Source organism: Haliotis rubra, unplaced genomic scaffold (assembly GCF_003918875.1).
Source record: "Haliotis rubra isolate DU_JTF1 unplaced genomic scaffold, ASM391887v1 Scf50, whole genome shotgun sequence".
Classification (NCBI taxonomy): domain Eukaryota; kingdom Metazoa; phylum Mollusca; class Gastropoda; order Lepetellida; family Haliotidae; genus Haliotis; species Haliotis rubra.
Genome location: NW_025767191.1, coordinates 1573854 through 1714134, shown reverse-complemented (window position 1 = coordinate 1714134; position 140281 = coordinate 1573854). Strand labels below are relative to the sequence as shown.

Below are 140281 nucleotides of genomic sequence, written 5' to 3'. Positions count from 1 at the left end.
AGATGGAAACAAAAGAAACAGCAGTCGTTCGTCGTTTAATGCAATCATGAATTAACAATAACGGACTTAAATGGACAATTGTGACAATAACCAGGCGCGCAAGACAATTTTTTGCGAGTAAGCTCGATAAGTTGCAAAGCTTTTTATTTAAATAAGCCCAACTTTCATGGTGACCTTCAGCAAAAATCATGTGTAAGCCCGGTTTTTTTTATAATGGTAGCTACGCCCCTGGAAACTGTTATTCCTTCCGGTCACTTGGCCTGGGGACAAACGAGTCACAAGAAAGCTCAATAGCTCTTTCTCACAACAGCTGATAAACGTGGCATTATGTGAAGTCAACAATGTGGTGCTGTTCAAAAGTGACGGCTGAATGATCATTCTATGTGTTGTGGACCCGTCATGTATTTTTTTCCATTTTCACGCGATTTGCAGGTGAAATGGTGATTTTCAGCAAATGTGGGATTCACGTGATCACGCAAGGATGCACGTGTTTGTGGTTGTGTATCACGTGTATCTATCAAAGTCAGATTACTTCAAGCACAGTTTGTGTTCCAAATTTGTGTTCGATATTCCATGATCACTGATAATAGGGTGGTGCGTTTCTAATGGATTTCAGTATATATTGTGAGCAGGTTAGGGAACTTGAGAATAAAAATTCTTACTGACACCGCAAACAGGCACACACACAGACACATGCACACTGCGTAGTTGTGATGATATTCTTGCAGAAGCTGCAATACTCTGGCACAGCATACGGCGGAGTTACAGGACTGTGTAACTAATCACATGACCGTATAACTTCCTAATATATGTATACACAGGCGAGTATTCTACACCTGCTACTGGGCGGAGAGTGAATTCCATGTAAACTGTACTACATTTGTATTAAACAATGTAAAGTATATTTGATTAAAACATTCTCACAACGATTGATATTGTACGTCTTTAATGAGATATATAGTTCAACAGTGTAGCAGGGATATCTGCCTGAGATTTGCAGTAGTCGTTGATGGTCAGATGACCAGAGATTTTGTTAGAAGATTTTCCAATGCGCCCAACTGTCCATCACGTCATTTACTATGAAAATTCAAACTCATAAATATCGCGGGAATCCACCGTTTTTCTCAAGAAAATCCATAATTCGACTAGGCATACACTTAATCAAACGTGCAATGTCAAGCTGGTTAATTCAATCCCATTCTTCCTGCAGATCACCTCCAAGTTCGTTGAGGGGTTGAGTGACGTACGCCCCAAGAATACCCCAGACAGGTTCGATAGGCGAGAGGTCTGAGTGCTGAGACTGAGCATGGTAAAGTGGTTAAGATCTCCTTTTGTCGATACACAGAAACACAAAACGACGTCTATGTCGGTGCGCAAATGGTACCTTGTGTGCCTCCAGGATATTGCCACGATCACTATTACTATCTACCCCCAAAACGATCGTACTGTCTCACGTTAACGGCACGAAAGCGTTCATTGCATTAACTCCATATTCTGCTGCGCCTATCAAAGAAGTCTAAAGAAGACCTTGAATCATCCGAAAACCAACGATGATTGGTCCAGCAATACCTTTCTTGACACCAACGGCGTCTTATCCTAATGTGACGGTCCGTCTGTCATGGGATCACATGTGAACGTCGAGCATGCAAATGCAGTTGTGTCCACTCACCTGTAGCTCTGAGAAGCTCATCTCCAATTTGAGAGTCACCACCGTTTCGGAACACAGTCATTCTAATGAAACGATCTTGTGTGTCAGTTGTCCCTGGTCGACCAGATAGACGCCTATACGATATCGTATTTTGCTGTTGATATATGATTGTAATCGGATAATTACTGTCTGTGAAACGTTAAGAGCTTGTGCCACAATGCTCTGTCTTGCAGCAACTTCTAACATGCCAATTTTAAGTTTGATCATATCAGAACGGCTTCAATCATCAAGTCATTTACGAATAAAGCGATAAAAGATGTACATAGACAGATGATGTTAATGAAATATATACATACGATGTTTTTACAGATTCTTGAAGGACATTTAGAAGTTGGATGAACATGAACACATGACACATTTATGGATAACACCTTATTACAGCTGATTCTTGTTCCTTCATCAGGGGTATGAAGTTCCTGACAGGCATTTAGAAGTTCACCTGATGAAGAAGCACGGATTAGCTCTGAAACGTCGTGTAAAGAATAAAAGAGGCTCTTATTCATAAACGTGTAATGTATTCATGTAGGCTGATGACAACTGCCTGTTTAACAAATGCGAGGTTACATAATAAAGAAAGGATTAAAGGGCACTTTATATAAGCGATAATGGAGCTCCACAGTTGGATACACAGGTGATAACTCGGATGACTTCACGTGTAAAACATGAAAGGGTGTCCCCCTTTAAGTGTCGATCCAGATTTGACCAAATGAATCGACATTGAATCGCTCACTCACACCATCACTCAAAAGACCAATGGATGAATCTCGTCATTCTAAAGATACACATACCACAGTTTGCTTTGTTTAAAAAGACAGCCCTTCGTCAAGCATCGTAATGAAGAAGATTAATACCAGTTCTCAGAACCGTTATCTTAGGTTGACAAGAGGATAGATACATGAGCCGATTGTCCCAAATCAGAGAAGTTGAAACAATGAGGTCAGTGAAAAGTCTGCAATAGTTTGTTAATTTAGCTTCACTCGTAACAGTAGCTCCCAATGCAACCCATTCAGCTTTATTTTACACAACGTATGCAGATTAATACATTCATATATTTTGGCTCATACCTACGGCAGTGACGATCTCTCCACAAGTTAACATTTGATGCCATGTGTCCCCAGTTGTGTGGATGTTCCCAGTGCCCATGTGACAGCAAAGTAAATCGAGGTTATGGTTCATCCGTCCGGAAAGCATTGACGTGTACATGTGTTGTCCACGGCAGTGTTTCCATACAGCTTTATGAGGGGACTGATGCGCTTTATGCCACACATCTGGCCTGGAAGCATGACGACATGAACAGGAGAAGCTGTAGATTAATGCGATGTTCAATCACATCTGTTCCTACCACTGTCCTGGATACAATGTTACTTCAGCGAAGATTAGATTTACTTCACTAAACGCATTCGTCATAAACATCTCATCAATCCACTGCGACAATATAAAGTACGTAGATGTCAAGGTAGTGGTCCCAAGGAGCTTGGTAATATTCAGTGTGGGTGAAAGATATTGTGCAAACATGTTTAGGTTGTTCATGGGTCGATATTGTGTGGCATGTACTAGCAGACAGTCAAATATGTCCAAACCCAGCTAAACACCGTGAACATACTTGATTGGCACCATGGTGTGTTGTACAGTGTTTCATCAAGGTGGAATGTAATGTATGATGTGTCATGTTGTACACCGTTTGACCATGCAAGAATAAAGTTGTAATACTACTGTGATAGTATATTGTTGCTTTATGATGTACAGTGTTGAACCGTGATAGTATATTGTTGTGTTATGATGTACCATGTTGAACCGTGATAGTATATTGTTGTGTTATGTGGTACACTGTTGAACCGTGATAGTATATTGTTGTGTTATGTGGTACACTGTTGAACCGTGATAGTATATTGTTGTGTTATGTGGTACACTGTTGAACCGTGATAGTATATTGTTGTGTTATGTGGTACACTGTTGAACAGTGATGGTATGTTGTTGTGTTATGTGGTACAATGTTGAACCGTGATAGTATATTGTTGTGTTATGTGGTACACTGTTGAACCGTGATAGTAAATTGTTGTGTTATGTGGTACCATGTTGAACAGTGATAGTAAGTTGTTGCGTTATGATGTACAGTGTTGGACCGTGATAGTATAATGTTGTGTTATGTGGTACAATGTTGAACCGTGATAGTAAATTGTTGTGTTATGTGGTACCATGTTGAACAGTGATAGTAAGTTGTTGCGTTATGATGTACAGTGTTGGACCGTGATAGTATATTGTTGTGTTATGTGGTACACTGTTGAACAGTGATAGTATGATGTTGTGTTATGTGGTACAATGTTGAACCGTGATAGTATATTGTTGTGTTATGTGGTACACTGTTGAACCGTGATAGTATATTGTTGTGTTATGTGGTACACTGTTGAACAGTGATGGTATGTTGTTGTGTTATGTGGTACAATGTTGAACCGTGATAGTATATTGTTGTGTTATGTGGTACACAATGTTGAACCGTGATAGTAAATTGTTGTGTTATGTGTTATGATGTACAATGTTGAACAGTGATAGTAAGTTGTTGCGTTATGATGTACAGTGTTGGACCGTGATAGTATAATGTTGTGTTATGTGGTACAATGTTGAACCGTGATAGTAAATTGTTGTGTTATGTGGTACCATGTTGAACAGTGATAGTAAGTTGTTGCGTTATGATGTACAGTGTTGGACCGTGATAGTATATTGTTGTGTTATGTGGTACACTGTTGAACCGTGATAGTATATTGTTGTGTTATGTGGTACAATGTTGAACCGTGATAGTATATTGTTGCGTTATGTGGTACAATGTTGAACCGTGATAGTATGATGTGTTATGTGGTACAATGTGGAACCGTGATGGGTATGATGTTGTGCCATGTGGTACCAATGGTTGTGTAGTGCTGCGTAACGGGGGATCGATCAATGCATAGTTGAAGTTCCTGACTAATTGGATGTCTTTCAAGGTTGTCCAAGCTCGTTCACCAACTTTTGCATTGTCAATCAGACTCATAAAGAAAACATGGCATTCGAGTATCCTTAGATGATCACGGGAGTTCAGCCGAGTGTCGAGACGCGAGGGAAGAAACACGCGCCGTTTACAACAGGAGTTGCCCCGAAGATGTATGATTGAATCAATACAGGACGGGTACGCGGAGAGGGACGGAGAGAGCCAGGACTAGGAGAGAGCTCCACACACCGCTCGACATATTTCCATGGCTACTGTATTGATCTGAAGACGTTCTGCAAGACACAGACATGTTCGTGTGGCCTCGGGTGGTAACACGGCGCCCTGAGTGCGAGGTAGGTGTTCTTCAACGTGTCCTACTGTGCGAATGTCAGGCATCACTCAATACCTGCCCAGGCTTGTTATGGTGTAGTATATTCATGTGCGGGTTTTTGTCTAGTTGCTGTTGAACGGGGTACGATGATGTGTTAAATTCAGAAAACAGTCAGTTGAAACACAAACTCCACTGCACGTTAACAGGCACGGTTGAAGTACACCCGACACGACAGTCATGACGGACAAGTACGTGATAGCACTGTCGCCGCGTGGCACTGAGATTACATCGCTGTCTTACTGCGTGGCACTGGGATTACATCGCTGTCCATAACACTGTCACCGCATGGCACTGAGATTCCATCCCTGTCTTTAACATTGTCACCACGTGGCACTGAGATTACATCGCTGTCCATAACACTGTCACCGCATGGCACTGAGATTACATCCCTGTCTTTAACATTGTCACCACGTGGCACTGAGATTACATCGCTTTCTTTAACACGCTCACTGCATGGCACTGAGATTACATCGCTGTCTTTAACACGTTCACTGCATGGCACTGATATTACATCGCTGTCTTTAACACGTTCACTGCATGGCACTGAGATTACATTGCTGTCTTTAACACGATCACTGCGTGTCACTGAGATTACATCACTGTTTTTAACATTGTCACCACGTGGCACTAAGATTACATCGCTGTCTTTAACACGTTCACTGCATGGCACTGAGATTACATTGCTGTCTTTAACATTGTCACCACGTGGCACTGAGATTACATCGCTGTTTTTAACACTTTCACTGCATGGCACTGAGATTACATTGCTGTCTTTAACATTGTCACCACGTGGCACTGAGATTACATCGCTGTTTTTAACACGTTCACTGCATGGCACTGAGATTACATCGCTGTTTTTAACACTTTCACTGCATGGCACTGAGATTACATTGCTGTAATCAGTCAGTTGAAACACAAACTCCTCTGCACGTTAACAGGCACGGTTGACGTACACCCGACACGACAGTCACGGCGGACAAGTACGTGATAGCACTGTCGCCGTGTGGCACTGAGATTACATCCCTGTTTTTAACATTGTCACCACGTGGCACTAAGATTACATCGCTGTCTTTAACACTTTCACTGCATGGCACTGAGATTACATTGGTGTCCATAACACTGTCACCGAATGGCACTGAGATTACATTGCTGTCTTTAACACTGTCACCGCATTGGAATGAGATTACATTGCTGTCTTTAACACTTTCACTGCATGGCACTGAGATTGCATCGCTGTTTTTAACACGTTCACTGAATGACACTGAGATTACATCGCTGTCTTTAACACGTTCACTGCATTTCACTGAGATTACATTGCTGTTTTTAACACGTTCACTGCATGGCACTGAGATTACATTGCTGTAATCAGTCAGTTGAAACACAAACTCCACTGCACGTTAACAGGCACGGTTGAAGTACACCCGACACGACAGTCATGGCGGACAAGTACGTGATAGCACTGTCGCCGTGTGGCACTAAGATTACATCGCTGTATTTAACACTGTCACCGTGTAGCACTGAAATTACATCGCTGTCTTACTGCGTGGCACTAAGATTACATCGCTGTCCATAACACTGTCACCGTGTGGCACTAAGATTACATCGCTGTCTCTAACACTGTCACCGCGTGAGACTGAAATTACATCGCTTTCTTTAACACTGTCACTGCATGAGATCTGACAAAATACTGAACTTACACCGCCTTTGTATCACAGATACTGTATCAAATCTGAAGTAACATTGAGATGATATCACCCTAAAAGTACTATCACTGTATCAAATCTGACTTAACATTGAGATGGTATGGCCCTAATAACACTGTCACTGTATCAAATCTGACTTAACATTGAGATGGTATGGCCCTAATAACACTGTCACTGTATCAAATCTGACTTAACATTGAGATGGTATGGCCCTAATAACACTGTCATTGTATCAAATCTGACTTAACATTGAGATGGAATGGCCCTAATAACACTGTCACTGTATCAAATCTGACTTAACATTGAGATGGTATGGCCCTAATAACACTGTCACTGTATCAAATCTGACTTAACATTGAGATGGTATGGCCCTAATAACACTGTCACTGTATCAAATCTGACTAAACACTGAGATGGAATGGCCCTAATAACACTGTGACTGTATCAAATCTGACTTAACATTGAGATGGTATGGCCCTAATAACACTGTCACTGTATCAAATCTGACTTAACATTGAGATGGTATGGCCCTAATAACACTGTCATTGTATAAAATTTGACTAAACACTGAGATGGTATGGCCCTAATAACACTGTCATTGTATCAAATCTGACTTAACATTGAGATGGAATGGCCCTAATAACACTGTGACTGTATCAAATCTGACTTAACATTGAGATGGTATGGCCCTAATAACACTCTCATTGTATCAAATCTGACTTAACATTGAGATGGAATGGCCCTAATAACACTGTGACTGTATCAAATCTGACTTAACATTGAGATGGTATGGCCCTAATAACACTCTCATTGTATCAAATCTGACTTAACATTGAGATGGAATGGCCCTAATAACACTGTCACTGTATCAAATCTGACTTAACATTGAGATGGTATGGCCCTAATAACACTGTCATTGTATCAAATCTGACTTAACATTGAGATGGAATGGCCCTAATAACACTGTCACTGTATCAAATCTGACTAAACACTGAGATGGTATGGCCCTAATAACACTGTCATTGTATAAAATTTGACTTAACACTGAGATGGTATGGCCCTAATAACACTGTCACTGTATCAAATCTGACGTAACATTGAGATGATATTGTCTGTGTATATTTTGTTTCAAACATGTTTGGTCGCATATATCCTTTAAATAACCAAGTTTTAAACATGTTTTGTCGCATATATCCTTTAAATAACCAAGTTTTAAACATGTTTTGTCGCATATATCCTTTAAATAACCAAGTTTTAAACATGTTTTGTCGCATATATCCTTTAAATAACCAAGTTTTAAAGCAGGCTTGAATGCTGACAACAATCAACCCGTGAAAGAGCGTGTACGGCAGCAAACCGCAGGATGTAGGTTTTTTGACGTGCAGTGAGCAGGAGCGCCACAGCCGTGCGTGGTTTTATTCCTGAATATGAAGGTCAGGCAAAGTCGATAAATCTATGCGGACCATTATTTCTGCCTATCCAGTGTTTATGAATGAAATGCTGGCCACTGTGTTCAATGTTTCACAGTCTGTGATTAACAGATGATGAAACAGATACCAGTAAACAAAAAAAGGATGTAGGTCGACCCTATTGAGAGCGTCCCGGGTCAACCACAAGAGTTCAGGGTTGGTTCATTAGAGTACAGGCTCCACCAAACCAAACTGATGCCGGGAATCAGATCGATGCTTACTTTCATCAAGCCATTGCCAGCAAACGTCAGTGGTCTCATGAAAACTGGGGTAGTCGCCTCTGGTCACGTGTCATGTTGTCATATTTCTTCATGTCGGTAGTGGTGCCTTACGACCTCGACCTCGAAACCTTTGTTGTCCCATGTTCGTGGCGTGTGGTCATTTATTTTTCGGGAAGACAATATCTGGCACTAGAGTTCTGAGTCTTCATCCTCGCGCCAAATACAAAGAACCGCAATTATTGTTTTCAATATATGTGGTGGATAAGAAACTTGAACCTGTAAAGCATAATTATATCTTTCAATATGTTTTTTGGAAAAGTTTCCTTTTTCGATAAAACACAAGCCGCATATCCTTTGCCCAACCTTGTCCTTTCCTTACCACTTAATCCTAGCCCATTCCCATCACCCGCTTATATCTCCGTCAGTACCTCTGACCCGACTCCCATCACCTATCCCCAATCCCTGCTTCTAGCCCCATCCTCATCCTCCGATCCTATCGTCATCGAATCCACCACTCCAACCCCAACCCTCTCCTAACCACATCCACCATCAGCCATACCCATCTCTACCCCGACTCCTATGTCGAAGACATAAAACTTCTGTCGAAATGTCGCCTATACAGAATAAAGACGTTGTATATCCATAAAAAATTCCTCATTCTTGTTTATACGTACACAACGGGTGTAAAGTTCTGAATATGTAGATTATTCTCCGACTTATTTACATGTACACAACGAGTGTAAAGGTCTGAATATGTAAATTTTTCTTTGACTACTGGTCCTTTATCCGCTAGGAAGTCCATTTATTCAATCGAACGTACGGCCACTTTGAAGAGAATAATCTGTTGAATCTTTGATTCGATTAGAGCTGATAAATACGATGTTTCAACATTATGCCAGCGTGGGATAGGATGACGCACGTCGTGACGCAATGTCTCGGGCACAGATGTGCTGCGGACACAGGACACCCCTAATCTAGTACAGCCACGGCATTGCCGCCCGGGATTGCCTCGCAAGAAATCAATGTCGCAGACATAGATTAATTGACGAGTATGTTCAGCTTCTATCAATAGATTAGGAGGTGCTGGATACAGAAACCTTATCGGCAACATCGTTTTACAAGGATATAGGGCGCATCTCGTCTATATCTCAGATTGATAAGTGCAGGGTGAGTAGATGTCCTGAGGGCCAGACGCTCAGACAGGCAGACAGGCAGGCGACTGGGGTATGGGGCGGGCAGTAGGGGGATGGAGAAGGGAAGGGGAGGTCTGGATGACGATGGTGATGTGGCTTTGAAGGAGTAGGGGGATAGCGGTTGGAGTCGGGGTGGGGCTGGGTATGAGTGATGGCGGATGTGGTTAGGAAAGGGTAGAGAGGACAGCTGTTGGGTCATATACTAATGATAAATTAGTAATATGGAGTACTGCCCTTAGATCACGTACTATTGATAAATCATCAATATGGAGTATTGCCCTTAGATCACGCACTATTGATAAATCATCAATATGGAGTACTGCTCTTAGATCACGCACTATTGATAAATCATCAATATGGAGTACTGCTCTTAGATCACGCACTATTGATAAATCATCAATATGGAATACTGCCGTCAGATGAAATACTTTTGATAAATCATCAATATGGAGTACTGCCTTCAGATCATGTACTATTGATAAATCATCAATATTGAGTAGTGCCATCAGATGATATACTATTGATAAATCATCAATATGGTGTACTGCCCTGAGATGAAATACTTTTGATAAATCATCAATATAGTGTACTGCCCTCAGATGATATACTATTGATAAATCATCAATATGGAGTACTGCCCTGAGATGAAATACTTTTGATAAATCATCAATATAGTGTACTGCCCTCAGATGAAATACTTTTGATAAATCATCAATATAGTGTACTACCCTCAGATGAAATACTTTTGATAAATCATCAATATGGAGTACTGCCCTCAGATGAACTTCTATTGATAAATCATCAATATGATGTACTGCCCACAGATGAACTACTTCTGATGAATCATTAATATGGAGTACTGCCCTCGGTGATGTACAATTGATAAATCATCAATATGATGTACTGCCCTCAGATGAAATACTTCTGATAAATCATCAATATTGAGTACTGCCCTCAGATGATGTACTATTGATAAATCATCAATATGGAGTACTGCCCTCAGATGAACTTCTATTGATAAATCATCAATATGATGTACTGCCCACAGATGAACTACTTTTGATGAATCATTAATATGGAGTACTGCCCTCGGCGATGCACTATTGATAAATCATTAAAATTGAGTACTGCCCTCAGATGAAATACTTCTGATAAATCATCAATATGGAGTACTGCCCTCAGATGAACTACTTTTGATAAATCATCAATATTGAGTACCGCTCTCAGATGATATACTATTGATAAATCATCATTATGGTGTACTGCCCTCAGATGAAATACTTTTGATAAATCATCAATATGGAGTACTACCCTCAGATGAACTTCTATTGATAAATCATCAATATGATGTACTGCCCTCAGATGAACTACTTTTGATGAATCATTAATATGGAGTACTGCCCTCGGCGATGTACTATTGATAAATCATTAAACTTGTGTACTGCCCTCAGATGAAATACTTTTGATAAATCATCAATATGGTGTACTGCCCTCAGATGAACTTCTATTGATAAATCATCAATATGGTGTACTTCCCTCAGATGAACTACTTTTGATAAATCATCAATATGGAGTACTGCCCTCAGATGAACTACTTTTGATAAATCATCAATATTGAGTACTGCCCTCAGATGAAATACTTTGATAAATCATCAATATGGTGTACTTCCCTCAGATGATATACTATTGATAAATCATCAATATGATGTAATGCACATGTGGCCCGTGCTTTCACTATGTCCACGGGTCGTCCGGCAACTTATTTCGGGTCATTTAAATGGTGTAGAGAATAGTCAGCACTATGATAATCGACGTTGGGCTGATGTCATGTACTCTGACCAATCGAGGTTCATGTCGACTTCCATGACCAAATGAGCCGACCTTGGAGACATCCCAATGAGAGCTTTTAGGGCACGAAACAGGTGAATGGTACACTAACAGGTGAAGAGTGCAAGCCCTTGGTGCAGGATCAGAATGGCATAGTGCAGTGGCATGGTACATGGGCTTTGTTCGGGGACATAGTGTTAGGGTATGTTGCAGGAGCGATCTTATAGAGGTATCCTGTAAAGGCATGTTGCAAGGATAAAAAGGGCAAGTCGTAAGGGCAAGCTACATAGTCCTGGTTCAGATTCATTGTGATAGGGCATACTACAGGGGCATGGTTCAGCCATATGGTGATAGGGCATACTACATGGCGCATGGTTCAGACGCATGGTGATAGGGCATACTACAGGGGCATGGTTCAGACGCATGGTGATAGGGCGTACTACAGGGGCATGGTTCGGATACAAAGTGATAGGGCATTCTTTAACCTGGGCATGGTTCAGATTCATGGTGATACGGCAGACTATAGGGACATGGTTCAGGTTCATGGTGATACGACATAGTAAAGGGACATGGTTCAGACGCATGGTGATAGGGCGTACTACAGGGGCATGGTTCGGATTCAAAGTGATAGGGCATTCTTTAACCTGGGCATGGTTCAGATTCATGGTGATACGGCAGACTATAGGGACATGGTTCAGGTTCATGGTGATACGACATAGTAAAGGGACATGGTTCAGATTCATGGTGATAGGGCATACTACAGGGGCATGGTTCAGATTCATGGTGATACGGCAGACTACAGGGGCATGGTTCAGATCCATGGTGATACGGCGTACTACAGGGGCATGGTTCAGATTCAATGTGATAGGGCGTACTACAGGGGCGTGGTTCAGATTCATTGTGATACGGCAGACTACATGGGCATGGTTCAGATTCATGGTGATAGGGCGTAATACAGGGGCGTGGTTCAGATTCTTGGTGATACGGCAGACTATAGGGGCATGGTTCAGATTCAATGTGATAGGGCGTACTACAGGGGCATGGTTCAGATTCATGGTGATACGGCAGACTATAGGGGCATGGTCAGATTCATGGTGATACGGCATACTTTAACCTGGGCATGGTTCAAAATCATGGTGGTAGGGCATACTTTAACCTGGGCATGGTTCAAAATCATGGTGGTAGGGCATACTTTAACCTGGGCATGGCGCAGATTCATTGTGATGCGACATATTGCATGGGGCATGGTTCAGATTCATGGTGATACGGCACACTACAGGGGCATAGGGCATACTATAGTGACAAATGAGCATGTCAGTTTGATGTTGGAAATAAGAGCCTCGTGTAATGTGTGTGATAACAGTTTTCTGGCAGTCCCAAGGGGCGCACCTCTATAGTGAACTGTACTTCTTGGGCCTACCGTGTCCCTCGTTGGAGAAAAGCAATCCAACGAACGCATTGTAGTCAGATAGGCGGGTTTTGTGTCAAACTATGATAGGCGAACTACGATAAGCCGCTATAGAGTGCTCAGGTCACTTTTGTAGCCAGCCTGATAACGGATACATGAGCATTTGTGTATCTTTGCAGATAATACCTGGCGGGTAGGTGGTGGCGAGACGGTGACCTGAGCGACAACCGACTTCACCATTCCTCTCGGATATGTACATCGTGAGACCTCGATGTCGATGAGAACTTAGTGGAATTAAGTCCGCAACCGGAGACGGTCACGCTGTCACCAATCATCTATTAATAAGGGATCAATGTCACTCATGTTTGTCTAGTTAGAGGACGCTACAGGTGATTTCAGGCCCCGATTGCAAGAGGGTCGCACTCTCTTCTTTCACAAAGACAGCTTGACAGGCGGTGTTTGTTGTCAGTGGTTTGGTCGGTGTCAGCTTGTTTGTGCAATATACAACAGCAAGGTTGGTGACGTAACGCTTCGATAGAATTAGTAGTCCATTCAGCTCACTCATCGGCTTATAGGAATATAGGCTACCGTGGAGAGTCCGGAGCTCGATTTGGTGAGTGGGTCTATAATCACCTGGCGATTATCTTCTGTTCATAACCTGGATGCGAGAGATTAAGCACACGGCATACCGACAGTGAAGACTGGTGGAGCGGAACGACTGCGTGTAAAGAGAATAGTGAACATTGGAGTACCGCCTCTCAACGTGCCGCTTTGTAGCCAGGGCAGCTTCCGGTATGGTGTGAAGTTTGATCAGCGTTATATTGAGGCGTAGGAACAATCGGTGTGCGTGTGGTGCCTGTCCTTGTTTCTCGCGGCGAGGCTACCTGTGTCGTGACGCTGCAGTTCGCCTTGGGCTGTTGACACTGACAGACTCGTGTTGTAGGCACTGTTCTCAAAGTATTCTGTCAGTTTGTCGTAACTACATTTGTCGCTATCCCCTCTACGCTGCTCGGTGTGTACGTGTTCCGAGTGCTTTAAAACCACACGAACCCTGTTTAAAGTGAAGTGTACACAGACGGCTAAGTCCTAGTGAGCTGCCCGTAGCCAAGGTAAACGGGGACTTCCGCATTAGATTTTCTGAAACTCGGGTAGGTTGTGGAGGTCCGTAGAGATCCATCTCTGCCCTGGTCTCTCTTGCCCCTTGTCTCACTGATCACTGTGGGTTACCGACCGCCTTTGTAATACCTGGATTTGTAGAAGGATGAGAGAAGGTGCAAGTGCCGCGAGATGTTTCACAGGTGTGTTGGGGAGAGAGTACTCACGGCAGTGATGCGTGCAACGGCATCATGCTGCATGACAACGTGATACAGAGTCGTCGTCGGAGTCGACGGGAAAGGTGTGGAGCTTCACATGATGCTGAATTCTAATTTAATTTACTGGAAGTGTGTGTAGTATGGCTGAGCAGACCGTGCACGTGTTGGAATCAATACATGAGCTTATATAGGTGGATGACTGCCCACACAGGGGAGGTACATCGGACTTGATACACCCTCCTCACTTTTCATGTCTGCAGTCAGGGCAGAATTTGACAAAAGGTTTAATCACGTCGGTTAAATTACTTTGCGTGTATAAATATTGGATTTGTTGCTGACACATTCACAGTTTATGGAGAAACCTGCTGGAACCACTTTATATTTGCTGGTTGTAACAGGTGAGACACATGGGAATCGTTCAACAGTTGGATCAAGTGTCGAATGATATCGGTGGCAGTCTTCATATACTTGTGTTTGAACAACTATAAGTATTTATAACAAGCGGCGGGGGAGGAACATAGAGACAGAGCCTTGGCGTTTGCGATGAAAACACGTGGACCTCTAGCAATAGATAATGCGTATCCACTTCCGATACGGTTTGCTGTTGGGGACTGTGGTCGTGGTGCTGGTTGTGGGGAAGATATACCATCTTGTCAGCACCACGACACAGCGGACAGACAGTCTCAAAAGGGCGTACATCAACCATGGAAAGTCGAAGGACGACAACACTTTAATCACAAAATATGGCACGAATGACCTTCGTCTTGCGGGCGAGCTGGGAAGGGGCGTGGTCCTGGCACCCGAGGAGAAGCGCCGGGCCGAGTGGGCCATGAAGAAATACCGGGTGAACGTCTACGCTAGCGACATCATACCCCTCAACAGACTGGTCCCCGACTCAAGGCCGACCGGGTAGGTAGTATCTCTGTAACTGTGTGAGGTCATGTGTGATGTCATAAACGAAGCAACAGACCTATTCATATGATGTTTACTATGCGATCAAAAAGACATTCTTCTTACATAATCGCCTCTGTGGAGAAGGGGCGGTGGGGTAGCCTAGTGGTTAAAGCGTTGGCTCGTCACTCTGAAGACCCGGGTTCGATTCCCCATATGGGTACAATGTGTGAAGCCCATTTCTGGTGTCCCCCGCCGTGATATTGCTGGAATATTGCTAAAAGCGGCGTAAAACCCAATTCATTCACTCACTCACTCTGTGGAGAATCTACTGTAGGTATACTGAGTAAGACATGCAGCGCATAGCCGTTCAGTGAATAGACTGGTATGTCGTGCTTAGTAAACAGGCCAATATATTTCATTAATACTACAATAAGACTGGCTAGACTAGAAAGCGAGGACAACTGTTACAAATTGTAGTGAGTATGGAACTTGAAGGATGATGCCTGGGGATTAACATGCATTAACATATCCACAGCGCACAGGGATTGGCACAGTTTTCGCAGTAAACTACCATTAGAATTATTCAGTTTTAACAGCTGTGACTCCCAACCTTAGTTCATGACATCGAAAAGACGTCTCTCGATGGCTTCATGTTACCATGGTTACAAAGTGACGCCAAGTGAGCCCTCTCAGCACGGTGTAGATGGGATTGTTTGACAAACAAACCTACAATACCTGACACGACTACAACACTTCTAAAGCTGCGTCAGGTCAAACTCACTCACTGAAACAATTGTCGTCTGCTGCTTCACGTGAAGCGTGTGGGTTTTAATAAAGTAGAAACGCTTCAACCCTTTCATCCGACATCACTAGCCGAACTCATTGATTCCTTACATGGTCTCAGTACCGTATTTCTCCCTGCGTGTTGCCCTCTCAACAAAAGAGTGATAGTCACGTTACTGTGTTATGTTAGATGCTGCTGTCGTGACAGGCCACTACGATATATGTTCATAGCGCTTTCTGTATAGCTGCTTTACTGCCAGTACCTCGTGCTGATATATCTGATAGGTGTCGATTGACAGCCTATCACACGAGAGTTGTGCTTCACGGATTAGTGGGAGGACTGTTGGTTTGTCAGGGCGGTCGATAAATGCTCCAGGGTTTACTTATATGTGTCTATCCCGTGTTTAGGTGATCAATGATTGGCTCTGAGCTTGTCAGTACACCAACAGCTACATGTACATCTACACTGTGTACGCTTGTTGACGCGACATCAATATTTCCATACACATTAAAGGGTCTTAGTCTATTGCCAGGGCGTTCAGTGTTCCTACATTCTGGTACAGTGTCCGTCTATTGCCAGTGTGTTCAATGCTCCCATATTCTCGTACAGTGTCCGTCAATTGACAGTATTTTCAGTGTTCCCCATATTCTCGTACAGTGTCCGTCTATTGCCAGTGTGTTCAATGCTCCCATATTCTCGTACAGAGTCCGTCTATTGACAGTATTTTCAGTGTTCCCCATATTCTCGTACAGTGTCCGTCTATTGACAGTATGTTCATTGTTCCCATATTCTCGTACAGTTTCCGTCTATTGCCAGTATGTTCAATGTTCCCGTATTCTCGTACAGTGTCCGTCTATTGCCAGTTTGTTCAGTCAATGTCGATGTCTCGATGTCAGGTTGATGATATGATCAGAAGAGTTCTCCTTCGCCCTAAACTGTATTCAAATGTTATCTTTAAATATAAGCAAACATTGTATAAAATGCACCATCGGGTGTCCGTACATGTTGTGTTGTTGCTATCAGTACAAGATTTGTAGATGTTAGCTTTACTCTCAGTCGACAGCGTTTAAATATTACGCGTGCTAACTGTCAACAATGTTTAAATGTTACATGTGCTATCTGTCAACAATGTTTAAACGTTACATGTGCTATCAGCCAACAATGTTTTAACGTTACATGTGCTATCTGTCAACAATGTTTAAATGTTATATGTGCTATCTGTCAACAATGTTTTAACGTTACATGTGCTATCTGTCAACAAAGTTTAAACGTTACATGTGCTATCTGTCAACAATGTTTTAACGTTACATGTGCTTCTATGTCAACAATGTTCAAATGTTACATGTGCTAACAGTCAACAATGTTTAAGTATTACATATGCTATTAGTCAACAATGTTTAAATGTTACATGTGCTATCTGTCAACAATGTTTTAACGTTACATGTGCTATCTGTCAACAATGTTTTAACGTTACATGTGCTATCTGTCAACAATGTTTTAACGTTACATGTGCTATCTGTCAACAATGTTCAAATGTTACATGTGCTAACAGTCAACAATGTTTAAGTATTACATATGCTATTAGTCAACAATGTTTAAACGTTACATGTGCTATCTGTCAACAATGTTTTAACGTTATATGTGCTATCTGTCAACAATGTTTTAACGTTATATGTGCTATCTGTCAACAATGTTTAAACGTTACATGTGCTATCTGTCAACAATGTTTAAACGTTACATGTGCTATCTGTCAACAATGTTTTAACGTTATATGTGCAATCTGTCAACAATGTTTTAACGTTAAATGTGCTATCTGTCAACGATGTTCAAATGTTACATGTGCTAACAGTCAACAATGTTTAAGTATTACATATGCTATTAGTCAACAATGTTTAAATGTTACATGTGCTAACAGCCAACAATGTTTAAATGTTATATGTGCTATCTGTCAACAATGTTTAAACGTTACATGTGCTATCTGTCAACAATGTTTAAATATTACATGTGCTATCAGCCAACAATGTTTAAATGGTACATATGAAATCTGTCAACAATGTTTAAATGTTACATGTGCTATCAGTCAACATTGTTTAAATACTAGTATCACATGTGCTCTCAGTCGACAGTGTTAAAATATTACATGTGCTATCAGTCAACAATGTTTTGATTGTTACATTTGCTATGCGCCCGTAGTATGTAAATTGTGTACAATTTACTGTGAGTTATCAGTGAGTCATCTTCACGTTACTTCGTAACTAAAACTAGTCATCAGTCCCAGTTTTACCAAAGACCAACAAAAATAGAGGAAAGATTTAATGCCATAGCATGTATACGGGAATAAAATGTTATAGTTTTAAGCTGTACAAAGTTTCGTCGATAATAAGAAAAGTTTTTCTTATGCAAAGTTTGAATTGTGATCCAGTTTTCCCTTACATATTTTGTTAAGACTGCTACGGGCATAGGAAGGCGATATTCTCAAATGAATATATTGAAGCCAGGCACTTGTCTTCCATAAGGCACACACACACACACAAGCAGGCAGGCAGGCACGCAGGCACAAGTACGCCGGCGGCTAAAGTGGTACCACATGCCAGGACGAGGAACAAACAAGCTGTATGGGAGGAATATAACATTCGGCACATTCTACTGAAAATTCTTAACGGCGGAACCAAGTTCACAGCCAAACTGTCATGGTGTTTATTGTCCGTGTTTCTGAGACCCTGCGTTACCCTTCCGCTCATAAATAGAATGAAAACATCAAAGTTAATACGTTAAAATCAAGTTCCATACATAATTGGCCAATTCGTTTTGCTTCAAAGTAACCTGAGTGAGTGTTCCGAGTGTCGTGAATCCGTAATCAACGCATGTGGCCACTTCTGCGCCATGTTGCTGTGATGACCTATATGTATGGGTGTGCAGTACCGGGGTAGACTAGTTCCTTGTCACCGCTACACAGCCTGAAGGTGCTGTCACACATTGTCACTGCCGCACCTACACACAGATAGATGAGGCATCCTGTTGTGTCTCGAGTTACATTTCTGACTGACGAGATCGGGGAAAGCTGGTGTAAAGTAACACGGTGTTATTGCATTCCTAACTCCGAAAGCCTCGTCATATTAAGTAAAGGTAGTGTCGATTTTCAGCATAGTCTCATTTAGAGAGTGTGACTGCGCCTCGCGTATATTTCCACTGTCTCATTATGAGATAGTGGAGTTCCAAGCTGCCAAATGGATTTCCATGCCAACAGTCATAAATACAATATACGAAATACTGTTTAATACGCCAAGTACATGTATAAGGTACATTTACATTAAGTGACGTCGTGTTCAACGCGCAAGCAGAAAACCTTTAATTTACATTTCGAATTCGAAATTGTCCTTTCAGCAATATGATCTACCTTAATAAGGAATGGCAAATACCGCAGGTCAGATCGCATTCATCCTGTACCGATAGCGCTACGATGAGCGTGCACATAACCACAATATTGACAATGCTAATCAAAACCATAGATACTCGTACTGTTCATAGCGTCCCCTCTGGATGTTGTGTAGATAGACACGTGTACTGTTCATAGCGTTCCCTTTGGATGTTGTCTAGATAGACACGTGTACTGTTCATAGCGTCCCCTCTGGATGGTGTATAGATAGACACGTGTCCTGTTGATAGCGTCCCCTCTGGATGTTGTGTAGATAGACACGTGTACTGTTGATAGCGTCCCCTCTGGATGTTGTGTAGATAGACACGTGTACTGTTGATAGCGTCCCCTCTGTATGTTGTGTAGATAGACACGTGTACTGTTGATAGCGTCCCCTCTGTATGTTGTGTAAATAGACAGGTGTACTGTTGATAGCGTCCCCTCTGGATGTTGTGTAGATAGACACGTGTACTGTTGATAGTGTCCCCTCTGTATGTTGTGTAGATAGACACGTGTACTGTTGATAGCGTCCCCTCTGTATGTTGTGTAGATAGACACGTGTACTGTTGATAGTGTCCCCTCTGGATGTTGTGTAGATAGACACGTGTACTGTTGATAGTGTCCCCTCTGGATGTTGTGTAGATAGACACGTGTACTGTTGATAGCGTCCCCTCTGTATGTTGTGTAGATAGACAGGTGTACTGTTGATAGCGTCCCCTCTGTATGTTGTGTAGATAGACACGTGTACTGTTGATAGCGTCCCCTCTGGATGTTGTGTAGATAGACACGTGCACTGTTGATAGCGTTCCCTCTGTATGTTGTGTAGATAGACACGTGTACTGTTGATAGTGTCCCCTCTGTATGTTGTGTAGATAGACACGTGTACTGTTGATAGTGTCCCCTCTGTATGTTGTGTAGATAGACACGTGTACTGTTGATAGTGTCCCCTCTGTATGTTGTGTAGATAGACACGTGTACTGTTGATAGCGTCCCCTCTGTATGTTGTGTAGATAGACACGTGTACTGTTGATAGTGTCCCCTCTGTATGTTGTGTAGATAGACACGTGTACTGTTGATAGTGTCCCCTCTGGATGTTGTGTAGATAGACAGGTGTACTGTTGATAGTGTCCCCTCTGTATGTTGTGTAGATACACAGGTGTACTGTTGATAGTGTCCCCTCTGTATGTTGTGTAGATAGACACGTGTACTGTTGATAGCGTCCCCTCTGTATGTCGTGTAGATAGACACGTGTACTGTTGATAGCGTCCCCTCTGTATGTTGTGTAGATAGACACGTGTACTGTTGATAGTGTCCCCTCTGTATGTTGTGTAGATAGACACGTGTACTGTTGATAGCGTCCCCTCTGTATGTCGTGTAGATAGACGCGTGTACTGTTGATAGCGTCCCCTCTGGATGTTGTGTAGATAGACAGGTGACTGTTGATAGCGTCCCCTCTGTATGTTGTGTAGATAGACAGGTGTAATGTTGATAGTGTCCCCTCTGTATGTTGTGTAGATAGACAGGTGTACTGTTGATAGCGTCCCCTCTGGATGTTGTGTAGATAGACACGTGTACTGTTGATAGTGTCCCCTCTGTATGTTGTGTAGATAGACACGTGTACTGTTAATAGTGTCCCCTCTGTATGTTGTGTAAATAGACACGTGTACTGTTGATAGCGTCCCCTCTGTATGTTGTGTAGATAGACAGGTGTACTGTTGATAGCGTCCCCTCTGGATGGTGTGTAGATAGACACGTGTACTGTTGATAGCGTCCCCTCTGTATATTGTGTAGATAGACAGGTGTACTGTTGATAGCGTCCCCTCTGGATGTCGTGTAGATAGACACGTGTACTGTTGATAGCGTCCCCTCTGTATGTTGTGTAGATAGACACGTGTACTGTTGATAGTGTCCCCTCTGGATGTTGTGTAGATAGACACGTGTACTGTTGATAGTGTCCCCTCTGTATGTTGTGTAGATAGACAGGTGTACTGTAGACAAAAGGGTATACTTGCCAGTGGTACACCTCTGTAGCAGGAGAGCATACAGCTTTGGAAACGTTAGTTGAAGGTTTTACGTATGAGGAGTGATATCCTAATGCTGAACAGTTTGTATTTACCCTTTCTCCATCGCGAAGTTTCGTTCGCTTCATCGCTTCATTCGCTTCTTTCCTCAAAAACTGCTTTGTTGGAGAACATAAATTCTTCACATTGATGTAACTTTTCACGATCGAAAATGAGTTGGAAAATTGGTGTCTTAAATTGCTTTTAGAGTTCTTACCTTGTAATGTTTTTCAGCTTCGCAACATTCACGCAAACCGCGAGAAATGGGGAAAACTTTGCTTAAATCTTGTTGGAAGTTAGGGAACACTTATTTTATACACTGATGTTGGTGGTCACGATGTGAAATGTGTTCGAATGAGTGAGCGTGTGAGTGAGTTTGTTTTACACCGCCAGCTATATGGCGGCGGTCTGTAAATAATCGAGTCTGGATCAGACAATCCAGTGATCAACACCATGAGCACCTCGATCTGTGCAATGGGGAACCGATGACATATGTCAACCAAGTCAGCGAGCCTGACCACCCGATCCCGTTAGTCGGCTCTTACGACAAGCAAGGGTTACTGAAGGCACATTCTAACCCGGACCTTCACGGGTAGAAATGTGTTCGACAATTGGTGTCTTAAATATATTTATACAGAGCTCTGGCCCTTGCTCCATGCTTTTTAACTTAAGCACACTGTGTGAAATGGAGACAGCTTTTCTCAGAAACTACTGAAGTTACAAGAATGACACTTCACAAAGACACATAAGTATCAAGTTAGTGGCATCAATTATTTCTTTCAAGAGTTACTTCCCTTTCTACGTTTTTTAATTTGAGTAAATACAGTTGCCGCCCTTTATCGATTATATTTTACTCGGTGCATAGTGTGTGTAATGGAGACAAATATTCTAAGAAACTACCGAAGTTATGGAAAGTTACTCAAGACTGGCTTCTTAATTTGGTGCCATGAAACTTTTGTTTTCTTCAAAGAAGGGGTCGTTTGTATTTATTGAACAGTTAATATTTAGTCCCCGTGGCCCGTAGCGGGGTCTGCCTCTTGTGCCCTACTCCCGTGTGTGCAAACACAGTTGTATCTCTTCTCGCCCGCCTAGCTAGTGGGAATCAGGTCGGGTCACAGTGAAACGGACGGTATCGTCCTGTTGACTGGGTTTCGGGCGGGATGTGCGAGAGAGATGTGCTGGCCAGCTGTTGGGATCCCTCCCTCCTTTCCCAACCCTGGTGTCTATCCTACCAGGTTCATCATACCTCGTAGATGTCCAACCAGATGATTGGATATTGTCAGCTAGAGGTAGCTGAATTAACATGCTATAATTAGACTAACGCTTAGTCGCTGAGTGAGTGAGTGAGTAGCAATATTCCAGCAATTTCACGGCAGGGGACACCGGAAATGGGTTTCACACATTAATTGTACCCATGTGGGGAATCGAACCCGGGTCGTCGGCGTGAAGAGCGAACACTTTAACCACTAGGCTACCGCACCGTTCCCTTTAGTCGCTGAGATAAGTGGAACGTTGATAGAAACAAGCAATACCTTTTAAACTTGAAACTGAGTCCCAGTGAAATGGGAGATCGTGAACCTGAGGAATCTACACTTGCTTCTGTTTAGGTCTTTAGCATTGCAGAAAGGGCTGGGCAGAAGGGGAAGACTGTGAGACCGACTATACTGTAATGGGTAGCCCTGTGTAACGGTATACTCTTAGAGGGTGCCTAGATGAGATAGCATTTACAGCCCGGTTCCCACAGGGGTGCACAAATCACTCAAGTGTTCAAGGCGCCTTTGTGCATTTTGCGCAGCTGCGTCCTATGATAGTGAGTTTCAACCTCTGGTTATGTCTCTACATACGTGGATTTTCTCAAAATTGGTAAACGTCAAATATCGGCGCGACTGTGGGCCTCCTTCTCAAATGAAGTTTACAGTCATTATATTATTGTTTCAGGGACGATGCACAGCGTGAACCTCACTCACTCTTACATACCAAGAGGCTCAGTGATCCCTGTGTATAACAGAAATGTTTTGTGCAACTTTCGAGTTAAACATACTTCTTGTGACCTTGAGCTGACATAACGTCAGGTTTGACCCGAGCCATGTGCTCCTTCCGTCTCTCCATAATATACTCTACCATTTTACTTTACCGGAGTCCTCTACGGCGATCATAGTGAACATATCTTGCATACCTATATCTTGGCCAATAGTGACTGATGTAAAGCTGTCTGTACAATGCAGAACAACAGGTTTAATTTCCCCGTGAACGTGTTTTATGAATAATTGGATCCTACTTTCCCCGTTCATCGCTGTCATGAAGTAGGCTGGAGCTACTGTACACGTTTTCAGCTACTTCGTGCAGTACCACTGATTTCCCCAATACGTTATGTGTGGTCCGTATATCATTATCTTAATGCATTTTTATTAAACATATACAAATATTGTCATTTAACCCAATATCACCATTTCTACAACTTTGAAAAGATGACAGTTGGTAAATATGTATATTTGAGAACAGCATTTTTAAACAAGTTCGAGAATATATATCAAACTCTAGAAGGTTCAGTAATTGGATATAACGTATATTGTCTAAATAATTCATGGATTCAATGTATTACTTTATTTTAAATGTCTTATTCCCCTTTTGTATATATATTTCTACCCCTGTACATATAGTTTGTTTCACTTCTGCATGTAAGCACTGTAAATATGAGAGGGTTTCACTAAGTTGAAATAACTATGTTTAAATAACAGTTGGTAAATAAACTCTGTCAAAAAAGAAACGCAACCCCTGTCCTCAGATATGAAAAATTCGTTTGAATGAAGTTATTGCTTCCAAACTAAATTTTATTCGAATGTATTGAAATTATACACGTAATTAATGAAGATTACCATCCAAACAACTGCATTTGTACGCATAAGTGTATTTTATTGCTTATTCCGTCACAACGCATGAAATGACCCTCATGGTGACTTCGCACAAAAAAAACACATGCAAATCATGAAAATGGCAGTTAATGTAGGGGTGTATAAAAGCCCATGTGCTTTCGTATTATATTCATTCATTTGTCGCCGAAAAGCTGTGTTAAAAATGCCACGATTGAGTGCTGCCGACCGAAATATCGCCATTGGTCGTGTTCAAGCCGGAGAAAGTTTTGGAACTGTTGCACGGCACCTAAATGTTCACAAAACAACGATATCCCGACTTTGGAGCCGCTACAACAACTTCAATTTGACCAACGATCGCCCGAGAAGTGGAAGGCCAAGAATCACGACCCCCCTTCAAGATCGGTACATCCGGGTCCATCACCTGCGTAATCGGCATGCCCTACCAACCGTGACTGCCACACAAATACCAGGTTTGAGGAGAGTGTCAGCTCAAACGATTAGGAACCGTCTGAAAGAAGCGGGTTTACGTGCCTGTAGACCAGTTGTTGGACCTGTACTACGCCCCTACATCTCCGCCGACGACTCAGGTGGTGCAACAACGTAAGGATATGGACTTTACAAAACTGGAGGCGCATCTGGTTTTCTGATGAATCCCGTTTCTTTTGCAACGTCACGACGGAAGAAAACGTGTGTATAGGAGACGTCATGAACGTTTTGCGCCCATCTGCGTCCGACAGGGGACAGATTTGGCGGAGAAAGCGTTATGGTTTGGGGATCCATCTCATACAACCAGAAATCAGACTTGGTGATCGTTGAAGGGAACCTGACAGCCCAACGTTACATCAACCACGTATTACAGCCTCACCTTCTCCCGATTATTGACCAACAGACACAGATTTTTCAACCAGACAACGCCCGGCCTCATACTGCACGTGCAACAATGAACTTTCTGCAGAATTCCAACGTCAATGTCTTGCCATAGCCCTCTAAATCACCAGACCTCAACCCTATTGAACACCTGTGGATACTCTGGGTCGACGCGTACGTCAACGTCAGCCGCCGCCACAGACGCTGCAACAACTCGGCGTTGCACTGCAGGAGGAGTGGAGAGCCATTCCCCAGGAAAGAATCCGGCGTCTTATCCGTTCTGGTCCAAGGAGATGCCGTGCAGTGATTGCAGCTCGTGGTGCTCATACGAGATACTGAGAAAGACGCCCCCCTGGTGACTAACTGGTGTCTGTGAGATGACTTTTGAAATGACAATTTTAAACATGCCCATCTTGGTTATTATTCTGCCAAATTTCAGACTTCTGTCTTACATAATAAAAATGCTGTGTCGTCTTAAAACTTCAGATCAAAATCTCTAAAATACAGGGGTTGCGTTTCTTTTTTGACAGAGTTTATGTATGTTTAAGAACAACATTACAGGTGTTTTGATGATGTTATACCATGTTATTCAACATCACGTGGAGCATATGTCTGAGCGTGCACCGTGAACATCATGACAATGACTTATGTGTACATGGCCATTAACTATACCAGTGTCCTTTCCTCAGATGTCAGAGCATGACGTACCCGGATGATCTCCCGACAACCAGTATAGTCATCCCTTTTCACAACGAGTGGCCCTCCATCCTGCTGAGGACTGTCTACAGCATCATCAACAGGACGCCCAGCCACCTACTGAAGGAGATCATCCTCGTCGACGATGAGAGTGACTTGGGTGAGAATCAGAGACAGGACAGCACCAGTTCAATATGACTGGTATACTGTCTACATACACCACAGTCTGATAGTAACTGAATCACAACCTGGATATAAGACGATAAAACAGTGGTGTAACAAGATTACAAGATAATATTACAGTGGGATAAGATGACGTTACAGTAGTGTAGATGATATCACAATGTTATAAGATTATACTCCCCAGAGAGTTGAGATTGTTAACACGATGTGCCGTTGAGACTGACATCCAATGATCGTGGAAAAAAATACCAGCGCCTTGAGCAAGCACTAGTTGCCTTGATATGTGCGCTACATAAATATCGTATAATATATAAGTGATAAAAGCTGATATATCAATGGTATAAGGTTATGATCAGTGGTATAAGATGATGTTACAGTAATGTAGACAATATCACAGTGTTGAAAGATGATATTACAGTGTCATATGCTGATATATCAATAGTACAAGTTGATACTAGAGTGCTTTTCGATGATATCACAATGGTATAATATATTATTATGCAAGCATATTTTTCCGGCTACCTGATTGGCCTAGAGGCGGTCACGTGACCGTCAACAGAAAAGCATATTGACTCCAACCCAGGTCCGACCAAAAGACATTGGTTTGTAGTGAAAATAAAATTACTTTTTTTGAGTAAATGGACATGTTTTGGATTTTAGAAGCTTTTTTGGTAATTACATAATAAAACAATTATAGACTGGCGAATTCGGTCAATACCTGTCTCATAAAATACCCGTCCTCGCTCAATATTGCTATTCGCGGGTCCATAAAATTACCCAGCGTGGGACTCGAAAACATTTGCGCCGCTATATAAGGTGATATTACAGTGATAAAAAATAATGTTACATTGGTATGATATAACAGTGGTATAAGATATCACAATGGTATAAGATGATATTAAAGTGGTATAACAGCACTATAACATAGGTAACGCACGGAGTAAGAGGGTGTGATAGGGTGTAGCAGGGAGTAAGAGGGTGTGGTAGGGTGTAGCAGGGAGTAAGAGGGTGCGGTAGGGTGTACCAGGGAGTAAGAGGGCGTGATAGTGTGTAGCAGGGAGTAAGAGGGTGTGATAGGGTGTAGCAGGGAGTAAGAGTGTGTGGTAGGGTGTAGCAGGGAGTAAGAGGGTGTGGTAGGGTGTAGCAGTGAGTAAGAGGGTGTGATAGGGTGTAGCAGTGAGTAAGAGGGTGTGATAGGGTGTAGCAGTGAGTAAGAGAGTGTGGTAGGGTGTATCAGGGAGTAAGAGGGTGTGATAGGGTGTAGCAGGGAGTAAGAGGGTGTGGTAGGGTGTATCAGTGAGTAAGAGGGTGTGGTAGGGTGTATCAGTGAGTAAGAGGGTGTGGTAGGGTGTATTAGTGAGTAAGAGGGTGTGATAGGGTGTAGCAGTGAGTAAGATGGTGTGGTAGGGTGTATCAGTGAGTAAGAGGGTGTGATAGGGTGTAGCAGTGAGTAAGAGGGTGTGATAGGGTGTAGCAGGGAGTAAGAGGGTGTGGTAGGGTGTATCCGGGAGTAAGAGGGTGTGGTAGGGTGTAGCAGTGAGTAAGAGGGTGTGGTAGAATGTAGCAGGGAGTAAGAGGGTGTGGTAGGGTGTAGCAGGGAGTAAGAGGGTGCAGTAGGGTGTAGCAGGGAGTAAGAGGGTGTGATGGGGGTAACTGGGCGTAGCAGGGAGTGGTGGGGTGTAGTAGGGTGTGATAGGGTGTAACAAGGTGTGATAGGGTGTAACAGGCGGTGGTAGAGTGTAGAAGGACGCAACAGAGCGTGGTAGAGCGTAGCAGGGAGTAACAGGGTGTGGTGGGGTGTAGATGGGCGTAACAGGTTGTGTTAGAGTGTAGTAGGTTTTAACAGGGTGTGGTGGGGCGTAGCATGGTGGGGGTAGGGTTTACCAGGAAGTGGCAGGCTGTAGCATAATGTAGCAGGATGTAGCAGGATGTAGTTGGATAATGTCAGGAATGTATAGATCCAGAGGCTCTGTTAGACTGATACAAGAGAGTATAGCTATATACATACTGATACTGCAGAATTTCTGCGGTTACACTAGGGCGACTCTTCCGGTGGAGGATGGTGAGTTCTCGGGGCTCCAAGCTGCAGCGTTTGTTTCCATGACGACAGAAGTAGTTATCATTCAGAATAAAGGAGAAAGCCATTCACAACCTCCATGCATGTGTATATTGTATGCATGTACAAAGACCGGTGGGCAATGTAGCTGTGGACGAATAAATAGTGTATAAGCCTCCCAGTATTTGGGGTTAAACAGTGTATTGATCCAGTATGGAACAAATCACATGGAACAATTATCCGCGATATCGACATGGTCAGGACATGTGCGTCCCTTCAGTATACAGTCAGCTCTCGTTAATCCGACACTCATTAATGACGATCATGACATTTAGTAAACATTGATATTTTCACACAGATACATTAATCCGACATTTTCATTAATCCGACATTTTCGTTAATCCGACATATTTCTCTGCAACCACAAGTGTCGGATTAACGAGAGTTGACTGTATGTTATTTATTATGTGGAGTGCACTATACTTGGGAAACACATGTCCATTTATGTTTTTGTACAAACATGGTCCTGTGACGTCATTCATTTCAAAGGATGTCGATCTTGTAATTCTTCCATCAGTCGAAAATCCCACCGTGTTATAACCGAAACCATCGATGTCTCTACTAGCACGTTGTCTTATAACAGAGATCGTCAATTTGTCTAGATGTATAGAGGCACACTGTCTTACAACAGAGAATGTCAATAAGTCGACGCCTATAATGGCACACTGTCTTACAACCGAAATCGTCAATTTGTCTAGGCCTATACTGGCACACTGTCTTACAACCGAGATCGTCAATTTGTCGACGCATATACTGTGAGTATACTGGCACACTGTCTTATAACGAAGATCGTCAATTTGTTTACGCCTATACTGGCACACTGTGTTATAACGGAGATCATCAATTTGTCAACGCCTATACTAGCACACTGTCTTATAACGGAGATCGTCAATTTGTCGACGCATATACTGGCACACTGTGTTATAACGGAGATCGTCAATTTGTCGACGCTTCTGCTTGTAAACTCTCATACCACCGTCGACTCGTGAAGTGGGGTCAAGGCATGTACTGGCACACTGTCTTACTACCCACAAAGTTCGCTGAGTGGCTGAACCGCTGTCCGTTCTGTGTGCTAACGGCAAATACAGGATGTCGCCCTTCTAGAAATATTGATGTAGTATAATTCAGTTTGGTATAGGGATGTGGTGTCAAAAAGGGGTTAATATTCTTGATGTAAGCCCCGATACTTCCTTAGGCAACATTTAGCGTCTCCACGAAACGTTTGATACATTCTACCACACAGTCAACAAATGTTAAATAACTAAACCAGTACAACAATGCTTGCGTCTTCTAAGCCTGGATGTTATAGAGAGGTTAGTGGAAGTTTCCCCTACCAAGGACATACACTCCACGCGGCGTACCTCATACCACGTAGTTCTACTTGTGATATTTGTACAAGGCGTTGTTGGTACACATAAATCAGTTGATAAATATTTCACTGACGTTAATAACCCCGTTTACATCGTGTACAGCCAGTAAACAGGACATTTATATGAATTTCCAAAACATTCTAATAATTGTTTTCAGGTTTCTATTCAAGATGTTTTTGTATGTTGTCAAGATATGGTAGAAAAACGTTCGAGTAGAGTTGCTTGTGGCAGACCATGGTTCCATTGATCACAGGAGTCTGCAAGCTCCCTTGTCGGTGAAGTAAATTCATCGTATGCCGCCACTTGTTGACTTCCTCACAGTTTTTGCGACAACTCACAATTTTGTTGACATGGTATTTTGTTAAGAGTGAGTTTTTTCTGTATGACGACAATGCCATACGAGATGTTTACGGCGTTTGTGTGCAAATATGGAATAAAACAGAGCATTTCGCTCCTGTCCTCTCAATATGGCGAATTTCTTCAAGGACAAGCACCAATATTATGTTGAACTTTTATTTGTTAGGAAAGAAAGAAGAATACAATAAAACAGGAAGCTGTACCAAGCACCCTTGTTATTGTTTGGACATGCGTTATGTATATATGTGAGCTATTATAATTCTCCCTGTATCGTTTCGACAACTTGACTGCGTGGTTCTGGACAGAAGCAGTGTATTGCGCATGATTTGTTATTTTCTCTTTGTACCTGGACGATATCGTGTGAATAGTCTGGAAATTGTATTTACACAAGCTAGGAAACCATATTCTTCATGTTATATTTACATGATTACATTTCTATCCACATGATATATACACAAGTAGAACTTACCCAAGTGTTGTTATAACACACTGGTGTCCTCCCATTAGTCATACGTCCCACTTGTCATGCGGGTTAAAACTACATATGGTATGGTTGGCTGCACTAACAACTACCTTTATAATATCCCTTGTAAAAATAAAGTGGATTGATCCAAGAAACTAATAAACAGCTTCACATCAGTGAACTTTAATAGTCTGTCTTCAGCATAGTATACATGCATAATCTGATCTTGAGCATAGTATACATGCATAATCTGATCTTGAGCATAGTATACATACATAATCTGATCTTGAGCATAGTATACATGCATAATCTGATCTTGAGCATAGTATACATACATAATCTGATCTTGAGCATAGTATACATGCATAATCTGATCTTGAACATAGTATACATACATAATCTGATCTTGAGCATAGTATACATACATAATCTGATCTTGAACATAGTATACATGCATAATCTGATCTTGAGCATAGTATACATACATAATCTGATCTTGAGCATAGTATACATGCATAATCTGATCTTGAGCATAGTATACATACATAATCTGATCTTGAACATAGTATACATACATAATCTGATCTTGAGCATAGTATACATACATAATCTGATCTTGAGCATAGTATACATGCATAATCTGATCTTGAGCATAGTATACATGCATAATCTGATCTTGAACATAGTATACCATACATAATCTGATCTTGAACATAGTATACATACATAATCTGCTCACGTAAACGGTATCATTAACACATTATTCTATATTTAAATAACTTCAATAACTTACAGAACTTAAATTCACAGTTTCGCAGTTAATGGTCAGTTGGGTAGAGGTAGCCAACAGCATCCAGAAACTGAAATGAGTATTTCTTCCAACAGGACTTCGTTCACTCGAAATAATACCTACAAGCTAAAGGTTTAGTAATCAGTTGGATGTTTTCTGTCGGCTCGTGTCGAACCACAATAAACATAGCATTGTTGTCAAGGAAATTGATATATATTTTATGTCACGTATCTTGCACGTGGGTCGTTAGGTCTTGCTGCAGGTTGTTGCCTATATCTCAAGTGCTGCATGTGCTGTTCCAGCTGAGCTGAAGGAGGAGCTGGACACGTACATCAGGACTCACCTGGAGAAGCGGGGCGTCATGCTGGTCCGTCTGCCCCGGAGAGTGGGGCTGATAAAGGCACGTCTTGAAGGATTCAAGTACGTCACGGGCAAAGTGGTGTCCTTCTTCGACAGCCACATGGAGGTGAACGTTGACTGGTACGACACTCACAGTAACCGTTGCTATGCAGACCAAGTAAACTATGCTCTGTATTATTCGTTACGCTGCTATACTGAATCTAACAAACCCTAGTCGAAGGTCGCGTCAGTAACCCTTTGAACTGACCAATCAGAACACAGCTTACCAAATCGCCAAAGTTCGCACATTCGTTTGAACTTTTACCTCGAAAACATTTGTACGAGAACGATTCCGAATGTATTTTTCCGTACGATCGCTTCCGAGTGATACACATGGAGGACGCCGTTATTCACAACAGTAGGTAAATAGTTTCTGAAAATAGCGTTCGTCAATGTTCCAGGATGTCATCTTGCGGAAATATAAACTAAGAGTAACCATGTCATTAGAAACCCCTACGCGTATATATATACTGCAGGTCAAATGTCTGTGTTTTATGCGTGTTTTCGTTTGAGAGATCAGTGTTATCGACCGGGAAAGAGAACAATTTGTAAGCCCCGCCGAATCCTAAATATAGTAGCCGTTGTCTGATTGGTTAATTCCGTTCGACCGTCTCGCGTTTGATTGGACGGCCATAGGTCGCTCAAAGTTTAGCCGACGCGATCTTTTAATAGGGTTTGTATAGCAGTATAGCAGTGCAAGGAATAATACTGAGCCTAAGTTAACTTAGACAGCGTTGCTATGCAAACATTCACTGTTTCGAAAACACTCACTAACCCCGTGATGCAGTCATAGCTGACTTCGGCAACACTCACCGACGGATCGACGCTGTCATTACATCTGACTGCGATGTTATTGGGCCAGGAGTGTCTGGCCATATGCGTTTTTTCAGATATATATTGTTACAGTTCAAGTAAACCAGCCACTAATGTCGCTACGCTCGTACTGTGTCCCGGCAGCTTCTATCGGACATATGATAAGGGGCGTTAAACCAAGCCCTCTCTCGTACTAGGCTGGGCCTGACAACTCCGTTCTCTGTCCTCAGGCTTCAGCCTCTCCTGGTGGAGATCAAGAGGAATCGCTCCACGGTGGCCATGGGTCACCTGGACTACATCAAGGCAGACACCCTTCAGTATGACTTCGAGCCCGGCTACAAGACTAGATACGGATTTGATTGGCGACTCGTCTTCTTTGAAACGTTCTTCCGCAAGAACCAACAAGAGCTGAGGACCGAGACGGAATCTCTGCCGTGAGTTTTTGCATATATAGACTCTCCTGGGTCAACTGGGTACATTAAGATAACACCACCGTTTAGGTATAAGTAAAATAGAGAGTCTTCTTAGTTGGAAATAAACAAGGTAAATATAGAAAAATGAAGGAAACATTTCAACTTTGTATTCTTACCAAGAAATGGAAATGAAGGGGAAAACAGAATAGGTGCACTGCAGCACAGTGGAACATTGATGTGTTTTCCAAACTCATAATCTAAACACACTTTACTGGAATGGTTATTTCTTGTTCAACAGGGGCGTCGTGATGGTGGGTCCAGCCTTTGCCGTAGATGCCGATTATTTCCGTGAAATCGGAACATACGACAGCGGCATGGAGATCTGGGGTGGAGAGAACATAGAACTGGCCTGGAGGGTGAGTGAGGCATAGTGGAATTTCATAGACTGAACTGGCTTGGAAAGTGAGTGAGGCAGGGTAGGGGAGCTGTCTTTGAGGGTGAGACAGGATGAGGGAACTGGTTCTGACGGTGAGTGTGGCAGGATGAGGGAATTGGCTTTGATGGTGAGTGATGAAGGATAAGGCAACTGGTTTTGAGGGTGAGTGAGGCAGGATGAAGGAACTTTTGAGGGTGAGTCAGGATGAGGGAACTGTTTTTTGTTAGGGTGAGTGAGACTGGATCACGGAACTGGCTCTGACGGTGCGACATGATGAGGCAACTGGTTTTTAGGGTGAGTGAGGCAGGATGAGGGAACTGGCTTTGAGGGTGAGTGAGGTAGGATGAGGGAACCGGTTTTGAGGGTAAGTGATGCAGGATGAGGGAACCGGCTTTGAGGGTGAGTGATGCAGGATGAGGGAACTGGTTTTGAGGGTGAGTGAAGCAGGATAAGGCACCTGGTTTTGAGGGTGAGTGAGGCAGGATGAGGGAACTGGTTTTGAGGGTGAGTGAGGCAGGATGAGGGAACTGGCTTTGAGGGTGAGTGATGCAGGATGAGGGAACTGGTTTTGACGGTGAGTGAGGCAGGATGAGGGAACTTGCTTTGAGGGTGAGTGATGCAGGATGAGGGAACTGGCTTTGAAGGTGAGTGAGGCAGGATGAGGGAACCGGTTTTGAGGGTAAGTGATGCAGGATGAGGGAACCGGCTTTGAGGATGAGTGATCCAGGATGAGGGAACTGGTTTTGAGGGTGAGTGAAGCAGGATAAGGCAACTGGTTTTGAGGGTGAGTGATGCAGGATGAGGGAACTGGCTTTGAAGGTGAGTGAGGCAGGATGAGGGAACTTGCTTTGAAGGTGAGTGAAGCAGGATGAGGGAACTGGTTTTGAGGGTGAGTGAGGCAGGGTGAGGGAACTGGCTATGAGGGTGAGTGAGGCAGGATGTGGCGAGCGAAACCTGCAAAGTTTTTATTGGAATATGTTTGGAACAAACACGGTATGGGTTGTAACACGAAGACTGATATTTGTGAGATAAGGTTATATTCCTGAGATGATATGGTCCTCCCAAGATCAATCACGTACAAGGGGTAGGTCATCTGTTCAAATCATCGGGACCTGATATCAATAGTATGCGACTATCTAGAACAATGACACCTGTCGATGTCCCTCCCGCTCCCACAGGTGTGGCTTTGTGGGGGTCAGCTGCTGCACAGCCCCTGTTCCAAGATCGGCCATATCGCCCGCTCCCAGCCCTACTCGTTCCCAGCCGGGCGCTATCAGACGGAGATGCATAACTACAAGCGAGCAGTGGAGGTGTGGATGGGCGACTACAAGAAATATGTGTATGAATACTTCCCGTGCAATGAAGGTGAGGAGCGGTTTGTGAGACATTCGGTGTCAGAATACCTCAGTAAATGTAACATATGTTATACCTTTGGATTTCCTTGCAAAGTATCAATTTTAGTACTTTTGGAGGTTCCGTCGAGTCCGACAACTGGTAGTCTAGATCACGTACTCCTATGAAATTGTCAATTCCACAATATAATAATTACTTACACAACTATATATTCATGGCTTCTTTGATTGGCATTCTAGAAGTTGGGTAGATGAAGAATGAGTAGATAGTCGAAATGTCGCCTATACAGAATAAAGAAGTTCTATTATCCTCATTCTTCTTTATATCTTTATGTTTTTATATTTAAGACAGTTCATATTCCTCTTACAAGTAACCCACAATGTCTCATTTCTGACAAGGGCGGCGAAACAAGGGTGTATTCCGTCTTAAACAGACGTCGCTGAAAAAGACTGTTTGAAGAAAACTATTTAAAAACTTGGTTAATACTATTGTCTGCTCAGGTTCTAAATATGTGGTCCTTTGGTAGTTTTCGTGCATCCCCCACCATACATGTATATGCGTTGTTGACAGAGCCTCGACGCCGGGGATTTGAGTGAGCGCGTTAAACTGCGAGAGAGCCTCAAGTGTCATGATTTTGGATGGTTCCTTGACAACGTTTGGCCAGAGCTGTTTGCTTACGCCGAGAACGTCTTTGCCTGGGGAGGGGTGAGTAGTTGCCGGGGTGACTGTGGGCGGGAGATTGATGCTGGTACTCGGGGGACTGTGAGATTGAGCTGGTACCGGGGTGACTGTGGGCGGGAGATTGATGCTGGTACTCGGGGGTGAGTAGTTGCCGGGGTGACTGTTGGCGGGGCATCGGGCCTGGTACTCGGGGGTGAGTAGTTGCCGGGGTGACTGTGGGCGGGAGATTGATGCTGGTACTCGGGGGTGAGTAGTTGCCGGGGTGACTGTTGGCGGGGCATCGGGCCTGGTACTCGGGGGTGAGTAGTTGCCGGGGTGACTGTGGGCAGGAGATTTGATGCTGGTACTCGGGGGTGAGTAGTTGCCGGGGCTGACTGTAGGGCAGGAGATTGATGCTGGTACTCGGGGTGAGTAGTTGCCGAGGGTGCCGGGGTGACTGTGGGCGGGGCATCGGGCCTGGTACTAGGAGGTGAGTAGTTGCCGGGGTGACTGTGGGCGGGAGGGTTGATGCTGGTACTCGGGGGTTTAGTAGTTGCCGGGGTGACTGTGGGCGGAGATTGATGCTGGTACTCGGGGGTGAGTAGTTGCCGGGGTGACTGTGGGCGGAGATTGATGCTGGTACTGAGTAGTTGCCAAGTGACTCGGGCGTGAGTGGTAGTTGCCGGGGTGACTGTGGGCGGGAGATTGATGCTGGTACTCGGGGGTGAGTAGTTGCCGGGGTGACTGTGGGCGGGAGATTGATGCTGGTACTCGGGGGTGAGTAGTTGCCGGGGTGACTGTGGGCGGGAGATTGATGCTGGTACTCGGGGGTGAGTAGTTGCCGGGGTGACTGTGGGCGGGAGATTGATGCTGGTACTCGGGGGTGAGTAGTTGCCGGGGTGACTGTGGGCGGGGCATCGGGCCTGGTACTCAGGGGGTGAGTAGTTGCCAGGGTGACTGTGGGCGCGGAGATTGAAGCTGGTTCTCGGGAGTGAGTAGTTGCCAGTGGGTGACTGTGGGCGGGGAGATTGATGCTGGTACTCGGGGTGAGTAGTTGCCGGGGTGACTGTGGGCGGGGCATCGGGCCTGGTAGATAGGGTACTCGGGGTGAGTAGTTGCCGGGGTGACTGTGGGCGGGAGATTGATGCTGGTACTCGGGGTGAGTAGTTGCCAGGGGTGACTGTGGGCGGGGCATCGGGCCTGGTACTCAGGGGGGGTGAGATAGTGCCGCCGGGGTGACTGTGGGCGTGAGGGATTGATGCTGGTACTCGGGGTGAGTAGTTGCCGGGGGTGACTGTGGGCGGGAGATTGATGCTGGTACTCGGGGTGAGTAGTTGCCGGGGTGACTGTGGGCGGGGCATCGGGCCTTGTACTAGGGAGTGAGTAGTTTGCCGGGGGTGACTGTGGGCGGGAGATTGATGCTGGTACTCGGGGGTGAGTAGTTGCCGGGGGTGACTGTGGGCGGGAGATTGATGCTGGTACTCGGGGGTGAGTAGTTGCCGGGGCCGACTGTGGGCGGGAGATTGATGCTGGTACTCGGGAGTGAGTAGTTGCCGGGGTGACTGTGGGCGGGGCATCGGGCCTGGTACTATGGCATGAGTAGTTGTCGGGGCCTATTAGGGGCGGGGCTTCGGGCCTGGTAGTAGGGAGTTGGTGGATGAAGTAGGATGGGAAGAGGGCCCAACAATGCTGGGGTAAATATTGTAGTGTTGGCAGGCTGGGATGGGGTGGATGGACGGGAAGGGAAGGGGTGATATGGGAGGTGAGTAAGCGATTTGGATGAGGGGATACCGTTAAACATGGTACTTCAACATGATTCACGAGGGGATACCGTTGAACACAGTATTTGAACATGATTAAAGACAGCTTGAGAGGGATTAAAAACTGTTATCGTCATGCCTTCCATTGTTGGGAACAACGCTAATCAAATAGTATATTTTACAGCTAGAGAACCCCGACCTGAGGATGTGCCTGGATAATGACGAGTATTTGTTCCAAGCGCCCAACCCGCTCACCATCAAGCCCTGCACACAGAGCCTACCAGCGCAGGTCAGTGAAAGGCAATGATGGGCGTTTCCCGGAAGTGTTAGGGAGCTCTGTCTTATTGGTAGCTGTTGATCTTTGCTCACCGGTAGCAGTAGAACTGAGTTTAAGATTAGTCGTATCATTGCTGAAATATTTGTATGTAGGCTCCATCAACCAGATGTGACTGATAAGTAAGTGACATCTATCACACCCAGTGCTTCTTTCGCGTCTGGTCCGCCCGGAGAGCGGAAGGTCGCGGTTTCGATCCCCGACCGCGTCATACCAAAAGACGTTAAAATATGGTACTTGTTGGTCCCTGCCTGGCGCTCGGCATTAATGGGTACAACAAGGACTGGTCGGCTCGGAGTCAGTATAATGTGTCTGAGTGGGGTATTCATGCTTCACTGCGGCATGGTATCTCAGTGGGCTAGCACTATAAAACCAGCTTCAGTCTGGGCTAGTACAAGCAGCCGCACATACACATACACACGCATGCACGTCGTCATATGAGCGAAATTTTCTCAAGTACGACGTTAAACCCAATTTCACCTCACCTCACCTCACTTCACATCTTTCGCGTCTGACAACGGTTTGCGAAATATGAGGGTTTTAGGACGCGCAGAGTAGCCTCCCTTTGCTATCAAAACCAATCACGACAGCGTGCTTCGTGTGAGGAGGAAATTGTGCTTTTCTCAATGTTTTGTTTATTGGAGTAAATATACACTTGTTTAGTTGTAGCTGGTGTTAGAAGCAGCTTGTTCATACAGGTGTATTTAAGTCGCAGGCGTTGTGTTGCAACCTAATCAACTATATTTGGCACGTTTGCAATGAGTGTAGATTAGTTTGGGTTGTTGGCAGCGTGGGTCAGAGCTGGAGTCGTGTTCCCTCAGAAAATTGACCCTTAATTTGAGGGCAAATATGTAATCCACAAAGTGTATCACGCTGGCAAATTTTAGGGGTTGTTTTTAGCATAAAACCTCTTGGTGTTTTGGTTTTAGTAAGCAGACTGGTATGAAAACCGGTTTGCTTTGTCAACGCGAGACAATATTGCAGCTGATTTCTTATGAGTTAGATAGCTAAAACTGCAAAGGTGAGTGAGTGAGTGAATATTGCTTAACACCGCTTCAGCATTGTTGCAGCTATTCGCAGAAAAAAATTGCAAAGGAAGTTACCATAAAACGAAAACCCTCGCAGGTGCTAAGAGGTCTCTAGATTTTAAGGTAGAAAAACCGATACTAGGCCTCCTAAGTTGTACGTGAAATCGGGAGTTACTACGAGATAAGAAAGATTTGTAAACGTTGTCTGAAGCATTTGTACAGTTGCGAGGTGTGTTTTGTTTAATGCTGAGTTGCATTGCAGGGTTTCTCGTGGACGCACCGACGGCAGCTGCGGACCACCCTGCAGTGTGTCGTGGTACTGACAGAGGAGATGGACGTGGTGCCTTTTCTCCAGGACTGCATCGAGGGCCCACAGAAACATGGGACTACATACTGGTGAGACCTTGTGTGTTGGAGGGGATGAAGGAAACACAGGCATCTTGAACTAAGCAAAAGGGTCGGCTGAAGAAGGCCGAGGCCATTGGTAGGGGTGGGTGAAGTTGGCTGAGGTCAATGGATTGTGAGATGAAGTAAATTGAGGTCAATGAATGGTGGGTGAAGTAGACTGAGGCCAGTGGAATGTGGGATGAAGTAGGCTGAGGCCAGTGGAATGTGGGATGAAGTAGGCTGAGGCCAGTGGAATGTGGGATGAAGTAGGCTGAGGCCAATGGAAGTTGGGATAAAGTAGGCTGAAGCCAGTCTAAAGTGGGATGAAGTAGGCTGAAGCCAGTGGAAGTTGGGATAAAGTAGGCTGAAGCCAGTCTAAAGTGGGATGAAGTAGGCTGAGGCCAGTGGAAGGTGGAGTTAAGATGGTTGAGGCCAATGGAAGGTGGGATGAAGTAGGCCAATGGAGGGTGGTATGAAGTAGGCCAGTGGAGGATGGGATGAAGTAGGCCAATGGAGGATGGGGTGAAGTAGGCCAATAGTGGGTGGGTTTAAGTAGGCTGAGGCCAATGGAAGGTGGACTTAATTTGATTGAGGCCAATGGAGGGTGGGATGAAGTAGGCAAATAGTGGTGGGTTTAAGTAGGCTGAGGCCAATGGAAGGTGGACTTAAGATTGAGGCCAATGGAGGGTGGGATTAATTAGGCCAATGGAGGATGGGATGAAGTAGGCCAATAGTGGGTGGGATGAAGTAGGCTGAGGCCAATGGAAGGTGGACTTAATTTGATTGAGGCCAATGGGGGTGGGATGGAGTAGGCCAATGGAAGGTGGAATGAAGTAGGCCGATGGAGGGTGGGGTGAATTAGGCTGAGGCCAATGGAAGGTGGGATGAAGTTGGCCTCAGCCTAATTCACCTCACCCTCCATGGGCCTACTTCATCCAATGGAGGATGTAGATGAAGTAGGATGAGGCCAGTGGTATGTGAGATGAATGTTTCTCTATGCATCCGTTCATTGCCATGTCTGTATGTCTGAATGTGTCTCTATGCCTCCGTTCAATGCCATGTCTGTATGTCTGAATGTGCTGTAGTGTCTCTACGCTCACTGTTGCAGGACGGGATGTTGAAGCATGAGAAGACTGGTCTGTGTCTGGAGGTGATGACTGGGCCGAAACTGACTCTCCAGAAATGTGATCACAACAACAAAGGTCAAAAGTGGAAGTTCACTCATTATGACCCCTCTTTCAAAGACCGGGCGAGAACGGCAGCGAACATCACTCTCAACAAAGTGGTTCAGTTAGGGGCGGGTCCCGGATAGGGCACTAGAGACTCCGGGATAACACAGTGTGTTTTGACGTTGTACTTGCGGACATGGCCAGGTCGTGCATTCAGTACCCTGGAGGACGGAAGTCGGGGATCATGCCATGCCCGGCATCTCATGCAGTGTCTCAAGCCACAGTATGATGGAGTCATATATTGCAAAGATGCGAAGGAGGACTGCAACTCGAGTCGTATGGAGCCATTGTTAGACGGCACCCCTGTTGACATAAACAACAGACTGTCATCACGGTGCTGTGCCGCCATTATTGGTGGGATCCTTGAACATCACGCTGGTGTCAGGGAGCGATGTCGCCATTGTTGGACAAATATTTGGTACACCATGGCATCAACATTTTTGTGGGAGTGTTTTTATACATGCTTAAAGATGGGGAACACTTACTAAAACGATTCTAACTAAATGGTACGGTAATTTGCTGTGTGAGACGTCGTATTAATTACGAAATGAGACGTTTAAAATGATGTGAACGTCATGGTGCTATACACGAAGTGCTTTACAAACCATGGGACGGTATTGCAGCTATGAAATCCCTCGAAGTCATTGCATCGCACATCGAACAACTGGGGATATGGTTCTGCGCTTACCAACTGTCATAAATAGTCACAGCTAGCAGTTCATCATAAATGTTTGTGATCTGTTTTTAGATCTCACTGCCAAACACCTTTCAGTGGAGGAGTTTATCGACTTTCAACAGTCCCAGTGCCCGTCTAGTGCACTTGCACATTCCGTATAATGGCAGGGGGGTGGAGAGGGATTGGGCGGTATGTCTATAACAATGTGTTTATGATGGCATCATATATTGCTCAAATCAATAGGGCTCTTAATAGAGCTGAATTAAGGTTGCCATGGTACAGCTGTAGTGTTGCTGACTTAAGGTTGCCATTTTACAACTGTAGTGTTGCTGACTTAAGGTTGCCATGGTACAGCTGTAGTGTTGCTGATTTAAGGTTGCCATGGTAGAGCTGTAGTGTTGCTGACTTAAGGTTGCCATTTTACAGCTGTAGTATTGCTGACTTAAGGTTGCCATGGTACAGCTGTAGTGTTGCTGACTTAAGGTTGCCATGGTACAGTTGTAGTGTTGCTGACTTAAGGTTGCCATTTTACAGCTGTAGTGTTGCTCACTTAAGGTTGCCATGGTACAGCTGTAGTGTTGCTGATTTAAGGCTGCTTGGTAGAGCTGTAGTGTTGCTGACTTAAGCTTGCGATGGTACAGCTGTAGTGTTGCTGATTTAAGGTTGCCATTTTACAACTGTAGTGTTGCTGACTTAAGCTTGCGATGGTACAGCTGTAGTGTTGCTGATTTAAGGTTGCCATTTCACAGCTGTAGTGTTGCTGACTTAAGTTTGCCATGGTAGAGCTGTAGTGTTGCTGACTTAAGGTTGCCATGGTACAGCTGTAGTGTTGCTGATCTAAGATTGCCATGGTTCAGCTGTAGTGTTGCTGACTTAAGGTTGCCATTTAACAACTGTAGTGTTGCTGACTTAAGGTTGCCATTTTACAACTGTAGTGTTGCTGACTTAAGGTTGCGATGGTAGAGCTGTAGTTTTGCTGACTTAAGGTTGCCATGGTACAGCTGTAGTGTTGCTGATCTAAGATTGCCATGGTCCAGCTGTAGTGTTGCTGACTTAAGTTTGCCATTTTACAACTGTAGTGTTACTGACTTAAGGTTGCCATGGTACAGCTGTAGTGTTGCTGACTTAAGGTTGCCATGGTACAGCTGTAGTGTTGCTGATCTAAGATTGCCCTGGTCCAGCTGTAGTGTTGCTGACTTAAGTTTGCCATTTTACAACTGTAGTGTTGCTGACTTAATGTTGCCATGGTACAGCTGTAGTGTTGCTGACTTAAGGTTGCCATGGTACAGCTGTAGTGTTGCTGACTTAAGGTTGCCATTTTACAACTGTAGTGTTGCTGACTTAAGGCTGCCATTTTACAACTGTAGTGTTGCCGACTTAAGGTTGCCATGGTACAGCTGTAGTGTTGCTGATTTAAGGTTGCCATGGTACAGCTGTAGTGTTGCTGACTTAGGTTGCCATGGTTGAACTATAGTGTTGCTGACTTAATGTTGCCATGGTACAGTTATGGAGTTGCCCACTGTGGCTTAAACAACTCCGCTCACACGTTTTACTTAATTCTGAGCGGCCCCATGTAAGACGTTTTCCAGTGAGTGTATTTAGAATATTGACGTGCTCTGGTCCTCAGCGACGGGCATTTTTTATTTTGGTCCATTGCGGGATTTATCTGCAAAACATGTATGGGTTCAGTAATCACGTTTTGTAATTGAGCGTATAGGTTTACCAGTTATTACACATAATCTTGGAAACAGTTCTAACATGACAACAACCACATGGGACCTGTGGCATTGTTCTGTTTTAACATAAGTGTAGTCTGTCTCACAACCACTAATGCTTTCCCTTCACTCTAGTCCTGCCTGTAATGCAACAGCCCAAAATTTAGATCTTTCCCAATTACATCCTTTCGGAGCTCTTTTCCAGTGCAAGTGGAGTTTTTTTTATTCTTTCAAAATTATATGTTTTAAAAGACTAAACGTCAGTCTAACAGAAGATTTGCTATATATCTGAATGTAAGTCGGCTGCTGTACTTTGTTCACCACTGTTAACACTGTTTGCGTCAAGTTAGAGAATATGAAAACATCAGGGGCCGATCTAGGCATCCCCATTGCTCTCCCCACAGTGACGCTCCAGGAGACTGGATCCTTTTACCTTGCTTTGCCAGCTTTCTGGACCGTGGGAGAAGGGAATGTGTTATAATATACAAGGAGCAATACATATGCTTCACAATGTTGGTATGTACGAACTGTCAGGACATCCTACCTTCCTTTTATTGATCGACCTTCATTCTTTACAGGTTATTGATCGACTGCACACTGTTTTACGGTTTGTACACTGACATGCTTTGACATTCCCTTTACAGGTTAATCGGGACTGACTACACTGAGTGCACGCTGACTGTGACACTGAGTGCACTGTACACTGAGTGCAAGCTGACTGTACACTGAGTGCACTGCACTCTGACTGCACACTGAGTGCCCGATGACTGCTGACTGTACACTGAGTGCACTGAGACTGTGCACGCTGACTGTGAGTGCACGCTGACTGTACACTGAGTGCACGCTGACCGTACACTGAGTGACACTGACTGCACACTGAGTGCAAGCTGACTGTACACTGAGTGCACGCTGACTGTGCACTCTGCACACTGAGTGCACGCTGTACACTGAGTGCCGCTGACTGCACACTGTGCACACTGACTGTGCACGAGTGCTGACTGTACACTGACGCTGACTGTACACTGAGTGCCCGATGACTGTACACTGAGTGCACGCTGACTGTACACTGAGTGCGCGCTGACTGTACACGTAGTGCACACTGACTGCACACTGAGTGGAAGCAGACTGTACACTGAGTGCCCGATGACTGTACACTGAGTGCAAGCAGACTGTACACTGAGTGCACGATGACTGCACACTGAGTGCACAATGACTGTACGCTGTATGTATACTTGCTATACATTGTAAGCACACTCAATGCATATTGTACACTTGATGTACCTCGAGTGTACACTTGATGTACCCTGAATGTACACTTGATGTACACAAGATGTACACTGTACACTGATAGCTGCTTAGAACCTGACCTGCTCAGTAATTACTCGTTTTAGCTCCATCCATAAGCTCAGCATCTTCAGTGTGTATTTGTATCATGATGGTTTACGGTTATGTGATTATAGAATGAAGATTTATAGATTTATTGGATATACATCGGTTTACATTTTTCTAACTATACAATAATACATATGATTTTCGCTTATGTTGTTTTAACATATGATCATGATCATGAAAATAAAACAGAGATTGATAGCAGGTTGTTGCTGTACTGCCCCACACTGACAATGTGCGAGGTTTAACTATAGTTAGGCTTAAAACAAATGACGACTGTCGTGACACCAAAGTACCTTTCCCAGATAATATATTTTACTTTAGATTTTCAGATTGAATTATTATTTCATTTCAGCTTTCATATTTATGTGGTATAATGATAATTATGTGTCATTGCTATTTTCTACAATACCGAACAATATGATTCAGGGAACTAAACAAGTTCATCTGGAAAAGAGAAGTCTGTCGTAAACCTAGGCAGAATGATGGCATTCATTCCTAAAGACATGCACACGAATATAAATGTCAATACACGTGGGGTCAGAAGTTAATATATTTTCAAGCTTTTGTAAAATCGACGTTTGCACACGGGTCTTACAGGGTGTGATTGCCCTGCTATACATACGCAAGAGCATGACACAGGGGAAGTTCGGGAAGGTGACTGATTCCTAAAACACCGCTATACATATGTAAGAGCACTATACGGGGAAAGTTTGGGAAGGTGATTGCTTCCTAAAGCACTGCTATACATACCGAAGAGCGTGACACGGGGAAAGTTTAGGAAGGTGACTGTTTCCGAAATTCTCACTACCTACCTACGCAAGAGCATGACACAGGGAATGTTTGGGAAGGTGACTGTTTCCTAAAGCTCTGCTATACTTACGCAAGAGCATGACACAGGGAATGTTTGGGAAGGCGACTGTTTCCTAAAGCACTGCTATACATACGCCAGAGCGTGACACGGGGAAAGTTTTGGAAGGTGATTGATTCGTAAATTCTCACTATACCTACGCAAGAGCATGACACGGGGAAAGTTTGGGAAGGTGACTGTTTCCTAAAGCACTGCTATACATACCCAAGAGCGTGACACGGGGAAAGTTTAGGAAGGTGACTGTTTCCGAAATTCTCACTCTACCTACGCAAGCGCATGACACAGGGAAAGTTTGGGAGGTGACTGTTTCCTGCATTCTCGTTATACCTACTCCAGAGCATGACACGGGGAAAATTTGGGAAGGTGACTATTTCCTAAATTCTCACTATACCTATGCAAGAGCATGACACGGGGTAAGTTTGGGAAGGTGACTGTTTCCTAAATTATCACTATACCTGTGCAAGAGCGTGACACGGAGAAAGTTTGGGAAGGTGATTGTTTCCTAAATTCTCACTATACCTGTGCAAGAGCATGACACGGAGAAAGTTTGGGAAGGTGATTGTTACTTAAATTCTCGGCACTATACCTACGCAAGTTTGGGAAGGTGATTGTTTCCTTAATTCTCGACACTATACCTACGCAAGTTTGGGAAGGTGACTGTTTTCTGAAGCACCACTATACCTACGCAAGAGCGTGGCACGGGGAATGTTTGGGAAGGTGACTGTTTTCTGAATTCTCGCTTGACCTACGCAAGAGCGTAACACGGGCCTGTTTCGAAGGTGGCTGTTTGTCTTCGGTACATCAGAATACTGTACAACTACAGGAATCGTGATGTGTTGTAGTTCTGAGACAGACGCATCAACATCTGCTTTAGACAGTTGTATTTACAGGTATAGATAGTAACACTCGCATTTGTGGATATATAATGACTGCCATACATACACAATCAGTTCACCGTCACTGGAGTTCAATGTAGGCCGATGACGCGTTGTTCATGTGAAACTAGTACTTTGAAATGAAGAATGAAATTGATCATGTGTTGTAAACACTGACTGCGTGCCTCTTTATATATCCACGAGAAGGTAATACACCATTGCACCATTGAAACAAGGAAATAAATCCGACAATCTGTTGGCAAAGTGTCCATGTCCTTGTAGTCCGACAATCTGTTGGCAATGTCCCTGTACTCCGACAATCTGTTGGCAATGCCCTTGTAGTCCGACAATCTGTTGGCATCATACTATTCCACGCACGATGATTGGAGTCCACCACGTAATTCCACACAGAGTATCGCGCGCTTTAGACGAAAGGTCCGTGAACCAACATTGAGACATAGCGAGGATCATGATTATTAGAACGAGTTCAAATATTCCAACCTGTTATCCGTCGCTTAAGGCAAACCTCAGACCGGCAACACAGCCAAATCCTACAATGACCAGCAACACCTTTATGAGATGTTGTCTCCCGGACAGGTCTAACTTCAGGCACTCGAAGAAGGTAACAAACATAAAGGTTCCGCAAGCCATCGACTGCAGGAAGCCCGCGGCATATGCTTGACCCTCAGTACTCAGCCTGCTCTCCGTGATGGCGGTCCCCACGCCTGCTCCCAGAGGCGCCACACAAGAGAAGAAGATGAGATATAGTACTGCTGAGCGGGGGTTCGTGGCATGGGACTCTACAAAACTGAGACCCAGGCTGAACGCTACCAGAGCTTTGTGGAAGCTCATAGCCACCAGCAATGTCCACATTAGATCGGTACTAGTCTGTATACCTATCACAAAGCCATCAAACACTGTATGCAGAGACAATGCAATCAACAGGACAAAGGAGCGGAAGCTGTTGGTGGCGACTGGCTCTGGTTTACTGGAGGTATTGTTCTGCACTGAGACTTGGATGTCAGCCACTCCGCTGTCTAGTTTCGAAGAACTCTCGTCGTCACTGGAGTTGTTCAAATCTCCGTTACTGGCGTTGGACGTCAGCAGACCTTCACTGTCAGATTCCTCCACAGATCCGTAGCGAATGACGTGAGGGTTACTGTAATCTTTTTTGGCGACTCCAGGGGCTGGAGGATTCTTACTGTAATTGACAGTGACTGTGTTGTCGGACTTCACTGAGTGTTCTTTACACACTGTCAGAAGGTTCTCCGTCACATACATCATGAGGAAGCCGATTCCAATACACGCCTCAGCGACAGGATACTCAACGTCTGGGAAGGCACGTTTCATAGCTTTCCGTGCTTCGGGGAGAAGATGCACAAGACACGTGGCCAGAAATATTCCCCCGGCGAAACTCTGCAGCAAAGGTAACTTGTCGCCAGCAGACGTCTTCTTCTTTATGAGTTTCACGAGCAACAGAAAGGGGAGGACTCCGCCGAGGAAGGTGACGAGGAATATGACACATATTGACACAATCTTCACATACAGGGATTCCATCGTATCTGCATCAAGGTCAAGTCTCTGGAGACACTGAATGTATCCCTGCTTTGGATGGCCTGTACTGGGGGTTGTTCAGGCCAAGGGTTGTGCAGAATCCAAGCTCTAGACGTTCAACCACCCAGCGTCACATGCTCATATGATAACTGTTTGATATACTGACATCTGCGTGACGCGCCAAACAGTCCGCCCCATGTGATACAGTATCACCCTTATCGCTGAAGCCTATCTACTCTGTCCTAAATAGCGCAGCCTGATAACAAGTTACGTGCAGGTAAAATAACAATTGCACTGCTGAGATAATACTCGACTATCAATTGTGTCCATCCCTTTGAATGTGGCAGCGGGTTTTCGGCCAATTAAAGATAATTCAAAGTAAAATGAATGCATACATCTTCATACACATTCCTTAACATATGAAAAGTTACCTTCTTCGTTTAATCAAGTTGGAATAAGTGGCATTAGTGCTTTAGATAACCGGGCACATGCAATTTAGTTTACATCGAGTATACACTGACTGAAGCTGTCACGGTCGAGATGACCAAAACATTGTGTAGTGGTATTTCCGTTCACAATGCAGCTATTGTAAACTAATGCTCAAAAGAAACTATAATCCCCAAAATATTTCATAAATATTCACAAAAATAAAATGAAGTGATAAAACCATACTGAGCCATGACACACGTACAGACCCATCCTTTCCGGGAACAATCGGCAAAACAAGTTAAACAAGTTAACGATTCGCCTAAACGTCGCACAAAATCCAAAACAACTTTTTCTGATGTAACTCCAAATGCACGTGCATACTTAAGGTATAAAACAGCCTACGCGACACGTGAGCAACACTGTAGTAAAACGAACACAAAAAATATGCCACGTTTGAGGCAAATCGAAATAGTGAGAGCTGCCGGGGCCTAACAACGAGATATCCACACCGTGATTGCCAGAACCTTCTGCTGCACCCGAGCAACTGTCATCAGACTGATGCAACGACTAAGATAAACAGGCATTACGTCAGACAGGCATAGGAGTGGTCGACCACGTGTGATAACGCTCGGTAATGATCGCCACTTCCGGACATTTCATCTGAGAAATCGTTTTGTAACGGCGACGTCAGTGGAACGACTTCACTAGGACACCGTATCAGTCGACATACAGTGTACCAGTGGCTAAGAGAACATGATATTCGAGCACGTCGACCCTACCGCGGAGTGCATCTGACTCTTCAAAATCGACGTCGTCGATTGACACTGGCCAGGACAGTTCGACGTTGGCAGATGCGTGATTGGCGGCGTGTGATGTTCACCGACGAGAGTAGGTTTTGCCTGTACAGTAATGACGGCCGACCTCTTGTTTACAAACGAGCAGGCGAACGTTTAGCTCCGAATTGCGTTCACCAAGTCCGAAAGTTTGGAGCCGATGGCGTGATGGTGTGGGAAGGGATCTGCGGCGATCTCTAAACGAATCTTGTGATTATCCATGGCAACCTCAATGCTCAAAGGTACAGGGATGAAGTTTTGCGACCAATTGCGTTGCATTTTATCCAGCAAGAAACACGTGGCATTATCTACCAACACGAGAACTAAATCAGTGTACATTTGCTGTAGAGTTACTCTATTGAAATTAAACGCATGTTCATTTATAAATGCTTTTGTTTTCTTTTCAAGTTTATTCAAGCACACTGTATACTTTCTTTTGGGCACTGATTGTTAATCGTGAGTCTCCTGGACCCCATCAGGTTGCAACATCTTACCATGTCCATTGAGTTAGTAAAACATGACTGTCCACATTAACGAGGTTGTCACTGACATTTGGATGAATCTATGAGTGAGTGACACTGAGTTTTCCGAGAAGACTACACTGGACTAGAGGTGAGTGAATTTAGTTTTACACCGCACTCAGTAATATTCCGGAGGTCTGTAAATAATCGAGTCTGGACCAGACAATCCAGTGATCAACATCATGAGCATCGTTCTCTGCAATTTGGGATACGATGACATGTGTCAAACAAGTCAGCGATTCTGACCACCCGATCCTGTTAGTCGCCTCTTAGGGGGCTAGACGTAAACACTTTAAGGCAGTGGAGTTATAATGGCACTGTCAAATTATTTAGCAGTGGTAACTGAAATAAAGTGATAATAGTCACCTTTCGGGGATTGAGTCTCATCCGGGTTTCGAGCCTACTCTCTCTTACCGTTGTGTGGGTTAGAAACCTGACGGGACTCAACCCTAAGAGTTCTAAAATCTGTACGTTACTGAGAAAGTGTAATCCTTAATATAACAAATGTTACATTTGAACATGTTCGAGCTTTGCATAGTAAATTAATAACAGTGGCCAGCTTCCAAAACAAGGCTATGGTTTATATCCAGAGTGACAGTTGTGATCATCACACAAATGAGAGAGACATGCACTGTCCCACATATATGTTCTAAATGATACCTCCTATATCAATGTTGGATTTGTCTTTGCTGTTAGAAGATTCCCCGCTGCATTTGATCCCCCAAAACATGTAAATACAGTAGCTTCCACACCACTGTTTACACAATATAGTAGTACAGTCCTGACAAATAGTTTCACTGAAACACAATGTTAAGAGTTTCCACTGACTCATAACAAAAACAATACAATGCTTATACAACCTCGCCTTGGAAAACACTGCACTGCCTTACATCACCCGGTCAGTACTGTGTCCAACAATGCCTGTGAGCGCAGCGTCATGGGCGGTGGGTGCTGGGTCTGTTTTGTCCACGATAGTGCACAGGGCAATGTTAATGTGGGAAGCCGCTACTTTCAATGCAAAATCAAAATGTTTATTCATGTATTGTGGTGTATTTATTGATATTTCTGTTGTGGGTGTTGCTTCCATAACATTGACACTTGGGAACATCGGAGCCATGAAGCACTTCCACCGTGCACATCCCATTGAACCCTATGTCAGATACTAGCCACAGACCCAGCGGAACAGGAGGCTGCCTGCTGAAAAATCGATATGATTGGTTGCAGACTTCGACCACGTGATCATCATGTGACATGCCCAGTGCCGACTTCCAGGACACGAAATGTGAGCACGATGCCGGCCAGATATAATTACTGGTCTGAAAGGTATTTCTTGGTTTTCATCACCCCTTGTAATTACAGGTTGTGTAGGAATCAGACAACTATGTCAGGCGTGTTCGGACTGACGGGCTAGTTCCCTACTTGTAGCACAAGCCTAGTTATTGTTGTATGCCAATCCGGCGGCTTCCTGTTTGGCTGGTTATCGATCTAACTCCATTTACAGATCTGTTGGAATTCACTAGACCTTTAATACCAATAGCTCTCCAGACGTTGGGAACAGATAGGTAAGACATACACTTTTTGTAACTTCATTCTACATAATATTTCCACGATTCATGCGTATCGATTATTGAACCAGTGGACGATATGTCGCTGCATGGTGTTTCGGCCATAGCGGTATGTCCATTGACTATATACCAGGAACACCGCGGTGTAAGTCACACACTAATACATGGTGTACATAACAGTGTCAATATGACGTCACCTGGTCAGCACACCCCTGCCTCTATGTACGCGTGCATCCATGTGTGCTGCAGGCTCCGGTTTCGTTGAGATGTGGCACAAAGGGATTTGCCCGGCTTCTTCTACCGGTGAACTCACGATAGACGTGTCTGATCTAATCATTGATCACTTTGATAAATGGACATACCATACAAACAACACAACAGATACAAGCCTCTCAACAGATGGTCAATGAATTGCGTCAGTTCGTGTCATGAGTTTACGGGTTTTCGCACCTTTTCATGCTGAACAAGTTTGGAATGTACGGAGTATCTAATTGTCAAATCACGCATGTGTAAGTTTTACGGAAAATAGTTTTCTTCCTTATGAATAACTAATAATATCATTCATTATCACAGAACAGTATTTTGTATGGGCATTTTGTAATGTTTCGAAACCATCCGAAATAAAGAACGACGATTAACAAATACTTTTATCCTACGCGGTTATATTTGATTACAGTGTGTATATCGTTTTTATTCCAACCTCTCCACACAAATCGATGACGTTGACGAGTAGGGGATACCTTACAGCCTCGGAGACGTGCCGTGCAGGCGGTGAGTCATACCGCGCGTGTCACACTAGACTGACATCGTCTTCCGTGCTCGGCACACACGCAGATCTCACGCCAACAACCGACACTCACACACACAGATCTCACTCCGACAACCGACACTTACACTCACACAGATCTCACTCCGACAACCAGAGATCTCACACGACAACCGACAATCACACAGACTCGGTAACAAGTACACCCACATGCATAAACACTGTTAAACGTGCAACCCTAAAACACCAACACTGACATGTGTTCGACTGGTCCTATACTGACAAACATGTCTCACTGGTCCCAAACAGACATACAGACATCTCTCACTGGTTCTAAACAGACATGCAGACATGTATCACTGTCCTATACAGACACACAGGCATGTCTCACTGGTCCTAAACAGACATGTAGACATGTCTAACTAGTCCTATACAGTCACACAGACTTGTCTCACTGGTCCTATACTGACGTACAGATGTGTACCACTGGTCTTACACTGACACAGACATGTCACACTGGTCCTATACAGACTGGAATCGGGTGGTCAGTCTCGCTGGCCTGGTTTACACATGTCATCGGTTCCCAATTGCCCAGATCGATGCTCATGTTTTTTATCACTGGTTCGTGTGGTCCAGACTCGATTATTTACAGACCGCCGTCATATAGCTGGCATATTGCAGCGTAAAACCAAACTTACTCACAGTGTCCTATACAGACATACATACATGTCTCACTGGTCCTATACAGACACACAGACATGTCTCACTGGTCCTATACAGACACACAGACATGTCTCACTGTCCTAGACATACAGACACACAGACATGTGTCTCACTGGTCACTGGTCCCTAAACAGACACACAGACATGTCTCACTAGTCCTATGACTCACAGGCATCTAACTGGTCCCCTATACTGACGTACAGATGTGTACCACTGGTCTTACACTGGCACAGACATGTCTCTCAATGACACACAGACATCCTATACAGGCACACACAGACATGTCTCAATGGTCCCTATGTCTCACTGGTCCTAAGCAGACACACAGACATGTCTCAATGGTCCTATACAGACACACAGGCATGTTTCTCACTGGTCCTAAACAGACACACAGACATGTCTCACTTGTCTTATACTGACACACAGGCATGTCTCACTAGTCCTAAACAGACACACAGACATGTCTCAATGGTCCTATACAGACATGCAGATACGTCTCACTGGTCCTATACAGACACACAGACATGTCTCAATGGTCCTATACAGACACACAGACATGTCTCACTGGTCCTAAACAGACACACAGACATGTCTCACTGGTCCTAAACAGACACACAGACATGTCTCACTAGTCCTAAACAGACACACAGACATGTCTCACTAGTCCTAAACAGACACACAGACATGTCTCACTAGTCCTAAACAGACACACAGGCATGTCTCACTAGTCCTAAACAGACACACAGACATGTCACACTAGTCCTAAACAGACACACATACATGTCTCACTGGTCCTATACAGACACACAGACATGTCTCACTGGTCCTATACAGACACACAGACATGTCTCACTAGTCCTATACTGACTCACAGGCATGTCTAACTGGTCCTATACAGACACACAGATATGTCTCCACTGGTCTTATGATGACACATAGGCATGTCTCACTTGTCCTATACAGACACACAGACATGTCTCACTGGTCCTAAACAGACACGTAAACATGTTTCATTGTTGCTATACAGACACACAGACATGTCTCACTGGTCCTATACTGACTCACAGGCATGTCTAACTGGTCCTATACAGACACACAGACATGTCTCCACTGGTCTTATGATGACACATAGGCATGTCTCACTTGTCCTATACAGACACACAGACATGTCTCACTGGTCCTATACAGACACACAGACATGTCTCCACTGGTCTTATGATGACACACAGTCATGTCTCACTTGTCCTATACTGACACACATACATGTCTCACTGGCCCTACACTGACGCACAGACACGTCTCATTGTTCCTATACAGACACACAGGCATGTCGCATTGGTCCTATACAGACATACATGCATGTCTCACTGGTCCTATACTGACACAGACATGCACCACTGTTCTTACACTGATGCACAGAGATGTCTCCCCGGCCATAATTATAGGAACGTCAGGCACTGACAAAGTCGTATTTGAAGTAAACTTCTGTGTTTCATTATATGAATGCAGATGACAAAGCACACTTTGTAGTTGATGTTGCTGTTTCTGTTCCTTGGTAACGATAATGGCTTTACAAATGATCTGATGTAGCATTTGCAGGTTGCTCTTTTTCAAATTTTCCACAACAAAACGGCAGTGTTTGAGCAATGTCTTTCATTAAAGTTCGATACTTGTACACAACTTGAAATGCAAACAGTGCTTTCGAGGACATGTTTGAAACACTGCAATAATAATCTGCTAACTGCACACTGACTACTGGACAATACTGGAGAATACTGGACATGATGGTCGCTAGTGGACACGAGGGCATATAGTGCCGTCTTTGGACACGAGGGCCAATAGAGGACACGAGGACTGACAGGGCCGCTACTGGATACGAGGGCTGCTACTGGGCACTAGGGTCGATACTGGGCACTAGGGTCGCTACTGGGCGCTAGGGTCGCTACTGTTTACGGGGGTCTCTATTGGACACGAGGGACGCCACTGCACAAGAGGGACGCTACTGGACATGACTACCACAACTGGACACAGGGGCCAATACTGGACAAGATGGCTGATAGGACCACGACTGGACACGACGGGTACTACTGGACATGGGAGGCACTACAGGACACGAAAGACAATACTGGACACAAGGACTTATAGGGCCACGACTGGACAAGAGGGCCTTTACTGGACACAAGGGCCACTAGTGAACAGGAGGGTCTCTACTGGACACTAGGGCTTCTACTGGACACGAGGGTCTCTACTGTTCACGATGGTCTCTACTGGACACTAGGGCCTCTACTGAACAGGAGGGCCTCTACTGGACACGAGGGTCTCTACTGGACACAATGGCCACTACTGAACAGGAGGGTCTCTACTGGATACGAGGGCCACTAGTGAACAGGAGGGCCTCTACTGGACACGATGGTCTCTACTGGACACAATCGCCACTACTGAACAGGAGGGTCTCTACTATACACGAGGTCTCTACTGGACACGAGGGACTCTAATGGACACGAGGGTCTCTAATGGACACGAGGGATGATGCTGAACACGAGGGTCTCTACTGGACAAGAGGGTCTCTACTGGACAAGAGGGATTATACTGGACAAGAGGGTTGCTACTGGACAAGATGGACGCTACTGGGCATGATGTTGACATGAAGAGGGCCGATAGTGGATAAGAGGGCTGATAGGGCCGCTACTAGGCACTGGGTTCGCTACTGTTCACGAGTGTCTCTACTAGACAAGAGGGACACTACTGGGCACGATGACCGCTACTTGAAAAGAGGGAGGCTACTGGACAAGACGGACGCTACTTCACATGAGGTCCGATGCTGGACACGAGGGTCTCTACTGGACAAGAGGGATGATACTGGACACGAGGGCTACTACTGGACATATTGGCCACTACTGGACACGAGGGACACTACTGGGCAAGAGGGATGATACTGGACACGAGAGTCAATACTGGACACAAGGGCCTCTACTGTACACGAGGGACACTACTGGACACGAAGGCTGCTACTGGACACGAGGGACACTACTGCACACATGGGCCATTACTAGACACGATGGCCACTGCAGGACAAGAGGGCCGCTACTGGACACATGGGCCACTACTGGACACGAGGGACCCTACTGGACAAGAGGGATGATACTAGACACGAGGGGCAATACTGGACACAAGGGCCGCTACTGGACACAAAAGACAATAATGGACACGAAGGTTGCTACTGGACACGTGGGCCGCTACAGTACAAGAAGGCCGCTACTGGACATAATGTCCTCCCTTGAACAGGGCCGATAGTGGACACAGGGGTCACGACTGGACAAGAGGGCTGACATGGCCGCTATTGGGCGCCAGGGTCGCTAGTGTTCACGGGAGTCTCTACTGGAGAAGAGGGAAACTACTGGACACTGGACAAGAGGGACAATACTGGACACGAGGGACGCTACTGGGCACGGTGGCCTCTACTTGATACGCCGGACACTACTCGACAAGAAGGCCGATAGGTCCCCTACTGGGCACGAGAGTTACTACTGGACACGAGGGCCGCTACTGGACATGAGGCACACTAACTTGGCATCGGATCCTTCTAGACGCGGGAGTCCACCCAACGACGAGACCAGTTCGAATGGCAAGATGTAATGTGACCTTGTGAAACTCCCTATGTGCGACGTGGTATAGATGTTCTGTGTGATGACCTAAATACAGAGGTGTATGACGCTATTTCTGTCGTCGTATGCAACCTCTGTATGATATCACGTATGACGCAGTATATAATGATTTTTTGCCGTTGCATATGACGTGTGTGTTGTATATGTAACGTTGTATTTGCTGATGTTGTTTATGACGTATATGGTTTTGGTTCACGTATATGACAATGATATGTGCGATGTCTATGATATGTATGACATTGTTTTTGACAATACATGTGAAGTGTATGGGTTTGTTTTACGAGCGTGTTGTCTATGACGTGAACGACATTGTGTTTGGCGATGAAGTGGGTGTTTTTGTTTGACGTGTATGACAGTGTGCGTTTTGTATAAGGGTGTTTGACGTGTGCGTTGCCAATGATATGTGCGGCATTGTGTTTGACAATGTGTGTGGTGTCTAAGGGTTTGTGGACGTGTATTTGTCTATAACTTGAGCGATATTGTGTTTGACGGTGTATGTGAAGTGTATGCGTTGTCTATGGCGTGAGCGATATTGTGTTTGACAGTGTATGTGTAGTGTATGCGTTGTCTATGACGTGAGCGATATTGTGTTTGACAGTGTCTGTGAAATGTATGCGATGTCTATGACGTGAGCGATAGTGTGTTTGACAGTGTATGTGAAGTGTATGCGTTGTCTATTACGTGAGCGATATTGTGGTTAAAGTACACTTGTAATGTCAATGCCGTTATCTCCGACAAATGTTTGACGAAAATGATGTTGCATTAAACTTTGAGTATAATGTGCCGTTTTATTTGTTCGTATGGATTAGGGTAGGGTGTTGAATAACATGCTGTGAATAACGTTGTATATGTAGTGGTATTCGAGGTGTTTAACCGTAAATACCGTGCAGGATGTGGATATGTGACGGATGTTGCGACGGTTGTTGTCTCGCATGTTGTTAGGACGGCGTTTAGGATTTTGTGACAGATGTTGCGTCGGATGTTGCGACGGTTGTTGTGTGGAATGTTGTGTAGGATGTTGTTTGGGATGTTGTGATTGCTGTGATGTTATGTCAGATGTTGTTATGGATGTTGTGTCGGTTGTTGCATTTAATGTTGTAACGGATGTTGTGGCGAGTGTTGTGGCGGTTGTTGTGCTTGATGTTGTGTTGGATGTTAAACGGATGTTGTTATGGATGTTGTGTCGGTTGTTTCATTTGATGTTGTAACGGATGTTGTGGCGAGTGTTGTGGCGGTTGTTGTGCTTGGTGTTGTGTTGGATGTTAAACGGATGTTGTTATGGATGTTGTTGCATTTGATGTTATGATGGATGTTGTGTCGGTTGTTGCGCTTGATGTGTGTCGGAAGTTGGACGGTTGTTGTGTCAGATATTGTGTTGGATGTTGTAACGGATGATGTGACGGATATTGTGACGATGTAATGAATGTTGCATAAGATGTTGTGATAGATGTTGTGTCCGATGTTGTTTCCGATGTTGTGACAGTTGTTGCATTTGATGTTGTGACGGATGTTGTGTCGGATGTTGTGTCGGATGTTCTGTCGAGTGTTGTGGCGGTTGTTGTGCTTGATGTTGTAACGGATGTTCTGTCGAGTGTTGTGGCGGTTGTTGTGTCGGATGTTGTGTCGGATGTTGTGTCGGATGTTCTGTCGAGTGTTGTGGCGGTTGTTGTGCCTAATGTTGTAACGGATGTTCTGTCGAGTGTTGTGGCGGTTGTTGTGCTTGATGTTGTGTCGGATGTTGTGTCGGATGTTCTGTCGAGTGTTGTGGCGGTTGTTGTGCTTGATGTTGTAACGGATGTTCTGTCGAGTGTTGTGGCGGTTGTTGTGCTTGATGTTGTGTCGGATGTTGTGTCGGTTGTTGCATTTGATGTTGTGACGGATGCTGCCCTTGATGTTGTGTCGGATGTTGGACGCATATTGTGATGAATGTTGCGTAGGATGTGTCAGATGTTGAGATGGATGATGTGTCGGTTGGATGTGCTGGATGTGGTGTCAGATGTTGTGACGAATGTGTTGGAAGTTTTGTCAAATGTTGTGACTAATGTGTTGGATATTGTGTCAGATGCTGTGTCGGGTGTTTTGTAGGATGTGTATACTGCTGTCTCTGATTTTTTCCCTTCTTCTTCTAGAGTGGCTGCCACTGACAGCTGAAACATGTCAACACCTTCGCCGTCCAAGTCGACACAAGCATCACACAAAACACGACGTCGTCACAAGTCGGGCTACGTGGACGACTGGCAGTCGGGTAAAGACTTCTCGGAAACCAATCTTCACATGCTGGAGACCGAGTCCCTCACTGACCTCAGCTTCCGAGTTGGTGAGGAACGCGAGACCGTCAAAGCTCATAAATATATCTTAGTGAGTCGCAGCTGTGTATTCAACAGGATGTTGTGTGGCCCCATGCCCGAGAAGAAGGAGGTGGAAATCCCGGACATTGACCCGGCTATATTCAGGAGTCTCATCAGGTAATACCTGCGCACAACACAACACGCACTCAGCTGTACCGTGTACAGACAAACCGCACCCACTTACACACGTGGTTTCTTTTAGAACATTTGAATTGAATCAGAATCATATGTCATGGCAGACAGGTGTGGTATGTTTCAGTGACTAGACAGGTAACCCATTTACACACCTGGATTTATTGCTCCTGTGTTGATACAAGACTTCCTGATCAAGCGTAACTATTCAACTCACTGCTTTTCTTCTAATGCTAAATTACATACACATGAAAATACCAATTCTTGAGACTGCATTACCTCATTTTACATACGATGGTGCGCGTTCGATAGTTAACTGGCATGTGTTGCCTCTGATCGCTACATTTGATCTATATATGATATATCATAGAGAGGAAGCATCTTAGACTTTCATCTTGTCATATACTCCTCACAAAAAGTTAAGCAACACAAATTTGTATTCTCATTAAATTTTCATTTATTGAATTTGCAAATCATGGAATGATGCAATAGAAAGGTGAAACATGTCCACGCGATTAACAATATGAAATGAAATGGTTTTGAGCAATAATAGACTTACAAATCATCAAAATCATGTACCCGTGAAACAGTCGTGCAAAATGTGCTGCATTGATGGAGCAAAATGTTAACTTTAAGATTCAAGTCAGTTTTGGACAGGGAAGCAGTGTTCAGTAACGCGTATGACCACGATGAGCACAAATGCAAGCTTCTACACGGCTTTGCATTGACCAAATGAGCCTTTAAAGTTGCTGTTGTGGAATGTTCTGCCATTCTCTCTGTAACGCCTGCTCAAGGTCATCCAGAGTCTGGGGGTGAACATGGAGACCGTAAAAACGACTTCCAATAATGTCCCAAGCATGTTCAATGGGATTAAGATCAAGTGACCTTGCAGGTCAGTCCATATGTGTGATGTTGTTGATCTAAACAACATCGTTAACAACACTTTCTCGGGTAGTATCATCCATGGACGGGTATTATCATCCATAAAAATGAAGTAAGTAACCGCGTGTTGTTCAGGGGAATGATTACAGGTAGGTTTACACCGATCTGGGTAAATGCGTGAAGAGTGGAGCACATTCATGTCACACATTTTGCATGTTGTTTCTGAGGGTGGTTGTATTCGGGTGATGTCGTCAATGTTGTCAGATTAATCAATTTGACAGTCACTAAAGGTTATTCTTTGAAAATATTTGTTGCTTAATTTTTTGTGAGGAGTATATATAATCCACATATCTCTCTAGGTTCTTGTACACGAATGACGTCACCATCACACCAGACAACGTGATTGGTCTGTTGTACTCCTCCAAGAAGTACAATGTCAGGAGTCTGGAGCAGCGGTGCCTCCAGTTCTGCGAGATGTCACTCACCGCTGACAATGCATGTACCATCCTCCAGCAGGCTTGCCTATTTGACGAAGAGGGGCTCCAGGAGAAAGCTATGGATGTCATCAAGCGAGAAGCAAAGCAGGTTCTCCAATCCGAGAGCTTTCTGGAACTGAGCCACGAGTGTTTGGACAGGATCCTTGCTAACGATGACCTCAAGGCGGAAGAGGACCTTATCTTCGGTGCTGCCATCCAGTGGGCGGAGGCCGAATGTAAGCGACAAGAAAGGGACGTAACTCCTGCCGAAAAGCGAACTGTATTAGGTCAGTCACTTTATCTTGTAAGGTTCCCGTTAATGAGCCAGAAACTTTTTGTCGAGAAGGCTAGAGGTGCGGGGGTGTTGACGGATAGTGAAAAAGTAAAAATATTAGAACATTTTACCTTGACGGAACTCCCGGTCGAACCATTCTGCACAAAGAAAAGAAACTCATTGAAGCCTATTCGCTCAATCGAAAGATTCGGATCACGCGGCAGGTGGACAGGAGCCAATCCAGTGACGGATGCCATTACGGTGTCATGCAGTAAGACCGTCAAGCTGCTGACATTTCTGTTGTTCGCGCCAACCAGATCCGGAAGCGGAACACTCTCCGTGCTCATCTCCATAGAAGACAAGGAGCAGAAGGTGATCCTCCACCATTGTTGCGACCGCGAGATCTCCACAGGAGATGATCAGTTCAAAGTCATGCTGCCCGCGTCTATCCTTCTCCACCCTGACACCAACTACAGCGTCAGTGTCACCATCAAGGGGCCAAGCAGGTACTGGGGCATCATGAACGGCTTTTCAGAGGTACACGATGCAGACGGGGACGTGACATGGAAGATTTCCCATAACTCCAATAGTTCCTTCTATAACAGCGTCACAGAGGGTTATATATCTGGGATGCACTTCATAGTGGAGCCGTGAAGGAACAGCTTCAGGTGATGCGTCAGTACTATCATTTACACACCGATGATATTAAGTAAGAGGTCACATCTCTTCCCTTTATAGTGTATGGTGACCCTTTGCTCTGAGTATTGTTGCTGATTTGACATTCCTTGAACGTGATCTAAATCACTTTACTTACTTGTGTGGTGTTACACCAAGACCTGCTTTGCTTCCAGCTGTGTTCAGTGTAGGTGCAATCTTGGTAAACCAGGGTGATTTTACAGTGCTACTCCTGTGGGTGCATGGTTCATCCGAGGTTACTGTTGACTCCCGTACTTAGTTGCTGTGCATGTCATATGGGCAGAGCGGGTCATGCAACAATCATTTGTGATGCAGCAATTTTGAGCATTTATGCAATGATATAATTATTTTGTAATTTATCTCTCTAACGATATATTTTCTGTTAGTATTTCACCGCAGTGATATTTGTGGATGATGAATCTTTATTTGCCTATTTTATACCTCAAGCTGTGATTACTTGTTGTGTGATGCTGATATGCAGAACAGGACTTTTACATGTTGCGGTACCTGCAAAGATTGTATAAAATGAGCACAGCGCTAACGGCATTATGTTACACTATAACACGGTATAGAATGTACACTATACAACGGTATATATAGGTGCACCACATGCACTGTTATATTATGTTTTATACCTAATGTAACGGTATGTGTGTGAAAATGAATAGCGGCGTATATGTTACATGGGATGAGTAAAGTCTTTAGTTTGTAAAATGATTAATTCACTCACAAATTATTTAAAGCTATCCATTTTATAGACTGGTACATGTTACAGATTGACTGACGTCATGCATTCTACAAATAGACTGAAACATGAAATCATCTTTTGATAAAACAAATTAAAATTAACGATTAGTCATTCTCCTAGATGATAGTTAGTGACTCTCCTTGGTGACGATTAATGAGTGTTCTTGGTGATGATTAATGAGTAGCCTTGGTGACAATTCCTGATTCTCCTTGGTGACGATTAATGAGTCTCCTTGGTGACGATTACTGATTCTCCTAGATGATAGTTAATGAGTAGCCTTGGTGACAATTCCTGATTCTCCTTGGTGACGATTAATGAGTCTCCTTGGTGACGATTACTGATTCTCCTAGATGATCGTTAGTGATTCTCCTTGGTGACGATTAATGAGTAGCCTTGGTGACGATTACTGATTCTCCTTGGAGATGATTAATGATTCACCTGGGTGATGAGTAATGATTCACCTGGGTGACGAGTAATGATTCTCCTGGGTGACGAGTAATGATTCTCCTGGGTGACGAGTAATGATTCCCCTTGGTGATCATTGATATATGACGAAGAGGGCAAGACGTTAAGTCTTTGTTTAGATAATATGAATCAATCTGTACATGAATCATTCCCATTTTTCAATCATTTTACAAACTGGCTGTAACATCAACAGATGTGAGCTCATGTTCACAGTATAATATTTACTTGAATTTGAGAGCCTGTTACTCAATTCCTTGACCGTGACTCAAGTGCGATTATTTAGTTCCTGTTTCAAAGATAATTATTTTTCTCATGGATCTTCTTCCTTGGAAGCAGCATTATTTTACCAAAGGTGACATGTTTCTTACGACTGTATATACCCACAACACGGCCAAACAGGAATTCAGCTAGGACCTAGTCAGTGATATTTTTTTATGGTTCATGTATCTTTTTCAACTGATATATTTTGTTTATGTGAAAGATAACAGGTAGTTACGTGAAGCAGCAGTTGGACACACCAGGTGGGAAACTCCAACTAGAGGCATGTTCATCTTATCGTTAGTTTATTTAGTATCAACTTCAAGAATTTGTAGTTACTTTCTTAAACTTCAGGTGAGTGTTTTGAAAACACACTGTTTCACTGTACCTATCAGCTTGATGATGCTGTTTGTGAAAACATCGACATTTGTACATGACGAGGTCGACAACTGTTGCTAGTAGATATCGTTCGTCACGTGAAAGTCTGTTGGTTGGTAGTGGTCATTGTCTCTGTGTCGATAGTGTTGTTTTTGTCAGAACGAATGGATTCATCTCATCAACTCATCAACATATAGCGTGTCACACCACCAACATATAGCGTGACACACTATCAACATATAGCTTGACATATAGCGTGACACATCCATCAATCATATACACCATCAACATATAGCTTGACGACACTGACACACACATCAACATATAGCGTGACACCATCAACATATAGCGCGTAACACCATCAACATATGACACTGACACACCATCGACATATAGCAAACATTATATAGCGTGACACACCATTAACACATAGCAACACACCATCAACATATCGTCTGACACACCATATACATATATCAACACACACATCAACATATATAGTTTGACACACCATCTTGACACATATAGTCCTGACACACCATCAACATATCAGCATATAGCGTGACACAACCATCAACATATAGCGTGACACACTATCAACATATAACGTGACACACCATCAACATATAGCGTGACACACCATCAACATATAGTCTGACACAACATCAACATATCGTCTGACACACCATCAACATATAGCGCGTCACACCATCAACATATAACGTGACACATCATCAACATATAGTCTGACACACCATCAACATATAGCGTGACTCAACATCAACATATAGTCTGACACACCATCAACATATAGCGTGACACACCATCAACATATAGCGAGTAACACCATCAACATATAACGTGACACAACATCAACATATATAGCTTATAGCACATCAACATATAGTCATCAACATATCGTCTGACACACCATCAACATCAACATATAGCGTGACACACCATCAACATATAGCGTGACACACTATCAACATATACCGTGACACACCATCCACATATAGCCTGACACACCATCAAACAGCTGCGACTTTTTGCGTGACAGACAAGGTCGGGACAAACAACTCGTATCAATGCCACCGACATTAGTGGCCAAGTGAAGCAGCTTTGTGTGCGAGTCTAAATGGCATTAATTATTCATTTGTGGTGTGCTTCACTTCAGCGTGTTGGTTGAGTGCGTACATTTAGTCTGATAGCACTTACGACAAAACCAAAGCACTATCCAACACAATATCGACATCCACAAAGCGTGTGTACAAACTATGTACTGGTCCGTAGTGTTGTAAAGCTGTAATCACCCAGCTCCGATCTGCTGCACTGCTATGTGTAGTGGATGTGGTCACGGTACAGTGCTGTTCGCCGTTTACTATCAAGTGACATGTATTTGCTACTGAAGGATCCAACTAGTTGCTACTGTGTGACGAGGAGCGCAGAATAGTAAGCTTTAATGGGACTACTTACGGGGCTACTGCCAGCCTAGAACATTATCTGAAACATCAGTTGGTGTATGCAATATGTAAGACGTCGATCAGCCCGTCTAATGTTTACCTAGTATAAACGTTATGCAATAAAGACAGGGTGAGTGCGCGTGTGGACTCCTTAGGAATCTGGAGGAAAACTGTGTATTGATACTATGAGTCTGCCGTCATGGCATGTTCGAATGGTTGACAGGCCTTTACTCTTGCTCACATTTCAGTTTCTGGCACATTCAAATATAGCAAAATTTCGTAACGTAAAATGTTCCAAACGGAAATCCCACAATGAACAAGGTAGGGGCAGGAATGTATCACCATGTTTCAACTGCTTACACTGCTCGTAAAACAATTACCACTGCATAATGGCCTCTCATATCTGGTATGCCGTATCGATACATCTAGAGATTTTAAAAACCCATGCACATTATTTGATGTATGGAACAAAGTCTCATGCATGTGAACACATAACGTATTATTGTAGATAGATTAGAAGGAGATGCTCCATTCTTCAGTTATTCAGACACAAGGTCTCCGTGAGCCGGATGTCGAACACAGCATAAAACTAAAGTTTCAGTTTTTTCTGCAGTACCTTGTGAGGGTCATTTGCTTATTCATATGTTTCATTATGCAATTCCAAGATATAGAATTAAAATATCAAGATGCGCAAGTTGATACGAATTGAAAGTCATTTCCAAATGGTAATTACTAACTGTTAACATCTTAAGATAAAGAGGTACCCTTGAGGTAGATAATCTTCCGAAGTAAGGAAATAGCCAAGAAAGAATTGGCCATAAGAGGCTAACGTAACTTTGAGACATTCATCAAGATATACCTTTATAATATGGTGAAAAAATGTGGGAAACAAACGAAGCCGCCTCTCGTCATTCTCATAGTGTCTGTCCTCGCAGAACTGTAGTTGTTACTCATGAAATGTGTTAAAATATTGGGTGTTTGGACGTATACTAGTAGTTAGGAAGTGAAATTGGATGAAGTTGCAGGTCACACCCAGACTCCCTGGCTCCATGGACATGCCTTGGATTGATGCTACGGAATGACACCAGGTGGTATATTTGGGGACAGTTTTCCCAACAATTTGTGCATTGTGATGCAGTTGTCTTCTGAGGCTGTGAAATGTATTTTTGTTATTATAGGATATTTATACAGCGCACATATCCACGCAAGTAGTACATACTCAAGGCGCTGTACATGTATACAATGATGATTTATATATATCTATCTCCATCCTTGGTCAACAAGGGTATCAGGTTCTCTACTTACAATGAACCCTGACCCCTCAGCAATGACGTATTCAGTGGTTCTACCGACACAACACTGGATAAAAACCCTATTCAAATTAAACTTTTGTACGAGAGAAATTTTCTCTGAAGGCTATACTGTAAGAGTACTTCTCTTAGGGATACATTTGTTAATGAAATGCTAACATGAGTTGCTATGACGCAAAGCAATGAAAGTGACCAGGGTATTTGATTGCATAGACTTGAGTGTCGAGGATGGCAACTTTGTGAAATAACTTGCACTGTTGTTTGCTTAGATATATATAATGTTGTGTAGTCTCCTCGGTGTTGAACTGTCATACAGATTTATTTTACATATCAATATGTGCACATATTTCATTACATTTCACATGTTTACAAACAGGAGGTGTGCATTATAAGACATTCCTCCAGGGAGAGTATCTGTGTTGGCTGCAAATGAATATATTTTCGTTAACGCTCTAATTACAATAGAGTCAGTTATAAGAATGAGTAAATTAATCTTATGTGCTCACATAACGAAGAGCCACATGCGAAATGTTCAATAAGATTGAGGTGTTAATGAAGTATCATTATTCTTGTATGTACGTCTCTATACTATTCTGTTTACTGTTCTACTACAAATGTTTTCTTTGATAACGTATAGTGAAAGCACGTGACCAAAACGTATAATTAAGTTCTACCTCATACTTGGAACATCATGACTTCGCATCACCCCTCGGGGATGCGTCACCACCATCTGTGTTGCTCACTCATGCTCAGACACTGAGCGACTACTGTTTCAAACGGCACGTCTACTTTATGCGGAAATAAAGGCTTTTAATGTCTCCTGTTTGTGGTTTCTTGGACATTCATGGTGCGATCTTCCGACATGTACATGTAGACCGCCTACCAACAGATACGGAGGACCATAAGAACCAACGTGAGGTCCTGGGAACCCGGTAGGACGAACATCAGGTACCGAGGACCCGTTAGAACCAACGTGAGGTGCCGAGACCCGGTAGGACCAACATCAGATACTGGGACCTGCAAGACAAACATGAGATACTGGGGTCCTTTTTGCCAAATACGACATACTGGGTCCATTATGCCAAACATGGGATACTGGGGCCTTCAAGCCAAACACAAGATAATGGAAAACCCTGGAAAAGCGTTGGTAGGGCAGAAAACACTGTGTGTGGGATGATAACACTGTGTGTGTGGTCACAAAACTGTGTGTAGGGCTGAGAACACTCTGTGTAGGGTTTAGAAGACTGTGTGTGGGATGAAAACATCGTGTTTTAGGGCTGGGAACACTGTGTGTAGGGTGACAACCCCGTGTGTAAGGCTGAGAACACTGTGTTTGGGGCTGAGAACACTGTGTGTAGGGCTGAGAAACTGTATGTAGGACTGAGAACACAGTGTAGGGTTGTGAACACCGTTTGTAGGGCTGAGAACACTGTGTGTAGGGCTGAGAACACTGTGTAGGGCTGAGAACACTGTGTGCAGGGCTGAGAACACTGTGTAGGGCTGAGAAGACTGGGTGCAGGACTGAGAACACAGTGTAGGGTTGTGAACACCGTTTGTAGGGCTGAGAACACTGTGTGCAGGGCTGAGAACACTGTGTAGGGCTGAGAAGACTGGGTGCAGGACTGAGAACACAGTGTAGGGTTGTGAACACTGTGTGCAGGGCTGAGAACACTCTGTGTAGGGCTGAGAACACTGCGGTTAGACTTGAGGACACCGTGTGTAGTCCTGACAACACCGTGTGTAGGTTTGTATGGCAGAGAACACTGTGTGAGGGGCTGAGAACACTGCGGTTAGACTTGAGGACACCGTGTGTAGTCCTGACAACAACGTGTGTAGGTTTGTATGGCAGAGAACACTGTGTGTGGGGCTGAGAACACTGTGTGTAGGGCTGAGATCACCGAGTGTAGGGCTGCGAACACCGTGTTTATGGCTGAGAACACTGTGGGTAGACCTGAGGACACTGTCTGTAGGGCTGAGAACTGTCTGTGTGTGGTGACAACACCGTGTGTAATGCTTAGAACACTGTGTGTAGGGTTGAGAACACCGTGTTGAAGGCTGAGAACACCGTGTGTAGGGCTGGGGACACTGTGTGTGGGGTGACAACACTATGTGTATGGCTGAGAACACTGTGTGTAGTATAAGAGCACTGTGTGTAGTATAAGAGCACTGTGTGTAGTATAAGAGCACTGTGTGTAGGGCTGACAAGACTGTTTGTGGGACGACAACATCGTGTGGTGTGTAGGGCTGAGGACACTGTTTGTATGGCTGAGAACACCGTGTTTAGGGCTGAGAACACTGTGTGGAGTGCTGAGAACTCAGTGTGTGGGGTGACAACACTGTGTGTAGGGCTGAGAACCCTGTGTGTATTCCTGAGAACACTGTGTGTGGTATAAGAACACTGTATGTAGGGCTGAGAACACTGTTTGTTGGACGACAACACCGTGTGTAGCTCTGAGGACACGTATGCAGAGCTGAGAACACTGTGTGGGGGATGACAACACCGTGTCTAAGGCTGAGGACACTGTGTGTAGGGCTCTCAACACTGTTTGTGGGGTTATATTTGAATACATGAAGGTCTGAGTTGGATATCTTGATCAACACACTGTTGAACATGCAACAGATAGCGTACAGTCAAATGAGGTCGTTTTACTTCGTCTCGAAGGCCAAACAGCACTGAAAGTCAGTATCTCTTGGTGCCCTTGCCCTGTCAAACACTATCAATCGCATGCTGTGACTCGGTAAAATATCAAAACAGCTTTTAGTACCGCCCATTATCCGCAGGCGTCTGTCACTCATGACTTGCGCGTGAACAGCTGAAGTTATATGCAGAATGAAAATAACTTCATTTCGGTTATGAAAGACTGTGCATGACATATGCAACAGGATGTATCGCACATTTAAAAACAAACATTATTCAGGCATTTGAAAGGAAAGTAGGTCAGAGTGTGATGTACTGGTGGTAGTGATCCTGTATAACGACACATCCTAGTTGGAGGGGACAAGGTGTGCTTGACAGCACGTCAACAAACTTTCACAACGCTACCAGGTAAGAGAAAACAAGGAGGGAAAGCATAGGAATGGTGTTTGTGGATGAACACTTGCTACACACATGATAATTTTCTTCACAGTCGTGTACCTAAACCTATTGTGGTATGGATCTGTGTAGACACATGTGTTGCCATTGCTTGCTCGATAGAGACATCGCCGTACTGGCTTAATATATATACATAGGATATAGCGGTTAAGGTGACACAAGGCTTGGGTTTGTGTGCCTCCTGTTTGATAGTGCGACCTGCTGCGCAATTGAAACTGAATATGTACGCGGTGCACGGCTACGCTGGTATATAGGATAGACACAGTACACTCTGCAAACACCAGGTGAGCCAAACAACATACACTCATCCTTTCTAGGTTGAAATATGCGTAGTAAATATATCACATTAATGAAACAAATGATCATTTCTGTACTTAATGCTGAATAATAATAACAACGTATTTTGGGGCATAGTAACCTGTCTTCTGTATGTTTAACTTGTGCCACTCTGTAGAGCAGGACCAGAGAAAGCCTTTATACATGATATTTGGTGACCTGGTGTATATATGGTATACTAGTTGTAGCAAGCTGCAAGGTGGTATGCTTACTTGAAGGAGGTGTAAACATACTGTCCTCCTGTAAAAAGCTGTAAGCCTCGGCACGCTACGTCACGCTTCGTCTGTACACTTGTGTGAGACTGTAAACCTGTAAACTCCAAACATGTAGTACTCTGGCCGTCATCAGATGAAATTCTCACGAAGCATTCATGTCATTGTTTCTCCGTCAGCAGCGTCCATGGCAGAAGAGTCACCGCCGACGTTGTCGCTGACCGACAGCGAGGCCGATGAGGAAAATACCGGCTTTGTTGATGATTGGCAGTCGGGGAAGGATTTTATTCAGACCAACCTGATGATGCTGGACAGCGAAACTCTGTCTGACGTCACCTTCGTCGTTGGGAAGGAAATGGAGACAATACTGGCTCATAAATTCATGCTCGCAAGCCGCAGCTGCGTGTTTTTTGCGATGTTTTGTGGTAGTATCGCAGAAAAGAAGGAGGTGAAGATTACAGATATACAGCCTAACATCTTCAGACAGTTTCTAAGGTAGTATTTTACCCGAGACACTACTCTCAGCCTTTGTCTCTAATAATCTCTAGTATATAGGAGAATATTGTCCTGGCCAGCACGGCCCGGTCTGACGTCATACCTTACGTCTGGAGACCGACCATTGAATGTTTTGTGGGAGGGAAGACAATTGCCATTGTCAGCCTCACCCTCTCGACGTTTCCATGGAATGTCCAATACATGTTTACTACCAGCATATCCCCTGGTGCATTTAAACTTTCTTTTAAATCCCGAGGTTACTGTTGTTTCAGTATTTACTTGTTTTTTCCAAAGATTGTTGGCCAATGGGTCTCTGTGTTCAGCAGGTGCATATGTGAGATTGTTGGCCAATGTGTCTATGCTTTCTGAAAGTGGAGATGTGAAATTGTTGGCCGATTTGTCTGTGTGTTCTACAGGTGTAGATGTGAAATTGTTGGCCAGATGTGTCTATGTGTTCTGAAGGTTGAAATGTGAAATTGTTGGCCGATGTGTCTATGCTTTCTGAAAGTGGAGATGTGAAATTGTTGGCCAATGTGTCTATGTGTTCTAAAGGTGTAGATGTGAAATTGTTGGTCAGTTTGTCTATATGTTCTACAGGTGTAGATGTGAAATTGTTGGCCGATGTGTCTATGTGTTCTGAAGGTGTGTTGTTGGCCTGAAGTGTGTGAAATTGTTGGGCAATGTGTCTATGTGTTCTGAAGGTTTAGATGTGAAATTGTTGGCCGATGTGTCTATGCTTTCTGAAAGTGGAGATGTGAAATTGTTGGCCGATGTGTCTATGTGTTCTAAAGGTGGAGATGTGAAATTGTTGGTCAGTTTGTCTATATGTTCTACAGGTGTAGATGTGAGATTGTTGGCCGATGTGTCTATGTGTTCTGAAGGTGTAGATGTGAGATTGTTGGCCAATGTGTCTATGCTTTCTGAAGGTGTAGATGTGAAATTGTTGGCCGATGTGTCTATGTGTTCTGAAGGTGTAGATGTGAAATTGTTGGCCAATGTGTCTATGTGTTCTGAAGGTTAAGATGTGAAATTGTTGGCCAATGTGTCTATGTGTTCTGATGTGAAATTGGTGTCGATGTTCAGAGATTGTTGGCCAATGTGTCTATGTGTTCTGAAGGTTAAGATGTGGAATTGTTGGCCGATTGTCTATGTGTTCGATGTGTCTATGTGTTCTGAAGGTGTCGATGTGAGATTGTTGGCCAATGTGTCTATGTGTTCTGAAGGTGTAGATGTGAAATTGTTGGCCAATGTGTCTATGTGTTCTGAAGGTGTAAGATGTGAAATTGTTGGCCAATGTGTCTATGTGTTCTGAAGGTGTAGATGTGAAATTGTTGGCCAATGTGTCTATGTGTTCTGAAGGTGTATGTGTCTATGTGTGAGATGTGAAATTGTTGGCCAATGTGTCTATGTGTTCTCTGAAGGTGTGTGAAATTGTTGGCGATGTGTGAATGTGTCTATGTGTTCTGAAATTGTTGGCCAATGTGTCTATGTGTTCTGAAGGTGTAGATGTGAAATTGTTGGCCAATGTGTCTATGCTTTCTGAAGGTGTCGATGTGAAATTGTTGGCCAGTGTGTCTATATGTTCTGAAGGTGAAGATGTGAAATTGTTGGCCGATGTGTCTATGTGTTCTGAAGGTGTAGATGTGAAATTGTTGGCCGATGTGTCTATGTGTTCTGAAGGTGTAGATGTGAGATTGTTGGCCAATGTGTCTATGTGTTCTGAAGGTTAAGATGTGAGATTGTTGGCCAATGTGTCTATATGTTCTGAAGGTGAAGATGTGAGAAGATGTGTCTATGTGTTCTGAAGGTTAAGATGTGAGATTGTTGGCCAATGTGTCTGTGCTTTCTGAAGGTTAAGATGTGAAATTGTTGGCCAGTGTGTCTATATGTTCTGCAGGTTAAGATGTGAAATTGTTGGCCAATGTGTCTATATGTTCTGAAGGTGTCAGATGTGAGATTGTTGGCCAATGTGTCTATGTGTTCTGAAGGTGTAGATGTGAGATTGTTGGCCAATGTGTCTGTGCTTTCTGAAGGTTAAGATGTGAAATTGTTGGCCAGTGTGTCTATGATGATGTGAAATTGTTTCTGTTCTGACAGGTGTCGATGTGAAATTGTTGGCCGATGTGTCTATATGTTCTGAAGGTGTCGATGTGAAATTGTTGGCCGATGTGTCTATGCTTTCTGAAGGTTAAGATGTGAAATTGTTGGCCGATGTGTCTATATGTTCAGCAGGTGAAGATGTGAGATTGTTGGCCAATGTGTCTATATGTTCTGAAGGTGTCGATGTGAGATTGTTGGCCAATGTGTCTATGCTTTCTGAAGGTTAAGATGTGAAATTGTTGGCCGATGTGTCTATATGTTCTGAAGGTAGAGATGTTAGACTGTTGGCCAATGTGTCTATGTGTTCTGCAGGTACCTGTACACTGGGGTCATCTCACTGTCGGCGGACAATGCCCTCAACCTGCTCTACTGCTCCAAGAAATACTGTGTCAAGTCCTTAGAACAGGAAGTCTTTGAATACTGTCAGTGTTCTATCACGGCTGACAACGCCTGCGTATTGCTGGAGCAAGCTTGTCTGTTTGATATGGAACAGCTACAGGAGAAAGCTTTCAAGGTGATAAAGAGAGACGCCGTCCTCGTGTTGCAGTCGGACGGCTTCACTGGCCTCTCCCATCAGAACCTGGACAAGCTGCTGGACATGGACGACCTCAAGGCAAGTGAGGACGTCATCTTCAAAGCCGTTGTCGCATGGGCCAAGGCAGAATGCATTAGACAGGGAAAGACTCACAGCTCTGTCGATATTAGAGAAGTTCTCGGTCAAACGCTGTATAAAATCAGGTTCTCCCTTATGGCCCAGTCTGTGTTCGTAAGGCTGGTTGGAGATGGCATTCTTACCGACAGCGAAAAGGTGAAGATATTAGAACGCTATATCTCGCCTAAGTCCAACATTGAACCGTTCATCGGGAAGCCCCGCGACACCGGAGAAATCACATACAGGGTACAACGTCTGGTTCAAGGCGGGCTTGGGTATCCACTGAGTAAAGTCAAAGATGCTCTGTACATATTCTGCGACAAGCCTGTTATTTTCATGGGCATGATGTTGTACGCTCCAGCAAATATCACCACCGGCGTCTTATCTTACTTTAAGTCCTTACTTGACGCCCAGAATGACGTCAATACAAACACGGCGAAATACTACGTTACGCTGGTTATCCGCAACGCTCAGAACGTCAGGGTGGGCATCCACCACATGGACATGGACGTACTGGCTGGGGACGAGCAGCTAGAAATTACAATGACAACGCCCGTCCCCCTGACTCCAAATGAGAGGTACACCATCACGGTGGTCGTTGAGGGCTCAGTGCGAGGCTGGGGTGGCATGAACGGCTTGTCCACACTCACCGACCCAGGGGGTGAAATTACTTGGCAGTTTGAGCACGTGCCCACTGTGGGGAACACTGAAAACAGCCTGAAGGAAGGGATCATATCGGGAATCATGTACTGTCTCATTAGAGATACCTAAGTCAAGCAGGTCAAGCTTCATTAGAATCAAGCTGCTTGTGATTGTAAGGAACTGCCTTTCACCCTTGTAAACTCGCATCTGAAGTGCTGGGAAGGCTAACATTTATTTTTCAGATTTCCCGGGAGAGCAAATTTCCAAGGGAGTAGGGGAGTACCACCAAAGCTAAAGATACGGTGCCGGGAAGCATAATCCATGTCGGGAGTAGGTAGATTTCTTCAAAACACTGTTATAGTAGAGTGTTTATCTTCTTCACTTGTTTAGAACTTTAAGATGAAAGTAATTACAGGGGAATCACCATAAACAGCTGCAGTTAATCGTGACAGTCTATTTCTACAGTTACATCTGGTGGGCATCAGAGGTAGACTATGGAAAATAATCGTGTCTATGTATGACACTGTGCAATCATGTGTTAAACACAATGGTGAGTTATCTGGCTTCTTTCTATGCTCCCTGGGTATTAAACAAGGTGAAGTAATGTCACCGATTCTTTTCTCACTATATCTTGAAGATATTGAAGTAGCACTACAGCATGTATCGAAAACCCTGTGTGAACTATTCGACTCTTTTGTTACCTCTACTGTGATGTACGGCTGCGAAGTGTGGGGTATTGTGAAATGTTCAGAATTTGAAAGAATTCACTTAAAAGTTTGCAGGCGTATTTTGCAGATCAGTGCCATATCATCTACAGTTGCTGTATACGGCGAACTAGGGAGGTGCCCTTTATATATAAATAGGTATGTCCGTGTGTTACGTTATTGGTTTAAGTTATTACCCAGTGAAAACTGTATACAGAGGGTCGTTAATGGTATATGTTTACATGGTCTAAATAATGGTTATAAATCATGGTTACGTAGTGCTAAAATGTTTGTGTATGAACTTGGTTTGGGGCATGTCTTGGAATTTCCAATTGTTAATGTTGATAGTTTTTGTAAAGTTGTTTAAAAACTAGATTGACAGAAATGCGTTTTACTGTGGAAAATATTTATTTATATTTTTATATGTGCCCAAATTAAAGAGCGTCCACGTTGATCCTGTTTTCTTTGTAATTTGTCAGAGCCTTCGAGTGAGGCGCGCCGTGTTCATTCAGCCATAACATTGCATTGCAAGTACCGGGAAGGCTACGCTCATTGAACCGAAAAGCGTCACGATTTTAGCCTTCCCGGCCATGAACCGACGGGGGTACCCGCGTGAGCGGGATTCTAATTATTGACTACTTATAGAGAAATTGAAACTATGTATGTGTATAGCATATTGCCTATTTTCAAGTTTGGAGTGATTGTGTATTTAATTGTAAATAATACTGTGGTTATAAAATATGTATGTTAAGGAATTCTCTTTTACGTTGTGACCCGTGAAGATCCGGGGTAGAATAGGTCTTCAGCAACCCATGCTTGCTACAAAAGGCGACTATGCTTGTTATAAGAGGCCTCTTACGGGATCGGGTGGTCCGGCTCGCTGACTTGGTTGACACATGTCATCGGTTCCCAATTGCGTAGATCGATGCTCATGCTGTTGATCACTGGATTGTCTGGTCCAGACTCGATTATTTACAGACCGCCGCCATATAGCTGTAATATTGCTGAGTGCGGCGTAAAACTAAACTCACTCACTCACTCTTTTACGTTGTACGTAAAATGAGCTTGGGTGTATGCGTAGACTTGGTTTCGTAGCTATATGGCTGACATAATGCCGATGCGACGTAAACGTTTAAATCACTTACTTACTTAAAGGAGATATAAAGTGCAAACTAAATCAGTGGTAAAACTGAAAAAGAAATATTATTTCGGAATTCAACATTTGCAGGATAAACACACATAGTACAAAAGTACTCGTATTCCGGAAACTATTGAACATCTTTGAGCAGAGTTGACATCACGTGAGGTGGCATCATAGTGGTTGAAGAGGTTGAAGGCTTGCATAATGACATTGCACGTATTCGTACTTATCAAGTTGGACGATGGTCGATGAAAATAGTGATGGAGGTAAACAAGGTAAATCCATCGGGTGAAGACCTTTATGTGATCATTAACGATAGAGAGTACAAATCATACATACATGTTACATCCGATAAAAGTAACATGTCAATTGTCGATACTGAAGTTCCCAAGGAAAATAAGTTCAACAATATATCTTGTTAATCATGTCATTTTATGCCCGTTGTCCGCTGAATGTATCTTTTCAATTACATTGCATGTAATGTATGTGGTTGTGAGGATAATAGATCTTATATTAATGTTAAGTTGAGAAACAGCTTAATTTCAGTGCTTACATAATCGTACTGTGCAATCATTTAATTCTAAAGACTAGTTTACATTGTCCAATATGTCTCCTGCATATGTTGTAAATGCTCTTCCACTGGCAAGTCATTATCGCGACATTTACAGACTCAGTTGGCAGGGCAGCTTCATCAATTTTGTTATTGCATTTTCGTAGCAAAATTCCGCCAGTGTGTCTGAAACTCTACCATAGGCAGATGCTTCAAAATCTAAGGAACATAGCATGGCATGTCCAGTCGGATTCCATTCTTTTCTCCACGCTGACTTTCCTGCTTGCTAAATCGGGCAGAATCGGTCTAGATTTCGATATGAATGCGCGCTGGTTGAAGGATTAGATCAGCTGTGTGTTGTTTGTTAGATATGAAACAATCACACATGTCAATGTTTCTTTATATGCAAATATATGCTCTGTTTGACCATTTACCACACTTTAAGAAGTTTTTATTCACATTATCTCAGTTTAAGACTTCTCGCCTGACTCAGTCAGGAAAGAATCTTTATCAGCTTGTAATAAATTCACATGTCTGTTTTCTGATCCTATGGAATATACAGTTCACACGAGTTAGACTTTTCATTGTTTATATTTTAGCATTTGGCTAGTTGAAAATGACAGACACATAGGGTTAAAACCCACATCTTTAACGCCATTAGGGTCACTGGAGGTAACTATCAATTTCTGACGTCAGTGTCACAATGTATGCAGTAACTATTACTATCTGACTTCGGTGTCACAATGGATGCAGTAACTATCACTATCTGACTTCGGGGTCACAATGGATGCAGTAACTATCACTATCTGACTCTGGGGTCACAATGTATTGAGTAACTATCACTATCTGAGGTCAGTGTCACAATGGATGCTGTAACTATCACTATCTGACGTCAGTGTCATAATGGATGCTGTTACTAACACTATCTGACTTCGGTGTCACGATGGATGCTGTAACTATCACTGGATCAGTGTCATAATGGATGCTACTCACTATCTGACTTCGGTGTCACAATGGATGCTGTGCTCACTATCTGAGGTCAGTGTCACAATGGATGCTGTAACTATCACTATCTGACGTCAGTGTCATAATGGATGCTGTTACTAACACTATCTGACTTCGGTGTCATAATGGATGCAGTAACTATCACTATCCGACGTCAGTGTCACAATGGATACAGTAAATATCACTATCTGACGTCAGTGTCACAATGGATGCTGTTACTAACACTATCTGACTTCGGTGTCACAATGGATATAGTAACTATTACTATCTGACGTCAGTGTCATAATGGATGCTGTTACTAACACTATGTGACTTCGGGGTCACAATGGATGCAGTAACTATCACTATCTGACTCTGGGGTCACAATATATTGAGTAACTATCACTATCTGAGGTCAGTGTCACAATGGATGCTGTAACTATCACTATCTGACGTCAGTGTCACAATGGATGCTGTAACTATCACTATGGTCAGTGTCATAATGGATGCTGTTACTAACACTATCTGACTTCGGTGTCAGTAACTATCACTATCTGACGTCAGTGTCACAATGGATACAGTAACTATCACTATCTGACGTCAGTGTCATAATGGATGCTGTTACTAACACTATCTGACTTCGGTGTCACAATGGGTGCAGTAACTATCACTATCTGACGTCAGTGTCACAATGGATACAGTAACTATCACTATCTGACGTCAGTGTCACAATGGATGCTGTTACTAACACTATCTGACATCGGTGTCACAATGGATATAGTAACTATCACTATCTGACGTCAGTGTCATAATGGATGCTGTTACTAACACTATCTGACGTCACTGTCACAATGTATTGAGTAACTATCACGATCTGACTTCCTAGAGAGTGCTCAGACAGTATATTCTATGGATGAGACAATTACTCCAAGGTGACTGATAATATGTTTTATGTATAAGTTACCTACAACGTTAACCAGTATAATAACCACGTCAGTAGTCGCCTCCCATGTTCCCTAGTGTAATCATCACCTCACTAGTCACCTCCCATGTTACCTAGTGTAATCACCACCTCACTAGTCACCTCCCAGGTTACCTAGTGTAATCACCACCTCAGTAGTCGCATCCCATGTTACCCAGTTTAATCACTACCAAAGTGGTAGCCTCCCATGTTACCCAGTGAAATCACTACCTCAGTCGTCACCTCCCATGTTACCCAGTGTAATCGCCACGTCGTTAGTGGCATCCTATGTTACCCATTGTATTCACCACCTCAGTACTCGCATCCCATGTTACTCAGTGTAATCACCACCTCAGTAGTCACCTCCTATGTTACCCTGTGTAATCACCACCTCAGTACTCGCATCCCATGTTACTCAGTGTAATCACTACCTCAGTAGTCGCCTCCCATGTTACCCAGTGTAATCACAACCTCAGTAGTCACCTCCCATGTTACCAGGTGTAATCACCACCTCACTAGTCACCTCCCATGTTACCCAGTGTAATCACCACCTCAGTAGTCACCTCCCATGTTACCTAGTGTAATCACCACCTCACTAGTCACCTCCCATGTTACCCAGTGTAATCACTACCCCAGTAGTCACCTCGCATGTTACCCAGTGTAATCACCACGTCAGTAGTCACCTCCCATGTTACCCAGTATAATCACCACGGCACTAGTAGAATCCCATGTTACCCAGCGTAATCACTACCGCAGTAGTCGCCTCCCATGTTACCTAGTGTAATCACTACCTCAGTAGTCGCCTCCCATGTTACCCAGTGTAATCACCACCTCAGTAGTCGCCTCCCATGTTACCCAGTGTAATCACTACCTCAGTAGTCGCCTCCCATGTTACCCAGTGTAATCACTACCTCAGTAGTCACCTCCCATGTTACCCAGTGTAATCACCACCTCAGTAGTCGCCTCCCATGTTACCCAGTGTAATCACTACATCAGTAGTCGCCTCCCATGTTACCCAGTGTAATCACTACAGTAGTCGCCTCAGTAGTCGCCTCCCATGTTACCCAGTGTAATCAGTGTAATCACCTCGTCAGTAGTCACCTCCTATGTTACCCAGTGTAATCACAACGTCAGTAGTCGCCTCCCATGTTACCAAGTGTAATCATAACCTCAGTAGTCGCCTCCAATGCTACCCAATGTAATCTCCACCTTAGTAGTCACATCCCATGTTACCCAGTGTAATCACCAACTCAGTAGTCGCCTCCCATGTTACCCAGTGAAATCACTACCTCAGTAGTCGCCTCCAATGTTACCCAGTGTAATCAGTACCTCAGGAGTCGCCACTCATGTTACCCAGTGTAATCACCTCGTCAGTAGTCACCTCCTATGTTACCCAGTGTAATCACAACGTCAGTAGTCGCCTCCCATGTTACCCAGTGTAATCACTACCTCAGTAGTCGCCTCCCATGTTACCCAGTGTAATCACCACCTCAGTAGTCGCCTCCCATGTTACCCAGTGAAATCACTACCTCAGTAGTCGCCTCCCATGTTACCCAGTGTAATCACTACCTCAGTAGTCACCTCCCATGTTACCCAGTGTAATCACCACCTCAGTAGTCACCTCCCATGTTACCTAGTGTAATCACCACCTCAGTAGTCACCTCCCATGTTACCCAGTGTAATCACCACCTCAGTAGTCATCCTCCCATGTTACCCAGTGTAATCACTACCTCAGTAGTCGCCTCCCATGTTACCCAGTGTAATCACTACCTCAGTAGTCGCCTCCCATGTTACCCAGTGTAATCACCACCTCAGTAGTCGCCTCCCATGTTACCCAGTGTAATCACCACCTCAGTAGTCACCTCCCATGTTACCTAGTGTAATCACCACCTCAGTAGTCACCTCCCATGTTACCCAGTGTAATCATCACCTCAGTAGTCACCTCCCATGTTACCCAGTGTAATCACCACCTCAGTAGTCACCTCCCATGTTACCCAGTGTAATCATAACCTCAGTCGTCACCTCCCATGTTACCCAGTGTAATCATAACCTCAGTCGTCACCTCCCATGTTACCCAGTGTAATCACCACCTCAGTAGTCACCTCCCATGTTACCCAGTGTAATCATCACCTCAGTAGTCACCTCCCATGTTACCCAGTGTAATCATCACCTCAGTCGTCACCTCCCATGTTACCCAGTGTAATCACCACCTCAGTCGTCACCTCCCATGTTACCCAGTGTAATCACTACCTCAGTAGTCACCTCCCATGTTACCCAGTGTAATCACCACCTCAGTAGTCGCCTCCCATGTTACCCAGTGTAATCACCACCTCAGTCGTCACCTCCCATGTTACCCAGTGTAATCACCACCTCAGTAGTCACCTCCCATGTTACCCAGTGTAATCACCATCTCAGTAGTCGCCTCCCATGTTACCCAGTGTAATCACCACCTCAGTAGTCACCTCCCATGTTACCCAGTGTAATCACCACCTCAGTAGTCACCTCCCATGTTACCCAGTGTAATCACCACCTCAGTAGTCGCCTCCCATGTTACCCAGTGTAATCACCACCTCAGTAGTCGCCTCCCATGTTACCCAGTGTAATCACCACCTCAGTAGTCACCTCCCATGTTACCCAGTGTAATCACTACCTCAGTAGTCACCTCCCATGTTACCCAGTGTAATCACCACCTCAGTAGTCGCCTCCCATGTTACCCAGTGTAATCACTACCTCAGTAGTCGCCTCCCATGTTACCCAGTGTAATCACTACCCCAGTAGTCGTCTCCATGTTTACCCAGTGTAATCATCACCTCAGTCGTCACCTCCCATGTTACCCAGTGTAATCACTACCTCAGTAGTCGCCTCCCATGTTACCCAGTGTAATCACCACCTCAGTAGTCACCTCCCATGTTACCCAGTGTAATCACCACCTCAGTAGTCACCTCCCATGTTACCCAGTGTAATCACCACCTCAGTAGTCGCCTCCCATTTTACCCAGTGTAATCACCACCTCAGTAGTCGCCTCCCATGTTACCCAGTGTAATCACCACCTCAGTAGTCATCTCCCATGTTACCCAGTGTAATCACCACCTCAGTAGTCGCCTCCCATGTTACCCAGTGTAATCACCACGTCAGTAGTCGCCTCCCATGTTACCCAGTGTAATCACCACCTCAGTAGTCACCTCCCATGTTACCCAGTGTAATCACCACCTCAGTAGTCGCCTCCCATGTTACCCAGTGTAATCACCACCTCAGTAGTCACCTCCCATGTTACCCAGTGTAATCACCACCTCAGTAGTCACCTCCCATGTTACCCAGTGTAATCACCACCTCAGTAGTCACCTCCCATGTTACCCAGTGTAATCACTACCTCAGTAGTCGCCTCCCATGTTACCCAGTGTAATCATCACCTCAGTAGTCGCCTCCCATGTTACCCAGTGTAATCACCACCTCAGTAGTCGCCTCCCATGTTACCCAGTGTAATCACCACCTCAGTAGTCATCTCCCATGTTACCCAGTGTAATCACCACCTCAGTAGTCACCTCCCATGTAATTACCCTGTGTAATCACCACCTCAGTAGTCGCCTCCCATGTTACCCAGTGTAATCACCACCTCAGTAGTCACCTCCCATGTTACCCAGTGTAATCACCACCTCAGTAGTCACCTCCCATGTTACCCAGTGTAATCACCACCTCAGTCGTCACCTCCCATGTTACCCAGTGTAATCATCACCTCAGTAGTCACCTCCCATGTTACCTAGTGTAATCATCACCTCAGTAGTCACCTCCCATGTTACCCAGTGTAATCATCACCTCAGTAGTCACCTCCCATGTTACCCAGTGTAATCATCACCTCAGTCGTCACCTCCCATGTTACCCAGTGTAATCACCACCTCAGTAGTCGCCTCCCATGTTACCCAGTGTAATCACCACCTCAGTAGTCGCCTCCCATGTTACCCAGTGTAATCACCACCTCAGTAGTCGCCTCCCATGTTACCAAGTGTAATCACCACCTCAGTAGTCACCTCCCATGTTACCCAGTGTAATCACCACCTCAGTAGTCGCCTCCCATGTTACCCAGTGTAATCACCACCTCAGTAGTCGCCTCCCATGTTACCCAGTGTAATCACCACCTCAGTAGTCGCCTCCCATGTTACCCAGTGTAATCACCACCTCAGTAGTCGCCTCCCATGTTACCCAGTGTAATCACTACCTCAGTAGTCGCCTCCCATGTTACCCAGTGTAATCACCACCTCAGTAGTCGCCTCCCATGTTACCCAGTGTAATCACCACCTCAGTAGTCACCTCCCATGTTACCCAGTGTAATCACCACCTCAGTAGTCGCCTCCCATGTTACCCAGTGTAATCACCACCTCAGTAGTCACCTCCCATGTTACCCAGTGTAATCACCACCTCAGTAGTCACCTCCCATGTTACCCAGTGTAATCACCACCTCAGTAGTCACCTCCCATGTTACCCATTGTAATCACCACCTCAGTAGTCGCCTCCCATGTTACCCAGTGTAATCACTACCTCAGTAGTCGCCTCCCATGTTACCCAGTGTAATCACTACCTCAGTAGTCGTCTCCCATGTTACCCAGTGTAATCACCACCCTCAGTAGTCGCCTCCCATGTTACCCAGTGTAATCACCACCTCAGTAGTCGCCTCCCATGTTACCCAGTGTAATCACCACCTCAGTAGTCACCTCCCATGTTACCTAGTGTAATCACTCACCTCAGTAGTCACCTCCCATGTTACCCAGTGTAATCACTACCTCAGTAGTCACCTCCCATGTTACCCAGTGTAATCACCACCTCAGTAGTCGCCTCCCATGTTACCCAGTGTAATCACCACCTCAGTAGTCGCCTCCCATGTTACCCAGTGTAATCACTACCTCAGTAGTCGCCTCCCATGTTACCCAGTGTAATCACCACCTCAGTAGTCGCCTCCCATGTTACCCAGTGTAATCACTACCTCAGTAGTCGCCTCCCATGTTACCCAGTGTAATCACCACCTCAGTAGTCGCCTCCCATGTTACCCAGTGTAATCACCACCTCAGTAGTCGCCTCCCATGTTACCCAGTGTAATCACCACCTCAGTAGTCGCCTCCCATGTTACCCAGTGTAATCACCACCTCAGTAGTCGCCTCCCATGTTACCCAGTGTAATCACCACCTCAGTAGTCGCCTCCCATGTTACCCAGTGTAATCACCACCTCAGTAGTCGCCTCCCATGTTACCCAGTGTAATCACCACCTCAGTAGTCGCCTCCCATGTTACCCAATGTAATCACCACCTCAGTAGTCACCTCCCATGTTACCCAGTGTAATCACCACCTCAGTAGTCGCCTCCCATGTTACCCAGTGTAATCACCACCTCAGTAGTCACCTCCCATGTTACCCAGTGTAATCACCACCTCAGTAGTCGCCTCCCATGTTACCCAGTGTAATCACCACCTCAGTAGTCGCCTCCCATGTTACCCAGTGTAATCACCACCTCAGTAGTCACCTCCCATGTTACCCAGTGTAATCATTACCTCAGTAGTCACCTCCCATGTTACCCAGTGTAATCACTACCTCAGTAGTCGCCTCCCATGTTACCCAGTGTAATCACTTCCTCCTGTTACCCAGTAGTCACCTCCCATGTTACCCAGTGTAATCACTACCTCAGTAGTCGTCTCCCATGTTACCCAGTGTAATCATCACCTCAGTCGTCACCTCCCATGTTACCCAGTGTAATCACTACCTCAGTAGTCGCCTCCCATGTTACCCAGTGTAATCACCACCTCAGTAGTCACCTCCCATGTTACCCAGTGTAATCACTCACCTCAGTCGTCACCTCCCATGTTACCCAGTGTAATCACCACCTCAGTAGTCGCCTCCCATGTTACCCAGTGTAATCACCACCTCAGTAGTCGCCTCCCATGTTACCCAGTGTAATCACTACCTCAGTAGTCACCTCCCATGTTACCCAGTGTAATCACCACCTCAGTAGTCGCCTCCCATGTTACCCAGTGTAATCACCACCTCAGTAGTCACCTCCCCCATGTTACCCAGTGTAATCACCACCTCAGTAGTCACCTCCCATGTTACCCAGTGTAATCACCACCTCAGTAGTCACCTCCCCCATGTTACCCAGTGTAATCACCACCTCAGTCGTCACCTCCCATGTTACCCAGTGTAATCACTTCACCTCAGTAGTCGCCTCCCATGTTACCCAGTGTAATCACCACCTCAGTAGTCATCTCCCATGTTACCCAGTGTAATCACCACCTCAGTAGTCACCTCCCATGTTACCCAGTGTAATCACCACCTCAGTAGTCATCTCCCCATGTTACCCAGTGTAATCACTACCTCAGTAGTCGCCTCCCATGTTACCCAGTGTAATCACCACCTCAGTAGTCGCCTCCCATGTTACCCAGTGTAATCACTCACCTCAGTAGTCACTCCCATGTTACCCAGTGTAATCACCACCTCAGTAGTCGCCTCCCATGTTACCCAGTGTAATCACCACCTCAGTAGTCACCTCCCATGTTACCCAGTGTAATCACCACCTCAGTAGTCACCTCCCATGTTACCCAGTGTAATCACCACCTCAGTAGTCGCCTCCCATGTTACCCAGTGTAATCATCACCTCAGTCGTCACCTCCCATGTTACCCAGTGTAATCATCACCTCAGTAGTCACCTCCCATGTTACCCAGTGTAATCATCACCTCAGTAGTCACCTCCCATGTTACCCAGTGTAATCACACCTCAGTAGTCACCTCCCATGTTACCCAGTGTAATCATCACCTCAGTAGTCACCTCCCATGTTACCCAGTGTAATCACCACCTCAGTAGTCACCTCCCATGTTACCCAGTGTAATCACCACACCTCAGTAGTCGCCTCCCATGTTACCCAGTGTAATCACCACCTCAGTAGTCGCCTCCCATGTTACCCAGTGTAATCACCACCTCAGTAGTCGCCTCCCATGTTACCCAGTGTAATCACCACCTCAGTAGTCACCTCCCATGTTACCCAGTGTAATCACCACCTCAGTAGTCGCCTCCCATGTTACCCCAGTTACCCATCACCACCTCAGTAGTCGCCTCCCATGTTACCCAGTGTAATCACTACCTCAGTAGTCGCCTCCCATGTTACCCAGTGTAATCACTCACCTCAGTAGTCGCCTCCCATGTTACCCAGTGTAATCACCACCTCAGTAGTCGCCTCCCATGTTACCCAGTGTAATCACCACCTCAGTAGTCACCTCCCATGTTACCCAGTGTAATCATCACCTCAGTCAGTCACCTCCCATGTTACCTAGTGTAATCATCACCTCAGTCGTCACCTCCCATGTTACCCAGTGTAATCACCACCTCAGTAGTCGCCTCCCATGTTACCCAGTGTAATCACCACCTCAGTAGTCGCCTCCCATGTTACCCAGTGTAATCACCACCTCAGTAGTCGCCTCCCATGTTACCCAGTGTAATCACCACCTCAGTAGTCGCCTCCCATGTTACCCAGTGTAATCACCACCTCAGTAGTCGCCTCCCATGTTACCCAGTGTAATCACCACCTCAGTAGTCGCCTCCCATGTTACCCAGTGTAATCACTACCTCAGTAGTCGCCTCCCATGTTACCCAGTGTAATCACCACCTCAGTAGTCGCCTCCCATGTTACCCAGTGTAATCACCACCTCAGTAGTCACCTCCCATGTTACCCAGTGTAATCACTTTACCTCAGTAGTCGCCTCCCATGTTACCCAGTGTAATCACTCACCTCAGTAGTCGCCTCCCATGTTACCCAGTGTAATCACACCTCAGTAGTCGCCTCCCATGTTACCCAGTGTAATCACCACCTCAGTAGTCGCCTCCCATGTTACCCAGTGTAATCACCACCTCCTCAGTAGTCACCTCCCATGTTACCCAGTGTAATCACCACCTCAGTAGTCGCCTCCCATGTTACCCAGTGTAATCACCACCTCAGTAGTCGCCTCCCATGTTACCCAGTGTAATCACCACCTCAGTAGTCACCTCCCATGTTACCCAGTGTAATCACCACCTCAGTAGTCACCTCCCATGTTACCCAGTGTAATCATCACCTCAGTCGTCACCTCCCATGTTACCCAGTGTAATCACTACCTCAGTAGTCGCCTCCCATGTTACCCAGTGTAATCACTTCCTCAGTAGTCACCTCCCATGTTACCCAGTGTAATCACTACCCCAGTAGTCGTCTCCCATGTTACCCAGTGTAATCATCACCTCAGTCGTCACCTCCCATGTTACCCATTGTTATCACTACCTCAGTAGTCGCCTCCCATGTTACCCATTGGAATCACCACCTGAGTAGTCACCTCTCATGTTACCCAGTGTAATCACCACCTCAGTCGTCACCTCCCATGTTACCCAGTGTAATCACCACCTCAGTAGTCGCCTCCCATTTTACATAGTGTAATCACCACCTCAGTAGTCGCCTCCCATGTTACCCAGTGTAATCACCACCTCAGTAGTCATCCTCCCATGTTACCCAGTGTAATCACCACCTCAGTAGTCACCTCCCATGTTACCCAGTGTAATCACCACCTCAGTAGTCACCTCCCATGTTACCCAGTGTAATCACCACCTCAGTAGTCACCTCCCATGTTACCCAGTGTAATCACCACCTCAGTAGTCGCCTCCCATGTTACCCAGTGTAATCACCACCTCAGTAGTCACCTCCCATGTTACCCATTGTAATCACCACCTCAGTAGTCACCTCCCATGTTACCCATTGTAATCACCACCTCAGTAGTCATCTCCCATGTTACCAAGTGTAATTACTACCTGAGTAGTCGCCTCCCATGTTACCCAGTGTACTCATCACCTCAGTAGTCGCCTCCCATGTTACCCAGTGTAATCACCACCTCAGTAGTCACCTCCCATGTTACCCAGTGTAATCACCACCTCAGTAGTCGCCTCCCATGTTACCCAGTGTAATCACCACCTCAGTAGTCGCCTCCCATGTTACCCAGTGTAATCACCACCTCAGTAGTCATCTCCCATGTTACCAAGTGTAATCACTACCTGAGTAGTCGCCTCCCATGTTACCCAGTGTAATCATCACCTCAGTAGTCACCTCCCATGTTACCCAGTGTAATCATCACCTCAGTAGTCACCTCCCATGTTACCCAGTGTAATCATCACCTCAGTCGTCACCTCCCATGTTACCCAGTGTAATCATCACCTCAGTAGTCACCTCCCATGTTACCTAGTGTAATCATCACCTCAGTCGTCACCTCCCATGTTACCCAGTGTAATCACCACCTCAGTAGTCACCTCCCATGTTACCCAGTGTAATCACCACCTCAGTAGTCGCCTCCCATGTTACCCAGTGTAATCACCACCTCAGTAGTCGCCTCCCATGTTACCCAGTGTAATCACCACCTCAGTAGTCGCCTCCCATGTTACCCAGTGTAATCACCACCTCAGTAGTCGCCTCCCATGTTACCCAGTGTAATCACCACCTCAGTAGTCGCCTCCCATGTTACCCAGTGTAATCACCACCTCAGTAGTCGCCTCCCATGTTACCCAGTGTAATCACCACCTCAGTAGTCGCCTCCCATGTTACCCAGTGTAATCACCACGGCAGTAGTCGCCTCCCATGTTACCCAGTGTAATCACCACCTCAGTAGTCGCCTCCCATGTTACCCAGTGTAATCACCACCTCAGTAGTCACCTCCCATGTTACCTAGTGTAATCATCACCTCAGTAGTCACCTCCCATGTTACCTAGTGTAATCATCACCTCAGTCGTCACCTCCCATGTTACCCAGTGTAATCACCACGTCAGTAGTCGCCTCCCATGTTACCCAGTGTAATCACCACCTCAGTAGTCACCTCCCATGTTACCCAGTGTAATCACCACCTCAGTAGTCGCCTCCCATGTTACCCAGTGTAATCACCACCTCAGTAGTCGCCTCCCATGTTACCCAGTGTAATCACCACCTCAGTAGTCGCCTCCCATGTTACCCAGTGTAATCACCACCTCAGTAGTCGCCTCCCATGTTACCCAGTGTAATCACCACCTCAGTAGTCGCCTCCCATGTTACCCAGTGTAATCACCACCTCAGTAGTCACCTCCCATGTTACCCAGTGTAATCACCACCTCAGTAGTCACCTCCCATGTTACCCAGTGTAATCACCACCTCAGTAGTCGCCTCCCATGTTACCCAGTGTAATCACCACCTCAGTAGTCGCCTCCCATGTTACCCAGTGTAATCACCACCTCAGTAGTCGCCTCCCATGTTACCCAGTGTAATCACCACCTCAGTAGTCGCCTCCCATGTTACCCAGTGTAATCATCACCTCAGTAGTCACCTCCCATGTTACCCAGTGTAATCACCACCTCAGTCGTCACCTCCCATGTTACCCAGTGTAATCATCACCTCAGTCGTCACCTCCCATGTTACCCAGTGTAATCATCACCTCAGTCGTCACCTCCCATGTTACCCAGTGTAATCATCACCTCAGTCGTCACCTCCCATGTTACCCAGTGTAATCACTACCTCAGTCGTCACCTCCCATGTTACCTAGTGTAATCACCACCTCAGTCGTCACCTCCCATGTTACCCAGTGTAATCACTACCTCAGTCGTCACCTCCCATGTTACCCAGTGTAATCACCAGGTCAGTGGTCACCTACATCGTCAATCGACATAAAATGCTGGTAAAATAGTGTTTCCCGGAATGAATTATTTCAAAATAATGGAACACGTGCTCCATATTCAATTACTGTTTGTGCACCGAAATCTAAAACCAAGACACAAGTAACCAAATGAATATGAAACTCTAATAACATTTATTTCAAAAAACATAAAGCATTGGAAAGAAAAAAACAATCTTTCTGTCTCGTTGTATTCATAGTCTTAAACTAACAGCTGGCACAAAGAAGCAAAGCAAGAAATACCGAGCTATCAGAACACTGAGAAGTAGATCATATATGTCTACAGTGGCTGCATGCGATAATAGAATTAAGTAATATGTGTTTGTCAGCAAGCAGCTTTAATACCATGTATGTATTTCCTTCATATGAAGTGTTTTCCAGTCACTGTGAAGATATGTAACGCCGTCTCGAGATATCAATACATATTCAAAAGGGTTTTCTTATCGAGACTTTACATTGTCAGATAACAAGGGCTAATCTGAAGGAAAGGCAAGGGATTATGAATATTTCCCCCAAAAAACGTGAACCTCACTTTGTTTTGGTGTACAGTGATATTTCAGTGAAAACATAATGCATCTGCCTCCTCCTGTACTCGCTGATGCTACACGCTTGACGCCTTGGCTTTAACCACAGCTACACGTCGACTACTCTGTGTACACCATCCAACCCAAACACCAGACGGTCGGGCCACGACTTCACGTCAACAACATTAATACAAGCGTGTATAGAACAATCTATGAAACGGAATATATATACATGTGATGTGAACACTTGATATCAACACATTTAGCTGCTGGTAAGCCCCTTCGTCATGGCTCCTCGGTCAGCTGGCCGAACAGACAAGCCGAACAGACAGTTGTTCGGACACACGGACCTCTATCAACTTGGTGCGCGAGAATCGGCCAGTTGTGGATTCTCGTGAATGACCGGTATGTTACCATTGTCAAGTCTTGACTTTTTTTCACAGTGATTTTAAAAATTGAAAGACTTTTTCCAACCCTCAACTGATCCTCAACTGAGTTAGCAGGTACAAATGTAGTGAAACAATTTGCTCCGTGTCGAGTTTGGATGGAAAGCTGGTAGACTTGTTCACATGTTTGGAAACATTAAATGTTAGTCCGTGTCTGTCAACACAAATGTTACACTTCGGTTGATGGAAAGTTATAAATGTGATCGAGTATATCACAGTACACAAAAATCATCTATTCTAGTTTCCTACAACAATTGAAGCATTGACATTTCACAATTTTGGAAATTTTTATCTTACTTATCTAGTTAGTGAGTGAGAAGAACAGAATGAGTACCGCAGTTATATTTCTGAATCGGAAAGATCAACATACGCATGTGTCCTGCTGTGTGTGACAAGCGGTTACATACTCAGACGGAGTGAGTGAGGTATTCCGAGTTCAAGCCATGACTAGGCACATGGGTGTTGATGTATTGTGTCACTCTAGTTATCCCATGCACTGGGCGGGACTACGGTTAAATCAGCAGCACTATTTGCTAAACCAACCAACCTAAACATCTTCTACTTTCTCGTCAAACATACAGACACGCTTCTTGTGATTTAATCAAGACGAAAACAGGGAGTAAAAATAGTACTGAAAACAAACATGCAAACATTAACACGCATGGTTAAAATCTGATGAAAGAAAATCATATACAGGTGTGTGTGTGTGTGTGTGTGTGTGTGTGTGTGTGTGTGTGTGTGATTTGTGCTATCAATACACAAATAGTTCATTGAAGTATTATAGTATTACACATCCTGTGTAATATATACTGTACACAAAAGAAGCATTGTCATGGCGTTGTTTAGAAGTTTTCATAATGGTGAACGTAAGTTGGTCCTTCAAGCTTGTTGAGGCTGCTGCACGCGGATTCAACGCTCAGCGTCATTGGCGGGGATCCACAGCTGAACACTCCGATGCTCTGAGCCTGTAACGTGGCAACAGGGGAGATAATGTCGCATGTATCGTGACCGGCAAAATAGGTATATGCAACCCTCACTGGGCTACTGCTACTGCCACTACAACTACTATTGCTGCTACTGTTACTACAACTACTATTGCTACTGCTGCTACTGCCACTACAACTACTACTGCTGCTACTGTTACTACAACTACTACTGCTGCTACTGCCACTACAACTACTATTGCTGCTACTGTTACTACAACTACTATTGCTGCTACTGTTACTACAACTACTATTGCTGCTACTGCCACTACAACTACTATTGCTGCTACTGTTACTACAACTACTATTGCTACTGCTGCTACTGCCACTACTACTACTACTACTACTACTACTACTACTGTTACTGTTATCACTACTATTACAACCACTGTAAATATTACTAGTACTACTGCTACTACTGCTACTGCCACTACTACTACTACTACTACTACTACTACTACTACTACTACTACTGCTACTGCTACTGTTACTACTACTATTACAACCACTGTAAACATAACTACTACTACTACTACTAGCTACACTACTGCTACTGCCACTAGTAATACTAATTAAGTACTACTACTACTGCTACTACTACTACTACTACTTATCACTGCTATTACAACCACTGTAAATACTACTAGTACTACTACTACTGCTACTACTACTACTACTACTACTACTACTACTACTACTGTTACTGTTATCACCACTATTACAACCACTGTAAATATTACTAGTACTACTACTACTACTGCTACTGCTGCTACTGCCACTACTACTACTACTACTACTACTGTTACTGTTATCACTACTATTACAACCACTGTAAATATTACTAGTACTACTACTACTACTACTGCTACTGCCATCACTACTATTACAACCACTGTAAATACAGTACCACTGCTACTGCCACTACTACTACTACTACTACTACTACTACTACTACTACTACTACTACTACTACTACTGCTACTACTGCTACTACTACTACTGCTACTGATACTACTACTATTGTTACTGTTATCACTACTATTACAACCACTGTAAATATGACTAGTACTACTGCTACTGCTGCTACTACTACTACTACTACTACTACTACTACTACTACTACTACTACTGCTACTGTTATCACTACTATTACAACCACTGTAAATATTACTAGTACTACTACTACTGCTACTGCTGCTACTGCTACCACTACTACTACTACTACTACTGCTACTACTACTACTACTCCTACTGCTGCTACTGTTATCACTACTATTACAACCACTGTAAATATTACTAGTACTACTGCTACTGCCACTACTACTACTACTACTACTACTACTCCTGCTTCTGTTATCACTACTATTACAACCACTGTAAATATTTCTAGTACTACTGCTACTACTACTACTACTACTGCTACTGCTAATGTTACTGTTATCACTACTATTACAACCACTGTAAATATTACTAGTACTACTGCTACTGCTACTGCTACTGCTACTACTACTACTGCACTACTACTACTACTACTACTACTACTACTACTACTACTACTACTACTACTACTACTACTACTGCTACTACTACTACTACTACTACTACTACTACTACTACTACTACTACTACTGCTACTGCTACTGCTACTACTGCTGCTACTGCCACTACTACTACTACTACTACTACTACTACTACTACTACTACTGTTACTGTTATCACTCCTATTACAACCACTGTAAATATTACTAGTACTACTGCTACTACTGCTACTGCTACTGTTACTGTTATCACTACTATTACCACTTAAACAGCATATACTACTAAAAATACATTTTTACAAGACCACTTCTACCACGACTACTGCTGCTCATACTTCTGCGATTACTACTTCTACAAGCTTAACTGATACTTCTCAGCACACTTACCGTTTCATGTTCATGGGCCAGAGACGCGAGGAAGTCCTGAAACTTGGGTCTGCCGAAGTGAGTGGTGGCTCTCAGCCCCGTGAACAGACTCTGACCAGCGATCCTCTGGAAGTGACGCTCACAGATGTACTGGAAACACAAGTAGCATATTGTTTTATTTAGATGCATAATCTACGCATGTCGTCATCTCTTGCCTTTATGTACTGACCCCACAATAGTCTGAGCATGCTGTAGGTCGGAAAGGGTGGAACGGTTAGTTACGGTGTTTCCCAGGGTTTTTTCTTTACTTATAAACATCGGAATAGCTGTGCTTGGAAACTGTTGTGGTAATGGTGGCTTGTGGCCCTGTGCATAGAGCACAGGTCACAAATCGATTGAAGTTAAACAACGATGGGCGCGGAGAGACCTTGGATGGGTGACCGCGTCTTTGGCAGCTTGACTCCTGAGCGTTTCTAGGACTTCAGTCCTGCCCCACAACGAAGCACATGTGATACATGTGGTCACATCTCAAGCAAATGAGTTTGTTCAAAAGTGCCTCTGTTTACCCGGGTAAATGGATACCCGGTGGGATAAAGTTATGTGATTATAACCTTCTTGAGCCCAACAAGCAGCTTGAGTTAGCCGGGGTAATAGCAATACACATATTGTATGGGCGCTTCGAGCGTGCATGGAGCTTGCGCATGCCAAATGGACTATTATTATTATTATTATTAATTCAACATTTTCTAACCAAATCTTCCAGTTCATTGATCACTTGATTGGCTGATTCGTTTACAGGTCACCGTTGCGTGGCAGGGGTACCACTAGCATAAAGTTAAAAGTACTTCCATTTTTAGGAAGATGTAGTGACATCCTATCAACGTCAGGTGGTGTTCACCTAGTACAGAGGGAGCCAGTGTGTGACATGCCAACATACAGATGTGGTGTTCACCTAGTACAGAGGGAGCCAGTGTGTGACATGCCAACATACAGATGTGGTGTTCACCTAGTACAGAGGGAACCAGTATTTGACATGCCAACATACAGATGTGGTGTTCACCTAGTACAGAGGGGACCAGTATTTGACATGCCAACATACATATGTGGTGTTCACCTAGTACAGAGGGAACCTGTATTTGACATCCCAACATACAGATGTGGTGTTCACCTAGTACAGAGGGAACCAGTATTTTTGACATGCCAACATACAGATGTGGTGTTCACCTAGTACAGAGGGAACCAGTATTTGACATGCCAACATACAGATGTGGTGTTCACCTAGTACAGAGGGAACCCGTATTTGACATGCCAACATACAGATGTGGTGTTCACCTAGTACAGAGGGAACCTGTATTTGACATGCCAACATACAGATGTGGTGTTCACCTAGTACAGAGGGAACCCGTATTTGACATGCCAACATACAGATGTGGTGTTCACCTAGTACAGAGGGAACCCGAATTTGACATGACAACATACAGATGTGGTGTTCACCTAGTACAGAGGGAACCAGTATTTGACATCACATCAATGTCAGGTGGTGTTCACGTATTACAGAGGGAGTCAGTATGTGACATCCCAACATACAGATGTGGTGTTCAGTTAGTCAGTATAGGACACCCTCCAGTGTCCAGGAGGTGTTCACCTACTACAGAGGGAGCCAGTGTGTGACATCCCACCATACAGATGTGGTGTTCAGTTAGTCAGTATAGGACACCCTCCAGTGTCCAGGAGGTGTTCACCTACTACAGAGGGAGCCAGTATGTGACATCCCAACATACAGATGTGGTGTTCAGTTAGTCAGTATATGACACCTACCAGTGTCCAGGAGGTGTTCGCCTACTACAGAGGGAGCCAGTATGTGACATCCCATCATACTGAGGTGGTGTTCAGTTAGTCAGTATATGACACCCTCCAGTGTCCAGGAGGTGTTCACCTACTACAGAGGGAGCCAGTATGTGACATCCCATCCTACTGAGGTGGTGTTCAGTTAGTCAGTATATGACACCCTCCAGTGTCCAGGAGTTGTTCACCTACTACAGAGGGAGCCAGTATGTGACATCCCTTCACACTGAGGTGGTGTTCAGTTAGTCAGTATAGGACACCCTCCAGTGTCCAGGAGGTGTTCACCTACTACAGAGGGAGCCAGTATGTGACATCCCATCCTACTGAGGTGGTGTTCAGTTAGTCAGTATAGGACACCCTCCAGTGTCCAGGAGGTGTTCACCTACTACAGAGGGAGCCAGTATGTGACATCCCAACATACAGATGTGGTGTTCAGTTAGTCAGTATAGGACACCTACCAGTGTCCAGGAGGTGTTCACCTACTACAGAGGGAGCCAGTATGTGACATCCCTTCATACTGAGGTGGTGTTCAGTTAGTCAGTATATGACACCTACCAGTGTCCAGGCGGTGTTCACCTACTACAGAGGGAGCCAGTATGTGACATCCCATCATACTGAGGTGGTGTTCAGTTAGTCAGTATATGACACCTACCAGTGTCCAGGAGGTGTTCACCTAGTTACAGAGGGAGCCAGTATATGACATCCCATCATACTGAGGTGGTGTTCAGTTAGTCAGTATATGACACCTACCAGTGTCCAGGAGGTGTTCGCCTACTACAGAGGGAGCCAGTATGTGACATCCCATCATACTGAGGTGGTGTTCAGTTAGTCAGTATAGGACACCTACCAGTGTCCAGGAGGTGTTCACCTAGTTACAGAGGGAGCCAGTATGTGACATCCCATCATACTGAGGTGGTGTTCAGTTAGTCAGTATATGACACCCTCCAGTGTCCAGGAGGTGTTCACCTACTACAGAGGGAGCCAGTATGTGACATCCCATCATACTGAGGTGGTGTTCAGTTAGTCAGTATATGACACCCTCCAGTGTCCAGGCGGTGTTCACCTACTACAGAGGGAGCCAGTATGTGACATCCCATCATACTGAGGTGGTGTTCAGTTAGTCAGTATATGACACCCTCCAGTGTCCAGGAGGTGTTCACCTAGCTACAGAGGGAGCCAGTATGTGACATCCCATCATACTGAGGTGGTGTTCAGTTAGTCAGTATAGGACACCTACCAGTGTCCAGGAGGTGTTCACCTAGTTACAGAGGGAGCCAGTATGTGACATCCCTTCATACTGTGGTGGTGTTCAGTTAGTCAGTATATGACACCCTCCAGTGTCCAGGAGGTGTTCACCTACTACAGAAGGAGCCAGTTGATGACATACCAACATAGTGGTCCTGAGGTCGAACTTCTGCTGGAACTGTGTGATGAAGATATGTACTGCTACCAGATCGTTCGTGTCAGCGCCTTCTACCTGCCGAATGATGTCTGTCATCCACTCAAAACCCTTCTGTGTTCTCGTCACCCACAGGAAGTACACCTGAAACATCAACAATCATAACCTATAGCGATCATTTCGGCTTTGATGTTACAACTTTGATATATTGGTGACTGCTACAACAAAGATGTGACAACTTGATTACAGGTGTGACTTCTACAACATAGATGTGACAACTTCAATATAGTTATGTCTGCTACAACATAGATGTGACACTTTCAATATAGTTATGTCTGCTACAACGTAGATGTGACACTTTCAATATAGTTATGTGTGCTACAACGTAGATGTGACAACTTCAATATAGTTATGTCTGCTACAACATAGATGTGACAACTTCAATATAGTTATGTCTGCTACAACATAGATGTGACACCTTGATTACAGGTGTGACTTCTACAACATAGTTGTGACAACTTCAGTAGTTAGTTATGTCTGCTACAACATAGATGTGACAACTTCAATATAGTTATGTCTGCTACAACATAGATGTGACAACTTCAATAGAGTTATGTCTGCTACAACATAGATGTGACAACTTCAATATAGTTATGATTGCTACAACATAGATGTGACAGCTTTATTATAGGTCAAGTTCGGCCTGAACCAGTGGTGAAGGTAGTGAAAGGCATACTGACCTTCTGGCAAGGGAATTTGACCTTCATCCTGCTCTTGCTGACAATGTCCTTTAGGATGGAAGCAAACGGCGTGACCCCAATACCACCCCCTACTAACACAGCAACACGGAAACGGTACCAGTCCTGGTGGCCCTCGCCAAACGGACCGTCCACCAATAACTGAAAATGCAAACAATTATATAAACAGCAAAGAACGTGTATATAGCTAAAGATCGCGTCCCTGGTGTAGTGGTTAGAGCGTCCGCTCGGAGAGCGGAAGGTCGCGGGTTCTATCCCCGACCGCGTCATACCAAAAGAGGCTAAAATATGGTACTTGTTGGTCCCTGCCTGGCGCTCGTCATTACTGGGTACATTAAGGACAGCTCGGCTCGGAGTCAGTATGTGTCTGAGTGGGGTATTCATGTTTCACTGCGGCATGGTATCTCAGTGAGCTAGCACTATAAAACCAGCTTCAGTCTGGGCTAGTACAACCAGTCGCACATACACATACACGCATGCACGTCGTCATATGAGCGAAATATTTTCAAGAACGACGTTAAACCCAATTTCACATTACCTCAACTCATATAGCTAACAAAACATACAATAACAAGGTGTATTCTGAGCTAGCCAAAGATATCTTTTACCAACAGCTAAGAGAACAATACGCATGATTATGAAACAGAACCGTCAAGTCCCTCGTCAGAATTTAACATCCTTAACTTTTGTCCTTTATGTTTATCACTGTTGCATGCTATTCAAATACCTATTTTCTGAAGGGACATACATTTCGGTTGCTGATAAACTGCGTGTTTTTCATCAGTCAAACAGTCAGCCAGGACCCCAAATACTGTTGTGACTGACTGACTGACTGAGTTTGGTTTTACGCCGCTTTTAGCAACATACTAGGCTACCCCACCTCCCCAAATACAGTTGTGAACACGCAACAATTATTGTCTGAAAACTTTCCTTGAATGATTTAAGAATATGTTACCTTTGGCAAGGTGGAAGAGTTGTTGGGGTCGTATACCCTCCTGATGTTGTTTGTCCAGGGTCCAACTGCCCGGATGTGCAGTGACAGCGTCTCCTCGTGAGGAGCTGATGTGAGAGTGAAGGGGTGATACTCACTCTTCCCGAGGTCCAGACAGGCGATACGGACCCACTGCCCAGATTTGTAGTCAAAGTTCAGGGGACGTTTAAAAACAAGATTAGTCACACCTACAAAACGAAGCAAAAACCGTCTTAATGTCCGAAAACCTCCATAGAAGGTTTTACTGTGCTAACGTAAATGTGTTTTGGTAGAACTGGTCACGACAGCTTTATTGCACCCATGACATCTCATTCAAATCCTATGTTAATTATTTTTAGCCCTAAAACAGTATCTGAGGAAACCCCATTGCGACCAGGCGAGTCGCTTACAAATCGTTTTCTAAACATACACCTTCGAAGAGCTTCAAACTGTGTATTCAGGAAGATCGATATGGATTGTGCAGCTGATTCCGCCAAGACCATCTTCTATGTCGCTTCACCAGGAAAAAAAATATTTCAGGAAGAAGATAATTCCCTTAATAAGTTGGCAGTATTGCAAAACCTTTCCGAGGCGTCCATTAGAAATTCGCAAATTTTCTTTTGTGTAGTTTTCATACCTTGAATCGATATTTTTCAAAGAGGAGTCTCGAATGTGAGTCATACGTTTGAGGACGCTGCTTCTGAGCTCATATGAATCATTCATTAGTCGGTCAAAATTTCATCCTTGTTTAGCGTTAAGAGAGGACTAAGATGTAGTTTCAAGAGACAGAGCGATATCAATACGAAAATGACAAAGGGGTTGGTATTGATAGGGTTCATGGGGGCGGTGGGGTAGCCTAGTGGTTAAAGTGGTCGCTCGTCACGCCGAAGGCCCGGGTTCGATTCCCCACATGGGTACAGTGTGTGAAGCCCATTTCTGGTGTCCCCCACCGTGATATTGCTGGAATATTGCTAAAAGCGGCTTAAGACTCAACTCACTTACTCACTGATACGGTTCATGAGATGTTTTATCAAGAGATTACTGTTCACGGTGCAGCTGGAATAAATGCGCTTCCAGTCCCTAACTCCCACAAGGCTGCTACAGCTTACCTGATGGAAGTATCTCCGCCTTGGTGACGGGTATCTCCACTCGGTTTCTACTGAGACTGACTAGCTTGTCAATGATGAAAATGACGACCGGCCCGATGAAGAACCAGCCCCAGATTGGGTCCTGTACCAGTCGCCCCGCTCCGTGCATGGTGAGGAAGATGTACAGTAAGATGTAGAAGCTGTGCGTGAACCAGAAGGCGTTGAAAAGATGGCGTCGGGCGTACTCGGTGGCGAACACGAACATGATGATGACGATTAAAGTGAGAATGACTCCAGTCAAACCTGGGAGACAAGACAGACAAATGAGACCTCCGGTAGAAAGGTATAACAGCAAGATGGAAATGTTTTAGATTGAAATGTAAATTGAGATTGTCCGTATCAATAAATATATATCAATAATTTACGAGTGTTTCCGACTAAAATAGACCGACTAAAGCATGTTATTTCCAATCGGAGATGAAAATGTCCATACCCGTAATCGTTGTAAAGGCCCAGTAATGGAAGGATGCCAGTACATGGGTTCTGTAACGGAAAATACTCAAAGATAAATAGACACAAATGACATGGTTTAATGCTGGCAACATACAGCAGCTACACACACATGCTCTCCGGCCACTAAGACGATATAGACGGTCAGTTGTCGGAGAACTACTGACTAACTCGATGATCATGGGTGTTTACACCGAAGACCTTTCACTCGGCTTCTGCTCGCCAGATAGTATTATGTTCATTGGAGTGTTTCACCTAGGCCTGTGTACTCACGCTCTGAAGTATTCCCGGAAGTAACAGTTCAAGTCAGAGGAAGCTTGCGTGGAGATGTGGTAGAGGTTGATGGCGTGGCCCACCACGTGCATGACTGCAGCAGAAAAACAAAGCACGTTCAACACGGGAAGCCGACATTCAGCGACATGTTACATATTGGTCATTTATACAACAAACTGTGGTAAGCTTAACTGTTTGAATCTAGAATTTTCTCCAGAATCGTCTCTAGAATCGTCTCTAGAATTGTCTCTGGAACTGTCTTTAGAATTGTCTCTGGAACTGTCTCGAGAATTGTCTCTGGAACTGTCTCGAGAACTGTCTCTGGAATGGTCTACTATCCCTGCACATATGCAGCCACGTGTGTCGAGACACAGAGATCGGGGAAATAGTGTGTAACTATAGGCATTCGTACAGGTTCATGCACTTTTCACCAAATGCTATTACATATACTGTTGTCGGAGAAAAAAGGCCTTTTCCCATGTTCATATGTTTCAAGTTTGGAAATTCTACCTGGCGGATAAACCCGTTTCCTACATGCATACGTTCATGTGTTTCCACTAGATACTTCGTAAACAATGAGACAATACACACACTCCCTGACACCAGACAACAGAGAGCAAGACACGCACCTGTGGACACGAGGGCGATGCCGGCGACGTATTTGTGGAAGGCATGGAATGAATCGAAAGGAATGAACCGATGGAGGAACGTCTCCCTGAAGAAGGTGAGAGTGTTGCGACTCATGGTGACCAGCAGAAAGGCGTAGGTGAACATCTGGGTGGAGGCGGCTCCCCGAGTCACGGACACCCCGTACCCAGCCAGTCGGCGGAGGCCTGCATGTTCTCGGTTCACAGAGTAAACTGTACAAACACAAAGGCAGCGTCATGAAGACAGCATGGCACCAGTGACAGGAAGCCTCATGGTGTTGGTTACACATATATTCAATTACGTACAGTACTGGCCACATGTTTAGAATGATTGTCACTGATGGGAAGAACTAGTCAACAAGGTAACTATATAATGAGCAGCTCCCATGTGCATGATGCAAGGCACCTTAATACAGTGCATGTGATCCCAGAGCTTACCTGTAGTACTAGCCCCCTGTTTGTATGTGTAGTAATGCTGTCGTAATAGTCACCTTATGATTGATCTCGTTACATGGTTTGCACTAGTGTGCGTTGTGCAGTAGTAAGGTGGGAGTGGCACGTGCCACCAATACTCAGAACTAGCGTTCCGTGTGTTGAACTAAAACACATGTGTACTGTTCTTCATATCTGTATAATACAGTACTAGCCATATATGTATAGTATCCTATGCGTTTTGTTTAGAGGTGGTGATAAAGAGAAATTGGTTGTGCGTTCAAAAGATGTCCGTCTTTGAAAAGTTTGTTAACGCTTATGCCTCGTATCCAAACTGAAAGATCACGTTCTCCTACTTTTGGGAAGATTATATAGGATTTTGTCTAAATACAGCATTAATGTTGAGGTAATGTAAGTGTCAGACCGGAAGTTAAATTTGCTTGAGAATAATGAACTCACAGTAGGCACGCTCTACGAAGATTCCAATATTGACGAGTGTGAACAGCGACCCCCAGAATATTTGCAGTCTGTAGTTTTCAACGTAACGTGTGAACTCATACATCTTCTGGGCGAAGGGCGTCATCGGGGGCTGCGTCTTCAGGGTGCCCACCCGGATGTTAGTCTGGCGGTTCTTGGCTTTGCGGTTTATGGAATGAGATCTGTGAACAACGTCGATAAAACAACATGGACAACGATACTCTTTCAATACTGTTGACTGCTTGTTAAACGACTGTATTAATCTTTATTTCTGTTTACCAAAACCTGTTAAGAGCTATTGCTGAGGGACGAGAACGAATTCGTTATGTGTATGTGTTTGCTAGACCTGGTTGAAGCGAATAGTGAGACTGGAGCAATAGAGTGAGACTGGAGCAATAGAGTTTATCGTGACGTTCACTGACATCACTAGAGTGGGTGAGTTTAGTTTTACGCCGCATTCTGCAATATTCCAGCTATATGGCGGCGGTCTGTAAATAATCAAGTCTGGACCAGATAATCCAGTGATCAACAACATGAGCATCGATCTACGCAATTGGGATACGATGACATGTGTCAACCAATTCAGCGAGCCTGACCACTCGATCCCGTTAGTCGCCTCTTACAACAAGCATGGGTTACTGAACCTCAATTCTAACCCAGATCTTCACGGGTGACATCACTAGATGCCTCAGAAGGAGGATCACATGCAAAGCAGGGAATATGCTTTCATGACTAAACCTATTCTACAAGGACCAAACAGCCAGGATAACCAGTGCTAGGCTAGGGGATCCTGGTAACCAAGTGACACAATCCAACCCTCGGGCCTTTGACCGTATACCGCCATAGAGAGGGAACCAAGTACCTGAAGTTTCCTACGACAGTCTTCCTTCTGTCTGCAATGCTGCTTCCATGTACCTTGGCCACCTGCTCGTCAATCTGCCCTCCGTCCACTACAACAAAGTGAAGACGAACATGTACATATAATATTTGCATCAATGACAAGGATTTCTAAAGCTATCACGAAAAGACGTGTTGTTTCGTATATTTTACGAAAGACAAGACGACCACAAAATTTGAGATGATTTCGATGTGAATGATTTTTTGGCCAGTGGATTAAAAGACCTCGTGTTTAATTAACTACTGTGATGTAATCAGCGAGATGTTATATGGATTCAAGTCCAATGCAAATATAGTCTTCAACACTTGTTTTAAGAATATGAATAACAGTACCGTCAAGCCCCAGTGTTGCTTTCTTGAGGATATCACCATGTTCTTCGGAAGCAAAAATCTTTTTGAAATCCTCAAACGTCATGTTCTCCTTCCCCTTGATGCCCGCCTGTTCAAACATGGTCTCCAGCAGCTGGTTCACCTTCATGTCCTCCACACTGGCGTCCGCAAGATCCATCATAGACCTTGAACAGGATCCCAATGTAGATGATGGCACCAGTACACGTCAACTTGTCTGGCCTACTGTTGGTTAACACTACTCACATGCCACCAGTACACCGACAACTTGTCTGGCCTACTGTCGGTCAACACTACTCACTTGGCACCAGTACACCGCCAACTTGCCTGGCCTACTGTCGGTCAACACTACTCACATGCCACCATGTCAATAGTACACCGACAACTTGTCTGGCCTACTGTCGGTCAACACTACTCACTTGGCACCAGTACACCGCCAACTTGTCTGGCCTACTGTCGGTCAACACTACTCACATGCCACCAGTACACCGCCAACTTGTCTGGCCTACTGTCGGTCAACACTACTCACATGCCACCAGTACACTGCCAACTTGTCTGGCCTACTGTCGGTCAACACTACTCACATGCCACCAGTACACCGCCAACTTGTCTGGCCTACTGTCGGTCAACACTACTCACATGCCACCAGTACACTGCCAACTTGTCTGGCCTACTGTCGGTCAACACTACTCACATGCCACCAGTACACTGCCAACTTCTCTGGCCTACTGTCGGTCAACACTACTCACATGCCACCAGTACACCGCCAACTTGTCTGGCCTACTGTCGGTCAACACTACTCACTTGGCACCAGTACACCGCCAACTTGTCTGGCCTACTGTCGGTCAACACTACTCACATGGCACCAGTACACCGACAACTTCTCTGGCCTACTATCGGTCAACACTACTCACATGGCACCAGTAGACCGACAACTTATCTGGCCTACTGTCGGTCAACACTACTCACATGGCACCAGTACACCGACAACTTGTCTGGCCTACTGTCGGTCAACACTACTCACATGGCACCAGTACACTGCCAACTTGTCTGGCCTACTGTCGGTCAACACTACTCACATGGCACCAGTACACCGACAACTTCTCTGGCCTACTATCGGTCAACACTACTCACATGGCACCAGTAGACCGACAACTTATCTGGCCTACTGTCGGTCAACACTACTCACTTGGCACCAGTACACCGCCAACTTGTCTGGCCTACTGTCGGTCAACACTACTCACATGGCACCAGTACACCGACAACTTCTCTGGCCTACTATCGGTCAACACTACTCACATGGCACCAGTAGACCGACAACTTATCTGGCCTACTGTCGGTCAACACTACTCACATGGCACCAGTACACCGCCAACTTGTCTGGGCTACTGTCGGTCAACACTACTCACATGGCACCAGTACACTGCCAACTTGTCTGGCCTACTGTCCGTCAGCACTACTCACATGCCACCAGTACACTGCCAACTTGTCTGGCCTACTGTCGATCAACACTACTCACATGGCACCGTGACAGACGTACCTCTGTGCATCGTGGGGCTAATACATTTACATTTATACGGTAATTGTTGCGATCGAGAGGTGCTACTGTGAGAACATGACATGCTTATCTTTATCACGATCACCACTGTTCAGTGATCCATACATATAACTTTACCCCAGTTTGAGTGTTACACACAGTTGAATCTGTGTTGACGTACTATCTATATTGCTTATTATCTGGAGTTAAAGTTTTACATACATTTCAGCTAATATCTACATTACTAAAACGAAGGCAAGAACCACCCTATTCTTTTGAATTAATACAGTTTACATGTGATACAATGAAAGCAAAATGGTGTCATCTAAAGGGTCGCGTAACACAACACATTTCAAGAGGTATATTACGTGTTTTTCATTACACATGCGTTTTACAATACATACACCGCGAACTACTTACTTCAACATTTTTGCGAACTGGTTTCTGGAGAGCTTTCCGGTTTTCTTGAGATCATACATATTGAACAACATCTGAGCTTTGTCTTCAGCGTTCCCTGTGAAGGGAGATAACTCTTTATTGAACAGCCTTGCAAAATCAAATCGTAAATGTGTATATAGAAACAAGAAGAGTAACCATGATTCAAATATTGACAATATGAAGTTTCTTAAGTGACAACCGGAACAATCTGAAGCATGGATACAATCTACGCTGTCTCATTTGAAGAAATATGGATATCCAATCAACGCAGTCTCATTTATGTTTTGAAGAAATATTAACATCGCAAACTTGATCCCATCCTAAGACACAGTTACGTAAAACCCAACTCATTACAGTCTTACCTGAAGCGAGGGTGACAAACATTGTCATAAATTCCTCGAAAGATACAAAGCCGTCTCTGGATCGGTCCACTAAGAGGAACATGTTTCTCACAAACATGGAGTTGGGTTGGAGTCCCAGCGCTTCTGCAAACTCAGTCCTCGTCAGCTTGACATTGCGGATGTCGTTGATGTCCTTGGCGTCAAGCGACTCCAGGTTCATGTCGCGAGCATTCTTCCTGAAGGCCTGAAGACAATCAGCATTGAAAAAAATATAACATTTGTCCCGATTTAGAAATCTTGTCTAAATGAGGAAACAAAACAGCTAGAGTCCCAAATAAAGGTTGAGATGATATAGAACACGACCTGAAAGGGGAGGTAACGACGCACGCACCGCAGTAAGGTTTAACTGAGCAACCAAGTATCCGTGACTAGCTGAACCTACTGCACTTGGAGGTACTATATCTCAATGGTTACTGTCCAAGTATCCGTTACTAGCTGAACCTACTGCACTTGGAGGTACTATATCTCAATGGTTACTGTCCAAGTATCCGTTACTAGCTGAACCTACTGCACTTGGAGGTACTATATCTCAATGGTTACTGTCCAAGTATCCTTGCTAGCTGAACCTACTGCACTTGGAGGTACTATATCTCAATGGTTACTGTCCAAGTATCCTTGCTAGCTGAACCTACTGCACTTGGAGGTACTATATCTCAATGGTTACTGTCCAAGTATCCGTTACTAGCTGAACCTACTGCACTTGGAGGTACTATATCTCAATGGTTACTGTCCAAGTATCCGTGACTAGCTGAACCTACTGCACTTGGAGGTACTATATCTCAATGGTTACTGTCCAAAGTACCCTGTCCAGATAAACTTACTGCTTATAGGGGTATCATATATAAGTGGTTACTCTACAAGAATCATTGCCAGATAAACTTACTGCCCTTGGGGGTACTATATCTTTTTATATCTGAGCGTAACGTTACCTGGAGACAGACCACCCTGAAGAACTTGTCCAACATCACTTTTCTGTCTTCGTAAGTCTCTGCATCCCTCTTGATGGTTATCTCGTTGAACTCGTGCTTCTCGCGGTTGATGCTGATGCTTTGAAAGAAGGCTTCGACGTTGCCCAACACCTTCTGTCTCTCTCCCATGCTGGTAAATCTCAACACCTGGACAACAGGGCCAACAAAACATCTTCTTTTTGCTCAGACAAGAAATAACATACATCGACGTGAGCCCAAGTACAAAAAATTTAATGGATACTCTTGATAAGAACACCACTGGTGTTGTCGCTATTAGAACGACATGAAAAACGCCAAGGATACATTACCGTGTAACTAAACGTCATACAGAAAGAAGCGTGGTTCTATCGATAATATCTGCACATCTCAACTCTCACCAGATCAATTTCTCCAGGAACCCTGATGGACATGACGTCCAGGTTTTTGTCATCGGACAACCGGACGTGGACCGGCTTCTTAGTGTAGCGCAAGTCTATGAGTCTAAGCGTCTTCCCGGTCTTGTCTGTTACGTCAACCTTCTTCCGATCCCGGTTAAGATAGACCTTGATGTTCCTCTCTCCCGCCTTAGGTCCGACCCACTCCACGGCTGTGTAACAGAGATTAGAGGTGGCATTCCAGCAGTGTACAGATTAGGATGTGGAGGGTTTAGTAACATGGCAGGTGTGGACAGCAGGAGAGCGGTTTTAGTAATATGATAGGTATGGACTGCAGGAGGCAGGTTATGTTAACATGACAGGCATTGAGTGCAAGAGAGAAATTTTAGTAATATGACAGGCATTGAGTGCAGGAGAGAAATTTTAGTAATATGACAGGCATTGGCTGCAGGAGAGAGATTTTAGTAATAGGGCAGGTATTGGCTGCAGGAGAGAGATTTTAGTAATAGGGCAGGTATTGGCTGCAGGAGAGAGTGGTTAGTAATATGGTAGGTATTGGCTGCAGGAGACAAGTTTTGTTAGTATGACAGGTATTGGCCCCAGGAGAGAGCTATTAGTAATATGGCAAGTATTGACTGCAGGAGAGAGGTTTTAGTAATATGGCAAGTATTGACTGCAGGAGAGAGGTTTTAGTAGTATGACAAGTATTGACTGCAGGAGAGATATCTTACTTTTTCACAGCAATCCTTGAACAAAGAGAAATCCGAACTAAGTGCCATTTTGGGTCTTATCCGGGCCATGGTAGGTACATTGCTGATGACTTCGTTGTTCGGAATTAGAGTCACGTTAGTCCCTATGGATATACTTCCTAATCATCAAAGTAACTGAAAACTATACAATACCTGAAAATTTATTGGGATCAGATTCTCCTGTTTCCGGTGTTCGTCTCTTGGCGGCGGCAATACTCCTCTCCCTCTGCTTGGCCATCAGGACGAGGACACCGATTGTCACTGAAACAAGCACACAACTCGTTAGTGTGATGTTTAGTTGATACGCGTCACAGTTACCGAAACTTGTTGGTGTGATGTTTAGTTGATACGCGTCACAGTTACCGAAACAAGCACACAACTCGTTAATGTGATGTTTAGTTGATACGCGTCACAGTTACCGAAACTTGTTGGTGTGATGTTTAGTTGATACGCGTCACAGTTACCGAAACAAGCACACAACTCGTTAATGTGATGTTTAGTTGATACGCGTCACAGTTACCGAAACTTGTTGGTGTGATGTTTAGTTGATACGCGTCACAGTTACCGAAACAAGCACACAACTCGTTAGTGTGATGTTTAGTTGATACGCGTCACAGTTACCGAATCAAGCACACACCTCGTAAGTGTGATGTTTAGTTGATACGCGTCACAGTTACCGAATCAAGCACACACCTTGTTAGTGTGATGTTTAGTTGATACGCGTCACAGTTACCGAAACTTGTTGGTGTGATGTTTAGTTGATACGCGTCACAGTCACCGAAACAAGCACACACCACGTTAGTGTGATGTTTAGTTGATACGCGTCACAGTTACCGAAAGAAGCACACACCAGATTAGTGTGATGTTTAGTTGATACGCGTCACAGTTACCGAAACTTGTTGGTGTGATGTTTAGTTGATTCGCGTCACAGTCACCGAAATAGGAAACACCAAGTTAGTGTGATGTTTAGTTGATACGCGTCACAGTTACCGAAACTTGTTGGTGTGATGTTTAGTTGATACGCGTCGCACAGTTACCGAAACAAGCACACACCACGTTAGCACACATACCACGTTAGTGTTGGTGTGATTTTAGTTGATACGCGTCACAGTTACCGAAACCACACCACGTTAGTGTGATGTTTAGTTGATATGCGTCATATTTAGTTGATACGCGTCACAGTTACCGAAACTTGTTGGTGTGATGTTTAGTTGATACGCGTCACAGTTACCGAAAGAAGCACACACCACGTTAGTGTGATGTTTAGTTGATACGCGTCACAGTTACCGAAACTTGTTGGTGTGATGTTTAGTTGATACGCGTCACAGTTACCGAAAGAAGCACACACCACGTTAGTGTGATGTTTAGTTGATACGCGTCACAGTTACCGAAACTTGTTGGTGTGATGTTTAGTTGATACGCGTCACAGTTACCGAAGAAGCACACACCGTTAGTGTGTGATGTTTAGTTGATACGCGTCATTAAATGTTTAGTGTGATGTTTAGTTGATACGCGTCACAGTTACCGAAACTTGTTGGTGTGATGTTTGTTTAGTTGATACGCGTCACAGTTACCGAAGAAGCACACACCACCTCGTTAGTGTGATGTTTAGTTGATACGCGTCACAGTTACCGAAACTTGTTGGTGTGATTAGTTGATAGTTGATACGCGTCACAGTTACCGAAACAGAAGAATGTTTAGTTACGCACCGCGTCACAGTTACCGAAAGAAGCACACACCACGTTAGTGTGATGTTTAGTTGATACGCGTCACAGTTACCGAAACTTGTTGGTGTGATGTTTAGTTGATACGCGTCACAGTTACCGAAAGAAGCACACACCACGTTAGTGTGATGTTTAGTTGATACGCGTCACAGTTACCGAAACAAGCACACACCACGTTAGTGTGATGTTTAGTTGATACGTGTCACAGTTACCGAAAGAAGAACACACCTCGTTAGTGTGATATTTAGTTGATATGCGTCACAGTTACCGAAACAAGCACACACCACGTTAGTGTGATGTTTAGTTGATACGCGTCACAGTTACCGAAACTTGTTGGTGTGATGTTTAGTTGATACGCGTCACAGTTACCGAAAGAAGCACACACCACGTTAGTGTGATGTTTAGTTGATACGCGTCACAGTTACCGAAACAAGCACACACCACGTTAGTGTGATGTTTAGTTGATACGCGTCACAGTTACCGAAAGAAGCACACACCACGTTAGTGTGATGTTTAGTTGATACGCGTCACAGTTACCGAAACAAGCACACACCACGTTAGTGTGATGTTTAGTTGATACGCGTCACAGTTACCGAAAGAAGCACACACCACGTTAGTGTGATGTTTAGTTGATACGCGTCACAGTTACCGAAAGAAGCACACACCACGTTAGTGTGATGTTTAGTTGATACGCGTCACAGTTACCGAAAGAAGAACACACCACGTTAGTGTGATGTTTAGTTGATACGCGTCACAGTTACCGAAACAAGCACACACCACGTTAGTGTGATGTTTAGTTGATACGCGTCACAGTTACCGAAACAAGCACACACCACGTTAGTGTGATGTTTAGTTGATACGCGTCACAGTTACCGAAAGAAGCACACACCACGTTAGTGTGATGTTTAGTTGATACGCGTCACAGTTACCGAAAGAAGCACACACCACGTTAGTGTGAAGTGAACCTGAGGATACCCTACTACTGCACCCGACTGCATTACCCGGAATGAGGTCCACATACTTGCCATATGTTTCATGAATCTTGTCAAACACGTCACGATGACAGACGGGACAGAAAATACCATACAATGTATGAGGTCGCTGGATTTACAAAAAATCCCGGACATAACTGAGCCTACATATGGGCGTTTTTAAACAAATTCATAATTATCATTTCAGTGACGCTTACAACATATTTCGGGTTGTACAATGCATTTCAAGTGACCTCTAAGTAAAAATCACAAGCACGGTGTTTTACTGTTATTATCGTCATAACGAGTGTATGTCCCACGAGCTTGTATAGCAAGTAAGATGTAGCTAGTTTCCACGTGGCTGATGTTTTATACATTGTACGCTGCCCCCAGAAGAGTATGCATCGTCATCAACTTCTCTAAAAGTCTTCCTATAGTAAGAGTCATTATACAAGGATGGCCGAGAAGGTAACGATTACTACTTACGTGGAATAAACAGTCCCACAGCGACAAATGTGAGAGCAAAGGACACTTGGCTGCTCTCGAAATAATCAAATGTCTGCAGGTTGGAACACTCATCAAAGGTATTTCCCGTGGTTCCAAATTCAGCCATACTCGGCGGATTTAGGCACCTTGCATCCACTCGGACCGTTGTCATCTGTAAAACGACATGGTCAGTAGGACATCATTTATATGGTGTTACAGTTAGGGTAGACGTTCCCCCTGCTGCACGTATACATCCATCAATGAAGGTAGAGGAACACTTTGTGTTCGTTATAAAGATAACGCTATTACAATTATATACTACATGGACTGACGGTAGAGGAACTAATTGTGTTCGTTATAAGGATAACGCTAGATTGCAATTGTATACTACACGGACTATAGAGGATAACGCTTTAGATAACGCTATTACAATTATATACTACACGGACTGACGGTAGAGGAACTAATTGTGTTCGTTATAAGGATAACGCTAGATTACAATTATATACTACACGGACTGACGGTAGAGGAACTAATTGTGTTCGTTATAAGAATAAAGCTATTACAATTATATACTACACGGACTGACGGTAGAGGAACACTTGGTGTTCGTTATATAGTTTACTGTACCCAGGATTGCACACTGTGTGTAAAAACTGAAACATTGTGTTAAATATAACTATACTGTAAGCGTTAATGTATGCTACATGAACCCACCACATATAAACACGTCTTCCGGTAGGTTATTGAGCGGTATTCCCGTTGTCCAGCTTATGATATCTCTCATAGTAGTATTATTTATATCGGTAACTTCTTCATCCGTGAATAAGCTGAAAGAAAACCATGGGAAGTTTTTAGCGTTTAGATCTGTAGTCCAACCATGTACACCGATGTGTACACCGATGCGTACACCGAAGTTTTATTTGGGATTACACTTTCTCAGTAAAGTACAGATTCTATTACTTTTGTTGGGTTGAGTCCCATACGGGATTCGAACCCCCGTTCTCAGAGTCAGGCACATTGCAATGATTGGTCATAGCCCTTTAATCACATCATTCCGAGGGAGTTTCGCCTTCTCTAACCAAAATACAGGACTACAGACTTTTGGCACACGTGTAATTCGGGTCCAGCCGGCTCTTTTCGTAACCTCCGTTATTAACTCCTTAACGAACGATTACTAAGCATAAAACATTTCCATGGGTATCGTGACTACCAACATGGCTAAACATTCTTGCCGACATACACACATTAAAGTGGAATTAATATACATATAAAAATAAGTGTCATTTAACAAGTTAACGGTGATGAAAACATGAGACAAATCCCCTAAACTCTGACGTCATAACTACGGTGAAGACATGAAACATTACGTCAGTAATAACGTTCTATACCAATAAGTGGTGTTCCATTACGTCAAATTGATATGGAGAGTGTGGCATCAATAATAAGCGGGTGGTTCATCCCCAAGAAATCTTGTTGATTAAGGCCACTTACCAGTTCTTTTTATTCTCGAACCAAAACCTGTCCGCTGTCCTGATTCTCAGGAACTGGTCCAGCATGATGGCTTTAAACAGGGGTCCAGGACCATCAAACGTTGTCTCCAGCAAGCCGCCAGTAAATATGTCCAGCTCGTCCGGTCGGGAGGAATTATACAGTGTGGCCAACTTTTGAAATATCTGCATGGATCAAAGGCTTAATGAATGAATGGAATTTCCTTTCGTTTCGAGAAAAAGTGTCATGGGAATAACAACTGACTTTCTGCACAGAATGAAAACAGTGATACACAGAGGGGAGTATGTCGTCCAAGTTTTATTATAATACATGTTCATCTGGTACTTATCATACATACCTGTCAAAAACAAAGAATAAACTCGGAAGTTAAAGAACACTTCAAAGTTGGTCCGAGATCCAGATATTTTTTCAAAAATCTTCTAGTGAAAACTCAGCGTGATAGTGTAGAGAATTCTGAATAGAAACGTCACCAAATATTCTTACTGGTCGTAGTTCATCTATGTTGCAATCGGTGCAATTGTTTATTTCTTCCCACGTGTTGCGGGCTGTCAGGTTGTAGGCTTCCCGGATCTTGTTGTAGCCTGGGAGGCCATGATCTCGGCCCCGCTGTATGTTGAGGGCAGCAAGGTCTCGCCGGGAGAAGTCGAGGGGGCCGAACAGATCACCTTGGGTGCGACAGAGATTCTTTACAACCAGGTACAAATATTTATCTCCAACCTAAGTTTCAGACAAATACCGATAGTCACCCTCTTCTCAGTGTCAAATAGATAGTGAAAATATGGTCACATATCTCAGTGTCAGGTAAATACAGGGGGTCATCTGCCTCAGTTTTAGGTAAATACGGGGTGTAATCTACCTCAATGTCAGGTAAAAAGAGATGTTCAAATATCTTAGTGTCAGGTAAATAGAGATGTTCAAATATCTTAGTATCAGGTAAATAGAAATGTTCAAATATCTTAGTGTCAGGTAAATAGAGATGTTCAGCTATCTTAGTGTCAGGTAAATACAGATGTTCAGCTACCCTATTGTCAGGTAAATACAGATGTTCAAATATCTTAGTGTCAGGTAAATACAGATGTTCAAATATCTTAGTGTCAGGTAAATAGAGATGTTCAAATATCTTAGTGTCAGGTAAATAGAGATGTTCAGCTATCTTAGTGTCAGGTAAATACAGATGTTCAGCTACCCTATTGTCAGGTAAATACAGATGTTCAAATATCTTAGTGTCAGGTAAATGGAGATGTTTAAATAACTTAGTGTCAGGTAAATAGATATGTTCAAATATCTTAGTGTCAGGTAAATAGAGATGTTCAGCTATCTTAGTGTCAGGTAAATACAGATGTTCAGCTACCCTATTGTCAGGTAAATAGAGATGTTCAAATATCTTAGTGTCAGGTAAATGGAGATGTTTAAATATCTTAGTGTCAGGTAAATAGAGATGTTCAAATAACTTAGTGTCAGGTAAATAGAGATGTTCAAATATCTTAGTGTCAGGTAAATACAGATGTTCAGCTACCCTAGTGTCAGGTAAATAGGGATGTTCAAATAACGTAGTGTCAGGTAAATAGAGATGTTCAAATATCTTAGTGTCAGGTAAATGGAGATGTTTAAATATCTTAGTGTCAGGTAAATAGAGATGTTCAAATAACTTAGTGTCAGGTAAATAGAGATGTTCAAATATCTTAGTGTCAGGTAAATACAGATGTTCAGCTACCCTAGTGTCAGGTAAATAGAGATGTTCAAATATCGTAGTGTCAGGTAAATGGAGATGTTCAAATATCTTAGTGTCAGGTAAATACAGATGTTCAGCTACCCTATTGTCAGGTAAATAGAGATGTTCAAATATCTTAGTGTCAGGTAAATGGAGATGTTCAAATATCTTAGTGTCAGGTAAATACAGATGTTCAGCTATCTAAGTGTCAGGTAAATAGAGATGTTCAAATATCTTGTGTCAGGTAAATAGAGATGTTCAGCTATCTTAGTGTCAGGTAAATAAAGATGTTCAGCTACCCTAGTGTCAGGTAAATAGAGATGTTAAAATATCTTAGTGTCAGGTAGGTGCTGATGCTTTTCTACCGATTTGTCAAGTAAGTATCATCGTTGACCAACCTCTGAGGTCTGGCACCATGATGTGGTCTTCCCGCTCGGCCAAAGTGTACACCATACCGCGCATAATCTCCGACATGTTCAGACTATTCTCCTCTGTTAAGATTTCCTGAAGAAAAACAAAAAACAGGCTTAAGGTCATTTTCATATTTGTTTTGTTTTTATCTTATGGTGAATCAATGAACCAGTGTGCTTCTCAGATTCACCTTGAATACGATGCTGATTCAGCATTACATCCTGTACGGTGTTTTCACCAAGACATCCTGTTCTTCGAGCATTCCGCCCAAAGCTGACGCGCAGTGACATATATGAATTTATGTTCAAGGCGTCGTAATCCACAACTCAAGTTCCAAAGTACCATCGAGTATATAATGCCTTGATGACCTGTTGGTTGACGTGGAGGAGCATAAATGAATATTCTTCAGTGACCTATGCTTGTGTTAGGAGACGGCAAAAGGGAGCGGTTGCTCATAAGTTCGTGTTCTAGTTGCAAAGTTGGAATTCATCATAACAAACAAATAAACAAACAAACAAGATCCAGTACACCTGCAGTGTACACCCTCCTTCACCTTGGAATTCTAAACTAGTTGACTGCAGTGTGGACTGCTATATTGCTGTAAACACCTCCTTCAGTTTGCACTGTGGAACTAAACTAGAACAAATCACACTGACAGGTTACACCTACATGCCATGCTGGATCTCTGGCACCTCACCTTCAGTACACCTGCACCATGTATCTATACTGACACAGGTCTGACACCTGACCTTCAGTACACCTGCACCATGTATCTATACTGACACATATCTGACAACTGACTTTCAGTACACCTGCACCATGTATCTATACTGACACATATCTGACACCTGACACCTGACTTCAGTACACCTGCACCATGTATCTATACTGACTACTGACACAGGTCTGACACAGATCTGACCTTCAGTACACCTGCACCATGTATCTATACTGACACATATCTGACACACTGACCTTCAGTACACCTGCACCATGTATCTATACTGACACAGATCTGACACCTGACCTTCAGTACACCTGCACCATGTATCTATACTGACACATATCTGACAACTGACCTTCAGTACACCTGCACCATGTATCTATACTGACACAGATCTGACACCTGACCTTCAGTACACCTGCACCATGTATCTATACTGGCACAGGTATCTGACACCTGACCTTCAGTACACCTGCACCATGTAACTATATTCGAACAGCTCTGACAACTTACTTGTGACCTCCAGTACGCCTGACACAGTCGGATGCCTTTGGCCCTGTGTCCGTCAGCAGTGGTCACGGCCGTCATTCTCTCCTCACATCTACCTTGTTGCGGCACGTTCCTTATAAAAACAACAAAGGAACATTTATCCTCTCAATATCTCTACACGATCTAATCTAAAAACATTCCTCCTAGCCACAAACCATTCAGTGGCAGTACTCGATATGTCATTGTAGATTGATATTATTAAAGAAGAACATGTCTTTTATGAAGAAAGGATTACTACAAATTACCAGAAAATGATGTATTTTGGGTGTATGTGTCACTTGACTGAAAAACTACTTCTATTTATTTCAGCATATGTTGTAATGTTTTTGAGAGATGAACTTCCGTGAACGATGGACAATACCCTTTGTCATTATGTGTGCTCGACATTTCCTTGGCTTACAAACAATGTGGTTTCGTGTGATGATGATGCACCATGGCTTACAAACAATGTGATTTTGTGTGATGATGATATGCCTTGGTTTACCAACAATGTGGTTTTGTGTGATGATGATGTGCCTTGGTTTACCAACAATGTGGTTTTGTGTGATGATGATGTGCCTTGGTTTACCAACAATGTGATTTTGTGTGATGATGATGTGCCTTGGTTTACCAACAATGTGGTTTTGTGTGATGATGATGTGCCTTGGTTTACCAACAATGTGGTTTTGTGTGATGATGATGTGCCTTGGTTTACCAACAATGTGGTTTTGTGTGATGATGATGTGCCTTGGTTTACCAACAATGTGGTTTTGTGTGTGATGATGATGATGTGCCTTGGTTTACCAACAATGTGGTTTTGTGTGATGATGATGTGCCTTGGTTTACCAACAATGTGGTTTTGTGTGATGATGATGTGCCTTGGTTTACCAACAATGTGGTTTTGTGTGATGATGATGTGCCTTGGTTTACCAACAATGTGGTTTTGTGTGATGATGATGATTGGTTTTACCAACAATGTGGTTTGATGATGTGATGATGATGATGTGCCTTGGTTTACCAACAATGTGGTTTTATGTGATGATGATGTGCCTTGGTTTACCAACAATGTGGTTTTGTGTGATGATGATGTGCCTTGGTTTACCAACAATGTGATTTTGTGTGATGATGATGTGCCTTGGTTTACCAACAATGTGGTTTTGTGTGATGATGATGTGCCTTGGTTTACCAACAATGTGGTTTTGTGTGATGATGATGTGCCTTGGTTTACCAACAATGTGGTTTCGTGTGATGATGACCAATAATGTGGTTTCGTGTGATGATAATGCACCTTGGCTTACCATCAATGTGGTTTCGTGGGATAATGATGCACCGTGGCTTACGAACAATGTGGTTTCGTGTGATGATGATGATGTACCGTGGTTTGTGAACACCATACCCGAGCTCGAGGGTCCAAGTGACAGCTGAAGTGTCAACGTACCTGGTTTTAACCCCCGCCACCACATGGGTGTGTCCGTACCGCAGGGCCGCTGTCTGCATCTCCTGGGATATCCCGGGGTGGACGTGTGGATCGTAGCCTGGGCAGTGAAAGAAGAGAAGACATCGTCAGCTGTTGGAGAAGGTCTTTTTGTATATGACAAAAGGAACGTTTAGTTTCAATGGGGATCTGTCTTGAATAGCATGTTTGTGGGGATATCGGAATATAAATGTCAGATATATGTTACTTGCAATCAACTAATATATTCACACAGTTTCTGTGAATAATACTGAAGAACATGCAATGTGTCTTATTTACATATACAACATGCATGTTTAAATGACTGATACCCGCATTTACCCCCTCAGTCCCCTCAAAATAAACCCAAACAAAGCAATTAAAATAACAACATATTTGCTACCGACCGATATATACGTTCACACTTCCCTAACGTTCTTACCTTCGTACATGGGGATTTCCATCGCCTGAAGAGAGCCGTTATTATTCTTTACTTCCAGAAACACTGGCAGCCAGTCGTACATGACTATTTTCTGGTAAAAGAGAACAAACGTTAACACAGATTAAACACCCGATGTTTTCATGTGGAATATAAGCCACGTGAAGGAAGATGATATAATGCTGGATTCTGGTACATAGTTCCATACAGGTCGATTGTAGGTACACTAAGTGATAATGGGGTGTTGTCTTCAAGCAACGTGTAGGTATAGGATCTAATATTTGGTTGATATATATACATATCACGTTTAGATATACCCACCTGGTGTTGGGCTATTACTCTCTTTCTGGCTGCATTAAACAACTCCTCGTCATTCCAGGTGGTATGGACTTCAGCCAGTTTTCTTGCGACGTAATTGTGATAGCGGAACCACATCACCCCAAATGACAGAAGAAGAGGATTCTCATTTCCACGTGGATTCCCAAGCCCTGGAGCAGGAGTGACGAATCAGTGAGTGTTGACGCAGGTTTGCTTTCATGTAAGACTATTATGTATTATGATTTCTGTCATCTGCGTCTGCAAAACTTCATTCAATTTAGACATGTTTTCATTGCAACAAATCGCCGACAACATCTCTCGTTACAATTTATAATAAAGTTACACTGAGTTCCACATAGTCTGTGAAGACTCTCTATATGCTCTGTACAGTTTTTGTATAGTTTATGTGCAAGTTTTAGATATACACATTTAGTAGATTCGGGGGGGAAAGCGAAACGCAACCACGTTGGGCACTGAAAATGATGAGTTTTCATTTCTCTGTCATCACAAATGTACAACAAGGGACAAGGGAATGACAAATTCAATGCATCAAAGCCATTGGCCGACTGCAGACAGGCGACTCGGCTACGGCCGTAACTATGCACGCTGTTTTCGTTGTTTCGTCAAACGCCATTACAAGCCTATGAAACCGTTATGAGATTCAGGGGTCAACCGTGACCTACCTAGATGCGGTGGACCACTACGGTGCACGGTAAGGTTCATGCGGCCACAACTACTGGAATACTAGGATTGTGCCCCTGACAGTACACTCCCTGCCGCTACTAGATCAATTCGAGGGTTAGTTCTGACTGATTAACGTTGACAGCGACTTCAGTGGTGTCAAGGACACAGCTCTGGAGTCGCGGTTTGGGCTTCTCCATACAAACGGAGGTAGTGTTTACACACGTCGTGGGGAACATTATGCTCGAACCTGCAGACAGGAGGTGGACAGGTTTGGCAGCGGAAGTGCAATGTTGTGGGCTGAAAGACACGTCCAGGGCAATTCACACAAATGACATTCTTCTGTCGTACGTCCATCCCGTTATGCAACAAGCCAACGTCATTTCTCAAAACAACCACCGACCTCACTCGGCAATAATGACAACGGCCTTTTGGGACAACCACAACATTCATGTACTATCATGGCCTGTTACGTGTCATAAAGACGCGGGTCGGCTTCACATGCTCATTACCTGACTAGCTACTCACAAAAGCACGTGGCCAGGGGAGGTAACTCCAGTGGCTTTAACTCTAGTAACTTCTGCCGCTGAGAGAAAAGCAGAGAGGACAGTATACATCACGTAACATGGCCCTCAAGGTCTCCATTCATAAACCCCATCGGACAATGATGGGAGGCTGTTGATCAACGTCAGCAACAGCCACAGAACCTCCAACAATTGACACAAGCATTGCGGTAAGAGTTGGTCAACATTACCCAGCCAAAATTCATAATCTGATTGGTTTTATGGGGTCGCTTTCGCTCGGTCAGATACCATAAGAAGGACACACGTTTCGTATAATTCGTATGTAATGAGACCTCGTGTAGTATTCTCTATTTATTACCCACGTGGTCAACGTATAGGTAGTTGCATACTAATCTCGTACGTCACACGAGTGTCGTATCGCGTTGACCTGTGTCGTAACGACTTGATCAGAGATTCTAGCGATTTGATTGGATAACCGATTAGGTCACGTTGTGACGGAACTACTTTTTCATTCATAACAAACACGTGAATTCATTCATTCTACAACTTATATGCATTGTGGGACGTTGCCGTATCGCTGTTTAACTGTGAGTCGAACTGAGACATTATATGCGTCGAAAAACATAAACGCAAAGGACACTCGTTTCGTATAATTCGTATGTAATGAGACCTCGTGTAGTATTCTCTATATATGCACAGGATCTGTACATATGTTCTCAATGGATCGAATACTGATTCTGTGCGTGAACTGCATGAAATGATTCTACACTCTCTATATAAATCTTCAGCAGGCTCAACGTAGTATATATACAACAGGTTCTATACATACGTTATACAGTAGATTCTATTTTAGATAGATGTTTACACCAGACATTACACAGTAGATTATATACAGGGTGAAGTCTTACGGTAGAATCTGCTGACAGGCCGCAGCATGTGGAGTGCTGGGGCCGGGGGGTTAGCCATGGGAAGTCGGATGTCGTTTATCTTCGGTATAGATTCTGTCAGGATTGCATCAGGATCGTTGGCTATTAACTCTCCACCTTCAAACGATCGAAGCGTGTCCGTCCAAGCCTTGGCGAACCCGTACATCAGATTCCCGTCAAGAAAGGGGGTAATTTCGTTAAGCTAGTGCAGAGATAAAGTAGAATACAGAAACATACTGCTAGAGCAACACTCACAATTCTCAGGAACTCACTGTCTTTCTCAACTGACATGGTTGATCTATTGTTCAACAAAATATACTATACTGAGAAATGAAACCGTTGTTCTCACTATCACTGTAGACAGTGTAGACCCTATGTCATGTTGAACAACGGACAATGTACACCCTGCTTCATGTTAAAAATGACAGTGCAGACCCTACGTGACGTTAAACAACTGACAGTGTAGACCCTGTTCATGTTGAACAACTGACAAGAGTAGACCCTATGCCATGTCAAACAACTGACAGTGTAGATCCTATGTCATGTAAACAACTGACAATGTAGACCCTATGTCATGTTAAACGATTGACAATGTTGACCCTGCGTCACGTTAAACAACTGACAGAGTAGACCCTATATCATTTTAAACAACTGACAGTGTAGACCCTATGTCACGTTAAACAACTGACAGTGTAGACCCTATGTCACGTTAAACAACTGACAGTGTAAACCCTATGTCCTGTTAAACAACTGACAGTGTAGACCCTATGTCATGTTAAACAACTGACAGTGTAGACCCTATGTCATGTTAAACAATAGGCAGTGTAGACCCTATGTCACGTTAAACAGCTGACAGTGTACAACCTACGTCACGTTAAACAGCTGACAGTGTAGACCCTATGTCACGTTAAACAACTGACAGTGTAGACCCTGCTTCATGTTAAAAATGACAGTGTAGACCCTACGTGACGTTAAACAACTGACAGTGTAGACCCTATGACATGTTAAACAACTGACAATGTAGACCCTATGTCATGTTAAACAACTGACAATGTAGACCCTATGTCACGTTAAACAACTGACAGTGTAAACCCTATGTCCTGTTAAACAACTGACAGTGTGGACCCTATGTCACGTTAAAGAACTGACAGTGTAGACCCTATGTCATGTTAAACAACTGACAGTGTAGACCCTATGTCATGTTAAACAACTGACAGTGTAGACCCTATGTCATGTTAAACAACTGACAGTGTAGACCCTATGTCATGTTAAACAACTGACAGTGTAGACCCTATGTCATGTTAAACAACTGACAATGTAGACCCTATGTCATGTTAAACAACTGACAATGTAGACCCTATGTCACGTTAAACAACTGACAATGTAGACCCTATGTCACGTTAAACAACTGACAATGTAGACCCTATGTCATGTTAAACAGCTGACAGTGTAGACCCTATGTCATGTTAAACAGCTGACAATGTAGACCCTATGTCATGTTAAACAACTGACAATGTCGACCCTATGTCATGTTAAACAACTGACAGTGTAGACCCTATGTCATGTTAAACAACTGACAGTGTAGACCCTATGTCACGTTAAACAACTGACAATGTAGACCCTATGTCATGTTAAACAGCTGACAGTGTAGACCCTATGTCATGTTAAACAGCTGACAATGTAGACCCTATGTCACGTTAAACAACTGACAATGTAGACCCTACGTCACGTTAAACAACTGACAGTGTAGACCCTATGTCACGTTAAACAACTGACAGTGTAGACCCTATGTCATGTTAAACGATTGACAATGTAGACCCTTTGTCACGTTAAACAACTGACAGTATAGACCCTATGTCATGTTAAACAGCTGACAGTGTAGACCCTGTTCCATGTTAAACAACTGACAGTGTAGACCCTGTTCCATGTTAAACAACTGACAGTGTAGAGTCTATGTCACGTTAAACAACTGACAATGTAGACCCTTTGTCATGTTAAACGATTGACAATGTAGATCCTGTTCCATGTTAAACAACTGACAGTGTAGACCCTATGTCATGTTAAACAACTGACAGTGTAGACCCTATGTCACGTTAAACAACTGACAGTGTAGACCCTATGTCACACTAAACAACTGACAGTGTAGACCCTATGTCATGTTAAACGATTGACAATGTAGACCCTTTGTCACGTTAAACAACTGACAGTATAGACCCTATGTCACGTTAAACAGCTGACAGTGTAGACCCTGTTCCATGTTAAACAACTGACAGTGTAGACCCTGTTCCATGTTAAACAACTGACAGTGTAGAGCCTATGTCACGTTAAACAACTGACAGTGTAGACCCTATGTCACGTTAAACAACTGACAGTGTAGACCCTATGTCACGTTAAACAACTGACAGTGTAGACCCTATGTCATGGTAAACAAATGACAGTGTAGACCCTATGTCATGTTAAATAACTGACAGTGTAGACCCTATGTCATGTTAAACAACTGACAGTGTAGACCCTTTGTCACGTTAAAGAACTGACAGTGTTGACCCTATGTCATGTTAAACGATTGACAATGTAGACCCTTTGTCACGTTAAACAACTGACAGTATAGACCCTGTTCCATGTTAAACAACTGACAGTGTAGAGCCTATGTCACGTTAAACAACTGACAGTGTAGACCCTTTGTCATGGTAAACGATTGACAATGTAGACCCTGTTCCATGTTAAACAACTGACAGTGTAGACCCTATGTCACGTTAAACAACTGACAGTGTAGACCCTATGTCACGTTAAACAACTGACAGTGTTGACCCTATGTCATGTTAAACAACTGACAGTGTAGACCCTATGTCACGTTAAACAACTGACAGTGTACACCCTATGTCATGTTAAACAACTGACAGTGTAGACCCTATGTCATGTTAAACAACTGACAGTGTAGACCCTATGTCACGTTAAACAACTGACAGTGTAGACCCTATGTCACGTTAAACAACTGACAGTGTAGACCCTATGTCACGTTAAACAACTGACAGTGTAGACCCTATGTCATGTTAAACAACTGACAATGTAGACCCTATGTCACGTTAAACAACTGACAGTGTAGACCCTATGTCATGTTAAACAACTGACAGTGTAGACCCTATGTCATGTTAAACAACTGACAGTGTAGACCCTATGTCACGTTAAACAACTGACAATGTAGACCCTATGTCACGTTAAACAACTGACAGTGTAGACCCTGTTCCATGTTAAACAACTGACAGTGTAGACCCTATGTCACGTTAAACAACTGACAGTGTGGACCCTATGTCATGTTAAACAACTGATACAGTGATTGTTATACCCTTGTCCAACAACTGATACTCGGAGACGATATTAGTGAGAGCGAATGTTCTGTCTTACCTGTTGTCGGGGATTGTTTGGCGAGTAGCCGGTGCTCTGGTCGTATCGAGATCTTAGGAAGGGCATCTCAGGGTCCGGAACATTGAGTTCTTTTGCGTATTTGTGGTCTTTCGGAATTGGGATGTTGAAGAACTCTCTCGGGCAGCCTGGTCTCTGGGAATCCATGATTTCTTCTACTACTTGTTGGCCTGGAGTAGACAACAGGAGACATGAAATCCAAGTATAACACACTGATCTTGAGAAGTACGATTTATATATATATATATATATTGAGGCGCAGAAACCCTAACTCTCCCTGTCTCAGGCTGAAGAGGGTGATGCTCGGCGTGCACCCTTATAAGTCACCATACTAAACACATTGCCCAATATTACAAGGGTACTTCCGTTTTTGAGGATAATTAACTTTTTGCAGTTTAGGGTGAGGGAGTGAGTGGGTTTAGTTTTACGCCACAATATTCCAGCTATATGGCGGCCAGTTAAGGGTGAAATGAAAGACACATTTACACGGGTATTTCTGATGACAGATGCATGGGAGCTAGGGATTTGCAATCAAAATACTTCAGGTCATGATTACCAAAAAATGTCATGAAAGCATTCCTTCTTCTCTCCGAGCCCAAGCCAATTGTTCCATTGTGTGCGGCGTCGCTGATGTCGAAGGGGTTTGGTCGAGTGGTGCCCGAGGGTTCGTACACACCGTCACTGTACTCTGTGGGGCTGCGCCGAAGGAGCTGGCCATCTGTACAAGACGAGGGGCTTTATTAGTTATGCATGATACAAGTCAAGTGGTATATTAGCTGTGTATAATACAAGGTCAAGTGTTGCATTAGGTGTGTATAATGTGTTTTAAATGTTCATAACACGTTGTATTACCATACAACTACTTACCTACAGCTGGTGTCACGAGTATATTACCATACAAACTGACTGCCTGACTGACTGACTGAGTTTGGTTTTACGCCGCTTTTAGCAATATTCCAGCAACATCACGGCGGGGAACACCAGAAATGGGCTTCACACATTGTACCCATGTGGGGATTCGAACCCGGGTCTTCGGCGTGACGAACCATACAAACACTTACCTACAGCTGGTGTCACGAGTATATTACAATACAACTACTTACCTACAGCTGGTGTCACGAGTATATTACCATACAAACACTTACCTACAGCTGGTGTCACGAGTATATTACAATACAACTACTTACCTACAGCTGGTGTCACGAGTATATTACCATACAACCACTTACCTACAGCTGGTGTCACGAGTATATTACCATACAACTACTTACCTACAGCTGGTGTCACGAGTATATTACCATACAACCACTTACCTACAGCTGGTGTCACGAGTATATTACCATACAACCACTTACCTTCAGCTGGTGTCACGAGTATATTACCATACAAACACTTACCTACAGCTGGTGTCACGAGTATATTACCATACAACCACTTACCTACAGCTGGTGTCACGAGTATATTACCATACAACTACTTACCTACAGCTGGTGTTACCAGTATATTACCATACAACTACTTACCTACAGCTGGTGTCACGAGTATATTACCATACAACCACTTACCTACAGCTGGTGTCACGAGTATATTACCATACAACCACTTACCTACAGCTGGTGTCACGAGTATATTACCATACAACTACTTACCTACAGCTGGTGTCACCAGTATGTTACCATACAACCACTTACCTACAGCTGGTGTCACGAGTATATTACCATACAACCACTTACCTACAGCTGGTGTCACGAGTATATTACTATACAACCACTTACCTACAGCTGGTGTCACGAGTATATTACCATACAAACACTTACCTACAGCTGGTGTCACGAGTATATTACCATACAACTACTTACCTACAGCTGGTGTCACGACACGAGTATATTACCATACAAACACTTACCTACAGCTGGTGTCACGAGAATATTACGATGCAACCGCTTACCTACAGCTGGTGTCACGAGTATATTACTATACAACCACTTACCTACAGCTGGTGTCACGAGTATATTACCATACAACCACTTACCTACAGCTGGTGGCACGAGTATATTACCATACAACCACTTACCTACAGCTGGTGTCACGAGTATATTACCATACAACCACTTACCTACAGCTGGTGGCACGAGTATATTACCATACAACCACTTACCTTCAGCTGGTGTCACGAGTATATTACCGTACAAACACTTACCTACAGCTGGTGTCACGAGTATATTACCATACAACCACTTACCTACAGCTGGTGTCACGAGTATATTACCATACAACTACTTACCTACAGCTGGTGTCACCAGTATATTACCATACAACTACTTACCTACATCTGGTGTCACGAGTATATTACCATACAACCACTTACCTACAGCTGGTGTCACGAGTATATTACCATACAACCACTTACCTACAGCTGGTGTCACGAGTATATTACCATACAAACACTTACCTACAGCTGGTGTCACGAGTATATTACCATACAACCACTTACCTACAGCTGGTGTCACGGTATATTACCATACAACCACTTACCTACAGCTGGTGTCACGAGTATATTACCATACGATACCTACAGCTGGTGTCACGGTATATTACCATACAAACACTTACCTACAGCTGGTGTCACGAGTATATTACCATACAACCACTTACCTACATCTGGTGTTAGGAGTATATTACCATACAACCACTTACCTACAGCTGGTGTCACGAGTATATTACCATACAACCACTTACCTACAGCTGGTGTCACGAGTATATTACTATACAACCACTTACCTACAGCTGGTGTCACGAGTATATTACCATACAACCACTTACCTACAGCTGGTGTCACGAGTATATTACCATATATACAACTACTTACCTACAGCTGGTGTCACGAGTATGTTACCATACAACCACTTACCTACAGCTGGTGTCACGAGTATATTACCATACAACCACTTACCTACAGCTGGTGTCACGAGTATATTACTATACAACCACTTACCTACAGCTGGTGTCACGAATATATTACAATACAAACACTTACCTACAGCTGGTGTCACGAGTATATTACCATACAACTACTTACCTACAGCTGGTGTCACGAGTATGTTACCATAGAACCACTTACCTACAGCTGGTGTCACGAGTATATTACCATACAACCACTTACCTACAGCTGGTGTCACGAGTATATTAGCATACAAACACTTACTTACAGCTGGTGTCACGAGTATATTACCATACAACCACTTACCTACAGCTGGTGTCACGAGTATATTACCATACAAACACTTACCTACAGCTGGTGTCACGAGTATATTACCATACAACTACTTACCTACAGCTGGTGTGACGAGTATGTTACCATACAACCACTTACCTACAGCTGGTGTCACGAGTATATTACCATACAACCACTTACCTACAGCTGGTGTCACGAGTATATTACCATACAAACACTTACCTACAGCTGGTGTCACGAGTATATTACCATACAACTACTTACCTACAGCTGGTGTCACCAGTATATTACCATACAAACACTTACCTACAGCTGGTGTCACGAGTATAGTACCATACAACCACTTACCTTCAGCTGGTGTCACGAGTATATTACCATACAACTACTTACCTACAGCTGGTGTCACAAGTATATTACCATACAACCACTTACCTACAGCTGGTGTCACGAGTATATTACCATACAACTACTTACCTGCAGCTGGTGTCACGAGTATATTACCATACAACCACTTACCTACATCTGGTGTTAGGAGTATATTACCATACAACCACTTACCTACATCTGGTGTTAAGGGTTAACTACTTACCCACAGCTCCCCAGTTTGGATGAAGAAGGTTGTTGTACCATCCGTCTGCGGGAGTCAGCTCAAACTCTGAAAATATAGATGTTCATAGGAAGCTGACACCTGATACGGTGTGTGAATGTATGCAAAGCGACAAGGTGCACTAATCTTTACATGATCACATGGTGCGGTAATGCAAGCAAGGAGACATGGTGCACTAATCTTTACATGAACACATGGTGCAGTAATGTATGCAAGGAGACAGGGTGTAGTAATGTATGCAAGGAAATATGGTGCACTAATCTTGACATGACCACTTGGTGCAGTAATGTATGCAAAGAGTCAGGGTGCACTAATCCTTACATGAACACGTGGTGCGGTAATGCATGTGTAGCAGGGCGTGGCGTCATCCCACAGATGGCATCCTTACCATGTCAGCTTGCTGACGGGGTTAACCTTTTGGTCATGTGGACAAGGCGTCCGACTTCTGATCAGAAGGTCCGTGGTTCGAATCCCAGCACGGGACTCGGAAATTTTATGGCCGCTACACATGCAAGAAGGCAGGGTGCACTAATCTTTACATGAACACGTGGTGCGGTAATGCATGCAAGGAGACAAGGTGCACTAATCCTCTTTACATGAACACATGGTGCAGTAATGTATGCAAGGAGACAGGGTGCACTAATCTGTACATGACCACATGGTGCAGTAATGTATGAATGGAGACAAGGTGCACTAATCCTCTTTACATGACCACATGGTGCAGTAATGTATGCAAGAAGGCAGGGTGTACTAATCTTTACATGAACACATGGTGCAGTAATGTATGAAAGGAGACAAGGTGCACTAATCCTCTTTACATGAACACATGGTGCAGTAATGTATGCAAGGAGACAGGGTGCACTAATCTGTACATGACCACATGGTGCAGTAATGTATGAAAGGAGACAGGGTGCACTAATCCTCTTTACATGACCACATGGTGCAGTAATGTATGCAAGAAGGCAGGGTGTACTAATCTTTACATGAACACATGGTGCAGTAATGTATGAAAGGAGACAAGGTGCACTAATCCTCTTTACATGAACACATGGTGCAGTAATGTATGCAAGGACACAGGGTGCACTAATCTGTACATGACCACATGGTGCAGTAATGTATGCAAGAAGGCAGGGTGCACTAATCTGTACATGAACTACTACTGCATGTAAGGACAAATGACACATTATAGTAAGCATGGGCACTCGGTGAACTAGTGGAACTCGGGGACAAGGTTCCTTAATATAAGTAGAATGGGTGCAGTAATTCAACCACGGAATGGGTGAATGAGTATAGTTGTACGCGCACTCAGCAATATTCCAGCAATATGGCGGCGGTCTGTAAATAATTGAGTTTGAATCAGTCAATCCAGTGATCAACAGCATGAGCATTGATCTACGCAATTGAGATACGATGACGTGTGTCAACCAAGTCAGCGAGCCTGACCACCCGATCCCGTTAGTCGCCTCTTACGACAAGACCACGGAAAGAAGATAAACCCGAGTGTTCTGTATGTGGATGGTATAAAGTATTTCAATGTATAGGTTCTGCTCTATGGTATAGTGCAGTATGTTATTCAATAATGGTGAAATGATATACGCAAATGAAAGTGTACACCATGTCTACAAGAACGTAACACTAATATTATGGAATTGACCTTATAATCTGATTTTGCTAATAAGGATTGTTCGATGTGCCGTAAAATCTACTTAATAGCATGTCGACCCGACGAATATAATACAGTAGCGATCGCCCACCTTCTTCGGAAGTTGTCAGGTTGCAAGACTGCGGACGCTCCATGTACATCTGTCCAGCTGTTGAAACAAGGAAGTAATACATGAAAGTAAGAATTTGGTTTGCATATTATTTATTATCAGTGTTTTAGGTGTAGATAGTCAACCTTTTGAAGCAGGAATATCATAATTTGCGATATGACGAACAAATATGGTACAAAATACAAGATATATTCTACGTGGTTATTTCGACACTCAAAGTAACAAGCAAGTAACTACAAAGCCTATAGTTCTGCTGGGATGACTGACAACGGGGAAATAACGGGTATATAGAACAGAAGGATAAACTGGACTGATGAACACATAACTACAAAGCCTATAGTTCTGCTGGGATGACTGACAACGGGGAAATAACGGGTATATAGAACAGAAGGATAAACTGGACTGATGAACACATAACTACAAGGCCTATAGTTCTGCTGGGATGAGTGACAACGGGGAAATAACGGGTATATAGTACAGAAGGATAAACTGGACTGATGAACACATAACTACAAGGCCTATAGTTCTGCTGGGTTGACTAACAACGGGGAAATATCGGGTATATAGTACAGAAGGATAAACTGGACTGATGAACACAAAACTACATAGCCTATAGTTCTGCTGGGATGAGTGAAAACGGGGAAATAACGGGTATATAGAACAGAAGGATAAACTGGACTGATGAACACATAACTACAAGGCCTATAGTTCTGCTGGGATGAGTGACAACGGGGAAATAACGGGTATTTTGTACAGAAGGATAAACTGGACTGATGAACACAATACTACAAAGCCTATAGTTCTGCCTGGTTGACTGACAACGGGGAAATAACGGGTATATAGTACAGAAGGATAAACTGGACTGATGAACACCGCACTACAAAACATATAGTTCTGCTGGGATGACTGACAACGGGGAAATAACGGGTATATAGTACAAGTGGATAAACTGGACTGATGAACACATAACTACAAGGCCTTTAGTTCTGCTGGGATGACTGACAACGGGGAAATAACGGGTATATAGTACAGAAGGATAAACTGGACTGATGAACACATAACTACAAGGCTTATAGTTCTGCGGGGATGACTGACAACGGGGAAATAACGGGTATATGGTACAGAAGGATAAACTGGACTGATGAACACATAACTACAAGGCTTATAGTTCTGCGGGGATGACTGACAACGGGGAAATAACGGATATATAGTACAGAAGGATAAACTGGACTGATGAGCACATAATTACAAGGCCTATAGTTCTGCTGGGATGACTGGCAACGGGGAAATAACGGGTATATCGTATCCCGGTATCAGGGGTTTTCGACGATGTAAGACAAAAACGTAATTTTTATCTGTAATATCATGTGACTTTTTAATTTTACTAACCTTTGGTGATAAAGGATATATTCATCTATTTCACACAAAAATATCAAGTGTTTCCTACAAAAATAAGGTTGATGACATCGTATCGGCGAAACTGTTGCCGTTCGCCACATCCGTGGATTTTGTATGGGTTTTCGACGATGAGCCATACTTTTGCTCCGCACTGCGAGGGATTGTTGTGATAACGTGGCTTTCTATTTAAATATTGCCTGTCACCAGCAGACGAATGATCTTACTAAATTTTCGCTTGCTATTTTTTGTTATAAAGGCAATTGATTTTGCATCTGAAGTGGTATTAACGATCTCGGGTAAATAATATTGATTTTTGTTTGCTTTTTAAACAACTTAACTTCCGGTTTTCAATTGTCAATAAAACTTCTCACGACAATGACTGGGCATCCGCCCTGCCGATGAAATTGCTTGTGCTAACCGATCGCCCACGTACTCCCCCGATATAGCGCCAGCAATGCAATCATCGAAAACACCAGAACGTCGAATTCAGCTCGCTTTGGGATAAACTGGACTGATGAATACAGTACTACAAAGCCTACAGTTCTGCTGGGACGACTGACAACGGGGAAATAACGGGTATATAGTACAAATCGATAAACTGGACTGATGAACACATAACTACAAAGCCTATAGTTCTGCTGGGATGACTGACAACGGGGAAATAACGGGTATATAGAACAGAAGGATAAACTGGACTGATGAACACATAACTACAAGGCCTATAGTTCTGCTTGGATGACTGGCAACGGGGAAATAACGGGTATATAGTACAAATGGATAAACTGGACTGATGAACACGTAACTACAAAGCCTATAGTTCTGCTGGGATGACTGACAACGGGGAAATAACGGGTATATAGAACAGAAGGATAAACTGGACTGATGAACACATAACTACAAGGCCTATAGTTCTGCTGGGATGAGTGACAACGGGGAAATAACGGGTATATAGTACAAGTGGATAAACTGGACTGATGAACACATAACTACAAGACCTATATAGTTCTGCGGGGATGACCGACAACGGGGAAATAACGGGTATATAGTACAGGAGGATAAACTGGACTGGACAGGCCCTATATTTCACTTGAACAGAGACTACTTAACAGTAGTTTTTATTGGACATAGATATCGATAGTTCAGATAACAAACAAACTAGGTTTAAATTTCACTTGGTTTGACTGAAACAAACAACAGAACAACACGGTCTATAATTCACCGTCTGGGGCAACAGAACAAGTTCTTTAGTTCAGCAAATTATATTAATGTGGACAACAACGAGTATTTCAAAGCATTTTCTGGATTTCTGTCTGATGCGGTCGGGAATTTATCCACTGCCATTTTGCTCTCCAGGCAGGTTCGCCTTCCACTGGACGGTCGTTTAAACACAAACTCAAAATCACGTTACCCTGTCACTTTCGCCGAAACGCTGATAACATATCTGTGTTGACCGGATGTTTATGTCCATGTTTATGAGTCTGTGTTCATGAAACGAGTAAAGCGCATCAATGTCTGAGGATCCGGTTACCGGAAGTTCGTGGAGGATGATGGCGTGTCAGACCTCGCTTATCGCGGGGAGAAACGATTTCAGTGAAGAATGACAGAGCTTCCTGTTCTCATTGGACAACTTGAAGTGTTCCGCTCGGACAGATACGAACATAGATGGGCTTCCCTCACTTTGGCTACAACGCTTTCCGTGAACATGACACGAAAACACAGTGTTGATTTACTTCATTGAAAGTCAGTTAGAATCGTGGAGTTTCACCCTTTAGGTTAATATTTGTTTCCTAGGTATACTCAATGTATTTATAAATGTTCAGCTGATATAATTTCCACATCAACCTTTCAAAATGAATTACGGAAACACAAGACAAGATGCTTGTGATGTGTTCTGATGGACACATTAAGGCAGACTGACAGTGACTTGTCATATAGATAGGGTCATAATCATCCAACATGGCGACCATAGTCCCGGCCTTACAACACCATGTACGTAGGGCAGATGCGATAGCACCGATAAACAACACTATATATTCCAAACTAAGCGGGCGCGCCATTTTATCACCTGTAAGGTAAATTCCACATAGTGACCTATTACCTCAACCATGGTCAGAGGTAATTCCACATAGAGCCAAGCCCTTCTATTTCTTTAACCATGGTGAGAGTTAACTCCACACAGAGACACGCCCTTCTATTACCTACACATGGCTAGTGCTAGCTCCACATGGAAGACACGCCCTTCTATTACCTACACATGGTTAGAGTTAGCTCCACATACTAACACGCCCTTCTATTACCTACACATGGTTAGAGTTAGCTCCACATACTAACACGCCCTTCTATTACCTACACATGGTTAGAGTTAGCTCCACATACTAACAAGCCCTTCTATTACCTACACATGGTTAGAGTTAGCACCACATGGAAGACACGCCCTTCTATTACCTACAAATGGTTAGAGTTAGCTCCACATGAAGGACACCCCATTCTATTACCTACACATGGTTAGAGTTAGCTCCACATGGAGGACACGCCCTTCTATTACCTACACATGGTTAGAGTTAGCTCCACATGGAGGACACGCCCTTCTATTACCTACACATGGTTAGAGTTAGCTCCACATACTAACAAGCCCTTCTATTACCTGCACATGGTTAGAGTTAGCTCCACATGGAAGACACGCCATTCTATTACCTACACATGGTTAGAGTTAGCTCCACATACTAACACGCCCTTCTATTACCTACACATGGTTAGAGTTAGCTCCACATGGAAGACACGCCATTCTATTACCTGACTAGAGTTAGCTCCACATGGAGGATTCGCCTTTCTACCAGCTTCACATGGTTAGAGTTAGCTCCACATAGAGACACGCCCTTCTATTACCTACACATGGTTAGAGTTAGCTCCACATGGACGACACGCCCTTATATTACCTACAAATGGTTAGAATTAGCTCCACATGGAGGACTCGCCCTTCTATTACCTGCACATGGTTAGAGTTAGCTCCACATGGAAGACACGCCCTTCTAATACCTGCACATCGTTAGAGTTAGCTCCACATGGACGACACGCCCTTCTATTACCTGCACATGGTTAGAGTTAGCTCCACATGGAGGACACGCCCTTCTATTACCTGCACATCGTTAGAGTTAGCTCCACATGGAGGACTCGCACCTTCTATTACCTACACATGGTTAGAGTTAGCTCCACATGGAAGACACGCCCTTCTATTACCTACACATCGTTAGAGTTAGCTCCACATGGAGGACTCGCCCTTCTATTACCTACACATGGTTAGAGTTAGCTCCACATGGAAGACACGCCCTTCTATTACCTGCACATCGTTAGAGTTAGCTCCACATGGAGGACTCGCCCTTCTATTACCTACACATGGTTAGAGTTAGCTCCACATGGAAGACACGCCCTTCTATTACCTACACATGGTTAGAGTTAGCTCCACATGGAGGACACGCCCTTCTATTACCAACACATGCTTAGAGTTAGCTCCACATGGAGGACACGCCCTTCTATTACCTGCACATGGTTAGAGTTAGCTCCACATGGAGGACACGCCCTTCTATTACCTACACATGGTTAGAGTTAGCTCCACATGGAGGACACGCCCTTCTATTACCTACACATGGTTAGAGTTAGCTCCACATGGAGGACACGCCCTTCTATTACCTGCACATGGTTAGAGTTAGCTCCACATGGAGGACACGCCCTTCTATTACCTACACATGGTTAGAGTTAGCTCCACATGGAGGACACGCCCTTCTATTACCTACACATGGTTAGAGTTAGCTCCACATGGAGGACGCGCCCTTCTATTACCTACACATGGTTAGAGTTAGCTCCACATGGAGGACACGCCCTTCTATTACCTACACATCGTTAGAGTTAGCTCCACATGGAGGACACGCCCTTCTATTACCAACACATGGTTAGAGTTAGCTCCACATGGAGGACACGCCCTTCTATTACCTACACATGGTTAGAGTTAGCTCCACATGGAGGACACGCCCTTCTATTACCTACACATGGTTAGAGTTAGCTCCACATGGAGGACACACCCTTCTATTACCTGCACATGGTTAGAGTTAGCTCCACATGGAGGACACGCCCTTCTATTACCTACACATCGTTAGAGTTAGCTCCACATGGAGGACACGCCCTTCTATTACCTACACATGGTTAGAGTTAGCTCAACATACTAACACGCCCTTGTGTTACCAACAAATGGTTAGAGTTAGCTCCACACAGAGACACGCCCTTCTATTACCTACACATGGTTAGAGTTAGCTCCACACAGAGACGCGCCATTCTATTACCTACACATTGTTAGAGTTAGCTCAACATACTAATACGCCCTTCTATTACCAACACATGGTTAGAATTAGCTCCACACAGAGACGCGCCCTTCTGTTACCTACACATGGCTAGAGTTAGCTCCACATGGAAGACACGCCCTTCTATTACCTACATATGGTTAGAATTAGCTCCACATAGCGTCGCGCCCTTCTATTACCTACACATGGTTAGAGTTAGCTCCACATGGAAGACACGCCCTTCTATTACCTACACATTGTTAGAGTTAGCTCAACATACTAACACGCCCTTCTGTTACCTACACATGGTTAGAGTTAGCTCCACATGGAGGACACGCCTTTCTACCAGCTACACATGGTTAGAGTTAGCTCCACATAGAGACACGCCCTTCTATTTACCTACACATGGTTAGAGTTAGCTCCACATAGAGACACGCCCTTCTATTTACCTACACATGGTTAGAATTAGCTCCACACAGAGACGCGCCCTTCTATTACCTACAAATGGTTAAAGTTAGCTCCACATAGAGACACGCCCTTCTATTACCTACACATGTTTAGAGTTAGCTCTACTTGGAGGACAATCCCTTCTACTATACATTTATATATATATTTGTAGGTTTAGTTCAACGTTCAGCCAGAATTATGTAGACATTTAGACGCATCCTTCTATTACATACGTACTGATCGGAGTGTTTGATAAATTTCAACAGTTGATCGTTCTGATGACAGCTTAGGGGGATTATGGAAACATTTATGCATGAAATGAGATTTTATCTGATCCAATTCACTTTGCATAATATGTTTATAAGTATCGTCACTTATACTTCCGTGTTTTGTTTGTTTGTTTGCAGTATCAGGTTTCTATGTTTTGATTTATGCATGAGAAGCAGGAATATGTATACCACGAGCACCTGACAGCAGCACAGCCTACATCGTTCACCAACCTATTTCTTGGTAAATAACTTTAAAAACATTACTGACTTCAACAATCATCGACCCAAGCTTATTTTGCTTTCTACACAAGCATTGAGACAGCCATAAATGGTTGTATTTATCATTTTCACAATGGCAGTTAGATACCAATTGTGCATTATATATATGTTTAAAAGTGTTGATTGGAAACATTATGTTTCAACTTTTGGACTGAGCTGAGTGTTTCCTGACTGAACCGATCCTGCTGATCTGGTGATAGTTAGAAGATAAAGCTACTCTGTTTTCAATTTTGCGGTCCTCTATCGTTGATTTAAGACCGCTAAATTAAACATTTATCGGTCTTAAATCAACGATAAATGGCCGCAAAATTGAAAACAGAGTAGCTTTATCTTCATTCTAGCACGACTGATAAGCGTTTTAAAACCGAACTGTTTGGCGCGCAAGAACACAAGGCGCAAAGGGGCCTTTTCCCTTGATTTCGCTTGGAATCGTCCCGTTGAGGGACAGGTTGTGTAATGAACAAAATAATACATTTTCAACAACATAAATGCTATATTTCAGGAACCAGTATGCTTGTATTTGTAACAAGTAGCATACATAAATAAAAAAAATACAGTTTATACTGTGAGCAAGTACAATTATTTGATTTTTCTCCCCTACTGTATGACAATCGACTCGCCCAAATGCAAGCCGTGAACTCGCTAAGTTTAGTCGCCGCTAACTTTATTCACGGAAATAATTGTTGATAACCACCCTACTATTCCCAATTTGGAAAAGACCTGACATGCCACGTTTTATGTGGGATACACGGAGAGTGGAAGTGGGAGGACTGGTCATTACGGCCGGGACGGAAGCGGTAATGTTAGGACGTATGGGCCGACGTGTGTTGTCGACGTCAACACACGTAGATCTGGACCCGCTTTGAATATACTGCCGCTTTTGCGCTGCTGACGGATTTTCTAGCTTCGTAGTTTCTTCACTGGGATTAGGGTGAAGACATTCTTCTTCAAACCATTCGCCTTTTACTTCAAAAACACCAAAGATGCTGCCGAGATAGAAATTGCTGATGTCCGACATGTTAGGGTCAACGAGTTCGTTGTATTCATACGCGGTGAATCGGTCACTTTAATTAGCGGTCCTTAAACTGTCATTTAAGTACGGTTTTGATGAGCTCTCAGCCAATCAGAATCGAGTATCACACATTGTCGTGCTAGAATGAATGTTTCATGGCTGACCCTGGTCAAGTTTGGCGTCCTGTATTACCAATGGGTGTCCCATGACGTATGTGGGGTCCGCACCTTGCACCACATGTTGTATGGTAGTGTCTATTGCTCAATATTCCACCATCTTTTCCTCATGAATTCCCCCATCTGTTCCTTAAACTATTCCTCAAACCCATCATCAATCAATTCCTGAAACACCCGCCCAGCTCTTCCTCCATCTATTCCTCCGTTCGTTCACGTGCTCCTCCAGCTATTCCTCAATCTGTTGCTCCATCCGGGTAACCATCATCTATTCTCCTCTATCTATTCCTCAATATGTTGCTCCACCCGGGTATTCATCATCTATTCTCCTCCAGCTATCCCTCAATCTGTTGCTCCGTCCGGGTATCCATTACCTATTCTCCTCCATATATTCCTCAATCTGTTGTTTCACTTGAGTATTCATCACCTATTCTCCTCCATATATTCTTCAATCTGTTGGTCAACCCGGGTATCCATCACCTATTCTCCTCCATATATTCCTCAATCTGTTGGTCCACCCGGGTATCCATCATCTATTCTCCTCCATATATTCTTCAATCTGTTGGTCAACCCGGGTATCCATCACCTATTCTCCTCCATCTATTCCTAAATCTGTTCCTCCACCCGGGTATCCATCATCTATTCGCCTCCATCTATTCCTCAATCTGTTGGTCAACCCGGGTATCCATCACCTATTCTCCTCCATATATTCCTCAATCGGTTCCTCCACCCGGGTATCCATCACCTATTCTCCTCCATCTATTCCTCAATCGGTTCCTCCACCCGGGTATCCATCATCTATTCTCCTCCATCTATTCCTCAATCTGTTGGTCCACCCGGGTATCCATCACCTATTCTCCTCCATATATTCTTCAATCTGTTGGTCAACCCGGGTATCCATCACCTATTCTCCTCCATCTATTCCTCAATCTGTTGGTCCACCCAGGTATCCATCACACATTCTCCTCCATATATTCTTCAATCTGTTGGTCCACCCGGGTATCCATCACCTATTCTCCTCCATATATTCTTCAATCTGTTGGTCAACCCGGGTATCCATCACCTATTCTCCTCCATCTATTCCTCAATCTGTTGGTCCACCCAGGTATCCATCACACATTCTCCTCCATATATTCTTCAATCTGTTGGTCAACCCGGGTATCCATCACCTATTCTCCTCCATCTATTCCTCAATCTGTTGGTCAACCCGGGTATCCATCACCTATTCTCCTCCATATATTCCTCAATCTGTTGGTCAACCCGGGTATCCATCACCTATTCTCCTCCATATATTCCTCAATCTGTTGGTCCACCCGGGTAATCATCACTTATTCTACTCTATCTATTCCTCAATCTGTTGTTCCACCCAGGAATCTACCATCTATTTTCCTCCATCTATTCCTAAATCTGTTGTTCCCCCGGTTATCTATCATCTATTCTCCTCCATCTATTCCTCTATATATTCATTTATCATATCGTCTATCTATTCCTCGTACACTATTCATCTAATCCACATTCATCCAGTCATTATACATTCATCCACCTATCAGTCCAAACATTCCACTAGTTTTTACTCCACTTTTTCCTACATTTGTTTAGTCTCCTATTTCTGTATTGTGTGTGTTATCTGTTTGCTGTTAATCTACACTGCAGAGCGTTATCTGTTCGCAAATCAGAGAAAGCAGGAAGTGACAAAAATGTGTTTAGCAAGGCGTACAGTCACTGTGCTGAAACGCACAACCCCTGACGTATGCTGGCGTATTGTGGCCCAGTGAACAAAAACACTTGATCACTCAGCTTTGAGAAAGGCAAGGTTAATGGATGTCAACTTCTTTATTGTGAATAACACGACGTTTCGGAGGAGCATGCATACACTCCGAAACGTCGTGTTATTCACAATAAAGAAGTTATTCACCTGATGAAGGAGCATTCATACACTCTGAAACGTCGTGTTATTCACAATAAAGAAGTAATTCACCTGATGAAGGAGCATTCATACACTCCGAAAAGTCGTGTTATTCACAATAAAGAAGTTATTCACCTGATGAAGGAGCATTCATACACTCCGAAACGTCGTGTTATTCACAATAAAGAAGTTATTCACCTGATGAAGGAGCATGCATACCTCCGAAACGTCGTGTTTATTCATAATAAAGAAGTTATTCACCTGATGAAGGAGCATTCATACACTCCAAAACGTCGTGTTATTCACAATAAAGAAGTTATTCACCTGATGAAGGAGCATTCATACACTCAAACGTCGTGTTATTCACAATAAAGAAGTTATTCACCTGATGAAGGAGCATTCATACACTCCGAAACGTCGTGTTATTCACAATAAAGAAGTTATTCACCTGATGAAGGAGCATGCATACACTCCGAAACGTCGTGTTATTCACAATAAAGAAGTTATTCACCTGATGAAGGAGCATTTCATACACCAAACGTCGTGTTATTCACAATAAAGAAGTTATTCACCTGATGAAGGAGCATTCATACACTCCGAAACGTCGTGTTATTCACAATAAAGAAGTTATTCACCTGATGAAGGAGCATTCATACACCAAACGTCGTGTTATTCACAATAAAGAAGTTATTCACCTGATGAAGGAGCATTCATACACTCCAAACGTCGTGTTATTCACAATAAAGAAGTTATTCACCTGATGAAGGAGCATTCATACACTCAAACGTCGTGTTATTCACAATAAAGAAGTTATTCACCTGATGAAGGAGCATGCATACATATTCAAACGAATTCACGTGCGGTTATTCACAATAAAGAAGTTATTCACCTGATGAAGGAGCATTCATACACCAAACGTCGTGTTATTCACAATAAAGAAGTTATTCACCTGATGAAGGAGCATGCATACACTCAAACGTCGTGTTATTCACAATAAAGAAGTTATTCACCTGATGAAGGCATGCATACACATACACGTCGAAACGTCGTGTTATTCACAATAAAGAAGTTATTCACCTGATGAAGGAGCATGCATACACTCCGAAACGTCGTGTTATTCACAATAAAGAAGTTATTCACCTGATGAAGGAGCATTCATACACTCCGAAACGTCGTGTTATTCACAATAAAGAAGTTATTCACCTGATGAAGGAGCATGCATACACTCCGAAACGTCGTGTTATTCACAATAAAGAAGTTATTCACCTGATGAAGGAGCATTCATACACTCCGAAACGTCGTGTTATTCACAATAAAGAAGTAATTCACCTGATGAAGGAGCATTCATACACTCCGAAACGTCGTGTTATTCACAATAAAGAAGTTATTCACCTGATGAAGGAGCATTCATACACTCCGAAACGTCGTGTTATTCACAATAAAGAAGTTATTCACCTGATGAAGGAGCATTCATACACTCTGAAACGTCGTGTTATTCACAATAAAGAAGTAATTCACCTGATGAAGGAGCATTCATACACTCCGAAACGTCGTGTTATTCACAATAAAGAAGTTATTCACCTGATGAAGGAGCATTCATACACTCCGAAACGTCGTGTTATTCACAATAAAGAAGTTATTCACCTGATGAAGGAGCATTCATACACTCCGAAACGTCGTATTTTTCACAATAAAGAAGTAATTCACCTGATGAAGGAGCATGCATACACTCCGAAACGTCGTGTTATTCATAATAAAGAAGTTATTCACCTGATGAAGGAGCATTCATACACTCCGAAACGTCGTGTTATTCACAATAAAGAAGTTATTCACCTGATGAAGGAGCATGCATACACTCCGAAACGTCGTGTTATTCACAATAAAGAAGTTATTCACCTGATGAAGGAGCATGCATACACTCCGAAACGTCGTGTTATTCACAATAAAGAAGTTATTCACCTGATGAAGGAGCATGCATACACTCCGAAACGTCGTGTTATTCACAATAAAGAAGTTATTCACCTGATGAAGGAGCATGCATACACCCCGAAACGTCGTGTTATTCACAATAAAGAAGTTGACATCCATAAATCTCGCTTTTCTTATGTATTCCACTTTTAAATACCCTTCAGAGATATGATCAGCTTTGAGACAAGAGAAAAAAGTTCAGTTTAACTGATTGTATGTATTCACTTGAGATACTACATGAAAACACGATAAATATAATTCCTGTTATTGAATTGTGATATAAACAGCACCATTTTGCAGCGTCAAAACCAGCTATATGACTTAAAGAATCTCCGTTGCAGAGTATATACGTTGGCATAAACGAATATAACCTGGTATTATATGATAGGGATGGGGCAAAGGTGTTCAGTCACAGTTTCTTTTCTGTTACATGTTCTGATAGTGAGGGACATTTTCCGAGGCTGTTTCTAATTATGGGTGAAAAAAAACATACAGCGATACTCGACACAGAGTTATGAATACGATCAATGCCAGCGAGAACGGAAGTACGCAATCTCTACACCATTTGCAGCGTAGACATGCAAGACAAGACAAGCGCCTACCGGAAACTAACGTTGGCAAGGTATCTCACAACAGAAGCCACCCTCCATTGTACAGCAATTACGAACACTCAGTTTGTGTGTGTGCGTGCCTAGCGTTGCATAACACTCGATAGTGAAGTGTACCCCGAACAATCGCAATACTTGGTATAAACAGCGTCAATATTGTTAGAATAACGCACATAGAAGCTATGCCGTCTACCGTGAAAAGGTCGTACCCCTTTAATTGCTGCAATAAAGACAGGTTTAACATTCACAAACAGATTTGTCATTCACCTTGAACAATCACGTTTTTTTTATACCCCGAAGTGTTTGAGTAGGAACGGGACGGGTACATCACACACGATAGATTTAGACCTTGAGACAGTTGACGTATACCTGTTTCGTAGGTTCTAAAATCAATTAGAACGTTGTTTCATCAGGGTTGTCCCTAGCCCGTTCCCTATCGGTGTGGATGTATCAAAATCTCCCCAGCTTAAGAGTAATTGTATAAAAAAGTATATATTAAATAATGGACGTACCGCTTTTTCCAAGGAACACATACACCCAGAGCAGCATTATCTTCCCTGACATGGTGGAGCCGGAGATGGGTGGCGAGCTGACATACAGCCCTGGTATGTCCTTCTGACGGAGTTTGTAGCAAGCAGGAAGTAAATTACTTTGAAACTCATACCCCACGTGACATGTTACATATGCATGTACAGCGACAGAGTTTTCATCTATATGTACTGAGTATGTACTAAAGTATGTGATTGTGTGAGCTACACACCAGGGCGTGTCTCCCAACGTAGAAGGGGACACGGGTACTCGCGGGGCTGGTGGGTTGTTCAGGAATACCTGACATCGTAATTTACTTACCAGGACTGTTTTTGTCTATGTTTCGGTGGTGTCAAGGTCATATGTTTGTGTACAATATACACCTGAATAAGAAGTAGTTTCTCCGAGAATCAATGTCAAATTATTGAAATCGATAGACCGTAAAGTATGCAATAAGGCTTTTTTTGAAACCGGAATCATTTAGGCCTATTCCAGGAAGTGCACAAACTGACT

At 43.8% G+C, this 140281-nt stretch overlaps 5 protein-coding genes and 3 long non-coding RNA genes across 10 annotated transcripts; 4 read left to right on the top strand and 4 right to left on the bottom strand.

Moving 5' to 3' along the window:
* The first annotated feature begins 4908 nt into the window (after window positions 1-4908).
* Window positions 4909-40596, top strand: LOC124291825 (polypeptide N-acetylgalactosaminyltransferase 1-like). Its single transcript, XM_046728898.1, has 11 exons — window positions 4909-5023; window positions 13062-15104; window positions 25778-25944; window positions 31366-31543; window positions 32506-32709; window positions 32987-33104; window positions 34303-34499; window positions 35050-35182; window positions 37082-37186; window positions 38522-38655; window positions 39755-40596. Exons 2-11 carry the CDS (start codon window positions 14770-14772, stop codon window positions 39765-39767), a joined length of 1584 nt encoding a protein of 527 aa, XP_046584854.1. The 5' UTR covers window positions 4909-5023; window positions 13062-14769; the 3' UTR covers window positions 39768-40596.
* A 735-nt stretch (window positions 40597-41331) lies between these two features.
* LOC124291827 lies at window positions 41332-41887 on the bottom strand. The gene is made up of 3 exons (XR_006902289.1): window positions 41857-41887; window positions 41641-41712; window positions 41332-41388 (listed from the first exon to the last, which is right to left on the bottom strand). It is a non-coding gene; the product is annotated as an uncharacterized LOC124291827 (long non-coding RNA).
* A 1074-nt stretch (window positions 41888-42961) lies between these two features.
* LOC124291826 lies at window positions 42962-43702 on the bottom strand. Of its 2 annotated transcripts, none has more exons than XR_006902286.1 (3): window positions 43321-43702; window positions 43035-43188; window positions 42962-43000 (listed from the first exon to the last, which is right to left on the bottom strand). It is a non-coding gene; the product is annotated as an uncharacterized LOC124291826 (long non-coding RNA). The 2 variants fall into 2 exon arrangements; XR_006902287.1 differs by having other exon boundaries at window positions 42964-43005; window positions 43088-43188; window positions 43277-43702.
* Window positions 43703-43728: 26 nt separating this feature from the next.
* LOC124291824 (zinc transporter ZIP3-like) lies at window positions 43729-47185 on the bottom strand. The gene has a single exon (XM_046728897.1). The coding sequence runs from the start codon at window positions 46956-46958 to the stop codon at window positions 45906-45908; it is 1053 nt and encodes a 350-aa protein (XP_046584853.1). The 5' UTR covers window positions 46959-47185; the 3' UTR covers window positions 43729-45905.
* Window positions 47186-49998: 2813 nt separating this feature from the next.
* Window positions 49999-61252, top strand: LOC124291843 (BTB/POZ domain-containing protein 3-like). The gene is made up of 3 exons (XM_046728913.1): window positions 49999-50061; window positions 57587-57922; window positions 59179-61252. The coding sequence occupies exons 2-3, from the start codon at window positions 57612-57614 to the stop codon at window positions 60221-60223; spliced, it is 1356 nt and encodes a 451-aa protein (XP_046584869.1). The 5' UTR covers window positions 49999-50061; window positions 57587-57611; the 3' UTR covers window positions 60224-61252.
* A 6497-nt stretch (window positions 61253-67749) lies between these two features.
* On the top strand, window positions 67750-73576 carry LOC124291828 (BTB/POZ domain-containing protein 3-like). Of its 2 annotated transcripts, XM_046728899.1 has the most exons (4): window positions 67750-67933; window positions 68174-68265; window positions 68712-69024; window positions 71437-73576. In XM_046728899.1, exons 3-4 carry the CDS (start codon window positions 68717-68719, stop codon window positions 72545-72547), a joined length of 1419 nt encoding a protein of 472 aa, XP_046584855.1. In that variant the 5' UTR covers window positions 67750-67933; window positions 68174-68265; window positions 68712-68716; the 3' UTR covers window positions 72548-73576. The 2 variants fall into 2 exon arrangements, with proteins under 2 accessions (XP_046584855.1, XP_046584856.1); XM_046728900.1 differs by lacking the exon at window positions 68174-68265.
* LOC124291829 lies at window positions 69031-70007 on the top strand. Its single transcript, XR_006902290.1, has 3 exons — window positions 69031-69666; window positions 69726-69905; window positions 69951-70007. It is a non-coding gene; the product is annotated as an uncharacterized LOC124291829 (long non-coding RNA).
* A 13981-nt stretch (window positions 73577-87557) lies between the features above and the next one.
* LOC124291870 (dual oxidase 2-like) lies at window positions 87558-139889 on the bottom strand. The gene is made up of 33 exons (XM_046728936.1): window positions 139753-139889; window positions 126832-126888; window positions 125060-125125; window positions 121792-121953; window positions 121218-121405; window positions 117798-118017; window positions 115688-115854; window positions 115370-115460; window positions 114913-115009; window positions 113460-113568; window positions 112210-112315; window positions 110584-110765; window positions 110083-110264; window positions 109306-109418; window positions 108713-108760; window positions 108589-108681; window positions 105561-105668; window positions 104662-104870; window positions 104246-104431; window positions 103278-103500; window positions 102898-102991; window positions 100926-101107; window positions 100558-100645; window positions 99678-99877; window positions 98769-98999; window positions 98140-98233; window positions 97850-97899; window positions 97378-97659; window positions 96254-96477; window positions 95281-95439; window positions 94529-94684; window positions 91318-91446; window positions 87558-89374 (listed from the first exon to the last, which is right to left on the bottom strand). Exons 1-33 carry the CDS (start codon window positions 139802-139804, stop codon window positions 89252-89254), a joined length of 4671 nt encoding a protein of 1556 aa, XP_046584892.1. The 5' UTR covers window positions 139805-139889; the 3' UTR covers window positions 87558-89251.
* Between the last annotated feature and the right edge of the window lie 392 nt (window positions 139890-140281).

Bases quoted from the DNA above. Each gene is read 5' to 3' on its own strand.
- LOC124291825 (XM_046728898.1), top strand. From the start codon at position 14,770: ATGCGTATCCACTTCCGATACGGTTTGCTGTTGGGGACTGTGGTCGTG. The intron at 25,945-31,365 runs GTGAGAATCAGA...GTGCTGTTCCAG, and splicing joins CGACGATGAGAGTGACTTGG to CTGAGCTGAAGGAGGAGCTG. The intron at 32,710-32,986 runs GTGAGTTTTTGC...CTTGTTCAACAG, and splicing joins ACCGAGACGGAATCTCTGCC to GGGCGTCGTGATGGTGGGTC.
- LOC124291824 (XM_046728897.1), bottom strand. From the start codon at position 46,958: ATGGAATCCCTGTATGTGAAGATTGTGTCAATATGTGTCATATTCCTC.
- LOC124291843 (XM_046728913.1), top strand. From the start codon at position 57,612: ATGTCAACACCTTCGCCGTCCAAGTCGACACAAGCATCACACAAAACA. The intron at 57,923-59,178 runs GTAATACCTGCG...ATATCTCTCTAG, and splicing joins ATATTCAGGAGTCTCATCAG to GTTCTTGTACACGAATGACG.
- LOC124291828 (XM_046728900.1), top strand. From the start codon at position 68,717: ATGGCAGAAGAGTCACCGCCGACGTTGTCGCTGACCGACAGCGAGGCC. The intron at 69,025-71,436 runs GTAGTATTTTAC...TGTGTTCTGCAG, and splicing joins ATCTTCAGACAGTTTCTAAG to GTACCTGTACACTGGGGTCA.
- LOC124291870 (XM_046728936.1), bottom strand. From the start codon at position 139,804: ATGTCAGGGAAGATAATGCTGCTCTGGGTGTATGTGTTCCTTGGAAAA. The intron at 115,855-117,797 runs GTAAGACTTCAC...CTCCTGCTCCAG, and splicing joins GCCTGTCAGCAGATTCTACC to GGCTTGGGAATCCACGTGGA. The intron at 100,646-100,925 runs GTACTGTTATTC...ACTTTGTTGTAG, and splicing joins AGCAACACTGGGGCTTGACG to TGGACGGAGGGCAGATTGAC.